A 144,179-nucleotide genomic window follows, 5' to 3' on the forward strand; every position below is an offset into this window, starting at 1 on the left:
TGAGGTCCAAGCCAAGAGCGCTGTTGATAGCAGGATGCAAGAAAGTACATCTCTGGAGGGAGCCCCAGCCAAACCTGTTTTTCCTCATCCAGCTGCTTCTATAATTAAAATTGTTGAATCCTTTCCAGAGGAATCTGGTGACGTCACCCTAAGGAGCAAGCCTGACTCCAATTGTCCTAAGGGCATAGGCCCTCGTAGACCAGCAGACTCTCAACCTGTGCACCTCAGGAAATTTGACACAATCATGAGGTCAGGTGTCAATGTTCAAGAACTCCGTTCTCGCTTCCTCCTTCACCACGACAGCTCCACCACTGCTGACAGGGAAACAACAGAAGATGTTGCAGGAACAATTAAGCAACCAGGATCACTGCTTGGTGACCAGAAGACTGCTAAGGATGGAGGACTGTAGAAGCTGAATCTCCTGTGGAGAAACACAAGTGTTCCAAATATGAAGAGCCCTCTAGTGTCCATGGCTGGTCAGCAAACTCAGATTTCACTTGCTGAAAGGATGAGCCATGAGGTAACCAAAAGTCCCATTGACATAGCTGAAGAGCCTTTCTAACAGTAGTTACTGGCATTTTCTCCCCAAATATTTACTTTCACTTTCCTTCTGTATCCTATTTTCCTTTTATGTTGTATTTTTTCCACACTGTATGCTGATAGCCTTGTCTTTTTAATATGTAAGCTGCTCGGGAACCCTTCCAATTGTACAGCACAGTAAAAATGCTAACAGTAAAGGAGGTAAAGCAATTCTCTGTCTCTCTCTGTGTGTACATCTTGATACCAAAACCATAAAATGTAGACAGTCATCATGAATACTGTGATGATGTATTGTTGTTGTTTTTTTCCTACTTATGGCAACCCAAAGGCAAACCTATCATGGGGTTTTCTTGACAAGTTTCTTCAGAGGAGGTTTGCCATTGCCATCCTCTGAGGCTGAGAAAGTGTGACTTGCCCAGGGTCACCCAGTGGGTTTACATGGTGGAGCTGGGATTTGAACCCTGACCCTACTCCAACTCTCTAACCCCTATGCCACATGCTTCTCTTATGGCTCTCTCATCCCATGCTGACTGGGGATGTACAACAGGGTTCATTAATTTTCATTGATTTATGTGTCTATAGTCTGCAGTACCATCTTCAGTCACTAGATGCCAGTTGTAATCTAATCAGGAAAGAAAAAGTTAGATACAAGTTTTATTAATTTTTTACAGCTCCAACTGCTGCCATTCAAACACCAAAACATGAGAAGTGAGAGATCATCTGCACGGTAAAGGAGTGGGGGGGCGGGAAAAGTAAGGAAAGGGGATGGTTGAACAAGCACAAGGGGGGGGGGGGGGGGAAGACAAGTAAAAGAGAAAGCCAGGAGGGAAATAGAGAGAGAGCAGAAGGAAAGAAATGGGTGAGGGGATTATTAAAGTACAGTACTTCTAACTCATGTGAAGTTTGTTCATCTGCTAGTAAACACCAGGTAGTGCTATGAAAACATCAGTTTTTCAAATATGAAACAAAAAAGCTGCTTCTAGATACAAGGAACTCTGCAGGACAATTTCTGGTTTCCACATGGAACAAACCAGTCAACAGTTTCCATATATGTTCATTTATGTGAGCTGTAGATCCCCAGAAGTTAGTCATGAGGGATTCTGGTGCTGTTTTAACCTGTGCTAGACTTCATAATATTAGACTTTAGAATACTGCTTCCTGAATTCCTAGCACTGAATTTGTTTTGTTTAATTAAACTAAAATACAACCACCTCCTCCCGTATATAAAGAGGTTTTAGGTAAACATAGCAATCTAGCCAGACCAGAGTGTGTTGGCTCATCTTCTACTTAGGGAAGTATAAATCCAGAATAATTGTGCCCAAGGACAAAATCTTCTGTTTTTATTCATTAATGAAGATTTGGCTCAAACAATTCTCTAGCATTAATGGGCCATCGTAGGGCCAAGAGCAGAAGTAAATGTTCTTGTCTGATTGTGTTTTATACATACTGATACACATATATATTAGCTTTCCTAATATAGCTTGTCACATTTTTCTTTACTTTGGTCCTCTGCCTTATAAGAAAGCCATCTGCTGCAATTAGTTTGGAAACAGAGCAGAACAGCAGCAGGTTTTTATATATTCAGTTTGAGAGCCGTTATTATTTTTTATTCATAACAGGTAAACACAAACCATGAACTTTTTCACACAGTTCTAATCCAAAGGAAAAAAACAAACCAAAAAAAACCCAGTCTTATTTACTTGTTGACTTTATTTATAACTGACTTTCATTCTGGTTGCTTAATGCAACATGTCTAGGTCTTGCATACCCTCCAACATTTCACAGATGAAAACTGGAACACATGGTCCATTGACATCAGAATGTGGTCAAGAAAGGAGGAAGAACACAGTGCTTGAGAGGCTGCAGCAGTTTGCTTTTATCTCAGTCTACAGGAAAGAGCAAGGTTCCACCCCTCCTCTCTTCTTAACAATGCAGAATAAATTGAATGCAAACTACAGTGGGCCTTTGACGTTCACTGGGGTTAAGGGTACAGGATCTCTATGAAAAATGGGAAAATTGCAGACAAAAAATAGTGTTGTTGTTGTTGTTTTTACCCAAAAGAAAATCTCCCTAGGAAACTCTAGGTCTGTGGCAGAGATGGCATGCAAAGCCATTTTTCAGGGCACATGGAGGGCAGGAAAGAGAGAAACAGGCGTGTGTCTGTTTCTACTCTTCCTGGCCATCTCTGGTCTTCAGCTGCCTCTGGAAAGGTAGGTGAAGGCCCAGGAGGATTTGGGGGGTGGGGGAGAGGAGAAACAGGAGGAGGACACATCCTGGAAAAGGAGGACATCTGGTCACCCTGAGTTGCATGCAAACCTCTGGTTAGGCAAAGAGCTTTCTTTCTAGCTGACTGTGCTTCTCGTTGCACTTTGAAATTATTGATTTAAATCAAGTGTTTGCAAAAATATTTCATTTCCAACCAGTAAAATAGTCTCTGTGTGTGTGTGTGTGTTTTTTTTTTTAAATGCTAAGCTGTGAGCAATTGTTGTTGCTGCTTAATGACATCATCAGGCTCGATCCCATGTCATCACTTGGGGCTGTCCCTAGGTCTCTGGATTGGGATTAGAAATCTCAGGGCCTGGGATAATTTTGACTGGGCAACCCTGTCCTGGAGCACTTTGTCCAATTACACTATTGATAATTCAATCTTGCTTAATGAACTACAGGAGGAGACTAAATATATCCCTGTCGAACGACCTTCCTTTTTATTCCAATGTAGACTATGTAATGCTTCCAGTGTCATGTATCAGAAGCAGAGTGTTTCTGTATGTGAATTACTGAATATGACACAAATATGGCAGCTGTAGTGATATCCTGCTGATGGGTTTCCCCTAGGCAACTTGTTGACCAACATAGATATATCAAGATGGACTAAGTTAGCATTTGGTGCAATCGAGCATCACTCTTCTTGCATTCTTTTCACCAAGTCACCTAGATCATTCCCAAAGCTAATCAGCCTGTGATGTCCTGGATCTAACTCCAACTACCCTTTAAAAAAATCTGACGTTACAACAGCTACTTTCTGTTAGAAGTGCAGCAATGCTTACCACTGAAGAGTCAAGAACACTTCAGAGAGGGCAATTAAAATAGGGTTAGATGAACTGTTTCAAAGCGTCCCCAGAAATGGCATCCCCTGGAACCTGATGGGAACCCGATGGGAACGCTTGGCGGCGGCGGTGTTCCGCTGTGCAGTAAACTAGCATTCTGGGCCCCATCGGGTTCCCATCATGCTCTGTGTGCACCCCCACGCATGCATGTTGTAATGTATTGGGGAACGTTTTATCCCTGGTGCGATAAACTTCATAGTCTGAGTGATCCAAAATGTCCTCCCTTCTGGTCTTCCTGTCCTGACCCCTCTGTGATGTAAACGCTTAGGGATGTTTTTCCACCTCTACCCTTCCTGCCAGTCTTCTCTCAATTCTTTCCTAGAATGAAGCTAGATTAGATCAACACCCTGAGTAACTTTCCTATCTTAGAATGGAACTACTATAATAAAGCCCATAGTTGATCTTTCCAGGCAATCAATGTCTTTGTTTCTTAGTCAGGATCTCTAACCACTGTATGCGCTATCACTTTCTAGCCCTCTGGGTTATGTAAGATGAATAGATCTCTACTGATAAAGACTGATGCAGACAGTTTGGCACTATTTGGTACTGTTTTTCTCCTTCACTTCTCTTAGCTTCAAAGCTTGCTCATTGTTCAAAGGAGTCGCTGTGTTAGTTTGTTCCAGCAAAACAACAAAGCTGTGCAACATCTAACAGATTTATCATATCTTGAGCTCTCATGGATTACAATTCCCCTGTTCTGATCCACATTTGAAAAAACACACACACATTAGAAGAGTTTACATTTTCTGAACTTACCGTTAGCCTAATATGTTATATTGCCTAATATAGATTTTTGAAGATATTCATTGCTAATAATAATAATAATAATAATAATAATAATAATAATAATGTTTATTTATTTATTTCCCGCTCTTCAGCTAAAAGGCTATCAAATGAAGTCTGAAACCATACCTATACAATGCCCTTCTTTTTTACACGGAAGCAGAAAAGGATAAATATTTCCATTTGCATTATAAATTTCTTTTCTAAGCTATTTAGATAAAAGACAAGATATAAATATCACAAGCAAATGAACAAACATATAAAAATAGTTTTTTGTGGGTTTTTCAGGCTATGTGGCCATGTTCTAGAAGAGTTTATTCCTGACATTTCACCTGCATCTTGGCTGGCATCTTCAGAAAATGCTGATGCTGGCAAAACGTCAAGAACAAACTCTTCTAGAACATGGCCACCTAGCCGGAAAAACCCACAAAAATCTATGCATGCCAGCCATGAAAGCCTTCAACTTCATATAAAAAATACACAGCTGTTGGGCCTTTGGTGGGACTCTGGCAGTTCCTGCTTCAAAGCTTTAGTCTCAGGCTAAAGGTACAGCTGGAATAATGTCTGATGCTCTAATAATTAACCATAGCCCTTCAGTGGAGTCAGTGATGGAAATTCTGGGTGTGAGTTTAGATTGTCTTTGGCTATTTTTATGCCCCCCCATGCATACCCCGTACTGTATTTTGGGGTCCTCATGTTTTTATATCTCATATTTGGAGAAAGCATGTTTTTGAAAGATCATTGACCTTTCAGAAAAATTAAAGGTCAGGTTCCCAGGAAAAAAAGGAATAATTCTCCCCAAGTATATGTATATCTGAGTAATCAAAACAATCAAATCTAAAGCACTTCTTCCTTCCCCCCAAATAGTCTACATTTACTCTGGAAACCTGAGATAAAGGATCTCCTTGCACCGAAAGCAGTAAGCCAATCTCTGCCTACCCCCTGTTGTGTTACGCCTCCATCCACCCATCCCAGGAATATCCTGATCCAGTCATTGCTTCTGTTAAAATCAACCAATCTGGAATCTCATTGTTGGTTCCCGGGACAAGTCATCCAGCCCTTGTTACCTTCTCATATGGTCCATCGCCCAGGGCTCATTTTAAGGTGTAAATATGATTTCAAAACCTAACACCTGCATACACACCCACACTCTGTTTATGCTTTGTGTCACACTCAAACCTTCCAGTCTGAGCCACTCCAGCTTTCCATGATTAGCTTTGGACAGCTAATTAAAACCCCACTGCAACCCCTAAAACTCTGCTATCCCCTTTCTATATTTCCATTTTTTAGCTCTATATGCTGTGTTTGTTAGGACTTTTGTCTTGTGTGTGTGATTACACTCTGCATGTTTTTCTGCACAAAACCTTGATTCACTCAGAACCTGGATTCAGTCCCTGCACAGGGAGAAGAAGGAGAGCTGTGGCTGGGTGGCCAACTTTGACTGAGTGAGATTCCAAATTTGGGTGTATATGTTTGTTCCTGGGGAGGTGTGGTTTCTGTGAGTCACTTGGGGTAGAGCTAACACACTAGCTTTTTCTTGGAAAAAACATTTTACAACCAATAAGGACCAGGTTGACAGCGGTTACCCAAAGGGCCTTTTCATCTACCACTCCCAAACTATGGAATGGCCTGTCGGAAGAGATCCGGAACATTACCAATCTTGACAGCTATCATAGAGATCACTCTAAAATTGCCCGTACCTCTGATGCTGTTTGTTTTGATGATTTGATTACTTAACTGTTTTAATGGTTATTTTATCATGATATAATTGGGAGGAGGTAATAATAGAATGTATTTTAATGTATATGTATTTTATATTGCATTTTAACTATCCTAGGGTTTTCTTGGCAAGATTTGTTTAGAGGGGATTTTTGCCATTGCCTTCCCCTGAGGCTGAGAGAGTGTGACTCGCCCAAGATCACCCAGTGGGTTTCATGGCTGAGCTGATTCGAACCCAGGCCTCCAGAGTCATAGTCCAACACTCAAACCATTAAACCAGTCTGGTTCTCACTTTATTATGTACTCAGCTGTATTTTTCTGATGAACGTTAAAATGGCTTGTTGGTTTGCAATATACTTACAGAACTGAGCAAGACACAGACTTAAAATTGTACTTTACTCGCCACAAATCTTTGACTGAGGAGTTTGACAAACGGCCCCTAAGCACTGAATCGGGGCCACGGCCACCCCACACCATGGCCCCAATCTGGCCTTTCCGGGGCACAAAAAGAAGTTGCAAAAAAGGGCTTTGGAAAGGGGAGATGATGTTCAGGAAACTTCTGTAAGCCAAACTGAGGACCAGGTTAACCAGTATAGCTTGCAGGATGCCCCCCCCCCCCCCCCCCCCCCCGATAGCTCTGTTGTTTTTTGGAAAAACTGCTGATTTTACTTTTTGTCTTCTGGTGCTTCTACGTATTACTGTACAAAATCTAGAAGAGAAAAGCCGGCACACAGTGCAGAACAACATTGCTCTCATTCCTCAAATCTGTAATGCTATCATTTAGTAGTTTTAGTTGTTTGGGTAGGGGTGGAGTGCAAGCAATGTATAAGGTTTTAGCTATAACATTAGCTGTGTGTTGGAATTATTTCATTTTCAATTGCTTATATCTGTTTCAGTATAAAAGAGCAGCAGCAACATCATGATTTGTAGCAACTTAAAAGACTACCTTAAGGCTTAAATGTTGGTGAATTACAGCCTACTTCCTCCTATGGACCATTCGCTACAATAGAAGCATCTAATTAAATGGGTTTTTGTTGCTATTCTTTGCTGTGAAGTCAGCTTCAATTTATTGTGATCCTATGAATGAGAGATCCCCGTGAGCCCCATTTGTCAACAACCCTTTCAAACTCAAGGCCATAGTTTCCTTGATTGAATCAATCCATCTCTAATGTGCTGTTCCTGCCTCACAACAGCCTCCCACTTTAATAACCTTATAATCTTTTCCATGTTGTTGCATAATATGTACAAGATGTCATGCCCCAAACAGCCTTAGCTCAGACATTTTGGTTTCTACTGAGATACAAAATGGACTATAGCCCTTGAAATCTTATGCCCAAGTAAAGTTGTTAACATACCTTTGTTGTGATTATGATCCTTTAAGTCATGGCAACCTTTTCCTAAGGTTTTCTGGCTAAGATTTATTCAGAGGAGGTTTGCCACTGCCTTCCTCTTAGGCTGAGAATATGTGAATTACTCAAGCTGCCTAGTGGGTTTTCATGGCCAGGCAGGGTTTTGAATGAACCTGTCTCTCCTGGAATCTGCACACTTAAATCACTAACATATACTGGCTGTAAACGCAGTAGCCCCTCCTGAAAGATATGATGGACTACAGAATACTGCTTATTAACATACAGTATTGTACATTAAAATCAGAAAATCATAGAGCTGGAAGGGACCACAAGAGTCAACACGTCCAACCCCTTGCTGTGCAGGAATACACAAACAAAGCACTCCCATCAGATGGGCATCTAGTCCCTGTTTAAACATCTCCAAAGACTGAGGACCTTATCGCACACACATTCTGGGGATGGAAGGAGGACGCTTGTGTGCGCGCGCATGCTGTCCTAGTCTCTGGGGTAGCAGAAAACAAGCTTGGGCCATATGACATCCATTCAAACAGGACTATCAAATCATCTCTTCACCTTCTCTTCTCCAATCTAAACATAGACAGCTCCCTAAATCTCTCCTCATAGGGCATTTCCCCAGGTTTCCAGACCCTTCACCTTTCTTGTTGCCCTCCTATGGATACACTTCAGCTTGTCCACATCCTTCTTGAATTGTGGTGCCCAGAACTGAATGCAGTATTCCACATGAGGTCTGACAAAAGCTCAAATGAAATTGTTTTATTACTTTCCTCAGCCTAGACACTATACTCCTATTGAAGCATCCTAGAATTGCATTGGCTTTCTTAGCTGTCGCATCACATTGCTGACTCACGTTGAGCCTGTGGTGCACTAAGAATCCTAGATCCTTTTCGCATTTACTGTGTTGAAGCCAGGTATCCCCTATTTATATCTGTGCATTTAATTTTTATCGTCCAAGTGTAGTATTCTATATTTATCCCTGTTTTGGCCGAGCTTTGTAATCTGTTAAGGTCATTTTGAACTCTGATCCAGTCCTTTGGGGTATTAGCAACCCCTCCATGTTGACTTTTAATGGTCACTACGTTCCTTATTAAGTTCATACAGACTGTCTGTTTCATGATATACCCTAGAATTTTTCCTGGTATTTATGTCAGGCTGACCAGATAGTAATCTTTTGAGTGCTCTTTTTCCCTCTTTTTGAAAATGTGGACAACATTTGCCTTCTCCAATGTTCTGGGACTTCTCATGTTCTCCAGGAATTCTCCAAAATGGTTGTGGTTGTGAGATTACTTCTATCAGTTTTTTAAAATACTCTTGGATGTAGTTCATCTGGCTCTGGAAATCTGAATTCATTTAGAGTAGCCAAGTACTCCTGTACTACCTCTTTACCTATTCTGTGTTATTATTATTGTTGTTGTTGTTGTTGTTATTATTAACCTTTATTTATAAAGCGCTGTAAATTTACACAGCGCTGTACATACAATCTTTTTAATTGGACGGTTCCCTGCCCTCAGGCTTACAATCTAAAAAGACACGACACAAAAAGAGAAGGGAGTGGTGGAGGGGAAGGCAGGGGCCTTTCTAGTAGGATAATACATATAAAATACATAGCAATATAGGAAATGATTCAATAAAACAGACAACAAAGAAACATCAAATAGCAAGTGACAGTTATGCAATGCCTGGGAATGCTTCTCTGAACAGGATGGTCTTCAACTCCTTTTTGAAGCTGGTTAGAGAAGTGATGGCTCTTGCACTTCCTTTACTGCATCATCTACTCCATTTCCCCCAGGTGAAACTATTTCCTTTTGGCAAAACACTGAAGCGAGGAAGGTATAGAGTAATCCTGCCATTTCTCTGTCACCTGTTAGCATTTTGCCATCTTCTCCACAGTGGACCTACCATTCCCTTGTTTTCGTTTTGCTACAGACATAACCCCAGCAGCCCCTTTTATTGTTTGTAATCTCTCTAGCAAGCCTGAGCTTGTTCTGTGGTTTAGCTCTTCTGACTTTTCTGGTGTGTGCTAGCTATTTGTTTGAATTCTTCTTTGGTGATTTGCCCCCCTTTCCATTTGTTTTTGACTACACTTGGCTTTCCTTCCTACTGTATAACAAATTCCCGGAGAACATGGTCACTACCATCCCATAGGTCATCACTGTAAATTAGAATCCGATCTAAAGTAGCTGATCTCTTCAACCTTCAGGGCAATGAAATTGTTTGCAAGGCAAATGAGGAATTTGTTAGACCTTATAATTTCCCATTACTAATACATCTCTTCATTCTGAATGTATGGTCTGTAGTAGATCCTCATAGTGCATCCCTGTTGCTTCTATCTCTCTCAATTTTCAACCAGATGCTCTCAACCTGGCTTGCAGGATTTAAGTCATGGATCTCTTCATAGGTGTAAACATCCCTGACATATAATGCTGCTGCTCCTCCTCCTCCTCCTTTCCTGTTTGGTCTATTTCTCTGAAATAGGTTATACCACTCTATTACTACATTCCAAGTTTCAGTGATGTCTTTAATCACATTTGCTTTGCTGTGTTAAGAGTTCAAGTTCATCTTTTTTATTTTCCTGTCCAGGAAAGAGGCAAATGGCTGATAAAGCCGACTCAGCTCCTCAACAAACAAACCTTCAACTGGCAAAGCCAGAGCAAAGTAACAAAGTCTTTGAGTCTAAGTGCAGTATCACAAGAGGTATTACCAAAAGAGTTGTCAAGAAGTCCAAGGTCCAGGGTATCAGATAGGCAAGTCGATAAGGCAGCCCAAGGTCAAGGGTTCTAGATAATCAAGATGGGTCCAAGAAGCAAGGATTCAGGCGCCAGAGCCTTTCCTCAGGAAAGTCAGATAATTGCTGGCAATTAGACACACATGCTCCAGCTGCCTAAATAGGCAGGCAGCAGGCATTCAGATGTGTCTGATTAGCAGCTTGTTTCTAATAAAGCCTCTGCGACCTGTGAAGGTTCTCCTTTTCAGCTCGACACTCCCTGAAGATAGGCACACTTCCCTGATCTTTCTCTATGTCCACAGACAGACTTGGCCTTTGAACCTCTGGAGAGGCCCCTGACTCTGCTACAGCAGAGCTAGGAGCTGTGTCAGCCCCTCCAATTGCAGGTTCAGGTTTCAGAGGCTCTGGCTCATCTTCTGAATCATCCTCCAGGCTGGGCATGACATTTCCATGCTCTACGTGTTAGTGTCGAGACATCTAAGACCATGAATCATTCCCCCAGCTGCTTGTTTATTCCCCCCCCCCCCCCACACACACTGTTGGGTTCTTATGCTATTCACCAAGTTCTCTCTATAAAGGTTGGGCTATTATCTTCAGCAGTTGATGGGCCTTAAGAATGTTGTCTCCCTCCCCCACATAGCTCAGTTTAAAGCCCTCCTGATCAGATTTGGGAGACTCCTAACAAAAATGTTCATGCCAACTGTTGTGAGGTGCAACTCATCCCTTGCTATCTTCATCTTCATGAAACCACAGACCATAGTCCAAGAAGCCAAAGTGTTCCTGGTGGCACCATCGGTGGAGCCAGTTGTTCACCTTGACTATTCTTCTTTCCTTTCCTGAGCCATATTCTTCAACTAGAAGGAGAGTTGAAATGACAACCTGTGCATCAAGGTCCTTCAGCTTCCTATCCAGAGCCTCATAATCCCTCATGATACTGTATTCTGAAGCCTATGCCTTGCAGTGTCATTGATTCCCATGTGGACCAAAAGGAAGGGGTAATGGTCAGCAGGCTATTATTATTATTATTATTATTATTATTATTATTATTAAACTTATATAGCACTGTAGATTTACACAGCGCTGTACATACAATACAAAATCGATAAAAATGAAACCTGACAATGGCGTACATTCTACAGGATAATAACAGAATACATATAAAACAATAGATAATAATACAAGATATCATTAGATAAAATAAGCAAGCAACAAATTAAAAACATTGAATATCTCATATCAAAGTAAATAGTAAATAACAGTCAGATAACAATGCTCGGGGTCGCATAACTAGTTAGCATGCCAGAGTCTCATTCATTATCGAAATTAACCAGACAAATCACTCCACCAACTAAGAATGGCCATGCACCACCACCCACAGAATTGAGAAAGAGCTATCGATCTGTCAATCCTTTCTGTGTCCTGGCCGGGTGAGGTTTCCCATGTTGAGTCAAATTAAGCTGCAGGTTCCATTCTTGGTGGCTTGATGAGTCTTGTCAGCCTTTCAATTTCATGGTGGGTTTTTGCCCTAGGGAGACAGCACACCTCTTAAATCAGGCATGCAAACCACTGCTTCTGTTCCCCTCAGCAGGGATTGCCCTACCATCACCACCACATCTCTGAGGATTGGCAGGGGCCATTCCAGGTGCTGAATCTTCCAAGGTGTGTCTGTACATCATCTGAGGACTGACACTGTTACTCTTGTTGCTTCCCCTTGTCATAACTGATGAGAACTTTGAATCAATCCTGTAGCTCTATGCTCAAAGAATGATCCCTGGTCCTTCAACTTCTGTGTGTCACATTCCTCTAAATGTTTGCTTCCTGTGCTTGGGAACTGACCTCCTCTTTAGAGATTTCCCCTGCGTGTTGCTCATGCAGGACAGTCTGCTCAGCTTTTTCCAAGGAGTTTATCACACAGGAGGAATTTCTCATAATTTTGAATGAAAAGAAAGTGGGGTCAGAATGCTTTCACGTGAATTTGCTAGTTCAGCGAATTTACATGAATTCGAATTGTGTTCAAACTTACTTCCCATTCCCCGAAAATAGCTTGACATTGCCCAAAATTGCAAGTGATAACCTCTCACGCAATAACGTGAAACCCCATGATTGCATTTGGATGGACTTCCCATTGCCCAAATTTGTGTGTGGTAGTCTATCACGCAATAACATTAAACCGCATGATTGTGTTCTGATTGCCATTGAATTATACTTCCAATTTCCCTTGTCTGATAAAGGCACAAGAAAACCTCACACTCCCTAATATGCTGAAGAGAAGAACGACAGGCCTTAGGTTGCTAGACCTTCTCTTCCAACAGGAATACCAACTCGCACTTGCTACAGGTATACCTACTCACACCCACTGGCAAGAACACAAACATCTGTTGCAGGTGAATTCAAGAGCTCCCTCACAATCCATGTTAAATAATCTTAGATAGGCACTAAAACAGTATTCCAGGTTTCTCTCTCAAAACTCTCCCACTGAACACCCATGCAAAAAAACCCGTTGGCCGCACCTGTTCACTGAGCTCCAAGGACTGGTGCTGCAGCTATAGAGAGGCTACTGACTGCTAGAGCCTTCCTCAAATAATTATCTGACCCCCTTCCTCTCAGCTGATGCCCTTCCTCCGTGAGGCCATGTACTCAGGCAGAGGACCTGAGCCTACACACAAAAGAACAATGCAACACTAATAAGCACCCAAGCAAGCCTCCTCCCAGTTCATCAGTATGTCCCGAGCCTGTACATTTTTTAATATCCATGGATGGCATCCCTGCTGATTCACAAGTGAATCTTACCCATGAGTGTGCTGCCGTTAGCTGCAGCTTTGATCAAACAGACTAGAAATCCTAGCCTCTTTAGAAAGGAAGGAGGGATCCTTGCATTACTTTAGTCTGGAAGTAGGGCTAAAGGCACTAGATCCTATCTGATCTTGGAAGCTAAGCAGGGTGTCAGCCATGGTTAGTACTTGGATGAGGGACTGCCAACGGATACCAAGTGCTGCAGGCTATATTTCAGAGAAAGGAACTTACAAAATCATCTCTTGAGTATTCCTTATCTAAAAAAAAAAAACCCAGTGAAGTTCATGGGGTTGCCCTAAATCAACAGATGATTTGGAGGCACACACACATGCAGAGCCCAGAAATGGTGTGACTGATAGAACATACAAATGGTATAGGGGGTTACCAGAGACCTCCTGGCAGAGATAAGCAGATTCATTTGTGTATAGTGATGAAAAGCTTATTGTTCCAACTGCAGTTTCAAGAGAAGGAGTTTAACCTCTCATTGAACTCTTGCTGGGCTTGTAATCCGAGAGGTAATAGAAATGCAAAAAAAGGACCAGCAGTGAACATGCCTTAAATGGTGGCCATTAACAAGCAGCATTAGGGTAGAAGTGTAGATATTCCTGCACAGATCAGCTGATTACCACTTTTCGAATACCATATATACTCGACTATAAGTCGACTTCATGTATAAGTCGAGGGCAAGCTTGGGGTCAAAATTATGGATTTTGATAAGACCCGTGGATAGCTCAAGGGTAAAACTTAGGGACAAGTAACAAAGGATGTAAAGGATGAAGCAAAGGGAAACGATGCTAAAGAACATACAAAATTCCAGCAGGCATAACTGTTTGTGCTCACCCTGGATGGATGACATAGTAGAGGGGGTTGATGGTAAAGTACAGTACTTGACCTGTGGATAAGTCGACCCACATTTTTGGATCAATTTTTTGACTAAAATTTCTAGACTTATACATGAGTATATACAGTAATATAAAAAGCCATGACCTTTAGTGATAAGAATCAGGCAGCATTTTAAAGATCCTAAAGTGTGTTTTTGCACAAGCTTCTATGCTCCAGAGTCCACTGTATCAGGTGCAATGTGTTTTGAATTGTAAACGAAGCCAAAGGAGCAAGGTTCAAGACATTTATACAGGTTGAGCCTTCCTTATCCAGAATTCCAAAATCTGAAATATTCCAGAATCCAAAATTGTCTGTGTGAGTGGCTGAGAGGGTGACACTTTTCTGATGTCAGTGTACACAATCTTTGTTTCACACGCAGAATTATTAAAAATAATTGTATATAACATTACAATCAGGCCATGTATATAAGGCGTATTGTTGTTGTTGTGTGCCTATGAGTAATGTCTGGGTGCAAAACATAAATGAATTTCATATTTAAACTCCCAGATATTTCATTAAGTACAAGCAAATATTCCAAAAGCTTAACATTTATTTTATTTTATTTCTTGTATTTAAACTCTGTTCTAATAACTCCAAAATCCCAAACAATTCTGGTCCCAAGTATTTCAGATAAGGGAGACTCAACCTGTGCATAAGAAGTCTAAAGCAATGATTCTCAATCTTTGGTCCTTCAGAAGTTTTGGACTTCAGTTCCCAATAGTCGCACCTGTATGGTCAAAGTTCAGAGATTCTGAGAGCTGAAGTCCAAAACATCTGGAGGACCAAAGGCTGAGTCTCATTCTTTGGAGGTCTTTAAACAGAGATTGGATGGCCATTTGTCAGGGGTGCTTTAACAAAAGCAATCACATTTACATTTCTATATGGCTTCATAGTGAACTCAGCACTCTCTAAGCAGTTTACAATCTGTAAGCCAATTGCCCCCAACAAGCCGGCTACTCATTTTACTAACCTATGAAAGGATGGAAGGCTGAGTCAACCTTGGAGCTTTGCGTTCGAACTCACAACCTTGTGGCTGCAGTACTGGCATTTAACCACTGTGCCACCAGGGCCCCCTTTGATTGCGAGTTCCTACATGGCAGAATGGGGTTTTCTGGGTGGCCCTTGGGGTCTCTTCGAACTCTATGATTCTAGTGAGATATTGTCCATATGCATCTGAGGAAGTAGACTGAAGTCTAGGAAAGCTCATGCTGCCAACTTCTCTTTTTCAGTTAATCTCAAAGGTGCTACAAGTTCTCTCTACATACTTAGTTTTCTGTGGGTTTAAGTATGTAGAGAGATAACTCAGAAAAACCCACAGAAAACTAAGTATGTAGAGAGATCTTGCAGCACCTGTGTGGCCATGTTCTGAAAGAAATTCTTCCAGAAAGTGGCCACGCATATCGAAAAACCCACAGAAAACTCTGGATGCCAACCTTGAAATATGTGTAATGTGCCAGGAAGCCATTGTCACTGTTCAATCCATTGCTGAGGGACTGTAGTTTGTAGATAAATTCCCTTTCTGCTTTTTCTCTTTCCAATCTACATTTGTAGTTGTTTTGTTCAAGGACTGCTGTTTTGAGGCCTAAAATGGGATGCCCAGGGAGATTGAAATGTTCTGTCACCAGTTTTTGTATATTCCCATTTTTAATACCCAATTTATGACCATTTATCCTCTGGCACAGGGACTGGCCTGTTTGCCCAGTGTAGAGTGCTGAAGGGCATTGCTGACATAGTATGGCATAGATCACATTGGAGGATGAGCATGTGAAGGCACCCCTAATATTGTGTGTGGTGCCTTTAGGTCTTGTGATGACATTTCTGTCAGCGCAACTGCTGGGGTCCAACAACCACTGTCAGCAACTCAAACGAGTCCTGGGGTTAAATCAGACCTTTGTAGCAGAGCTAGCAATTTTAGAAGCTGAAGCGTGGCCCCAAAAGCAGTTGAAATAACAGCAACTGGATGTCTTCCAGGAACTGAAGCAATGCAGGAACCTCCGGGGACACTCAGCAAAGCGATGCAAGACTTCTACTGATAAACCACCAGAGAAGCAAAGTCTCCCAAAGTGCTCTTTATTCACAGTGCTATAATACAAATACAGATCTCTAAAACTCCAAACCATACCAAACCAACTCCTACTACAAACCCACAAGCTATCCCTTGCAACCCCTGGGTTTATATAGACTCCAGACCATGTGGTCTCCCAAACCCAGTGAGTTCCTGTGTGTAACCATGTCATGTGTCCCCTGTGCAATTCAGACACATGGTTTCATCATCCATGACTACGTGCACCTAGACACTGAAGTGTCCTTGAGCCAATGAGCATCAGCTGTGCTAATCAACCTTATCTTTCTGCTGAGTGCTCATGGCCAAACACACACACATCAAGCATTTCCCTGTGTGCTGTGTTTTAACCCTTCAAATCCCTGACAATTTCCTGGATAAATGTGTAGGCAGAGTTGGCATCTTGGTTTGTGGCAAGGCTTAGTACCTGCCTATATCTTTGAATTCTGTGATTCTAGATCTATTATTGCACTACACTCTTAAAGTGCTGCTATTCCACTTTAACTGCTCTGGCTGCCTCCTGTTTGCATTCTGGGATTTGCAGTTTAAGGAGGAGCATTTAGGTTCCAGATGGTGAGGCTGGGGGATAGTTGCTCTCGTAAAAGAGAGCTGACATCTTGCATTCCTCAGGGCGCCGTTCTGTCCCCTATGCTATTTAACATTTACATGAAGCCGCTGGGACAGATCATCCGGAAACATGGAGCACGGTGTTATCAGTACACTGATGACACCCAGATCTATCTCTCCATGTCTCTGGCTGATACAGTGATTAAGGACGGCACCTCTTCTCTGGATGCCTGCCTGGGGTCAGTAATGGGCTGGATGTGGAAAAACAGACTCAAGCTGAATCCAGAGAAAACAGAGGTACTTGTGATAGGTGCCCCAAATCTAAACAGGGAAATTTGCCATCCTATCCTTGATGGGATTAAGCTTCCCCTAAAGGATAAAGTTCACAGTTTGGGAGTACTCCTGGACTCATCTCTACAGTTATCATCTCAAGTGGATGCGATGGCCAGGAGTGCTTGGTACCAGCTTCGGCTGATACGCCAACTGCGACCCTGTCTGGATTGAAAGGACCTTGAAACAGCAGTACATGTGCTGGTAACCTCTTGGTTAGATTTCTGTAATGCGCTCTACATGGGGCTACCTTTGTACCAGGTTCGGAAGCTTCAGCTAGTCCAAAATGCTGCAGCCAGACTGGTCGCGGGAACTTCAAGAACCAACCATATAACACCAGTATTAAAATCTCTACACTGGCTGCCAATCAGCTTCCAGGCGCAATACAAAGTGTTGGTCGTTACCTATAAAGCCCTACATGGCTCAGGCCCGAGTTTCTTGAGGGAGCACCTCTCCCTACATAATCCGCCCTGCACCCTCAGAACAACGGGGAAATATGTTCTTGAATACCCAAAGGTAAGATTGGCAACAACGCACCAAAGAGCTTATTCAGCGGCAGCTCCAACCCATTGGAACGCACTCCCGGAAGAGATTCGGCTTAGTTCGACATTGGAAGCCTTTAAGAAGGCATTGAAAACCTATCTCTTCCGGGTAGCATACCCTCCCGATTTGCTGTAAAGAAACTAGTCCCTAATAGAATTGATTAAGATTATTTATCTGATGTCCCCGACTGTTTTTATATACTGTTTTTAAAATTTTAGACTGTATTAACTGTAACTGATGATATATTGTACTATGACAAGGGTCATACAGTTTTATTGTGTGTGAACTGCTTTGATCTAAAGGAAAAGCGGTATATAAATAAAACGTTTATTCATTATTATTTATTAATATTCAGCCAGAGAGGTCTTAGGCCTATAAGCCTCATCATCATCATCATCATCATCATCATCATCATCTTCTTTATTTATGTCTCACCCTTCTCCCAGGATTGGGACTCAGGGTGGCTTATAACATTAAAAAAATACAATTAAAACATACAAAGATAGTACATTAAAACAGAATTAAATTACTACAATAATTAAAACAGATTAGAAATACTTTAAGAAGATAAAAATTGTTTAAAATATATTAAAACAATATAGCACCCTAGACTATTATTATTATTATAGTAAAAGATGCGGGCCTTTCCAGACTGACCTCCCGTTACACTGATATGGATAGCTCCTGTCTGCCCCAAGATGTCTCTCTTCAATTTGCATGTTTCAACTCATTTTAATCCTTATTTTATGTTGTTGTTGTTTTGTTTAAGTAAGGTAGGGGGATTCGGGATTATATAGTGTCCGTTATGTATGTACTATGTATTTTATTGAACTATTTGTGTTATTGTAACCTGCCTAGAGCCATAGGGAGAGGTGAGTTATAAATAAAAATGTATTATTATTATTATTATTTTCTTATATCCCGCCTTTCTCCTAATATAGGGACTCAAGGCGGCAACAGGAGGCAGCCAGAGCAATAAAAGTGGAATAGCAGCACTGTAGTGCTGAGTTAAGAACAAGTCCTCCAGGGTTTGGGGTTTTTTTTGGACTTCAATTCCCAGAAGCCCCAGCCACTTTGGCCAACAGCTAAGAATTCTGGGACCTGGAGTCCAATAAATAAATAAATGGAGGACCAAAAGTTTGGCAAGTCTTGTGGGTGTAGTAACAGCCACAGCCCTGTAGGGGTCAGCAGAGAACTTCGTTTTCTTTGCATACGCAGTTTGCGCAAGGGATGGCTATTCCGCATTGGCTTTGCCCTTCAGTGGGGTTGGAAGCTCGCCTCTAACTCCTCCCACCGGGCGCTACGCAATGTGCGTAGCGGGCCCCGGCAGCCGCCGCCGCCGCCGCCGCTGAGCGAACCCAGCTGCTCTTAGAGGGCGCTGTGAAGGGAGGAGGCTGATTGGCTCGGGAGGCCCGTGACGCGCCAGAACTCTCCCTGCCCACAGAGGAGGCGCTTTCTTCGGCGTCGCGTCTTACGCGAGGCCCCGGCTTTTGAGGCCTAGTGCGGAAGGGTGAGGAGGCCTCTCCGACCGACGCCGGGGGAAAATGGGGAAGATGTGAGAGCAGAGAGGTGGCTTTTTTTAATCGTTTGTTTTTTTATTAAATTTAAAAGGAAAAGAAAAAAGAAAGAAAAAAAAGGATGAAGACAAAGCCCGAACGATAATTTTATTATTGGGAAAAAACATCCAAAAAAGGTGTGTGTGATGATGATGAATGCAAGAGCGAAGGAGGGGGCTTGCCCAGTGGAGGAATGGTCTTCTTCCCTTCAGGCCAGGTTGATGATCATGATAATCATCTTTTCAGATTTAATTCGGATTATTTAAAAGGGACACGGCGAGCCTTTCATTCCTGGGCGTGTGTGAAATGGAAGCAGGGTTCCTGAGCATGTGCAGAGTGCTTTCCCTCCCTCCCAAAATCAAGGGATTTCCCATTTATTTCAATATAAAAGTGATGGGCTATGCAAGTGCAAAGGGTTAGCTTTCATGAATAACGGATTAAAAACACAGAAGGAATAATTCAGAGGCTCCATTCCCAGCCCTGACTCCCCTCCCTCCCTCCCTTCCTTCCTTCCTTCTCTGGGGATATTTGGTCCATGAGCAAAAAGCTTGGAAAGAGTGGCAGCTGTCTGCAGAAACAGTGACAGGAACATGGGAGGCTCTCTTTAAATCTGGCATTTGGTCTCCTAATCTCTTATCAGGCAGCAGAAACCTAGTGGCTTTCACCATCAGAGAGAATGGCATACATTAGCTCTATTTTTAAGGGGAGAAGCATGAGTTTATTATCATGAGTCTTACTTGCAATCGTTTTCATGTTTTTAATTACGTGGCTTTGATTTATCGACTGCTTTCTCCTATTGCGCTGTCATTGTTACTGTCATCGTGGGCTTCCAGGTGGCCGAAGGTGACCCTGTCATATGGGTTTTTCTCTGTAAGTTTCTTCAAAGCAGGTTTGCCATGGCCGTCCTCTGAGGCTGAGAGGGTGTGACTTACCTAAGGTCACCACAGCTGGGATTCGAACTCACAGTGTCCAAGTGTTCAAAATGTGTTCTCGCAGTGTTCAAAATGACCTAAACTGGAAAGCTGGGCCAAAACTAACAAAATGAACTTCAACAGGGAGAAATTCCACTTAGGGCGGAAAAATGAAATGCACAGGTATAGGATGGGGGACACCTGGCTGAATAAAACAACATGTGAAAGGGATCTAGGAGTCCAAGTAGACCACAAATTGAACATGAGTGAACAGTGCGATGCGGCAGCTAAAAAGGCCAATGCAATTTTAGGCTGCATCAATAGAAGTATAGTGTCTATTCTGCTTTGGTCAGGCCCCACCTGGAATATTGTGTCCAGTTCTGGGCGCCACAATTCAGAAAGGACATTGAGAAACTGGAGCGTGTCCAAAAGAGGGCAACTAAAATGGTAAAGGGTCTGGAAACCATGTCCTATGAGGAAAGACTGAGGTAGCTGGGGATGTTTAGCCTGGAGAAAAGAAGGTTAAGAGGTGATATGATAGCTCTGTTTAAATATTTAAAAGGATGTCATATTGAGGAGGGAGCAAGCTTGTTTTCTGCTGCTCCAGAGAACAGGACCCGGAGCAATGGATGCAAGCTACAGGAAAAGAGATTCCACCTCAACATTAGGAAGAACTTCCTGACAGTAAGGGCTGTTCGACAGTGGAACACACTCTTTCCTTGGAGTGTAGTGGAGTCTCCTTTTTGGAGATCTTTAAGCAGAGGCTGGATGGCCATCTCTTGGGGATGCTTTGAGTGACATTTCCTGCATGGCAGAGGATTCGCCTGGATGGCCCTTGCGGTCTCTTCCCACTCTACAATTTTATGATTCTATGTGTCCTAGTCCAGCACTCAAACAACTACACCACGCTGGACCTCTCTTTGGCTTCGTCCACACGCAGAAATAATCAGTTTGAGACCTCTTTAACTGCCATGGCTCCATGCTTTTGCATTCTTGGATTTGTAGTTTGTTGTGGCACCAGAACTCTCTAATAGAGAAGGCTATATAGGTAATAAAACTACAGTTCCCACAATTCCATAGCATTGAGCCATGGCAGTGAAAGTGGTGTCAAACCCAATTCTTTCTGCAGAGTGGATGCAGCCCTGGTGGCATACGTAGCCTTATTATGGATCTGTGTAAGATGCTCTGGTGGCTTTCCTGGCTGAAGTTGAAGTGGTTTAGCCACCATTTTTAAAAGTCTAATTTCCATGTTTCATACATAAATTTCTAGATTCCAGGCCTCTTGGTTGTTCAACTCAGATGGACACACAAACAAGGCTTGAAAGGTCTATGCAGAATTATTGCCCTTGTTGTCATGTGCCTTCAAGTCATTTCCGATTTAAGGCAACTAAGGGGAACCTATCATACAGTTTTCTTGGCAAGATTTGTTCAGAGGAGGTTTGCCATTGCCTTTCCCTGTGGTTGAGAGTATGAAACTTGCTCAAGGGCATCCAATGGGTTTCATGTGCGAACTGGGAATCAAACCCTGGTCTCCAGAGTCATAGTCCAACACTCAGACCACTATGCCATGCTGGTTTCAAGGGCTTTTTGCCCTTGAAGATGGCTTATAGTGTCAGTTAATCCAGAATGCAGCTGCCTGGATATTTGTTGGGGACTAAGCATTTGGCATTTATTGTTCCTGGTTTGTAGCAACTACACTGGCTGTTGGGTGCAGGGATTCCAGTTTAAAGTGCTGATACCAACCTTTAAATTCTTAAATGGCTTGGTACTACAGTGGTGCCTCGGGATACGAAATGATCGGGTTACGAAATTTCCGGGATACGAAAAAGTTGGATTGGCAAAAACTGTTTCGGGTTACGTAATATTTTTCGGGTTACGAAATTCATTTCGGCGCGAAATTCAAATGCTGCAAAGTGCAGCTATAGGCTTTCCAGTGCTAACGGAAAAGTGTTTCGGGTTACGAAATTTTCGGGTTACGAAAGGAATAGCGGAACGAATTAATTTCGTAACCCGAGGCACCACTGTATTTAATGCACCTCTATGTGCCTTATGCACTTGTATTTAAGATGAGAGTCACAGTTATCCTGCTCTTGGACCTTCCAGTGGTACAATGAGTTTAGCAGGTACACAAGATAGGACAGTGATGGTGAACCTTTTAGAGGCTGAGTGCCCAAACTGCAACCCAAAACCCACTTATTTATTGCAAAGTGCCATGTCCCTCTGGCTTTCTAGTAACAAACTCTGGCAAACGGCACATGTGCCCACAGAGAGGGCTCTGAGTGCCACCTCTGGCATGAGTTCCATAGGTTTGCCATCACTGAGATAGGATCTTTTCAGTGTTGAGTTCCTTGATTGAGCTCCATCAATCAAGAAGGATGCCTGGCTTCATGCTTTCTATTTTTTAAAAAATCTGCTCTTAAGAAGCCTTTGCATAGGAAATTAAATTGCTTTAATTTTTTGTTGATCATCCTTTGTTGTTGTTATGTGCCTTAAAGTCATTTCTAACTTAAGACAGCCCTAAGGTGAAAATAAAAACATAAAACATTAAATAAAAATATAAGACAGGAACAAGAAGAAATAAAAAGACCCTGGAGGCAATGCACAGAAGAGCTATATAAAAGAGATGAGAAAATGAACGACACAGGGAATGACGAAGAATATGAAGATGAACCCCAGATTCTAATAAGTGAGGTAGAATCTGCAATAAGAGAACTTGGGGAAAACAAATCTCCAGGAATGGATGATATCCCAGTTGAACTGCTACAATGCACACAGACAGAAGCAACACTAATATTAACTACAATATGCCAACAAATAAGGAAAACAAAGAGGTGGCTAACAGCCTGGAAGTGGTTAATATATATCCCAATTCATAAGAAAGGAGATAAAAAAGACTGCAGTAAACAAAATAATGCTCAAAATTATGCAGCATAGAATCCAACCATATATATAGAGAGAAATCCCAGAGGTGCAGGTGGGATTCTGGAAAGAAAGAGGCACTAGAGACCACGTAGCAAGCATACGATAGCAAATGGAGCATGTGAAGCAATTCCAGAAAAAAATCAGCATGGGCTTTATAGACTATAGCAAAGCATTTGACTTTATAGATCATGAAAAGCTATGGAATGCACTGAAGACTTGGGAGTGCCACTACATCTGATAGTCCAGATGAAAATTCTATACAAAGGACAAGAAGCCACTGTCACAACTAAATTCAGAGAAACACAATGGTTTCCAGTAGGTGAAGGGTTCAGGCAAGGCTTTTATACTGAAAACATTATTTAAAAAGGCCAGTTAGACTCAGAAGGAGGAGTGAAGATAGGAAAGGAACGCCAACAACCTAATGTATGTTGAACATAAAACAAAAAATAATGACCACAGAAGAAATACATTCATTCAATCTAGACAATGAGGAAATTGAAATAGTCAAGAGAATTCACATACCTAGGATCAAACATTGACCAGAGTGGTGACCGCAGTCAGGAAATGGGAAGAAGACTAGGAATGGGTAGGGTAGCCATAAAGGAACTAGACCAGATATTAAAGAATAAAGATATACAACTCAGTACTAAAGTCAGAATTGTCCAGGCCATTGTATTTCCCATCACGATATAAAGATGCAAGAGCTGGACAGTAAAAGTAGCAGATAGCAAAAAAACTCGTTTGAGATGTAGTGCTGGAGAAGAGTGCTGAGGATATCGTGGATGGCCAAAAAGACAAACAGATGGGTCCTTGAACAGATCAAACCAGAACTATCCTTGGGAGCCAGGATGATCAGATTGAGGCTATCGTACTTTGGCCACATAATGAGAAGGCGTGGATCACTAGATAAAACAATAATGCTACAAAAGATAAAGGATAGAAGAATGAGGGGAAGACCTCATGCCAGATGGATGAAGTGGTTTGCAGGGCCATAGGCATGGGTTTGCAGGGCAAGAGCAGAGCAGTGGAGGACAGGGAGTCTTGGAGGTGTCTCATTCACAGGGTCGCCATGAGTTGGAGTTGATTCGAGGGTAGCTAGCTAACAACAACAAAGGCAAACCTGTCATGGGGTCTTCTAGACAAAATTTGTTCAGATGAGGTTTGCCATTGCCTTTTTCTGGGGCTGAGAGCATGTGACATGCCCAAGGGCATCCAGTGGTTTTCATGGGTGAACTGGGAATCAAACCCTGGTCTCCAGAGTCGTAGTTTGACACTCAAACCACTGCATCATGCTGGTGCTCCCATCCTTAACTGTTCTTAAAACAGTTTGTTTTATAGTAGTTACATGCTGCATTTGTGCTGATCTTCCAGCTTTTTGGGTTAAGTTTTTGTTAGTTTTAATATCACATATTATTTTGTTTTATTATTTAAAAATCTTTTTTCAGTTGTCCTGATAAGCAGCATATATGTTTTAAGAAACTAATAAACGTTGAATGTGCAAATACATTTGTTGTACAAAATATATTTAATCATTTAAAGAAATTAAAAGGGGAAAAAATAAAAGGAAAGGGAATCTACAAGAGTCTTAGAAACTAAAAAAACAAAAACAAAAAAGCCTGGCCAAAGCAGTCACAAAATGGTTGATAGCAAACTTGTATCCACTATCTGTGTATGCGCTTCAAAAAATAAGCCTCTGACCTTGGAAAGTGGGGAGCTTAATTTTTCTCGATTGAGAGTGGCTTTCAAGGAGGATGTGAGAAATCATGTCCTTGGCTTAACAGTCTTTTGGTTGGTGTAACTGAACAAGTGTGGGGAGCTCAACAGATAATTCTCTGAAATGCCTTGTTATTTGTCTATAACCTATTCCAGGATAGGTTTCATCAGACAAGTTTGCAAGTTCTGGTGCTGCCCCTGTCTAAATGACAAAATGATGCGTCATGGCTGCAACTTTGGAGAAGCTGCTTCTCTGAGTGCTGAGTAAATCCCCTTCTCCCTGTGTCTGTACAGAGAAAGACGAAAAAGGCATGGGGAGGATACTGGTGGGATTGGGGTGAGAGCGCCTGGACGGGCAGGGAGTGGTAGTCCAGTTGCTAGACTCAATCTAAAGTTTGAATTAACCAAGTAGTATTACCAGTTTTATTCTACAGATTTCTTTCAGTCTACATGCCATTGTATAGAGCCTCTCTTAATCTAAAACAAAACAACTTGAGCCTCCTGAAGACAAAGCAAAGTACAGTAGATATCTTTTCCTCTGTTCACTCCCTGTCAGGTTTGGAGTTAAAACAGAGCAGTGGAGAAGGAAAAGAAAGTAAACATTCCTGAAACAAAAAAATAAGGTGCTTGATTAGATCTTAGCCAGTTAATAACAATATTAAAAGCCACATGGCAGCCTCAGCTGGTGTAAAATGTGGTTGTCCAGTTATAACTGAGAGAGACTTTGTAATTTACCAGTTAACATGAGGGCTCAATTGTCTTCTAATTAGTTTGTGACATAGCACCTGGTTCTGGTTCTGACATTTAAATATCTCCACATATGGGTGTGGGACCTGGGGAGGTTGCCTGTGGTAGACTCGCCTAGTGGTATGATAGTTCTCCTTCTAGTTAACTGGTGGGAGTGAGCTGTGGTATTACACATTGCTTTTGAGCTCATTCCCCATACATAGACTAATTAACACTACATGTTAGGATACCAGCCTATGTGCATTGCCATTATCATTAACAGGATAGCACTGGCACATTAGGATAGATACTGATGTACTACACTGTACTACACTGTAGTGTAGATAACACTACAGAAACAACAAGTGACTTTGAGTTCAGTCAATCCATTCATCACAGCAAAAACACTACTTCCACCCAAGTATTTGGCTCCTAATAGCACCTACTGGGTAAGATAGTATGGGTCCAGGTACTGTGGGTATGAGAATACCTTGTCCTACATGAACCCCTCTGTATGCTGACGTTAGCAGCTAAGACTTTGTTGGAAGAAATATGGACTAATGAGGCTCAAAGGAAAATGACTAGAAGCACCTCAGTGCCCATAGAATTGTTGCTAGCAGATAAACTCTTGGAGGATATTTTTGAATTCACACATGTTCTGAGTCTAATTGTATGAGATATTTGATCTCAGCAGTAGTACATCTGTAGTACATATCTACACAGAACTAACTAAAAAGATTGTATGTACAGCGCTGTGTAAATTTACAGCGCTTCATAAATAAAGGTTAATAATAATAATAAAGGGGAATTGCATTAAACTAAAGGGTCAAAATATGCACAGTGATTGCATTGGGGAATATCAGATGTTGTCTTGGAGAGTCATAAATGGCAAAATGTTCACGCATAACAAACATTTTGCTAAGAGAACAGAGTTGCTTCAGGATGGAGAATATTAACTCTGATAGCAAATGCACTAGGCTGAGAAGTTTTCAAAATGGATGCTGTTGTTGAGGGTGCTATAAGGTGCTGGATTCAGGCAGGGGTTTGGGGCTAAGCAGTTTGAGGTTCAGGGGCTGCTAAGAAGAGATGGGCCCCTAAAGGGGAGGGGGAGCTGTAAATGTTCATGGAAAATACTCTCAAAAAGTTAGCTTTTAGAGGTAGCAAACTACCTGGAAGCCAAGCAGGGTCTGCCCTGCTTAGTACTTGGATGAGAAACCACCAGTGATACCAGATGCTGTGGGTTACATTTCAGAGGAAGAAACTGGCCAAACTACATCTGAGTATTGCTTACCTAAGAAACCTTATGAAATTCATGGGGTTGCCATGATTCGACAGTAATAATAATAATAATAATAATAATAATAATAATAATAATATGTATTTGTATACCGCCCTATGGCAAACCAATCCGGGCGGTTAACAACAGTAAAATATAAAATATGACAATTAAAAACACTTTATCCCTCCCCCCCTTAAGACAGTATTAAACAGTATAACATATTAAAAACACAATATCAAGCATAAAAACAGCAGTTAAAACTAAAAACCCTGATATCCCTCTGTTGATCCTCACCATCACTAAGATGGGGCCACGGGAGGAATGAGGGAATCAGGGAACCTGGGCCGGGATGGTTAATCTGGAAAGGCCTGTCAGAAGAGATCCATCTTGACAGCTTTTTTAAAGCTGTCTAATGATGTCAACTGACGGATCTCATCCAGCAGGTCGTTCCAGAGTTTGGGGGCGACAGCAGAGAACGCCCTCTGGGAGGTCGCTGCAAGCCTAGATTTTAGAGGCTGCAGTAAGTTCTTCCCAGAGGACCGGAGAGCTCGGGGAGGATTATACGGGAGGAGGCGGTCCCTGAGATAGCTTGGACTCAAGCCATTTAGGGCTTTAAAGGTGATAACCAACACCTTGTACTGGGCCCGGAAGCTGATAGGCAGCCAGTGGAGGGACCTCAAAACCGGAGTAATGTGGTCCCTCCTAGATGTACCTGACACAAGCCTGGCTGCCATGTTTTGAACCAGCTGTAATTTCTGAGTCAAGCACAGGGGTAGCCCCATGTAGAGTGCATTACAGAAGTCAAGGCGTGAGGTTACCAGCGCGTGCACAACCGTCTCGAGATCCCTTACTTCCAGAAAAGGGCGCAGCTGGCGTATCAGCCGAAGCTGATAACAGGCACTCCTGACTGTCGCATTTACCTGATTTGTCATCAGGAGCGACGAGTCAAGGAGCACCCCCAGACTGCGAACACAGTCGCTGGAGAAGAGTGTGACCCCATCCAGGACTGGAGGTTGCAACCCAATTCTTGGTTTCGGGGCCGCTACCATGAGCACCTCCGTCTTGTCTGGATTCAGTTTCAATCTGTTTTTCCTCATCCAGCCCATTACTGCCTGAAGACATTCATTGAGAGAAGAGATGCCATCGGAATTCGAGGCCAACGAACGAGATACGGAGAAATAGATTTGGGTGTCATCAGCGTACTGATAACACCCAGCACCATAACTCCGTATTATCTCACCCAGCAGCTTCATATAGATGTTAAATAACATCGGGGACAAAATAGCCCCCTGAGGAACCCCACAAGTGAGGTACCTCTTACTGGAGCTACAGTCCCCGAGTAGCACCCTCTGAGACCTGCCCGAGAGGTAGGACCGGAACCACTGCAAAGCAGTTGATTTGAAATTGTGCTCTCAAAACTGCAAAATGTGGCAGCTTGCTCCCCTGCAAGCCCCTCAAATCCCTCAATTCTCTCTTCCCCTAATCAGCTGGAATTTGGGCAAAATGGTGGCTGGAAGTGATGTGATCTCAGTTCTAGTGCTCTAAAGTGAAACGGTGTGGCTCACCTGAGGAGAGGAGTGTGAAATTATTCCCGCACTCTCTGCAGTTGCCCACTCCAGCGTAGACACTGATGAAACAAGAGATCTCCAGAATCAGGAGGCAAAGACCTTCTTCACCAGAATTTGAGCCCTTTAAGATGGAAACCTGAAGAAAAAGCCTTCCTCCAGAATGATTCTTGGTTGAAGATGACAACTTCAAGCTGACACTTCTCACAAAAGGACTTGCCTTGAATTTAGGCCTTCTTTTTATGTGACTTTTGTACTTGTTGGGGGGGGGGGTCACGGCATCCATTCAGCTGTCCAGACAGCAAACACATTCTTTAGTCAAAGAAGATGGCTGTAAATGTGGATGTCAGCAGGTGGCCAATACAGAAATCAAATAGATTACATTATTTCAAGTAGAAGATAGAGAAGCTCCATTTACCCTGCTAAAACAAGAACAGGAGCAGATTGTGGCACATGCCAGGCACTGCTAATATCAAAAAATTGAGTAAAGCTAAAGAATGACACTAAATTAATAATTATGCAAAAATATAACCCAAAGTACATACCTGTGGAATTTAATAATAATAATAATAATAAATTTTATTTATATCTCCTGCCTCTCCCTGTGGGTTGAGGCAGGATTGAAAAACTGGAACGTGTCCAAAGGAGGGCGAGTAAAATGGTGAAAGGTCTGGAAACCATGTCCTATGAGGAATGACTTAAGCAGCTGGGGATGTTTAGCCTGGAGAAGAGAAGGTTAAGAGGTGATATGATAGCCCTGTTTAAATACTTGAAGAGATGTCATACTGAAGAGGGAGCTGACTTGTTTTCACCTGCTCCAGAGACTAGGACCCAGAGCAATGGATGCAAGCTACAGCAAAAGAGGTTCCACCTCATCATTAGGAAGAACTTCCTGACAGTAAGGGCTGTTTGACAGTGGAACACACTCCCTCGGAGTGTAGTGGAGTCTCCTTCCTTGGAGATCTTTAAGCAGAGGCTAGATGGCCATCTGTTGGGGATGCTTTGATTTGGATTTCCTGCATGGCAGGGGGTTGGACTGGATGACCCTTGCAGCCTCTTCCAACTCTATTATTCTATGATTCTGTGATTCTATGATTCTAGAGCAAAAAATTCAACAATACAAAATGCAAATACGTTATCTAAAAATACAAACTATGAAACGGTCAGCAATACTGCTACCAATCATTAAAATATCTAATTTTCATCTTTTCCCATACTATTGAGTTGGAAGTGGGGGTGTTCTTTAGGATCAATTATAGCATATCAAATGGATAGGCCCGCCATAAGAGATCCGTCTTAAGTGCCTTCTTAGAGGCTTAAAGTGTAGTAATAAGGCGGATCTCTTTCGGCATCCATAGTTCAGAGACTGTGGCTGTGAATGCTTTATGCGAAGTTGTAACTAATCTGGTTTTCGTGTTCCAGTAGTTTCTTCTCTGGTATTCTAAGAGCGAGGGGCAGATTGTGTAGGAAGAAGCGTTTCCTTAAGTAACTCGGACCCAAGCCATGTAGGGCTTTAAAGGTAATAACCAACACTTTGTATTGTGCCCGGAAGCTGATCGGCAGCTAGTGTAAAGATTTTAATATTGCAGTGATATGGTCTGATCTAGATGTTCCCGTGACCAATCTGGCTGTAGCATTTTGGATCAATTGAAGCTTCTGAACTTGTTACAAAGGTAGCCCTATGTAGAGCGCATTACAGAAGTCTAAGCGAGAGGTCACCAGAGCGTGTACTACTGCTTCAAGGTCCCTCTGGGCCAGATAGGGGCACAGTTGGCTTATCAACTGAAGTTGGTACCAAGCACTCCTGGCCACTGCCTCCACATGAGGCTATATAAATAATAGATTTGCAGTCCTGTGCCTGTTTGACAAAAAGAACTCTGGACTGAAGTCAGGAATGTTATTAAGGTAGAATGCAACCAGATACTAGTTTTGGTGAATACGTGGGTGGTAGGGAAAGACTCGTTGGATGACAAAGCAATCTTTAAACGATTAAGAACAGACAAGAAGCAAAAGTAAAAGGTTGATGAAACAGGATCAGAATCCATACTGGAACTATTTGGTGACTTGTTTATAGAAACAAGGGGAGCTATTATAGTAACAAATATAAATAAATAGAAGATAACAAAAAAAAAACCTCTTCCACAAGATCTGACAAATTAAAGGGAAATCCATACCAAGAGTAGGGATACTATATGACAAACAGGGGAGATCATTATGCCCCATGATCAGGGTGAAATAAAACAACAGTGAAACAGAGGAACTATATAAAAGACAAGGAATGATGACAGATTCCTTAAAGGAAGAACTAGTTGAAGATGAATCCATAATCTTAGAAGGGGAAGGGGAAGAGGCTTTTAGGAGAAATAAATCACTAAAAGCAGATGGCATACCAATGAAGTTGTTTCAAGCTATAGAAACAGAATCCATTGGAATTTAACTAAAACTATCGAAAACAAAACAGTGGCCCATAGACTGAAAATATTCAATATATATTATTAAAGCCAGTTGATTGTAGTAACTGCCAATCTATTGCACAGAGCTCTCATGCCAGCAAATTGATGCTCAAGAGTTTACAGGAAAGACTTAAACCATATGTGGTGACAACAGCCAGATGCCCAAGCTGGGTTTCAGAAAAGGAAGAGGCGTTATGGATCCCATTGCAAACATACGTTAGATAATGTTCAAAGAATTTCAAGACAAAATCTGTGCCATATAGTTTATAGCAAAGCCTTTCATTGTATAGATCATGTAAAACTATGGATGAAAAGGAAATGGGTGTGTCACAACATTGAATGTCCTTTTGGGTATACTCCGAACAAGAGGCCTCTGTTCATTTTTATGCCACCTTTTCCCTAGGTGGCTCACAAGATAAAGACATTTTAACAATTTTACAATAAAAAATGTAAAACAATTAAAATATTTTAGTTAAAACAGTATAAAATTAAATAAAAACATACAAAAGTTAGAAACATAACTAAAACACCCCCCATATAAAAGCCACCCTGTTACACTTTTAATAAACCTGCCTGAATAAAAACGCTTTTGATTGCTGGTGAAAGGAAAGCAAGGAGGGGACCAGTCTAGCCTCCTTTGGAAAGGTGTTCTAGAGGTTGGGAGCAGCCACCGAGAAGGCTCTCTCTTGTGTCTTCACCAAGCGAGCCTGCGATAGTGGTGGGGCCAAGAGAAAGCCTTCCTGTCTAGAGAGATACGACCTTTTAGGGCTGGAGCAGATGGGCAGGAAAAAGTGTCTCAATCCTGTTTTTTCCAGAAAAATGTTGAAACCACACTGCCCACACAGCTGACTCCCAAGGCAGGCTAAATACACACGGCATGACCATATGGTGCAGCATATGTCCCACTGAGTAAAATTTTTGGTGCCTTTCCATCATACACGTGTACTGTTGCACAACACACCACACGTCAGGGTGTTTATATGTAGGTGCAAAGATGAGCATTTTCTTCCTTGAATTAGACTATCCTGGCTTCTTTTTGCTCTGTTTTTTAGCCCTGGAGAGCAGCTTCAGTCTGGTTTCCAGCTGCTTTTGAGACTTGTGTCGTTTAAATTCCCTACCTCAAAGCAGCTGGAAACCGCTTTCCTTTGACAGTCTGTTTTGACTCTTATAAAATATGGACCTAAACTCTATAGGACTTCATAGGTCATCACTTAAAAAGTAATTTAAAACTAGTTGAGTTGAATTACATGTACTGTCATTTCTTTCAAGACTGATTTCCTTATATTTTTTCACAAGTATTTCTACTCAAACATATAAGAATCTGAAAGTTTTTTGTGAATTCTAGGTTTGTAACCACTGGTTTTACTCTTTGATTTGTGACCCTTGGCCCGTCTGTTTATTCCAGGGGTAGGCAACCTTTTTGAGCCAGGGGCCAGGTTGCTATCTCTCAGACAACTGGGGGGCAGAAGCCAAAAAACAAATAATTAAATATTTTTTTAAAAATAAATAAATAAATAAATAAACCGGGACAAATGTAGGACAACATTTTCAAATGGAGAACACTTTTATTTAAAAAAAGGAGGACACGCAAAAAAAATTGCTGATTTTAAAAAAAAAATGTTAATATAAATGCATGTTTTGGAGGCTTCTATAGACAATTGCCCCCCTTGCCCGCTGCTTGCCCCCCTTGCCTGCTGCTTGCCCCCCCTTACCCACCTCCTCCTGATAGGCCAAAGGCCCCACGCCCTCACATGAGAGGCCAAAGGCTCCGGCGGCAATTGGCAATAAGACCAGGCGGGGGCCGGTCCCAAGGCCTTGCTGGGCCGCATCCGGCCCGCGGGCCACAGGTTGCCTACCCCTGGTTTATTCTAAAGGCATCTTACATTGCATGTTTATTTGGCACAAGCTGTACTCTTGTCACTTTACCATAAATATGTTTTGATTCTCACACTGACAGATTTGATTTGCTCTTTGTACTTGCTACTGGGAATCTTTTGGGAGGCACTGTAGTATTTGAACTTGAATGTGGAAATGTGTTGGCTGCTGCATTGGTCCAGAGTGAGTGCTGTGGAAAAATGGTTTATTGATCCATGTGTTTTTAACTTGATTCTTATTTTGTTAGTATGCACATGATTACTTTGGAAATGTGATTCTTGGGTTCTTTAGCCCTTTGAAATTTTGCAGGTGTTCCAAGAAATTCCCATTTCTTGGATCTGAGAGTGGACTTTTCTAATGCTGCCCTGTCAGTTTATAGAAGAGTTGTGATATGAATTCATTTCTAGACCATATGTCTTCTTCTGGACAGAGCTGGATCTAGTGTTGAATAACAAATGTTGTGTTTTAAAGAGATGCACAAACTCTATTTCTCTGCGTCTGTGAGAGATTGTGTATGTGTGTGTGAGTGGGAGAGAGAAAGAAAAGCAGAAACTGGACGTTGCTTATTTGTAATTGTTGCTATAACAGAAGACCCATTGTTACAAAGTTCTTCCTTTCAGTGCTTTGAGGCCAACCTCAGAAACATACTCAGAAATATCTGTAGACTCCTTGTGAATGACACTGGCCCAACATCCACCCTTAATACCCCTTCCCTAAATGTTTAAGGTTTGGGGTCCCCAACATCCTTCTTCTATAACTTTTAAGCCTTTGGTAGTGTGTTTTCTGTGCTTTTATTTTTATTAATTCATTCAGTCAGAAGCTCGTCTTGAAATAAGTTCAACTTTATTTACAAGCATGTAGGAATATGGTCCAAAACACACTGCAGAAACAATCCAGTTTGAGACCATTTTAACTGCCCTGGCTCAGTGCTAGGGAATCCTGTGAATTGTAGTTTATTGTGGCACCAGAGCTCTCTGATGGAGAAGGCTAAATGTCTCACAAAACTACAGACCCCAGAATTCCTTATCATTGAGCCACAGCAGTTAAAGCAGTCTCAAACTGGATTATTTCTGCAGTGTGTTTTGGACCTATAGCTTATTTAGAATAGTTTCATAGATAGTTGGTTAAAATAGTGACAATAAATCATCAGTTGCAAGTACAGTTGGCCCTCTAGATTTGCGGCTTTGACTTTTTGCTGATTTGATTATTTGCGGTTTTGATTAATATGTTCTCGCTGGGAATCTCTAGGTCTTCCAGTGCAATTCAGCCAGAGGTTGACCATAGAGTTGTGCTGGAGAACCTAGAAAACCCTCCTCTAGACATCTGTAGGTCCTCCATGATTCTATGATCAACATCTGGCAGATGTTGACCACAGTGTTGCACTGGATGACCTGGAGATTCCTAGAGAGGTGTTTTCTTAGGTAAAAAGAATAGTGTTTGGGTTTGTTTGTTTTTTGCAGTTTTTCCACATTCACAGGTCCTTCACACCTAACCCCAATGAATGTACTTCTCTATTCAGTTCCTTTTCCTGAACTCTTCCAAAATTTGAACTGTTCCCTTCTGCTTCTACCCTAAACTCTTCTGCCTATTAACTCTTTATCCTTTTAATGGAACTCTGAATTTCACTAAAGGCACTGGAACCTTAGCTATATCTCATATCTCTTCATCTTACTTCTCCCACAGCAACCATTTCCCTCCAGCTGGCCTGAACCAGGGTTGGCTGTCGGGAAATTAAGGGTCAGTACAGACTGGCATGAAAATCCGGCTTCTACCCAGCTTGGGCGTGTGGTGTACGCATGACACACGCTCCCATGATGTCTGGAAGTTGGCTTTATGCAAGCTGGTTTATGGGCGCTCTGGTGGTGCAGTGTTTAGACGCTGCATGCCACCGGAGTGCTATAAAACTGGACTGGGGTGGGAAAAGCCAGCTTTTTGTCAGCACAAAAAGGGGCAGCATTTTGGGCTGACAAAAAGGCAGATTGGGGCCATGATGTATGGTTGCCGCCCCAATCCGCCTTTTCCAGGGGCAACTTCAAGCCACTCCTTCGTGGGAGTCTGTTCCTCTTCTAAGTCTGCCTAGTGGCTTGTCACAACCATATAATCAACTTTCTCCTCCATAGCACCTAGTTGGTAGAAAATGGGTAAGAGATTGGGTCATATTGCATGATGTCCCACTGTTCTTCAGACTATACGTTACCAGACAGAAGAAGTGAATGATTTAGCGCATGAGGTGGTGGACTGATGTGATACCTACTTCTTGTCTCACTTGGCGTTCAATTGAGCAAAAATGTATGTAATATAGTTCAAGGATATTAAACCTTGTGATCGCCTGGTACTATACAGTTTGGTCCAATAGATAATTCCAGGCTTGATCAATTTTCATTCAATTCCACTTCAGCCATGGGCTCAAGTCATTGCTTGAGGGCATGCTCACCTATCAGTAATAATGATTGACTTTGTTGAGTTGTTATACCATATGAAAACGTTTGATTTCCATTGTGTCCCAATACCTAGTTTTTCAAATGAGAACTGCTAAAACCTGATTCCAGAAGCTCTTTCATAATTCCCAAGTTATGCCAAAGTTCAATAGGATTTGTGTCGTTTTGAAAAGGAGAAACTGCACACACTTAATAGTACTTTCTTTATTATTGCTTCTTATATCCTCTGGCATTGAAAATTGGTCCTGAGTCAAAGCTTCATAATAAGCTTTGCTTGCATCTCAAAGATGTGGAGATGTTTATTTAAGGGTCAGCAGCATGCACTAGATAATGAGAAACAATTCTGTAGACATGTTTCTATGATCATATATTACCTGTTGATCTGAGGGGGGGTAATGACTGGAACGGGGAATGATCGTATTTTCATGTTAAACCTAGGCCCAGCTCTGTAGAGGTAGTAAAGTGGATGCAGTTTCCAAGGTAGAAGTGTAAGGTAGTTTTAAAATACAGTATTGGTTAAAGCTGTTAAAATATATGCCATGCTCCCTTGTAAAATACCTACTGAAAGCAGGCATCTCTCAAGTTAGGAAATCCAGTATGACATTGGTTTTAAAGCTGTGCTTCAGAGGAGCAGGATTTCTTCAATCATAGCATTTTCACATTTATGTTTTTCTCTCCCACTTCTTTTGTCAGATACTTCTTCAGGGCAGGCATTTGAGGAGACAAATTAGTACAAGTCACTCTTCTGGGTTTGGAAGTACATTAAGCCATTGTTGAAACAGGACAGAGGATATAAGCTAACATGGTTTCTGAGTGTGATTTGTGGCTGGCTAACAAGCTACAATTTGCTTGTGAGAATAGGTTTGGGCAAACCAGATTTAGTTGACTTTTAAATGGGAATGGGGCAATTTGAACTTAACTAATAGGCAAGAAAGCAACACATAAAATAATTGTTGAATGTATAAAACAAAAGGCACAACAAGCTACAGTATTAGTAAAAAATAATTCGAATGCCAGATGTTCTGGAGAAACGGGGGGGAGGGGGAGAGATTTCTGATTGACAACCCTGTATTATTAACACTTTGTCATTCTCCTTCATTGCTTTGCAACCTACTGGCAGTCACCTATATGAAATTAACCCAAGCTCTTTCTAATAGACAGCAGCAACTAAAAAACCTGATAAATATAACCTTGTGAGACTTAATTTATCAGCAAATACATCATCTACCTAGTCCATTTTGTCCTCCAACCACTTTACTGTATATTTCTGTCTAGGAAAATATAGAAACGAAACTGCAGGATTCCAGAGTTTCCATGGCATTTTGTTCAAACAGGCCTGATATAGACAGGCAAAAACGCTGTCCTAGGGCCGATATAAGGGCTCCGTAGGGCTGGGCGTCCATATGCCCCCAGCCCTAATAGTGGCACCTGTGCGCCATCTTGTCGCAGCCCTGCCCACATGGGGCATGAGACAATGACGTGCGGATGTCTGCGCGCCCAAATGGTGCTTGCCAGAAGTGGCGGCATCAGGGTGCACGAGCGCCATTATGACACTCCTTAAAAGAAGCCGCTCTGGGCAGCTTCTTTTTAGGGAGCATGTTGCTGCCGTGCAGTGCATTTGGTGCGGCACCGAGGGGTAAGGATGGGCGGCATGGATGTTAGAAGTTGCTTCTTGGCAGGAAGAGCAGATCAGCAATGGAACCACTTGCCTAGAGAAGTGGTAGGGTCTTCTTTGGATATTTTCAAATCAGGTCTGGACTCAACCAGGGATGCTTTAGCTCAGTGATTCCCAAACTCTGGCCTTCCAGGTGTTTTGGACTTCAGCTCCCAGAATCTCAGTCTGTTAGCTGGAGATCCTGCATTGAGCAGGAGGTTGGATTTGATGGCCCATGAGACCCCTTCCAGTGCTATGATTCTGTGTTTATGTCTTTGTGACTAACTCCTATGTAAATGGCCTGGGGGAGAAGGTATTCTTTCTGTATTAATTTCCATCAACAACTCTAATACTCTGTTTCATCAACTCCAAACTTTTCTTTTCTCCCTAAATTAACAGAAAACTAGGAGAAAATCCTGTAATGGTTATCAGCTTAGTGATAGGTTTAACCCAGTTACTTTGACAGATATTAATTCATGCTGACATTCTGGTTGTTTCCATATGACAGGATAATCCAATAAACCACCATTCTACTAACTATTAAAAATGGCAGCCTTGATTTCCTTTTTTATTAGCTTTAATTTTTTATGCAGAGACTGGCCTATTGTGATATTGCTGAAATATCATCAGATATTGATTTTGAATAGATTCTTTTCGTTCTAAATCCAAATGGCCTCAAAGCTGTCCTCCATAGAGCTGCTGCTCTTGTCAGAAAGATATTAGGTGTGTGGGGGATTAATTAGATTTTTTTACCAATGTAAAATTGGACTAATCCCTTAATTGATTGGCCCACATTTTCTCTAGATTACTCCCCATGTCTTTTAAAAGATCCTCAGTTTGTGAAAGTAACTCCTAAATAGAGTTTCCATTCATACACAGAAATTTTGCTTAGGTTTTTTCCAGGGTTGGCTGTTTAAAGCGTGGTTTAAACCAAATGACATTTTTAAAAAAGCTTTTCAGGTTTTAAAAATTGATATTTTATATTATTATTTTTTTTTAAAAATCTGGCTATTATTACCATTTTCCAGCCTGCTTAAATGGGACAGCAATGACTGTTTGAATTTAAACATTTTAACTTTAACAGTTTATTGGCAGATGTTCATTTTTAGACCAGTATCCAGTGTCAGTTGCTTCTTTTTAGTCACTTTATTATAGTGCAAAAAATGCCATTCAGAAATAAATCCTTCAATTAACATAACTTCAATAAAAACAACTTGCTTTAAAAGAGCACTTTTTAAAGAACAATTACTACTTAAGCTAGTGGCCATAATAGCCAACCTGGATTTTGCTACTTCATTTTCTGATTTAGTTCTATATTTAGTCCTATATGTAGGCCACCAACTTGTCCAAAGATTTATTGAAAGATGTAAATCATATCAAAGCCGAATAGCTCTGTATTGTTAATATTAGAAAGCATTAGAACATGATTGATCAAGCTTTCTAATATATAAATGTTTCATAGTATTAATATAATTAGTAGGATTCAATTTTTTTCATTAAAACATTAATGCAAATAAATAAATAACCTGTCTTAAACAACAACAACAACAACAAAACAGTTTAAACCAACCCTGTTCCTGGTTTTTGGGGTTAAAAAAAGAAACAACCCCTCCCCCCTGACTCTTTCTCAGCACTTACACTCTTGTGGAAGAGATCTCTTGTTCATCCATCTCTGTTGTCACCTTCTGTTTCTCTGCATTGATTATTTTACTAGCTTTCCTTATCCCTTTGCAAAAGTCATTGAACAGTTGCACTTAGGATTCTGACTCTACTTCTGTCACTTTTTGCTTTTGCTTTGCTTCTGTCCTTACCTGCTTGAAGAATTTAATCCGTTATTCATTGAGGCTTCTCTTTCTTTTTGGCTGCAAATAGTGTCTTTTTGCATTCCTGCCTGTTTGCATTCCTGCCTGATGAAGTCCCTGGCTTCAGTCCATAGTCCTTCTGGCTCCAGTTCAGTTAGGCTTAACAGTACAAATCTCTATCTCACATTTTCTTTAAATTCAGTGGGAATGTTCCTCAGGTTGTCTTTCAGCATGAAGGTTGGTTTAGTATTCTTTAGTTTTATTCTGGTTTTTATATTACAGTGTGCCCGTTCCAATCATGGGCTTGCCATCTGCAGATTTCAGTTTCCACGGATGGCAAACCCTAGCTTTTTTAAAGGGGCACGTGTGCCTGCGGCTGCGCCTACTCCCACACACCCATTCAAAAGAATGGGACTTAAGATCCCACGCTTTTTGCTATCCATGGGGGAGGTCCGGAATGGATCCCCCATGGATAGCAAGGGACTGCTGTAGTAGTTCATGGTCTTTGTCACAATCTGCTCCTGGTTTTGTTTTTGCAGAGAGAATCAAGCTTCTCTGTCTTTTGCTTCCAATTACCATATTTGATTTCTATATTGGCCATCAAATGATGTCCCATGTATACATTTGCTGCTTGGGTTGCTTGAAGAGGATAATGGAGCAGAGGACAGAATAGGGGAATTTCAGCACAGAATAAGTAAAGAGATAGTACAGGAATATCTTGTTAATCTAAATGAATTTAAGTCTCTAGGACCAGATGAACTACATTCAAAGGTATTAAAAGAACTGGCTAATGTAATATCTGAGCCATTGGCAATAATCTTTGAGAACCCCTGGAGAACAGAAGTCCCAGCAGACTGGAGGAGGGCAAACGTTGTCCCCATCTTCAAAAAGGGGGAAAAAGAGGATCCCAATAATTATCATCCAGTTAGTCTGACATCAATCCCAGGAAAGATTCTAGAGCAGATCATTAAACAGAGAGTCTGTGAACATCTAGAAAGCAATTCCATAATCACAAAGAGTCAACACGGGTTTCAGAGAAAGAAGTTATGCCAGATAAATCTTACCTCTTTCTTTGATAAAATTACCAGCTTGGTAGATGAAGGGAATACTGTGGATATAGTATACCTTGATTTCAGAAAGGCCTTTGACAAGGTTTCCCATGACATTCTTGTAAAATGTGGGCTAGACAAGGTAACTGTTACATGGATTTGTAATTGGTTGACTGGCCAAACCCAAAGGGTGCTCAACAATGGTTCCTTTTCATCCTGGAGAGAAGTGACCAGTGGGGTCCCACAGGGCTCTGTCCTGGGGCCAGTGCTATTCAACATATTTATCAATGACTTGGAGGACAGAATTGGGGGCATACTTATCAAATTTGCAGAGGACACCAAATTAGGAGGAATAGCTAATACTCCAGAGGACAGGATCAAACTTCAGAATGACCTGAATAGACTAGAAAGCTGGGCCAAAGCTAACAAAATGAAATTCAACACAGAGAAATGTAAGATATTGCACTTAGGGCGGAAAAATGAAATGCACAGATATAGGAAGGGGGGACACCTGGCTGAATGAAACTACATGTGAAAGGGATCTTGGAGTCCATGTAGACCACAAGTTGAACATGAGTCAACAGTGTGATACGGCAGCTAAAAAGGCCAATGCAATTTTAGGCTGCATCAATAAAAGTATAGTGTCTAGATCAAGAGAAGTAATAGTGCCACTGTATTCTGCTTTGGTCAGGCCCCACCTGTAATATTGTGTCCAGTTCTGGGCACCGCAATTTAAAAAGGACATTGAGAAACTGGAGAGTGTCCAAAGGAGGGCGACTAAAATGGTGAAAGGTCTGGAAACCTTGCCCTATGTGGAACGACTTAGAGAGCTGGGGATGTTTAGCCTGGAGAAGAGAAGGTTAAGAGGTGATATGATAGCTCTGTTTAAATATTTGAAGGGATGTCATATTGAGGAGGGAGCAAGCTTGTTTTCTGCTGCTCCAGAGACTAGGACCAGGAGCAATGGATGCAAGCTGCAAGAAAAGACATTCCACCTCAACATCAGGAGGAACTTCCTGACAGTAAGGTCTGTTCGACAGTGGAACAAACTCCCTCGGAGTGTAGTGGAGTCTCCTTCCTTGGAGGTCTTTAAGCAGAGGCTGGATGGCCATCTGTCGGGGATGCTTTGATTTGGATTTCCTGCATGGCAGGGGGTTGGACTGGATGGCCCTTTCGGTCTCTTCCAACTCTATGATTCCATGATTCTATGAAGCTGCCAGTTTATGGAATCACACTGACTGTTAACTGTATTTCCCCGATATCTTCTAAATAATAAAAAAGAAGAAAGGAATTTAATTAAATTTCTAATACTGATACTGTTGGGCATAGCAGCTATTGCATGCTGAGACAGTGGTCTCCAAACTTTGGTCTTCCAGATGTTTTGGATTTCAACTCCCAGAATTCCTGGCTGGGACTACTGTTAGTTGAAGTCCAAAACACCTGGAGGACCAAAGTCCTAGGACCTTGGATATTTGTGGTAACTCCTGTTTTAGAACACACACTTTCACTTCCTGCAAGCACACATTGTTTAGTCATACAGACTCCATTTTGTCTCCAAGATTCCATTTTGTCTCCATGTTGCTAGAATGTTTCTTTGGACCAACTGACAAACCGTTTTTTCTTCTAAATGTCTTTTTACAAGTCACATGTAGAATCTTTACCATAAAGCTGTGCCTGTGTATCAGCTGTGCACAACATCTGTGAGTAAAACTATTTTGTGTTACTTTAGATGAAGACACAGTCTTATCTTTTACTAGGCTGATACACGTGTGTGGGGAATGGTTGGGTGGTTTTCTGTTTCTGATGCTTTGCTGTGAATGATCTGCTGTTGAAATTTACTTATGCACTAACAGATATTAATGGTTAAGAAATCACACACTACTTAAAAAGACTATCTGAACTATTCTGCAAATCCAAAAGTATTTACTACTTCCCATTATTTCTTCCAGTAGTCAATCACTGAATTCATTTATCTTTAGAAGGCTCTGTAGTTCCCTCTCTTAAATGATAAGTTAATATATCCATCTCTGCAAGTTGATTGAGCTTTACAAGCTGTTCTTCTGGAGAGGGAGCAACTCAGAGGGAAGAACAAATTTCCCTATAATTATGCTCTATTTTTGCATCCCAGTTGCCTGTAATTAACAAGAAGTTCTGTTTTGGTGTGTGATCTATTTCCTTCTGGACTCCAGCATGGAATCTTTCTTTTTCTACCTCTGTAGATAGAGCATAAACTTAGATTATTTGGATGGGTTTCCCTGAAGTCTTATTGAGATGATTCAGTGAAACTTTGCATTATATCCTTTGAATGCTTTTACTACATCTCTCCTCACTATACAGGCTACCCCATTTCTTTTTAGATTTTCATTTCCTGAGTAAAACATGTGTAATTATCTGACTCAAAATGTCCCATTACTGTCCATTTTAGCTCACTCACCCTAAGTATTGAAATATTTATACATTCCGTTTCCTGTTTTGCTATGTCTAGCTTTCCAGCTTCGTGCTTCTCACATTTCATATTCCTATAATATGTATTGTAGAGCTTCAGACTTTTCTTTTGCCTTTGACCATGTCAACAGCTGAGCGTCTTTTCACCTTGAGTCCATTTGCATCATTAGCCACAATACTGCTTGTATCTGCCCTCTGCTCTACCCCAATACCTTAAGTTGTTAAGTATTATCCAACCTGGGAGTCCTATCATCTGGCACTAGCCCTTCTTTCATTTTGGATTGTCTCATCAAAGGATTTTTGTGGTAAAAGATCTTCAAAAGGAGGTTTACCGTGGTACTTTCTGTACCGTACTAACAAAGCATTTGCTGTTGTATCTCTGAGAGTTTCTTTGCCAGTATCACTCCCCACCCCAGACACACACTGCTATTGCTACTGCCCAGTAGTTGTTGGGCATATTTAGTCTGGCTCCTCAGCAAAAGTCTGTCTCACATGGGAGACCTTCCATTTCGTACTGCTTCCATATTTAAATATTTGAAGGAGCTATACTGGATTCCCAGTGATTGGGCGGGATATAAATAAATCATATTATTATTATTATTATTATTATTAATTATTATTACTGACGATGGAGCAAGCTTGTTTTCTGCTGTTCGAAAGACTAGGACACGAAGCAATGGATTCAAGAAACAAGATTCCACCTAAACATTACTTCCTTGGCGGGGGAGATATCATGATCATTTGCCCTTTTAGTACTCCATAGTATCCATAGAACTCTCCTTTAGCACCACATTTCAGATGAGTTGATTCATTGCCCAGCTTCACACTTCACACATAGAAATTGGAAATACTATGGCCAGGACCATTCTGACTTTGGCATTTAATGATATCTCTGTACTTGAAGATTTTTTTTCTAGTTCCTTCATAGCTGCTTTTCTAGATGTTAGTTCTCTTTCCATTTCTTGACTGCAGTCTCTATTATGATTGATGACTGAGCTGCAGTATAGAAAATCATTAACTTTTTCACTGTGTCTTCATCACTGACTTTAAAATTATGTAGATCTGGGGCTGTTATTTATGTTTTCTTAATATTCATCTATAGCCCAGCTTTTGCACTTTCTTCCTTAACTTTCATCACTAATCATTCCATATCTTTGCTATTTTCTGCAAGTACAGTTGGCCCTTCTTATACATGGATTTCTTATACATGGATTCAAGCATCCATGGTTTGAAAATGTTCAAAAAAAGTATAAATTTCAAATATCAAACCTTGATTTTCCGTTTTTTATAAGGGACACTATTTTGCTATGTCATTATATTTAATGGGACTTGAGCATCCACGGATTTTGTTATCCACAGGGGATCTTGGAACCAAACCCCAGCATATAACAAGGGTCCACTGTAATATGGTTGTGGCATTGATGTGAAATGCACACTCTCCTTAATATGACTGCCACCAAAATAATAAGGTGACATTGGGTCCCCAAACTGAAGCAGACCCTTTTAAAACTCTTTGTTTTAAAATACTGTATAATGATGGCAGCATGGATGTTATTTAAACTGGAGACAAGCTTTTGTTGAAATAAAAACGGAACTTTATTGAACAAGTGTTTCAATCAGATGTTACTTGAATAGTTTCAAAATAAACAGTTATTGGTCCAGGCACTTGTGTTATTTAGTACAGTTGGTAAAATGACTATTTGAATGTTAACTCGGTTACAGATCTTCAACACTCCACAGAGTATCAATGTTAACTAATTCTCAAGGACACCCCCACTATCATTTCCTGCTTATGTTTCTAGCCTACAAACTAATAGTATTGCCACTCTGGCTAACTATGTTAACTCCCACACTTGGAGTAAATACTTGGTTTAAAGTCCCTCACTCTAGACTTTGACCACAATTCCCTTCTGGAACTTCTAAAACCTATCTCCTTCTCTGAACTTGGCAGAACCCCTAACGCTCTGGAATCTAAACCCTAACTGAAATTCCAGCTGCCACAACAGAATTTTCAACCTTCCCCAGCCAGTATCCTATTGGTTGACATCAGCTGGCTTGTGATTGGCTGTTTTTATCCCAGGCTGCCTTTTTGCTACACACCTCCCCCCTTAATAAGTTAATTGACACATATAAGCATCTTTTTAGTTTATGTGTGTCAATGAAAACCCAATTTGATTAGTTACCCAATTTCATACTTACCCTTTTAAAACAACATTATTTTTAAAATAAACCCTCTTGTGAGAGTGTGTTTGTTGCTGAGGAGGTGCAGCTTCTGTGAGTCACTAGGGGTGGAGCTAGCAGACTAGCTCTATATAACTCCTCCCAGAGCCCTTTCAGACCAGTTCCAGCCACAGAGAGGAGAAGGAGAGAAGGAGCTGGGTGGCCATTTTGAGTGGAGAGTGTGCTGTTGCTGAGGGGGTGGAGCTTCTGTGAGTCACATCTGTGAGCCACTAGGGGGTGGAGCTAGCAGACTAGCTCTATATAACTCCTCCCAGAGCCATTTCAGACCAGTTCCTGCTAAAGAGAGGAGAAGGAGAGAAGGAGCTGGGTGGCCATTTTGAGTGGAGAGTGTGCTTGTTGCTGAGGGGGTGGAGCTTCTGTGAGTCACATCTGTGAGCCACTAGGGGGTGGAGCTAGCAGACTAGCTCTATATAACTCTTCCCAGAGCCCTTTCAGACCAGTTCCTGCTACAGAGAGGAGAAGGAGAGAAGGAGCTGGGCAGCCATTTTGAGTGGGTGAGTGTCCTAGAGATGCACAACGTAACGGCACACGAATTTTCACAGTCAGGGGAGAGTACAGCACAGACTGTAAGAGAGCTGCGAACTTTTTTTACAAGTTCTCTTCTTTTCTCAATACTTTCTCAATAAATTCTTTCCAAATTCCATCAAAACCACTTCTTTTCCATAATCCCTTTTTTACTTTCAATTTGTATGTCACTTTATCATTAATCGCTAATTTCCATACCTCTTTATACTATTCCTCCAATTCTACAATTATTTTCATTTTCCAACATCTTGCTATAATTAATCTCGTTGCTGTAATCAAATTTGTTACCAAATCTTTTTCTTCTTTTTTCCATTTCTCTCTGATATATAATGATAATAATACTATATTCTGACTTGTATCTGCTTTTATATTCATAATACTTTCTATTTCTATTATCACTTTTCCCCAATATTTTTGTACATATGTACAGTATGCCCTCCTTTTACGCGGGGATCCATTCCGCCCCCCCCCCGGCGAAAAAGAAATAGTGTGTATGTTCGATCCCCATTACAAGTAATGAGGCTCGTGCTCGCAGTGGTGTAGTGAGGTGGCACGCACGCACCATGGACACACACACCATTGTTTCTTCCGGTGCACGGCGGAATGGTAATTTTTTCTTCACCAGTTTCTTTAACAGCATATAACACTAAGTTTTCCCTTCTATAAAAGGGTTTTAACATATTTACATGAAACAACCCATATCGCTTCCCAAGTCCACTATGTAATTCACGCTGTTGATCTTCTCAGATATTAGAACTGGACCTGTCCATACATACTGAAGCTTATTTCCTCTTGTTGGTCGAAGAATCAAATGTCGTCTCCAGGAAAGAAAACTCTAATCTTCACCTTTTTATCATAACAGGTCTTCTGTTTACTTTGAGCTGTCTTTAGATTCTCTCCTGCACATTGTACAGCTTTATTTAAAGATGTCATTATGTTCTGTTCATAAATCACAGCATCTTCAAGTTCTCTTCTATCTAGATTTTCCCACTCCTGTCGAACAAGATCTAGAGGTCCTCTTACTTTGCTTCCAGACATTCATTCAGATGGACTGAATCCAAGGCTTTCATGTGGTATTTCTCTATAAGCAAATAGCAGATGTTGCCGCTTGTTGTCCCTATCATTTCTATTTTCAGCTGTATAGGTTTTAATCATTTTAACTAAGGGCTGAGACAGAAGTATGGAGAAACGCCGCCCCTTTTTTCTGCGAAGCATTACTGCAGCAACCAAATGGCGTGATACTGCTGTGCAGCAAAAAGGAACCACCTAGAGTGGCCCCTTTTTTGCGCTGTCTGCAGCCCTATGACAGCACTTCCTCTAGAAGACGTGTCGGCGCTCAGAAGCCCACATGTCATAAACACGGCCCCCGTGTGGGTGGTGCTGCGCAATTATGGCACCGCCCGCATGTAGTAGGGCTCGGGACCATGCGGTTGGTGTGCGGTCCTGAGCCCTACTATCACTGCCAGGACACTGCTTACTAGCGGTGTGTACCGGGCCTAAAGTTCCATTAAATTTTTCCACATGCCCATTACTTTCAGGGTGATAAGCCATTGTAGTCAAGTGTTTAATGCCACAGATTTCCCACAGTTTTTTCATTATCTTAGAAGTGAAGGAACTTCCCAAATATGATATTATTTCACTGGGAAATCCTATTCTACAAAAGATGTTCATTAAGGCATTGACTACTGTGATGGTTTCTATATTTCATAAAGCTACTGCTTTTGGATATCTTGTACTGTGGGATGGATATATTCGATTCCTCTCTGCGTTGCTTGTGGTAACGGTCCGATAATATCTATGCCTATTCTTTGAAATGGATATGATATTATTGGCAAAGGACGAAGCTTAGCTTTAGTCTTTTATATTTGTCTATGTCCACTTTTTGGCAAGTGTCACAAGACTTACAAAAGTGTTTAATATCTTTTCCCATGGCCAATAAAAGTTCAGGGATATTCTTTGAGTAGTTCTCTTTGTTCCCAGGTGACCTCCGGATGAGCTAGCATGAGCTATTTCTAGTATCTTGGCTCTATACGTCTGAGGAACAACTAATTGTCTATGAATTGTGTGTGTGTGTGTGTGTGTGTTATGTTTGCATTTCAAGGTGTGTCTGTATAAATTGTTTTGTATGACCTTGAATCTGTGAAAGTGTTCCTCATTTAATTCTAAATCGGCTCCTTCAGCTAATGCAAACAAAGGTTTTAAACTTGCATCTTCCTCCTGTTCCTGACTAAATTCTGGGACTTTTCCAACTTTGATCACCTCAGGCATTTCTTTTCCTAATGTATATGCCACATTAACATCATCTTTTCTGACCACATCTCTCCTCCCCCCCCCTTTTAGGTATTTGCTTAACTTGTTCTGAAGCGTTTTCCGTTTCCTGTTGTCTAGTAACAACTAAGGCATATCTGAGGTGTCTATCTAAGTTGTTTCCAATGAGACATGGTACTGGAATATCATCATATGCTGCAAATATCCACTGTAACTTGTGTCCCCTGAAGGAAGCGTTTAACTGGGCAACTGTAACTGTAAAAGCAGGCCCACCTAAACCTTTTAATGTCATGGTCTCATTTGGGCACATGTATTGCGGTTCTACTAAGTGTGGTTTTAATTATACACACTTCTGAACCTGAGTCCCTATAACCCCAAACACAAGTTTCATTTATTTTTTATCACTTCTCTATGTTCTTCTGAACTAAGTTATTGGGGTGTAGTAGAAACACATAAGCAAGGTAACAGAATCAGTTACTCTATCAACTGTCGTTTCCATAGTAACTGTAGGCTCTGGATTCTAATCTTTCTCTGCAGGCTTAACTGACTTTATACAATAAGGTGATTGTATACCTGACTTTACTTCTCTATTACAAATTTAAGACAATTATACTTTAAATGTCCTGGATTACCACATTCATAGCAGGTTCTATGGCTGGTGTCTGAGTGACCTTCTTTAGACCTGTTATTTCTCTTTATTGCTCTAAACTCTCCCTAATGATGTTCAGGAGTTAGTCCAAATCTTTGTTTTACAATTTCCTCAAACAAATTGTACTCTTGTGCCTCATCTGTTCTCATTTCTGCATGAATCTCTGTTAATCCTCCACAAATTTGTGATCTTATATAACTCATCCTTTCTTCACCTTTTATTTTTAACTCCTCACAAGTTCTTTCGCAATTAGTGAAGGAAGAGCCAATATTATCTCCTTTGTAATACCTGGGGAATCTCTTCGTGTCTATCTGAGGCATTCTACTTACCTCAGTAACAGTTTGTACCTGAGATATTGGCTCCCCATTTGCCTCAATCTCAACTGATAATCCATTTTTTCTCTTTCCAATTCCCTCTCTCGTTCATCCTTTCCAAGTTCAGCCTGTTTTAACTTTCTTCTTTTCATTTCAATTTCTTTCTTTTAGCCATTTCAAGTTCTTTCTCCTTTTCTACTCTGGCCAATTCAAGTTTGATTTTTCCAAATTTCTAAACTTTTTTGAGGTTCAGAAATGGAAGTATCAAGACTAGCCACCATTTCTTCCCTGATCTCCTCTTTTCCCACCATTTCTGGCACCGCTGGAGGCTTGACTTTCTTAGGAGGCATGTTTTGAGTATTTCCCAACAATTACTCTAAAACTTTTACCTCAGGAAATACTTCCAATTATCTGTGCCTCAACTGGGTATGGAGGTGCTACTTGTTCTTAACAGCCAGTTAGTGATTTCCTACTTTACTCCAAATGTTTACCTCAGAAATCACTCTTAAAGTTAATGTCCTAAGTGTGCTTTTTCTCTTTTCCCTTCTAGTCTCCTGCAATTACCTCAGCAATTTACCTCAGAGACTAGGTATTTTCTAGTGTGATCAGTATCCGAATAATCTCCTACAAGATACCCTTCACATTTACCTCAGAGATTATTCCACTGACCCAAACACTTAGATTTTAAACTATTGAACTTTCCACTTTAAAGTCCAAATAAATTTTGGCTTTCTGGAAGTTCACACTCAGAACCCTATAACCCGAGCACACTCTCAGCAACCGGATTCTCAGATCCTGGAGCTGCCACCAAAATTTATGTGACATTGATGTGAAATGCACACTCTCCTTAATATGACTGCCACCAAAATAATAAGGTGACATTGGGTCCCCAGACTGAAGCAGACCCTTTTAAAACTCTTTGTTTTAAAATACTATATAATGATGGTAATGTGGATGTCACATCCCTAGCAAGTATGCACAACTCCTCTACTTAAGAATTATGTAAGTGGCATACTATTTCTGACTTTACAGGTCTTGTTCCTGAACAAAACAACATTCAAAAGAAGATTAGAAAGAAATAGTTGGGATACATTCACACAGATGAACAGAGATAATGTTTTCATGGCACACTTGCAGGTATTAATACAAAAGTCCTTACAACTGCACATACAGCAAAACAGATTTCCTCAGAGAAGGATAAAATAAATCTGTTGCAAAGATGCTGCTGGTTTCTTTTACCCTCACTCCTTCTCCCCTCTACTTTATGTCATTATGAAGAGTGTAGATAGTATTTAACTCCACAGAGCTTAAGGAAGTTCTGCTTATTTAACTTTGTGAGGTCAGATATTCTCTACAGTGTAATTTATAAAATTGTATACCTCTGAATAATGTACTTCATTAAAATGTATTATTTTTTTAAAAAAAATCTTAAAGTCTGGCACAATGTAATCAAAAGTATATGTTTCCAAATCCAAATTGCTCATGTCTAATTTGAGTTCTGGTGACCACTAGAGACACTACTACTACATGAAGCCCAAGCTCAGTATTATATATTTAGGTTTCCTCCATCCTGTCTCTCCCAATTCATTTTTAACAAGAGGGGTTGATAGTCCCATCTTCCTTGTGATAGTACTTCAAACTATGCTTTGTGTAGCCAATATCAGGAAACAATTTATAAGCTACAGTTACTTTCTTGTTTATTGATTTTTTAAAAGTTAATTTCTTTCCCTTGTCTCCTCTTGTGTGACCATTCAAGATACCAGATTTCCCATTAACTAACAGAATCACAAGAACTTTTCCTGTCTTGTTCTAGAGCCCCTTGAGTTCATGAACACTGCTTAGTACTCTCTCTGTGAATCTCATTTCCATCTCACTTAAATGTTCTCTGCTTTCTCTCCCAATTTGACCATTTGAAATCCCTTGCAATTCTAAGGATGAATTAATAGTTCTGCTAGTGGCTCCGCTTTAGATCCTATCTCCTAGTCAGCATAAAGTGGTGAAATCAGATGCATTTAATTGCAATGAAAATATAGTTGAAAAGTTTGGCTTTGGTATGACCGATGGATCCATTTCCCAAACCTTCAAAATGTCTTGCTGTTATTGCATAGGAAACTAATAAGGCTAATCCACACTGGTGTGACCTACTTTTTCTTGACATTGCTGACCCTGAATATTTCTTATATTCAGAAAAATAAATAGTCTCTAGTCCCCAAGTCTCCCTCAGATCAAATCAAGGCCCCTCAGGAACTCTGTCACTTTATCTGCCCCTTTGTTATCTACCCAGCTGTGTTCCATAGTAAGATCTTAATGTGATATACACTTATCCTTTCATATCATAAAGAGAGATCACACATCTTTGCATATATTAACTCCATCTCATCTATGTAAAGCATTGGCCCCTTTAACACAATTTTTCCATTTTAAATACACTTTTTTCGGATTAGTACATTCAGTTTTACTTATCCTTAATAGTTCTTTGTAACTTGTAATCAGAACTTCAAGGATAACTCACATAATTAACTTTCTTTGTTGGAAATTAAACAGTATACATCTTTAATGTAGTGCTATCATTGTACATGATGCTTTGCAAGGTAAGGTAAAGCAAGAATCAAAATTGTGATAGTAGGAAAAACAATAAAAGAGTAAAGTGGGTCATACTTAGGTTTAATTTAGTTAGGGTGGAGTGAAGATCACAGTCCTCCAGATGTTGTTGGGCTGCATTCCCCAGCATTCCACACCATTGACTGTGCTCACTAGGGTTGGTGGCAGATGCACTCCAAAAGCATTTGGAAGGTTGTGCTTTGCCCGCATCTGGCCAGCCCATCCAGTAGTGAGGAATGCTGAGAGTTGCAGTCCAAAAGCATCTGGAGGTCCAAATGTTCACCATCCTGATGTAGAGGGCTGTGGGATTAAACCAGGAGTAGGCAGCCACAAGATATTGTTGGACTGCAAGTTCCATGAGTCCTAGACAGCCTAAATAATAGCGAAGGATGATGGGAGTTGCAGTTCAAAGACATCAGAAAGACCATGGATTCCCTCTCTGGATTATACCAACAGCTTGACATAAAAGGTAGGCTTTGAGGAAATAGTTAAATGGAGACGATTTCCTGTAAGTGTTTTGATAAAGAATTCCACTCACAAGGCATACCAAGTGAGATGAGAAGGTTTGAATACAGAGTTGGAAGAAACAGAAGTCACAAGTAGGATTATGTTGAGAACCAGCATGGTATAGTGGTTTCATCTTAGGACTCGGACTCCGGAGATGGGGGTTTGACTCCTGGCTTAGCGATGGAAACCCACTGGGTGACCTTGGATGAGTCACATACTCTCAACCACAGAAAACCCTGTGATAAGTTTGGCTGAGGGCCGCCATAAGTCGGAAACAACTTGAAGGTACACAACAGCAACAAAGGGTTATGTTTAGATATGAGGACAGAGAAAAGTTGGGGGAAAGATTGTAGAGGGCTTTGAAGAAAAGCAAAAGATGCTGAAATAGCCACTTTACACCTGTGTTAAACATATTTTGCACCAGATTGCTGTTACAATATGTAGTATGTGTTTCTAAGTTGTTTACAAAGACTTGTATATATTACAGAGCTGGTATGTTCAACATAAAGTAGGTTGCCATTTACATGTGGACAAGCTAGTATTTCAATTGTGGTTAGATGTGTCATTTAGAAACACAGGAAGGAAGTTCAATTAAAGATTGGGCACATCTTGTGCATCAGTGTCCTTGCCCTGTAGTGTTTCCCTCACTATTCAACTTGCCATGCTGAGTTTCTACAATTCGCATGTCATTAACCTGTTCTGCATCCCTATTCCCTATGCCACACTTAACTCTAATCTGCATGGTGATGCTAATCCATAGCCTTCTTTAGGTTCCTGAAATCTTTGCTTAGCTCTCCCCCTTTTTGGATTATTGGGAACAAGTTGTTGTTGAAAGATTTCTGCTATATTTGCCCCATAAGGATTTGTTGTATGTTGTGGCCTATCTGCTCCTGTGTCATAAACTTTTTGATCAACATAATGACATTCCTTATTTCATGGAATAAGAAGTCTTAAAATATTGTCAGAAAGGCATTTAGTTGATCTCCTTTACAGTTTGACCTGAGATGCCATGAATATTTTACTAAGCATTTTGTGCATGCATTATAATGAGGAAAAATTAGATTCATAAATTTCACAGGACTACTCACACAGGACTACTCACAAGCTGACCTCATTGTTGTTGAGTGCCTTCAAGTCATTTCTGACTCATGATGACTGTAAGGTGAATCTATCACAGATGTTTCTTGGCAGAATTTGTTCATTGAGGGTTTACCTTTACCTTCCTCTGAGACTGAGAGAGTAGAGTGTGTTTTGCCCAAGGTCAACCAATAGGTTTCCATGGACCAGTGGGGGATTCGAACCCTGGTCTCTCACTGGCCTAGTCCAGTATTCAGACCAGTACACCATGGTTTTGATCTCATCAGAGAACAGTAACATGATGACAGAGTCTACACAGGGACATTAACTGTGGAGAGAGCACTACTGTATATACTCATGTGTTAGTGTAGAAATTTTAGTCCAAAAATTGAACCAAAAAAAACAACCCTGAGTTGACATCTAGGGATCAAAATAAGTACTGTATTTTAACTCTCTTTTCCCCCCAATGGAACCATCCCCTGGTAAAAGGCAAGAGTGTAATCTGTCCTGGGAGCACTGACTTCCCAGCTATTTCCTCCTTTAATGTGAACACAAACAGTTATGTGTTGTAAGCTCTTTGCCATTGTTTTCCTTTGCTTCATTCCTTACATCGTTTGCTACATGCCCCTAAGTTTTATCATCGACTTATCCACAGGTTAGATCAAAATTCATAATTTTGGCTCCCAAACATGCTCTTGACTTATACGTGAGGTTGACTAATACTCAGGTGCCATCACTTATAAACAAAATATGAACCAAGATTTAGTAGGACACATCTTAGGGGAAGGAGGGGCAACTAGCTTCAAGATTCTCCTTCCTTGTTTAGATTTGAGTTTTTCTGAAACTCAGATGGCTTTGTCTTAGACAACATGTTGCTGTGTGTATATAGGCCAACAAAGTTTTCAACAATTGTGATTTTAGACCTGTGTTATATGTTTAGATCTGTTTATAAAATAAGTCACCCAAGTATGTTTAAAATCAGTGAAAAATACAACATTACAATAAAAATCCAACAATAAATCTGAAATCCAGTCTTTCCCCAAGTGTACATGTAGCAGCATAGTAAAGCACAATACAAATCTCAGAAGCTAAAAACAGTTAGTCAGTACAGGAACTGAAAGCACCAACAATGCTACAGGGATTAAAACAGCAAGATTACAAAAGACTAGGAAGAACAAAGAAGTCTGAGGGAGGCATCAGAAGGCAAGCTTCCTAGAGAAAGCATTCTGTAGCTTGAATAGTCACCACCAAAAAGGCCCTGTTATCCTTTGCCACGTTTCAATCTTTGCATTTGGAGGGCTTCTGTAGAAGGTCTTAAGATAGATGTGTGTGGCGGGGGGGGAACACTTTTAAATTATGTAGAGCTGCATAAAACAAAACCAGCACTTTGAATTACGACCAAAACCAAAGTAGAATCTAGTGATGGAGATAAATGACTGGTGCTGTATTTTCAAAATTTTTGCTCCATGTTAAAAATGGTTGATAGTGTTTTCAGATTATCTTCAAATACAAAGGTCATACTGCATGATGACTCTGTCATACTAAATGATACCTAAAGAGTCTTCACTTAAAAGAAGTGATGTTTCTTGGGCTGTAAGTTAACTGCTTTTCCCCCTTTTTATTTGAGGTGACCTGTGTTGACTTCCAAGTGGCTTGGACCTGTTAGAAGCTCCTGCCAGCCTAATGCCATGAATGTTGAGGTGGACAATGTGGAAGAAAAAGCTGTCCATTCCTGGTCAAGGATCGCCTCTGCAGGACAGAAAGCCTTGGAAGAAGCTCTCAGAGTGTTCAACCCTATGTCTAAGGACCTGTCTGACACAGAGACCCAGCTAGTAGCTTTTCTTCAAGGGCTCAGGGAAGAAGGCTACCAGCCCACTATTCTAAGGAGTAAAGACGTGTATGGATACAGCTCATGCACAGCCAAGATGCCCAGCCAAACAAAAGGCAGTGCCCAGGACACTTCAAAAACAGCTGCCTCTATTTTAGAGTCTGCTAAAACTCCTGTCAGAAACATGACAACAATGGCAAAAGTATCTGGTCCCTTGTCAGGTATTACACTAAGTTCTTCTAAAGAATCTGCTAAGCCATTATCCAAGAGCAGTAATTCTACAAACCTTCTGTTGAACTCACTGAAACGGACACGTTCAGGTACATCAAAAGACTCAGCAGTGGGTTTCCCTGCTAGCATGTATCCTGGTGTGTACCCAGCCATGAGGCTGTCTGTTGTTCTGGAAGCCTTGGTCCCTTTAAAAGCCACAGCATCCTGCCTGGAGTCAAAATGTAAACAAGGACACCTTGGGATCTCTCCTTCAGACCTTAAGCTCCTCAAGGCATCTAGCGCATCCAGACAGTCTGCCACACTAAAGGCCACTAAAATATCACCCAGCCAATTGGACCCAAAAGACTATAGGCATATAATAAAGAAAGTACCAGATTCTGCTGCTCTGACTGTGAGCCTTATGAAAGGGCCAAAGGGTGGGGTGCTAAGGGAAAGCAATGCTTGCAAAGCATCTGGAATCCTGAATGGCAGACTTTCTGGAAGCACTTCCCAGAGCTGTAGCTCAGGAACTGCCAGACCTAAAGAGCCATTAGTGGACAAAACAGAACGGAGAGGAGGGGGCAGCCATCAAGAGACGGTTGGGCAGAAAAGGAAAAGAGTTGAGGAGAGAAAAGAATTGTCATGCAGGAATCCAGAATCCAGTTCTGTTCCATCTCCCAGTCAAGTAGAACTGACTTCGAAGACACTAAACCTGCTGAAATTCCAGGCCATCAAGGTGAATAGCTCTTCTGATGATGAATTGAGGAGGAGAGCGCAGAAGATCCTTAGAGTGAATCTGTCCCCTGTTATTAGAATTGAACCACTGCCTCATTCTCACAGTGTTGCTTGAGTTCCTTTGCTGTGGTGGAGCCATTGTATGAGAAGGATAAGATCACCTTCAGGCCTGTTGAGCTTGGGGAGGATGTCCATGTTTTCAGTCACTGAGCTGTTGGCCCCGAGGCTGTAGCCAGCAGCTGAGGAAAATTATGCAGAACTGGTCAACTGCTAGGTTATAAAACTATGTTTAAAGATACTGGAGTTGGTCTCCATTGAGAGGAGTACAGAGCAGAACACTGGCTTTCTTTTGGGACACTTTTCTACAGCGCTTTTGTAAACATGATAGAGTGTACATCTGGGATGTGGGGCACTAGGGATATTGCTGTACTGTGATTTTCTTTTCTTTTTTCAATCTGTAAGTCTACTTGGATTTATTTTGATCATATTTTATATACTTACTATGAAATATAAATATCTATTGATTCATGTACACATCTTGCCCAAGGGCTGTTAGAATGTGATCCCTTCTCATCCTTAACACCTTATCTAGAACTGGGTTCAGAAGCTTTCCTCTTCTCATACTTTCCCCACAGTCATTTGTTGAAAGATGCAGCAGCAGTTGCTGCTCTCCAGTGTTGTTCCTCTTCTCTAAAAGCCTCAGTGGCATCCTGTCATCTACTAGTCACTGGCTCTTGTTTGTTGCTCTGCACTAGCTAATAACTGGCTTGGGCTAGAGCTTATATGCCAGCTGGAGAAGCTTTCCAAGTCCATGGAAAGGGAGAAATGAAGAAAATGTGTGTTTTCTCTGATATAGCCTCATGAGAAAACATTTCAGTTAACATAACAGGCTACCAAGTGATGGCAGGCAGTGGATGTTTGTCTCAAATATGCAGATCTTATTGAGAAGGCAACAAGAATGCCTCAAGTGAGGGCAAATGCCCCCCTCTATTTGTGCCAACTTTATGCTATAAGAAGCAGGGAGCATCTCTGGAAAATCTTCCTCATGACTTGGTGCCTCTCTACCAGCCAGTGTCCTATGCTCTTCCATACATATATTTGCCTCCCAAGGGTAATGTTGCAGCTGACTGCTGTTTTACTCTCCACTGTTAAGCTAAAAATGAACCTGTGGCTGTGGGAGAGCTTAGGGATGTAATAACTGGCAAATAATACTTTTTAGTGCAATTGTTAAACATTTTTGCTGTCAGACTTTTTTAGTATGTCTGGCCTCTGGGCATTGGGCTTTTGAATGTATTGGATGTGTCTGAACAGTCTCAGTTATAAGTGCTGCTTTTGGAGCAGCACAAGCAAGAGGTGCTTGGGCTTGTTATAGAGTTGACTTGGTGTGATTCTTGTCCTGTGTTGCAAATGGGAAGCTAAATTTGTCACAGCAGAGGTTTCTGTCCTAAACCCATTAAATTTTCATAAATATATGCTTGCTAGCATCTTCAGAATTTCAAGAGTTGACTACTGTTGTTCCACATTTGCAAACCTAAGCTTGTTTTGCCACCCCAGTGAACACTGGGAACAATAGTTCTGTGAAAGTATTGGAAACAGTGTGCTGGAGATCCTACATCCTTCTAAAGTTGTTGTTCTCAGAAAACTTTGGACAGAAGTCACAGCAGTTACGCTGGCTTAGGTTGACAATACTAATAGACATTCTGTTAGGGTCTTTGGCTAATAAAACCTCTGTTTCTACACCTTGGTGTTCAGGTTTTCTGTGTTGCACTGTTGTTTTTAAAATAAGTTGCAAGCACTTCACTGTTTAAAATAATTTGAACTTTAGGGTAGCCCAAAGTAATGATTGCTTTACAATTTACACAACACGGGGTGAAGGACTGAGGTAGCAGAATTCTGGGCTATACATTTTTCAAAGTGCAAGCAGTAGTAGTGGTGGCCATTATTTTTCAGTGTTTCATCGTATTACAAATTTTCTGCATTCAGAAGACAGACCCATTACGGAAAGAGGAGACAACACTCAGCCTATCTCCCTAAAGTGTTAATTTTCTGTATGTGGGAAGATTTTCAAGTGGGGGTGTACACTGTCCCCTTCTTGCAAGATTCTGGTATGTCAAAATTCTAGCATCTCCTGCTGCTTAGAGCCTTTTTTACCCCAGGAAGGTTACCTTCTAATCCTGAATGTAGTACTTGGAAGTTGTACTAGTTCTGAAGACTCCATCTTGCTAGCTTTGTGTAGTAAGCATTCAGTGGAGTATGTGTTTTTGGAGGTAATCTTCCTTTCCCCAACATCCCTGTGGTCTGAATAATTTATTTTATGGATCAAAAACCTTGGTTTGATTAGCCCATCCCCAGCTTGTGGAGATTCCCTTGTGCTTGATTACAAGTCTCTAGTCAGCTTGCACAGTTCATCTTTTGCAGTTCCATTCCAGAAGTAGGAATTATGTCATCACATGGGGGTCTATTTTGCAGCTTCTAGAGCCCCCACACATTACTGTGAAAACAATTCAGCTAAAAATAAAAATAAAAAATCATGCTCCCGAAGCTTATTGGGAAAATGTTTCTTCATTTGCCTAAATCATATTTGGTTTAGATGCCAAATAACATTCCTAAAAAGTCACACCTGCCTCTTTGTAAAAAAACAGACAGATGTGGTTTGCAGTGGTCCAAGGAGGGGGTGAGAAATGGGGGCAGAGGCAGCTGTGTGGATACCCATCTGTGCCTTTTTATGAGTATGAAAAGCCAAGGAGGGAGCCATTTGGCAGATGCTATTACTTGGCAGGTCTGCTTATACCACCATTTTGGAAATCTGTTCTTTTAAAATGAGGTAAAGCTAGGGCAGTCTTTGCTTACCTCACAGAGAATCATTTGGTATTTGTGCAGCATCTTTCTCCAGGTCTCTGAATCTGAGTGCCTGTTCTCAATTTATTTTGTATAGAGAGAGGCAAGGAGGATTTTTTTTTTTCTGGCTAAAAGTCAGTAATTTTATTTGTTCTTCTGATCAAGTTCTTTTCAACAAGGATTTCTTCCCAAACTATTTTAGCTTTCCTTTCTATGAGCTATTCTATCTTTTAAGCAGTAGACTTGGGCACAAAAAAGAAAGAAAGAAAGAAAGAAAGAAAGAAGACGGGGACCTTTTCTCTGAGCTACATGAGAGGCTTCTTCAGTTCTTTCCCTTACAGATGTGTATAAAGCCTTCCTGTGCAACTCTTCCAGTGCACCATACAGTATATTGACCAAGCTTCTTTATTATTACTTTTGTGTATAGGCATACACATACACATTACGTACCAAAAAAGGAAAAACGAAAGCAGGGATAGGTGTTGATCATAGAACAAAATCCCAGATTCAATTGTTGTTGATTGCTTTATTGGGAAACTAAAAGGTACAAAATACATTGTGCTGATTTCATCATTTAAAAAAAAAACATTCAGGGGAAGAAAAGAGACAGCATTAGAGTCACAGGTCTGCATCTTGCTTGAGATATTTGCTTAAAGTAGCTGGTCCTGAGGGAGGGTCAATGCAGATAAGAGGCCATACCCTTTCTTGGCCATAAGGGGACTCGGAACAAAAGCAGTAAAAGAAATGCAGTAACATTTACTTCTCCACTAGCAGCAAGCAAGTAACCTCCTTTGAAAGCTCGGTCTCTGTTCTGCCCAAGCCATTTTGCAGACAGAGTACGGTGAATTTTTAAAGAAACCTTGGCTCTAGATTTGGACACATACTCACCAAACATAGCTTCATTTAACGGTTCTGGCTTCCCTTACTGGCTATTCTCCCTTTTCTAATATTCTCGGGTGTTGCAGTGTTTCGTCAAAATTAGAATTTGTTGATAGATTTCTTAGCCACTTCATGAAACTTGCCAGAATTTTTTAAAGGAAGGAACAGAACTTCTGTACAGGTCCTTTCCCATCTGGATTCCTCCCCTGTCACCAGAAAGACTGTTTTGGTGTTTTAAATAACTTCCTATCAGACATGTCTCGCATATGGCAGCTACTCCCCAACCAATACTCCTAAGAGTTTTAAAAAGCATTCACCCTCACTGAACTGCTCTTTAAAGGGGATTGGTTGTGGTTGGATGCCTCAATGTCATATTTGACTTATGGCAATCCTAAATCATAGGTTTTCTTTGCAAATTTGTGCATAGGGGGTTTGCCACTGCCATCCTCTGAGGCTGAGAATGTGACTTCCCCAGGGTCACCCAGAGGATTTTTATGCCTGGGCACAGAATTGAACCCTGATCGCCCAAGTCATAGTCCAATATTCAAACCACTACACCACAATGGCTTGCAAGGGATTGGGACATTAAAGAAAAAACCTAACAACTGTCAGTTGTGCTTGCTGTTGCTAGATTGCATTATCCCAGCAATGACCTCGGAAGTGCCCTAGGTCCTAATTGTTTCTGTAAGGAAGAACAGATGGTACGAGCATCCCAAATAGTACGTCTGTTGGCATTCGTAACTGGCATATGTTTCTTGCTACTCCTAAGAAAATCTTTAATGTTGCCTTTCCTCTGTAGAAAGAGCTCTCTGTCAAGAAAGGCATGTTCATGAAAGAAAGAACAGGATGATGAACTGAGAAGGTCCTTTATAACACCAGAGGAATAAGGAATGAGGTAATATTGGCAAGAGGGAGCATGGGATTCCTAAGGTGATAGTGTGGCTCAGGTGTGTATAAAGCTCTTTCTCTTAACAAGTAAACTGATCAGTGGAGAGGATCTGATTCTGAGAAAGAAGCAGATGTTGCTGTAGTGGTATTGGCAATACTTGTTCTTGAGAAGTGCCCCTGTAACTTTTACCAGCTATACATTAGGAAGTACTTTGTGCAGTTCTCTCTTTTGATGCTTTATTCACAGCGCCAAGGTTTCCTGCATCCATTTGAGTTGCACAATGACACCATTGGTTTGGTGGTTAGCTGGGAGTGATGGGAATTTTAGTCCAGCAGGTCTTACCCTAGTTGGAGGAGGATGCAAATGCTTGTCTAGCCACATCCAGTATGTCCAGACTGCATTAATACTTAGCCCCTTTAGCTTTTATTTGGGCAAGAAAACATGCTTTCTGAACCTTGGTCTTACCTTGGTCTTTTGAAGGTGCAGGAGACAAGAGGAAAATTTGAGGATAAACTCCTGTGGCTCTCTGATGGTTATATAGAAAGGGAAACTTTGACTGCTGCCTGAATCCCTTTAAAATGTTGTGTGAAATATGCTGTACTTATTATAAGAATGTAATACCTGACTATTAAAAGCAGAAAAATCCAGTCTCTAGTAATTGCAGTTATTATCTTGTGGACAATGAGTGCTGAAAATGAGCAGCATTGTTAATCATAGCCATCCAATGTTCTTTCCTTTGCTTCCTCTAGAGAAGTTCTTCTTCAAAGCTTAGAAGCATTACATTTTGGGGTAACAGCTCCCATCATCAACATGTCAGCATGGCTGACATAGCTTCTGATTGTCCAAAAGGTAACTTTTCTGAGCTCTCCTCATTGTTGCTGTCAATCGCTGCAGTGATGAAACTAGCTGATATCTTTCATCTTAGGCAATATTTTTACATCTTTCTTTGGATAGTACAGGGGAGCACAGGTTATTCCCTGTGTGCCAACTGACAATGCAAATGGGAAGTATCTGCTTTTTGGTTTTCTGGCACATGGGGAATAACCCACGAGTGAGCGGATTGCTCCTCTTGCCATCCAAGGATGAACCTTCACAGTAAGTACTAACCTCTTATTTCCCTGCCCCTTCTTTCTAGCATATGTTTGATAGGAATAGGATCCCTGAGGTAGGGCCATTCCTATGTGCTTGAATCCATAAAAACCTTTCAAAGAAGTAGCTGTGTTAGTCTCCTGCAGCATAAAAAGTAGGAAGGAAGTGAGTGAATAAAAGGAATATAGCAGCACTTTTAAGACTAACTAGTTTTATTTCACCATGAGTTTTCATAGATAAGCCCACTTCTTGAGATGCACTACAAAGTGACCTTAAAGCTTCAGGTTAAAAAGCATATCTGTATAGTTGTGGGAATGGGATAGACTGTAATAGGATCTAGAAAGATGCAAATCATGACTCTTGCCATAAATTTCCAAAGGGTTGGGTGTGGTGATATAGGTCTTTCACATTTTTACAGTGGCCAGTTAGTGTTGAAGTGTGAAAGCAATAACTCTGCTTGAGATTTATTGAAAATGTAAAGATCTGTGAAGATCTGAAAGACCTGTATCACCTTGCCATGCCCTTTGAAAATTTAGGGCAAGGGGCATGGTTTGCACCTTTTTTGGATCCCATTACATTCTGTCCCATTCCCACAACTGTATAAATATGCTTCATTTGTTGTTATGTGCTTTCAAGTCATTTCCAGCCAATGGTAACCCTAAGGCGAACCTATGACAGGGTTTTCTGAGGCTGAGAGTTACCCAGAGTCACCCAGTGGGTTCCCTTGGCTGAGCAAGGAATTGAATCATCACCTCCAGAGTTGTAATCCAGCACTCAAACCACTACACCACCTTTCCTCTCACAAATATGCTTTATACATGAGGCTTTAATATCACTCTGTACAGAAGTGGTTTATATCCATGAAAGCTCATGCTAAAATAAAAGCCAGTTAGTCTTAAAGGTGTTGCCACATTCTGTTCCCCCGCCCTTCTGCCCATTTCACAAATACTTTGTTTGAAGAAAAGAAGCAGCCCTTTAAAAAAAAATTGTTTTTACTTAAATTGAGCAAGACCAGATAACATGTCTCTCTTAGGCTTGACACTGCTTTAACTGCCATGGCTCAATGCTATGGAATTTGGGATTTAAGTTTTTTGTGAGCTATTTAGCCTTTTCTGTCAGAAGCACTGGTGCCACAAAAAACTACAAATCCCAGGGCTCCATAGGACAGAGACATGACACTTAAAGCAGGTTCAAATTGGATAAATTCTTCAGTGTAGCAGCAGCCTTAGTATAGCACAGGGAAAAATTAGTCTTCATTGCCAAAATACCAGATGCAGTCTTGGCTGTGTGTAAGCCTTCTACAATGTTTGTGGACAGTGGGCAGCAAAAAGGAAGGACAGGGGAGCCTTTATAAAATACTTTTTAAGAAAGCATCAGGCAATTTGTGTTTATCAATACATTTTCAGGTTTTAGGCTGGGACTTAGATTGCCTCTTTGGTTTTGATTTTCAGTGTTTAGAGTCACCTGGAAACATGATGGACTATGTATCTTTTGAACAGCATGAGATAAAAGAAGGTCAAACTGAGGTTAGAGTGGATCTTTAGAAGTGTGTTTTGAATACATTTTGATGAAATGTTCTGCTTGAAGACACTAACATCATAGCATCTATTGTAAAGAACATTTGGGCAGTAGTCTAAACAGCTTTTGTGCCTTTACAACTTTTTTATCTACTTAGAATGTAATAATATTCCCCATCTTCAGCTCGATTCTGGAAAAAAATGATATATTTAATTACAGCAAATCAGGAAAGAATGACCAAGCCTTATACTGTGACAGGCTTGCTTTGTTATCTTCTAATATTTTGTCTGGGTTGTTGGCAGAGGTCTTTCCTAGTTGGTGTATTTTTTTAAAACTGAAGATACCAAGGATTACTCTTAGGATCTCTGCATGGACAAGCTGGGGACAATGTTTTGTACATATATTTCCCCCAAGGTTCAGGTTTAGTCTCCAACATAAAGTTCTGAAAGGTTTGCAGGGCTGTGGAAGAGCGAGTTGCTGGCTAAGAGCTTAAAGCTACTATCATATGAGAAACAGCAAGTTAGATGGATCAGTGGTTTGGCTAGACACAGGGCAACTTCATATGTTTGTATATCTAACTTGGAGAGCACATTTGTGGATACTAAAGGACAATTTGACATTGGCTATTCAAAATTGCCCTCTGGGTGTGTATGAATTGTGTTGAGAACCTTCCTTTGGACCCTGGGCCTTCAGAGCCCCATTCAATCCCTGCAGTCTCTCTCTTGCCAAACCAAACCAGCAGAGAATTTGCTGAGACTTCATATATCGTCGGATTGGCTGAACCCTTGCATATAATTTGGTCTGGGTTTTGTCAGTTTACAGGTGAGACTTACTCTAGCATGGAACTGAGTGCCTTTTGGGGAGAAGCAATTGTAGGGGAAGAACAGATGTCCATTTGGGCTGGAGCAAAGTTTTGATATTATTTACAATGCCACAGCAAGAAACTTTTTTCAGAACATCCTGCCTGAAACTGGCATGTTCTTTTAGTAAAAGATCGCACCTTTTTTGCCTCATGGTGGCAGAAACCCAGTGCATTTGTAGGCTTAGAGGTTCAATTGCCTTGCCCTGTTGCCTTGCTGGCAACATGAAAGCTCTGAATTTGACAAATGTGGGGAAAAAAAACATCGAATGGGTTTGGGCTTGGGAACATATGAAATAAGGCTAGGAGTGCTCATAAAATAACTCAGTGCATATAACTATCCAGTCCTCTATTGCTAGTCCCTGGAAAGTGCTGCTTTATAGGGAGACTCACTTCATTTCCCTCAGTTTTGTGGCCAAACCTCAGGCTTCACAGTGGGCTTGTCTTGCTATCTATTAGCAAAATGCAGCATTTGGACCTTGGTCACACCAGTGCTAAAAGGACATTGGGCCTGGCCTACAAACCAGGCTGCTTCCTCTTTTCCTTGGAATACATTTCCTTCTATCTTTGAGCGTCGCTTCTAGAAAGCCAATTTAAGCCTGTCCAAGGGCTCCTCCTGGTGGCATGTCCAGTTGGTGTTGCAGTGTGTACAGTTTCTGAATGTAAGGATTAACTCAAAAGATGTGCAAGGCAGTTGCTTTAGTCAGGTGGACAGACGATCCGTCAGTCATTAGACGGAGCTGAAGCACTTCCACTGCAAGTGCTGCAAGAGCAAAGAGACCAAGATTTTGCTCTAATTAAAATAAAAACAAATGGATGTCCCCACAGGAAGCCACTGGCTCGCTCACACACATTCCTAAGTCGATTGTCTATCAGTTTTCCTCCTCCTCCTCTGCTTTTGCCCCATCAACTTGGTCAAGGTATTGCTGCTATACCAGTGCCTGGAGAAGGGGGTCCTTGTGGCAGCACAGCTGGACAGACCTTTGTTCATTGCAAGTTGTTATGGAACCAGAAGGTACTGACTGTCTTTCTCTGCTAATCTCCATATGCAAAGCACTTTGAATTGTATACTACTTTTGCACCTGAAGGACATGGGAACCACAAAGGTGGTATCATTTTCAGTAGCATTGCCATCGGTCTCTCCTCAACTTTTTTTTCCTTTTGGTCCTTTGTTTCCTGATGACAGTTTGCCTGTGGAATAGCTAGATGCCGACTTGCAAGGGCCACCACAAAGTATCAGGTGTGGCTCTTCTGAACTTTGTTGCTAAGTATAACCCTGGTATCCTGCCATAGATCTCCTCTTTCACCCTGAACTTAATGGCCACCCACCATTTGTACAATGTACTTTGTAAACATTAACACAGTATTATATATTCCCACTGATACATAGCTCCCTATTGCCTCACTTCTAGAAGAGACTGTCTGGTGCACTCTGGCAGAGAGGAGAAGTGGGATATGTCAACAAAAAATTGGTCTTATGGGTTTGAACCAGCATCTGAATGCCTCAGTGGAATGGATTTTTCTCTTGTTCAGTTTCCTTGTGTAGGATCTTTCTGAAATTCTCTGTTTCAATGTTACATAACGCAGCCCCTTGATTCCCAGTTTCAGTGTTTGTATATTTTGGAACAGCCTTGTGGCAATTTTGAGTATTACGTTTTCACCAAGGAGGAATGGGAACAAAACCAACCTGTGTTTATTTTTAACAATGTGGAATTTTTCTTTCCTTGGTTTTTAAAATTGTAGCAGATGACCCTGCTCTGCAAAAACAAAAACAAAAAATGGTGCTTCAAAACCCAGCTTCTGGTGTCTGTGTTGTCTTTTTGAGTCCTTTTCTTTTTTCTGTAGATACTGGGAGATGGGGGGAGAGAGTTTCTTTCCTGAAATACCAATTTAACATTCAGGAAAGGCAAATTTGCAAACCCCTGCCAGTTCCTTGTTGGTACCTTCCTAATTCACATCACTTGAGACATGTTTCACTGAGTGCTTTTTGAAAGAAACCAAACCATAACCTATTCTTGCTTCTCTTTGAGGAATAAACGATCATACAGGAACACATAATTTTAAACTCAATATTACATCCCTCCCTGGCTATTCATTTCTACCTTTAGAACTTCATTAGCGAAAAATATAATGTTCAGTACTACTATTATGATAAATTGTTGTCTTATTGTACACACATTGCTCCTCACACAGTGACAAATCCTTATAATATAGACCCCCATCAATTTCTGGCTGATAAAGCAGGAACCCAAGCTTTATCTGCCATTCATGCATCAAGGTTGGTCTTTTATTAAGCTTTTATATTTAAGAATCAGACACATGTGCATTAGTAAATGCCATTTCATATGTTTCACACATGCACAAGCAAAGTGATCTCAAGTTTTCACATTACATGTGGCTCACATTATGGCAGCTAAGTGCCATCACCTGCATACAAGAGTGAGATGGTGGCAAGCTGGAGAACTCAAAGAGTTTTACAGTTCTGCCAAAGAAAGAAGGAGAAGAAGAAACAACTATCATAATTGGAAGGAAAGCACCTCCAAGTGGATCAGTGAGGACTGAACAAAGTGTTGTCATCTTGTTCTGTTTGGGAAGAAGGAAGAAAGAAAATGGCATTGCCTAAAAAGAGGCATGGATGATTAACTTGAAAGGAGCACACCACACAGCCATAGCTTCCAGATCCTCCTTGACATATTCCAATGGGGTGAGTTCATGTTTGCTAAACTTAGCACGCACCATCTATTTGAGGCCTAAAAACACCTTGTTTTTTTTAAGTGGGTGGTACTATGTGGTCGCGAATTCCTAGGGAATAAAGAGGAGGTGAAGATTGCTTTTAAGGTAACAAGTGTTTTTTTTATGATGCAGCTGAATGTCTGTAAGCCCTTTTGGGCTCTTGTTTGGATCTCGGCCAATAGCTAGATTCTCCCAGTAGTGTAGGGTCTACATATTGTAGATGGCTATATCTGGTGGACAAATACTTGCTTATGCTACCTGCATAATCCATTTCTGATGAAAACTATAAATGGAAAAAGAGAAGAAACAGAGGTAAAAGGAGAAAATAATACCAGATGGACTCACTTTTGTAGAGTTTCAAGCTGTTGTTTTTGATGTGACCAAACTGGAGTGATGCGTGGGTAAGTCAATGTTTGCTACAAGCCAGAAAATTAATAGGAACTATTTTGGTTGTTCCTAGAAAGAGATTCTGAACCTCAGTCTTGGAAAGTGGTGTGCTTATAACTTCTTGTACATAGCTAGAAACAGCACCAGAAAATGGGTTGGGGCTGTGACTACACTGATTCATTCCTGTACTGCTTTCTTGATGTCTGTTGCAAGGTGGGACCCTGGCTTGCTTACACATAGATAATCATACATACCTAGACTCTACTTCTGCATTCATAGTCAATGTGATGTTAAGGGGACATCCTCGACAATCTTGCATCTCCCTTCCCCACCCTTGTGCGTATATGAAGATAACATCCAATTGGCTCTAATTGTGCCTTCCGGATCCTTTTTCATATACTGTACTTTATAGCAGGATTGCACAGTTGTAGCCCTCAAGACAAAGGGATTCCAATTCCCTGAAGCCCAGTCTAGCACAACCAATGATGAGGGCTGTGGGGGTTTCGGTCTAACATCATCTAGAGTACCAGGTATTTATCACTCTTTCATAATACGCATCTCCCTGTGCCTTAACTGCTTCCCACTTTATTATAATAGTGCTAATAGCTTTGTGTCCTAGTTCTCTGAGTGGTGAGAACTCTCAGGGGAAGCATTAGCTGTGTTTCTATGAAATGAGGTAACAAGGAGTATAACATTTTTATGATGTCCAGTTTATTTACACGTATATACAGTGTGAGTACAACTAGAGGTTTACAGAACATAATCCAAGGATAACATTCCTCATTAGGTTTCTGGGTTAAGGTAAGAGGTCAACACAGTTGGTTTTCTGCTTACATACAGCCTTGATTCAAATACTATTCCTTCTCTAGGTGAGGAAGAATCATCTGTACTCATCAGTTATATTTTTCCAGGTGTCTTGGCTCCAATTGAGGACTCATGAGAGGTCAGCAATTGGACCATTCTGATTATGGATTGTATGCCTTGTATTGGCAAAACAGATTCAGCACTTTGGATAGTTCCTTGAAAGTTTAGAGAAAAATCCCAAGAGATTTCACTGCCCCACTAACCTGGACATCACCATGCATCAGTGGCACAAGGTATACAGGGCAGATTGTAGTCGAACATGAAACTTTGTCCCCCAACTCCTGCTGGTATTTTGTGCCCCTCAGTGTGTATTGTTTGAAATAGGCACCTCAATTTTCATAGTATTAGGTCTGGCCCTGTTCCCCTAAGAGTAGGTTCACCATAAAGTCCAATGATAAACCATGGACATGATTTTTTTTAAAAACCCTACAAATCATAAGGATATGGTAAGCTGCCATTTCATCCATTTAGGCTGGGGTGGGCAATGTGGTGGAATGCCTGTGGCCTCAGACTTTTTGTGGTCCCAAAACTAAAGGAAAAGAGATTCAATCCTAAACTTTAGGAAGAACTTCCTGACAGTAAGAGCTGTTTGGCAGTGGAATATGTTGCTTCAGAGAGTGGTGGAGTCTCCTTCTTTGGAGGTTTTTAAACAGAGGCTGGATGACCATTCGTCAGGAGTGCTTTGATTGTGTTTTCTCACATGACAGAGGGTTGGAATGGATGGCCCTGGTGGTCATCTCCAACTCTATGGTTATAAACTTTTTCTGTTGTTCCAAAATGCTCCCCAAAACTGTCTAGGCATTGCCTCTCCAGGTGTCAAACAAACGTTTTGGAAAATATTTCAAATTTGTTGTGTGCCTACAACAACAACAACAACAATAATAATAATAATAATAATAATTTTTATTTTTCTATTTCCCGCCTCTCCCTGCGGATCGAGGCGGGATCACATCAATGTCATCAGTACAGTTTACCAAATACACAACAGATTAAAAACAACATTATATAGCAACATTATATACTAAAATACAATGTCCTCTAGGGAGTGGAAGAGGGGGACATTCCCACACTGGGAATGTTTTGGGCCCATCTGGAACCAATTTAGGCCCAAGAGGCCTTTTTTAAGAAAACATGAAATTATCAGAAAGTTACTTCCCCTCAATTTCTATTGTTAAAAAAAGGCCTCTTCTGGGCCTTAATTCAAAAGATTGGCCTAAAGTCCAAAAATATGGTGGAATGCCCTCCTCATCCCATAAAGACCTTGGTAAGGGTAGTGGATGCAGCCCTCCAAGGTCTGCTGAGAAGCAAATGTAGTACCCTGCCCTTCCATGCTTACCACCCTAATCTAACCCTGATCAATACTCTAATTGGCAGCAGCTTCTCAGGGCTCCAGGTCTTCAACATCATCTGCTATTTGCAGAGATCCTTTTAACTAGAAATGTCAGCTATTATATTTATGACATTTGGTATACAAAGTAAGTGCTCCATCACTGAGCTATGATCCTTTCAATCCCTGTACAAAAATAAAAAGGCAAAAATATTCAGTATCCACTGAAGAAATCAACTGATCATATTGAAGGAATGGCAGTTTAAAGTGATCTGGATGAAGTCTTAAGAGACAATGGATTTCCATGGACTGAAAAATCTATTGGCTTATTTTATACAAACACTTTTAATTATTTTATTTTTATGTAATCAATATGTATCCCTTCCTTCTTCCAGGAACAGGACCCAAAATTACTAACAATATGAGTTAAAACATAATACAGTTAAAACAATGGATGAAACATGCTAATAAAACATTTAAACCATCATGTTAAAAACAGTTTTAAAAGGCTGCTTAAATGCACTAATAATGACAGAAATGCAAAGGGATCTTGTAAGTGGTCCCTCCATATTCGCTGGGGCTGGGGTGTAAAGGACCCCTATGAATGTGGAAAAAACAGCAAATAAAAAAAAAACACCCACTATTCTTTTTTTCCTAAGAGAACACCTCACTAGGAATCTCCAGATCCTCCAGCACAACTCTATGGTCAGCATCTGCCAGAAGTTGATTATGAAATCATGCTGGAGGACCTAAATGCCCAGAGAAGTGTTTTTCCAAAGAATTTCTAGGTTCTCAAGCAAAACTCTGTGGTCAACTTCCAGCAGAACTACACTAGAATACCTAGAGATTCCTAGAGAGAACATAGTAACCAAAACCGCAAATAAAGCTGCAAAAGTCAAAGCCGTAAATGTGGAGGGCCAACTGTAGTACCTTTGAAACTAACTGGGCAAAAGATGTAGCATAAATTCATGTGGACTTGGACTATTTCCTTAGATATATGGAATGACTCCATGCATCTGAGGAAGTAGACAAAATAAAAGAATTCCCTTGAATCAAACGTCAATCAGGAAGAAGGAGACTGCAGTCAAGAAATCAGGGCACTATGAAATAACTGGGACAGATCCTAAAGAGCAAAGAGAACCGTGCAAGCCATTGTATTGCCCGGGCAGTGAAGAAAGCAGATAGGAAAAAAATCAATTCATTTGAAATGTGATGGTGGAAAAGAGTGCTGAGAATACGGTGGACAGCCAAAAAGACCAATGAGTCTTTCAATAGATTGAGCCTGAAATCTTCCTGCAAGCCAAGATGATCAAGTTGTACTTTGGCTCCATCATGAGAAAGCATGACTCATTGGAAAAGGCAGTAATGCTACGAAAGGTGAAAGGATGCTCTTTCACTTCTCTCTTGTCTGGATTAAACTTCCATTTCTTTGCCCTCATCCAGTCCACTATATCTGCCAGTCACCAGTTTAGCATAGGAAGAACAGAATTAGGTGGAAAGGAGTAATAGAGCTGGGTTTCATCAGTTTATTGTTGACACATGACCAAAAAACTCCAGGCAGCCTCTCCCAGCAGATTCATGTAGATGTTAAACAGTATGAAGCACAAAACAGCCCTGAGGAATCCCACAGGCCAGTGGCCAGGGAGGTGAATAGGAACTGCACAGAATAATATTATGAATGTGCTCTTCCAAAAAGGACTAGAACGACTGTGAAACAGTGCCTGCAAGTTCAGTTCCAGAGACAGGGGTCAGGATACCATGGTCAATGTCATCGAAAGCTGCTGTCCTGTTCTCATGCTGCACTAGCAGGCAGGGTTCCAGGAGTCCAGACACTAAGGGAGCAAGAGGAACCCAACATCAATTGGTCCAAAAGTCAGAGACCATAAATCCTATGCATGCTTCACAGAAAGTAAAGTCAAGGAGCAGTCCAAGGTTGTAAATCGTAGAGTCAGGTCTTGCTAATACAGGCTTCAGGAAGAAATGCAGTTGTTTCCAACAACTGGGAGGGGGAAAGCCCATGCTTTATAAAGCATTCTGACTCAGCCCCACTCTCCTTACAGCCTTTATTTCAGAAGGGCATTTCCCTGTTGCATCCATGAAGCCTTTCACTTCGCCTGCAGGAGAGGGGTTGAGTTTGCTTGAGATGCCTATGCCTTCCCCTTTCTTGGAGTGTTATCAGTTCTACCTCCTCCTCCTTTGGATCACTCAAATGGCTGTCAGACAGAGCTTGAGGAAGGCCCTGTTGTGGTAAGTCAGCTTCATCTGCAGAGTCTGAACTTGCGGCAGTGGGGCTGCTGGGTGGATATGCTTCATCCTCAGAAGCCAGACTGTCAAGGAGGGGCATGACAGCTGCCATGAAGTCCAGCAGAACCAAAATGGATGCACTCCCTCTGTCGAGTTCCCAGCAGAGGTCATCCACCAAGGCAACCAAAGCTGTTTCTGTTCCATAAGTAAGCCTGAAGCCAACTGGAATCAATTTACATAATACATTTCAGCCAGAAATTCCTAGAGTTAGGAGGCCACCATGCACTCCAGAACCTTGCCCATAAAAGGGATGTTGGACATGGTGGTCAGGCTCATTGAGGGTCTCCCCCTCCCAATAAAGGCCTCACCACAGCCTTTTTAAAAAGCAGGAGGGATCTCTGCCTTGCTACAGTGTATGAATAAGACACATCAGGGCGATGTACAATGATGACAACAATGGATTTATGATGTTTCAAAACATCCCAAAATGTCCAAGTGTGTGAAGGGGAATACATTTCCACCCAACCTAGCCTTGTTTGAAAGGGCATCAACCTGTTCAGATGATAGACATCTCAAACCACAATTCTAGTGTGAACAGTCCAAATGATGTCTGGCATATTCTACACCAGAACCGGGGTTAACAGGCTTAAAATGCATTTTTAAAATATATCAGTTACTTCAGATTTTCCAGGAAGATTTGGAACCCTCCCTTCCCTATGCTGTGATGTCTGTCTGCATGGTTGGGCCTCCTGGCACATCTGCTACCACTGCAGTTTGCTTGTTCTGAGGTGAGAACAAGGTGCCCAGCATGTGCTCATTGCTGTGCACCTCCTTCTGATCTCAAAAGCAAGTAACTGATGGCGGATGACCATGCTTTATAAAGCACTCAGCCGGCTCATCACCCCTTTAGACAGCTGCAGTAGTGCGGGAATGGAGAGCCAGGTAACAGGGAAAGGTCAGAGCAGCTGTGAGGCCAGGATACCCTGGGCTGCCACCAGAGCATCCTGGCCAGTGCATAAAAGCCCTTGATTCTATTGCACCAACACAAAACAGATATATTTCTCAAGAGGAGAGGCATACCCCTGTGTGGAGGTTCTCTTTGTGATCCAAAATGCTAGGAAAATCAGTTTTCCTCAACAGTTGGTGGGTTGAGGCTCCCCTTTTTGGAAAGTCATCTCTCTCCATGGAGGCTCACACACTTCTCTTGTGTTTTTACTTTATTTTTTGGTTTTAGAACACTACAGAAGCTTAGGATTATTAAAGCAAATATTCCCTAAAAGTAAACAAATGGAATTGAATCTTGAAGGCCATTTTTCTATATGCTATATATTTCCCAGCTGCTTGTCTTTCACTCTTAAGCTATTAGTTATTTTTATCATGAAGGCCATATTTTTCCCCCTTTGGTTTTCTTTTCTTTTTTTTTGGCCTGATATGCATTTCTTTCAAAAAGCAGCAGATGGCAGATGCTACATCTTAAGTACTTTTCCATTCCATTTATTCCAAAGATGCTTTGTTGAAGCGCAAGAGTCCCAGTCTGGTTTAAGAATTCTGTATATAACTCCAAATCACTTCAACACACATTTGTAAAGGGAGACAGCTTACACACTGAGCTACAGCAAACGAAGCCATTGAGCCTTGAGATATGAGAAGTCAATTGTTGTAAATGTGTGGGTAAATTAGCGCACTTGAAATTTCAAATGCATGAATGGCTCTGGATTAGGTTTGTAAAGCATACAAATTTTCTCATCCTCAACAAGAAAGGGCCACAGCACATCAAGAAGATGCCCAGTCATGATGACACTTTTCTCATTTTGCAACTTTTTTTCAGAAAAATAATTGGTACCAAAAGCAACACTTGTACAGAAAACACTATACTTTGTGTAAAATGTATCTCCCCCCCCCCCAAATACATCACATGTAGTAGTAATCTTGTTTTAAGACAGGCAGGATCTAGTTGAAATTATTGTAGCCCTAAGTGTTAATAATAAGAATATCATGTTTCTTAGCAAATTATATGCAGAACCACACTGCTTCTAATCCTGGAGCTGAGATATATCCATTGTAGCTATTAGCCATTAATGGCCTCATCCTCTATGCATGTCTCTAATCCCCTTTTAAAGCAGTGAGAGTTGGCAACCATCACTAGATCCTTTGGCAGTGAATTATACAGTTTAATAATGCACTGTGTTTCATTTTACCTACTCAATAATACAAGGAGCTGCCTTACTAGCTCAGAGCATTAGTCCAGCATACCATCCAATGGGCACTGGGTTTCCAGACATCGTTTCCATTATTTGCTTACCCGATCCTTTTAAACCAGTGGTTCCCAAACTTTGGATCTCCATGTGTTTTGGACTTCAATTTCCAGAAGCCCCAACCTGCTTGGCCAACTGTCAGGAATGCTGGAAGCAGAAGCCCAGAACCTCTGGAGGACCAAAGTTTGGAAATCACTATTTTAAACTGATGACCCCAGGGACTGAAGCTAGGATCTTCTGTCTGCAAGACGGATACTCTGTTATGGAACTGTGATTCCTTTCCACTGCCCCTTGGCCCTTCCAACACAAACATGATGTAGCAAATTTGCACAGTGACAGTACAAAATAAAGGGATGTGTATGTAACACTGTGAAATCCCCTGCCTATTTACACAAGAAAATCAACTGATTCTGATTAAGCAGCTTCAGTCAATATGATATGATAGCCCTGTTTTAAAGTTTGAAGGGATGTCATATTGAGGATGGAGCAAATTTGTTTACTGTAGTTCTGTAAAGCTCTGGTGCCACAACAAACTACAACCCCCAGAATTCCACTTCATTGAGCCACGGCTGTTAAAGTGATGTCAAATCAGATTATTTCTCCAGTGCAGATGCAGCCCTAGTTTTTTTTTTAAAGGATTAAATTAATATCCAGTCACAGCTCTCCAAGGGAGAGGGAAGAAATAACATTGTGACCTGGTGAAGTGAGAAAAATGGGACACTCAAATGAATGATTGGTCCCCAGTTGTTTTGGAGGCTTAAAAAAAGTCCCACTTAGACTAAAGTTCCCTGTCAGATCAAGAGAAAAATGGGATTTGAAAGAGGGAGGAAAGAAACTGCCTTTCCGAAACACTGCTGACAGCTTCCCATTGCTTCAGGATTAGTGGGCCACCTCAGCTCCCTCCCATGGAAGATGGGGATGTAACCTCCTTGGCTTCACGCTGGCTCTACTGAACAATGGCCCACACAGAAACAAGCCGGAAATTTTTATATAGCGGCCCCTCTACAGTCTTTCCTCCCACCGCAAGCCTGAACTGTTAGCAGAGAAGTCTGTGCTTGTGCGATGAAAGGCCCACTCCCTCCTTTCACTCCTCATTTCAGCAGACGGCTCCCTCTCACTCCTGGACTTGCCATTGAATGTGACGTATTGTTTGCAGGGAGCTTCTTCTTCCCAGTATGGGAGCTTTTCATCCCAAACAAAATGTTCCAAGCCCTCTGTTCCCCTTTAGAATTAATAACAGTTTCAGCTCCTCATAACCTCTTGCTAAGGCCTCAGCCAATCATCCTTTTATTGTCTTCATCTATCTCAAAGACCTCACTGGCTGGATAGATAGATAGATATATACATAACTAGACAGAGCAATGGACTACAGTGGTGCCCCGGGTTACGAAAGTAATTCGTTCCGCTGCCGCTTTCGTAACCCGAAAGGCTTTCGCAAGCCGAAAGCCCATAGGCGCTAATGGGGAAAAGCCGCGATTTCGTGCGAAAAAGCGCCGAAAAGCACCAAAATTTTTTTCGTAACCCGAAATAACCTTCGTAACCCGGAACAGGTTTTTTCAATGCATTTTTTTCGTAACCCGGAAATTTCGTAACGCGGCGCATTCGTAACCCGGGGCACCACTGTATGTATGTGTGGTTATGTGTGTGTGGTTAAAGTTAAAGGCTTTCAGTTAAAGGCCTCCTCATGGCATTTTGAAAGATAACACTTTAAAACCTATTGTAGCATAAGCTTTTATAGACTTGGTCACCTTTCTCAGAGAACCATGCATCTGAATAAGTAGACCAAATCTATGAAAGCTATGCTACAGTTTCTTTCACACAGAGTCTTAGCGCATTATTAAACAAACCTGGCAGGCAAACAAAAAGATGTGTGTGAAGTCAAAGGCTTTCATGGCTGGCATCCATAGCTTTTTGTGGGTTTTTTCAGGCTATGCGGCCATGTTCTTGAAGAGTTTGCTGCTGATGTTTCGCCAGCATCTGTGGCTGGCATCTTCAGATAATTCTCTAAAGATGCCAGCCACAGATGCTGGCGAAACGTCAGGAATAAACTCTTCCAGAACATGGCCACATAGCCTGAAAAACACACACAAAACTATAAAAAGATGTGTGTTTTAAATCATGGGAGAGGGTCATAAAAGTGTCCCATTTGCCAAGATGAAATAATCTGTTTGGCAAAAATGACACATTATGCTCTCCCACACTTTTACAACCTGAAGAGAACGAGTCATGTGGAGGGAGAAAAAAAATGTACACATCTTTTCATTTGCTTGCTGGGTTTGTTTAATAATGCCATAAGGCTGACAGTTATAGTCAGCCCTCCGTATCCACAGATTTTTTTTTATCCAAGAGTTCAAGCATCCACCATCTGAAAATATTTTCAAAAATATAAATTCCAAAAAGCAAACCTTGATTTTGCCATTTTATATAAGAGAGACAATTTTACTATGCCATTGTATTTAATGGGACTTGAGCATCCACAGAATTTGGTATCCATAAGGGTCCTGGAACCAAACCCCAGTGGACACCAAGGGCCCAATGCACTCTCAAAGGTGCTACTAGATCTCTTTGCATAATGATAATCCAGCCTAACACAGGTCTCTGAATTTTGAAATCTAAAATATGATTAACTAAAACAGCAATATAAATGAACATAGCCTCCAGCTGTCCCAGTTTAGAAGGCATTCTCAACTAATCCTCTCTTGTTCCAATTTTCAGCTGTTTTTAAAATTGTCCCACCTTCTCCCTCCTCCTCTCACTTTCCCCCTTTGTCCTCATCTTACTTCACTTGCTGAAGGTTCAAAGTGCAAAAGTAGTTAGCACTAAATTGACTCAGGAGGAGGGAAAGGAGATGAGTGGGAGTAGTGTTGCCCTTCCCAGGAGGGTCAGACAAAAGCAAACTGCTGCTGTTTCCTCATTAATTATGATATGCAATACCTCATTATTTTTGCCATCTTGACCACATTCTGATCTTGCTTGGCTGCACATGTCCCAGTTTTCTATTTAAATGTGCCTATTTAATGTTGGAGGATGTGTAATCTGCTTTCCCACATGTATCCTGGTTTGCAGTATTCTGTTCCCTCACTCTTATTAAGTTAGCAGCGGCCTGATATGGTTTATGGAATTTAAAATAAGACAATGTGTGTGTCTGTGTGTCCATTTTGTTGTTTTCAATAAATTTCACTTCTCCCCATTTCCAACAACATATGCTAAGTGGGGAAATTGCAGTCTCTATTTTGGAAAACAATATATTGATATGGAATGCCTCAGTTCACATCATCATTAGTGTCTCCTTTTGGGACTTCTAAGAAACATTTGGTTGACTGCTGGAAACAAAATACCAGAGCAGATTATTTTTATGCACATATATGTACCTATAAATCTGAAACAATTTGAAGGTACACAACAACAAACAACAAATATGTATCAGGGATGCATGTAAAATATGACATCTGATAAAGAAACACACATTACCAAAGCTGCAAGACCAAGATGTTTTCGTGTAGCTTTAAATGAAGGCTGAAATTCCAAGAAATTCATTGTTTTAGAGCTAAATATCAAATTCCACATTTATTCAAAGCATTTTGCTTACAACTGTGACACAGTGATCCAGGTCAAGAAAAACTGGATGAGAGAATCTTAAGCTTTTTAAATACACACGGATAGCCTAACATCCTTTTCTTTCCTAATGGAATTATGTGTATGAATAACAAGGGTAAAAAGCAACTTTTATTCCAATGGGACTTTAAAACAAAAGTCAGAAGTTGCACCTGAAATCATATTGTCACAAAATCCACTCGTTTTACATTTCCCTTCTCAAAGGACCTGTATTGTCTACCCTTTTCTTAGCACCTTTCAGTGTACAAAAAAATATTTTTATCCCACTAATCTTACTACATTCCTGTGTGTATTAGCGATTTTTCTCCCCAACACAGCTCAGGCTTCATAGCCTGGTAAAGATTTGAAACTAGATCTCCCACACAGAATGCCAGGCACTGACTGTATACTATCATAGCAGGATGAAACAGGGCTCCTCTGTTACTGCTGCCAGGAATCAAACTCGAACACAAATGCTAAAGAGTTTGTTGACATATTATAGTCTCTAAATCAGCGTTCCTCAACCTGCCATACTCTTTAAGACACTGGGTTTGGATTAGACAATAATATAGGATATCTATAATGTGATATCAAAGCATATATCCCCAGTGCTTGCATATGAAGGTGTGAGTCATGAGTTGCACAACTGACTGAACAGCCTAACTTGTGAATGCTTTATGTCATGAGATTCCTTTGATGAGATTCTTAGGGACCAGTCAAACTTGTGTTTTTTCCATAGAGAGATTTGCATCTGTGAATAGATTCAAAATTGATTCACCATTTTCACTACGTTTTAAGGCAGTGAATCTCTCAGTGGCATTTAAATCCAGTCTGAAGTTCCCATTTACCACTGTTCCAGATGAAAATGGAGGCACCTCCATTTCCTGAATGGTGGCTGCATGATCTGAATCGATCCAGTAGTTTACTCATACTATCAGAGATGTGGATCATTAAATAGAACTGCTAAAGGATCCGGTGCCAAATGCACTGGTTTAAATAGGCTTTTTAGTCCTCACCCCGCTGCAAACTGCACTGAGTATAATTGGTGCAAGTCTGAACGACAAGGAAATAACCCAGTTTCCAAAACAGGTTATTTTGTAATGTGAATTGGGCCAAAATCTTTCTTCACTGTATGCACATCATGATTTGTGCAGTCCGTCCTATACTTTAAAGCAGTGGGGAATACACTGCAGCCCCAGTCTGCTTGCCAGTCTTCCTCCTGCTGGACTCCCCAACCGTCCCCAACAAGAAGGCAAAAAATCAAATCAAATGGTAAATAGGACACTACCAAGGAATTGCCACCTACCTACCAAAACTTATGGAAAATGGCCACAAACAGCTGAAATTTCTGTGAAGTTCAATGTGACTTTTCTAATTGTGTGCCTTCAAGTCATTCTTAGTTATGGCGACCTAAGGCAAACTTATCATGGGCAAGATTTCTTCAGCGGAGATTTGGCATGGCCTTCCTCTGAGGCTGAGAAAATGTGACTTGCCCAAGTGGGTTTCATGACTGAGCTGGGAATCAAACTCAGGTCGCCAGAGTCATAGTCCAGCATTCAAACCACTATGCTATGCTGGCTCTCTCACACATTTGATAGTATGAGTTAGTTGCAAAGTTGTTACAATATACCTTTGCAAACATATACAAAATGTGTTCTGTCATGCCTTCAAGTCATTTCTGATTGTGGCAATCCTATGGCAACCCTATCATGGGGTTTTAACTAATCTTGCCATGAACTAATCTTGCCAAGGAAACCCCATGGTAGGTTTATCATGGGGTTTTCTTGGTAAGATTTGTTCAGAGAGAAGTTGTCACTGCCCTTCTTTAAGGCTCAGAGAGTGTGACTGGCTCAAGGTCCCCCAGGTGTGTTTCCATGGCTGAACTCTGGTCACCCAGAGTCCTGAGCATAAATACCCTAAAGGTACCAGATCCTGTCTGGTCTGGGAACCTCATCAGAGTCAGCCCTAGTTAATAGTTGCATGGGAGACTGCCAACAACTACCAGGTGCTGCAGGCTATATTTCAGAAGAAGAAACTGACAAAACCACCTTTGAGTATTCCTTGCCTAAGAAAACCTTAAGAAAATAATGGAATCACCATATGTCAACAGGTGAATTGAAGACACACGCATACATACCAACAGTTACCACACTGGATCTAACATAAACATATACATATATAAATATGAGTTGAAATAAATCCCATGAAGTTCAACGTTATTTCCTTTCTGTAAACATATATCATATTGCAGCCATGTAGCTACATGCCTTACTTATTTACTAAGAAATAAGCCCTAGGGAGTGTGGTGGATTTGCCAATAAACATGCATAGGATTTCAGCCTTAGGACTCTTCCAGATTGAAGAAATGTTTTGGACTGTTGCAGCATTTGTTGCTGTAGTTTAGGTAGCTGCTGTTGATTTTTTTTTAAATGATCCAAACAACATTTCTGTTGTTCTGGACCATTTTCTGGCAAATGTCCACATTAGCTGCATAACTTTATTCCCCTACCCTTCGGAGGATTTATTTTTAATTCCGAGACATATTGAAACAAAATGCATCTCTGTCTGTCTGTCTTAAGTTATAGCGCACCAGTGGATCAGTGTTCATTTTCATACTCTTTGTGCCTCTCTACAGGGAAGTAGCTCTGAGCCTGAATTCTATCATTCATAAAGGCAGGAGTGCCATGGTGACACACCTAAACAAGAGGCCTCAAGAAGCTTAATATTGTGGTCTTGCAGATCAGGTCCTGGACTCAGAATCCAGAAGGTTAGTCATAGATCAATATAAAGTGAGGGGTTGTTTTGATGAAGTTGAATTGAAAATGGGGGACAGTGAATGGAAGGGAAGAGGTTGGCACTGGAAACCTTAGGAAGGAAGAGGAAAACAAGCCTCAGGTTCAATCCATGTTTTCCTCCCTTCTAGCATGAGATGATGGCCTATCCGAATCATATAGGGTCCCTTCATTTAAAACAAAGCAAAGATTACCACAGGTGGGTTGGTCCCAAAGGTACAGAGAGGTGGTATCTGCAAAGAAGAATCCAGGAGAAGGATGCTTTAGGAAAACCTTTGCCTGACTATCAACAGCATCTCCACAAGTAAGTAGTTCCTTTTTCACTTGATTTAATGGTTGAGATAATGGTTGACACCTAGTCAAACTCTCAAATCACTACACCATGCTGTCTGTCTGGCAGAAATCCACTGGTTGACCTTGAGCAAATCACATTCTCTCAGCCTCAAAGGATGGCAAAGGCAACCTTCCTAAACAAATATTGCCAAGACAACCCCATGACAGCGTTGCCTTAGGCTTGCCATAAGTCAGAAACAACTTGAAGGCACACAACACAATATTCAATCCTAAAGACTCACGTAGCCATCTTTTTTCCAGCCCCAGACTAAGGTGTTGATAAACAAAATTCAGAAAGGCTATCTTTCTGGATTACAACTCCCAGAATCCCCTGTACAGCGTATCTATTTGGCATGTTGTAGTTAAGAAGTAGCAGTAGCTTTTCCAAGCTCTGGATGTTAACCTTTAAAGCTCTTAAAAGGCTGAGATTTACATATTCCTCCATACATCAAACAATGCATCTGCTTGCAGTTTGTAGATCAGAACTTCTTTTTTTTTTTACAAATCTTCTGATTTTAACTGTGATTTTATACTATTGTTTTAATATCTCTCTGGTTTAATCTCTTTTTAGTATTACTATGTTTTTAAACTGGGGAGGAGGGATAGTTTTTTTAAAAAGAATTTTAACTGTATCTTGTTTTATTGTTGTAATCCGCTTGGATTCCAAGTGATTAAGAGGAATATAAATAATAATTGTTGTTGTTCTCTCTGTTGTCAGCAAGGTTGGCCCAAGACATCTTGCTGCCAAAGGCAAAAGATAAGGTGATGATCTCTCCTCATCCCATGTATAAAATCTGACTACTGGCAGAACACTGACACTTCATGTGTTTTACCTCATCTAAAATAGTTGGCTAATTTATGACAGATTTTTGTGTCATACAGAGGTCTCTCCTTCAATAAACAGGTATGGAGTTCAGGAAGAAAGGCAGTTGCTGGCCACAGCATCTGCTGCCTGAGGCAACTGCCTCATTCTTCCTGACAGTAGAGTCATTGTGGTGCCCCTACAATCCGATTAAAACAGGAGCAGGCGAGAGCAGCAACTCCCAAATTGTAGAATAACTTCTCCCCCGAGGTTTAGGAATGATCCTCTCTATGCAGTATTCACAAAGGCTGTAACATATTTTGGAAAAGAAAACTTGCTTATGTTATGCTGATTTTATGAGTTGTTTATTTTATTTTACTATGTTTAATTAAGCAACACCCCCCCCCCCGGTTTTGCTTAATGTGGCATCATTATGCCGGCAAATGCAAGCTTCTTTGAGGGAGTGTATCAATGGGAGCAACCAACAAATATTCCAAGAAAAAAAATTAGGAAGCCAGTGCTTCACAGTGCTGATGTCAAGAATGTGTGTGTTGGAATTGTTTTAAATGCCTGTGGCTGGCCCTGAAAAGCACACTCTCTGTTTACATGAGAGATGGGGGAGAGGAGGAAGGTTGAAGGCCACAGGGCAGGAAAAGTAAGTAAAGAAAAGACCTACTAGAAACCATTGCCCAAGGACTCACTTTTGTCCTTGCACCCTGGCCTCAGTCTAAGATCCCTAACAACCATTTTGTTTTGACATGACAGATTGTTTAATGTTTCAAAGCCTATTTAAATACTGTCGTTGTTGTTGTGTGCCTCCCAAGTCATTTTTTTTTACTTATGGTGACCCTAAGTCATAAGAATCCATCAGTGATACCTTTATTGGCCAACGGAAATGCACAATATACATGTTCCAAGCTTTCAAAGCTCCATGGGCTTCTTCATCAGACCGAACTCTGATTTTAGCTCCCTCGGCCATTTCCCCCCCACGTTTCAGTGGCTGTGTCCTTTCATCATCTACATCCACATCTGGTTCCCGGAGAAGCCTTTTGAAGTAAGTATTTCCCTTAGATTTGCCTCTCCTAACTCTCTCCCAAATTTTCCTCCTTTACTTTCATTGAGAATTGTGTGTATGTGTGTATGAATGTGCCCCTTTGCTGTGTGTTTGTTTTCCCCTTTTAATAAATATTTGTACTTAATTGGAGCAGTCTGTCTCAGCGTTGTCTCTCAAGGGATTCTTGTGGACCTCTTGTATACATCATGGGACATGGTCTCGCGAGAGTGTTGTTAGGACTCTCCCTCTCAGCAATTTGAGCTAAATTCAGAAATTCCCCTAATTAGATCCTTCTTAACAGAGGCCCATTGAGCAGCATTATGTTTGCTGTTGTCCTTCAAGAAATGTGTCTAGGCAGTCAGTCCTTTGCTGCAAATGGAGGGATAGGCTGGATCCTTCTAAAGTTCTTTTTCCTAGGAGCAGAAGCAGCAGACAAGACTTAACTCTGGGGCTCATTTTTCTGTGGGGAAAGAACAGCAAACGTGTTAGGAAACGGTTGCTTGAGGACACCATGCAAATGCTGAAAAGACTTTTCCCCTTTTCAATGGACAATGGACAAATGAAAGGAATCATTTAAAGGTAGATTCAGTCAAAATTTGGTTGCTAGTAAAGTACAATTTTAAGCCTTTGTCTTGCTCAAAGTTCTATAACAGGGGTAGGCAACCTTTTTGAGCCAGGGACCAGGTTGCTATCTCTCAGACAACTGGGGGGCAGAAGCCAAAAAACAAATAATTAAATATTTTTTTAAAAAAAAAATAAATAAATAAACCGGGACAAATGTAGGACAAAATTTTCAAATGGAGAACACTTTTATTTAAAAAAAGGAGGACACGCAAAAAAAATTGCTGATTTTAAAAAAAATGTTAATATAAATGCATGTTTTGGAGGCTTCTATAGACAATTGCCCCCCTTGCCCGCTGCTTGCCCCCCTTGCCTGCCGCTTGCCCCCCCTTACCCACCTCCTCCTGATAGGCCAAAGGCCCCACGCCCTCACATGAGAGGCCAAAGGCTCCGGCGGCAATTGGCAATAAGACCAGACGGGGGCCGGTCCCAAGGCCTTGCTGGGCCGCATCCGGCCCGCGGGCCGCAGGTTGCCTACCCCTGTTCTATAAGTATATTGTAAGCCAACAAGGCATTTGAATGAAGATACAACAGAGTACATAATAAAATACAGAATATGTAATATATCTGTAAATAAACCGTATGAATTTTCTATTTACATTAGCATTTGTACATTTTATTTTGTAATGTCCTATCTTTTTCTGGAATGCCCTACATTTTGCTGTGCCTTGGCCTCCTTTGTAGTTATGACATCTGACCACACTCTACACAACCATTGAAGGTAAAGGAGCTCTCTCCAGTTGTCTATCGGACAACTCTAAAATGGGCTAGCAATTCTTTGAGGGGCCCCTGTTGACACTGTGGCCTCCTGTTTGTTTGTTTGTTTGTTTGTTTGTTTGTTTGTTTTTCTCTCTAGGCTGCTGGGCTCTGAGGGAGCTTCCTACTTCTTGCATCCACTACCAGCCAAGGAAAAAGCAGTAAGTCCTCGAGTCAAGCGCCTGCTGTTGGTTAGTCTAGGTATGGCATTTGCTAGTGCAATTTTGCCTCATCCTCCTTTCCATACTTGACAAAACAGGGATTCTAATCCATATTAATTTCTGAACTTTGGGGCGGTGGTCATAGCTTTTACTTTGCTCAAGTTAACATGGAGAACAAGGGGGCTCAAAGAGATCCTAGGGAGGAGAGTCATGGAGGCAGATTCAACCAAATTCCACTGGTACTGTAATTCCACTGGTATTGTATTTCCACTGGGATTATATCACTTTAAATTATACCACTTTAAAGTGTGGCATAGTTGTCCGAGCACTGGATTATGACTCTGGAGACCAGGATTTGATTCTCAGGATAGCCATGAAACCCACTGGGAGACCTTGGGCAAGTCACACGCTTTCAGCCTCAGAGAAAGGCCATGGCAAACCTCTTTTGAATAAATCTTGCCAAAAAAACCCCTATGATAGCTTCACCTTAGCATCACCACAATTCAGAAACAACTTGAAGGCACACAACAACATAAGTTTGAACCACCAGCGTTTCCCCCTTTTGACAGAGATTTTAATATGTGCTATCTACGTATCATAATTAGTGTCCTTTAGCAGTTTGAGAGGCTTCAGCTGTTTTGTGGCAGGTTGTCTTTATGCAGAATTCAGCAACATGGAAAATGGTATCCCAGTTTTTTTGGGGGGGGGAGTGGAATACAAATAAATATAATTATAACAACAACAACAGCACCTATTGGATTCCTGCCTACTGTAATGCTATTAAATTTGTGTGTGTGGCTTGTTTAGCTAGACTAAACTCTCAAGCATTAGTTTCCTTGAGGAAATTGTTGGTCCTAAAACAAGTGATTGCTTCTGCTACCCCCTATTTTTTAAAATTTCGCCCACAAATCTGAAAGCGCTGTCACTGAGGATTTCAATGCCTCCTATTATACTCCTTGCCCTCTGTGTGTGCCAGTTAGGCCTTAAGTCTTCCAGAGAATGTGGTATGTCGGTAGTGCTTTTGCCCTTGCGGCTGGCAACAGGGTGTTGGTGATGAAATATCTAGGGCTCATTCACACTACACAAATATAGCACTGCTATTCCACTTTCACTGCCATGGTTCCATCCTATAGAATCCTGAGATTTGTAGTCGGCTGAGCTATTAGAGCTCTCTGGTTGAGAATTTTAAATTTGTTGTTGTGTACCTCCAAGTTGTTTCTGAGATATGGTGACCCTAAGCCATCACGGGGTTTTCTTGGAAAGTTTCTTCAGAGGGGGTTTGCCATTGCCATCCTCAGAGGCTTACAGAGTGTGACTTGCCCATGGTCACTCTTTATCCCCTCCATCCTTTTCTTTTTCCCTTTCTATCTCCCCTTTTCCTTTCTTTTCTTTTCTTCCCTTAACCATGGCCCTGTACATACGGGCCCTTTAGCACATCCTGGTGACGTGCTAGGGTTGCCTCGGGGCGCCGTTTCCAGATGCCACACAATCCTAGGACATCGCCAGGACATCACAGCTGTGCGGCACCGTATACACGGCACACACAGCTGTGACCTCACTGCCACACACGTTCCAGATGGGCGTGCGTGGCAGCAATGTCCTCATGCCGCCGCAGGCAGTTTGCGGCAGCACTAAAAGGAGCCGCTTTTTAGTGGTCCATTTGTTTCTGCGTAGCCGCGCCGCACAATTTGGATGCTGTGGCGCAGTTACGCAGAAAAGAGAGGCGGACACTGGTCATCTCTTTCTGGCGGTCTATACCCCCCCCTATTTTCTCCCTCCATTCTCCATCTTACTTCTCTCCCTATCCTTTGCCTTCTGTGAAGTTTATCACAATAAGCAGATCCAGAGTTTATCCAGGAGAATATCCCGGAAAAATGCGTAATTACGCAAAATGATTTCACATGATGTCGCACAAAACCCACCATTAAATTGATCAGAAAGAAGCATTAATGCACACCTTTTTACTTTTGGGGTTTCAGCAACAATGCATTTCCGATATCACTTTATTTGAGCAATTGCATGTAATAATCATTCTTGCAATAACTGGCCATTTTCACTTTATTTGCGGGATGCTTTAAATGTGCTTTAATCTCTGTTTAATGCCGAAGTTAGCCCTAGTATGATAGATCTCCCTTTCTTTCTTTCTTTCTTTCTTTCTTTCTTTTTTTCTTTTGTCTCTCTTTTCTCTCTGTTTTTATTCTTTCTTAACTATTCTTACTCATCGCTTTCTTACACCTTCTTTTATGTTCATTCACTTTCACAAACCCTCTTCAAGCAAGCTTTGAGAGGTTTTTTTTTGGAGGGGGGCTTCCCTTGGTCTATTTGTGGGCATTGAAGGAGTTAGTATTCTCTTGCTCTTTCTGTAGCATCAAAGCCTCCTACCAACCTTAATAACATAAAGGGGTTACGATGCTGTTCTCAAGTGTAAACATTTCTGAACCAGCAGTCTTTTGGAAACTGAACGAAAAGGGCTTTTAAACAGAGTGGTGTTCTACTGATTTTTGTCTTTTGCCATTTAAACTGATTTTGTTTTAAATGGTGTTAAATCTAAAGATAAAATAAGATTTTAACCCTAGAGAGTTTTTTGTGATGTGTGTTTACTCGTATGTTTGCACATTTTTTATCTGTATAAACGGTGGCGCAGTGGTTAAATGCCAGTATTGCAGCCACAAAGTTGTGAATTCTGATCCCATGGACTCAGCCTTCTCTCCTTTTGTAGGTTGATAAAATGAGTACCCAACTTGTTGGGGGCAATTGGCTTACAGATTTTAAACTGCTTAGAAAGTGCTAGTTTACCAATAAGCGATATAGAATTATATTTGCTATTGTTGTATCTGTTTTCATTTTTGTAAGCTGCCTTGAGTCCTAGTTCTGGAGAAAATATGGAATATAAATGAATTAATAATTTTGTCTTGGTTTCACAGTCTAGCAGTATTTATTGAATGGATTTGAACCATCAATGATTTGGATTCTTTCCAAGAATCTAAGGTCATCGGATAATGTGGCATGGTCCATGTGGTGTTGCATTTTGTAATTCTGCTGTTATGATCCTATCTATGGCAATTCAAATGTTTTATCAAACTGTTTGGAATTGCTTCCAGAGCATCTATCACCACTGGAACTACAACTATTTTCTTTTCATAGTGGCAGTGAATCTCAATATTTCACAATCTTTCCTCCTCTTCATCTTTGATTTTTCTGTCCTATGTGATTGTCACATCTGTAATCAAAACTTTATTTTTCTCAACAATGGTAATGTTTGGCATATTGTGTTTTAATTGTTTTATCACTTTAAATCTTAAAGTGTTAAGATTTTTATTTCATCATTTTCAACACCTTTTCCAGGCTTATGTTCCCAGAAGTTCTTTGCAGATGGTAAATCATTTTTTTCATAGACTCCAACATATAATTGCAGTCACTTTATCATGATGTTTCTCATCTTCAGTCTGTGCAATCCTGCTGCATGAACTAAGGTAGTTAGCAATTCTATCTTTTTATACAGCAACAAGGCACCACTGCTGTGCCCTATGAGATGACGCTTTCCCTGTTCTACAGGTATGGGTGCTGAGGAGGTCTGGAATGTCCTGCATGAAGAACCAAAGCGCCAACGTGAGGTTGCAGCTGCTAAGAAGAGCCTGTCACTCTCTCAGCAGGTAAGAAATGTTGCCCAAGATGCAGCCCTAGTCTCCAGTTCACAATATGTGACATCACCTTCTGGTTTCTTCCATCATATTATTTCAATAACAGTTTCTCTTCCTTCATTCCAAGCAGATAAACAGAGTAAGGTCTGAGCTAGTGTTTATGCTTCTCCATCTTATTTTTCACCTGCCAAAATATTTTCCCTTAGGGAAGCAGTGTCTGAAATAAGGGTAGTCTCCTACATCTTCTGGGAGTATGAAATAGGGAGACCACATTTCTGCAGAATGATAAAACTTTATTATGGAGAATCCTAGCTTATTATAAACAAGCTGCATGTTGATGCCTGCAAGCTCTCCAGCATTTTACAAGTTGGAAAATAATTCCGTCATGGACAGTGGCCATACTCCCTCAAGGATTCTTCTGATTGTAGTCCAAAAGAAGTTACTCTCCCAAGCTCTGTTTTATCTCAGTAAATGCCATACTCTTAAAAGACTTCTACCTCCTTCTAGGTACCATGGCTGGGACGTCCTGCTACTACACACCGGCTGCAGCAAGTGGCTCGTTGGCGACAACAGTTGCATGTGATGCACCATCTTGGGAAGCAGTACCAGCATACAGCAAATCATCTCCTGAAAACCAAACACCTCACAGACCTCAATGATACCTACGGAAAAGAAGGACCAGCCCGCTATTTCCATTGCACCTTGGGTACAGAGCAGGAGCCACTTCGCTTGGTGTAGATAATTCTGGAGCTAAAGGGGGGATCTGGTCAGCTTTGTCACAAATGCCACCCGAGAACCAGTGGTGAAATTCTGGCTCTTCAGTGTCGGATAGCAGTTCCCATAATCACCATTGTCTATGCTGACTATGGTTATGTGAGCTAAAGTCCAGCAACATGTGGAGAGCTACACATTCCTCACTCCTGTCACAGAGATATGATTTGACCCCCATCAAAAATAATCCAGATCCCTCCCCTTAATTTGTAACATTTTTTTAAAATCCACTAAACAAGCACTTTTCCTTAGACATAGATGAAGTGTATTCAGTAAAAAGTGAGCCTATTTCTACCTTGTAATATTCTAGCTCAATGGTTCTCAATCTTTACTGCTCCTGATAATTTGGACTTGGCTGATGGTTGGGTATTCTGGGAGATGAAATCCAAAACATCTGGAGGAGCACAGCTTGAGAACCATTGTTTTAGCCAAAATGGCAAAGGCCAAAGAAGAACCAATGAACACTTAGCACCGTTCACATTTAAATCAAATCTATAATCATTTATTTCATTTAAGCAAATGAACAATGTAATTATATAAGAAACCTTGCATTTGACAGTGTGTATCCATCCATAAGAGAGTTTCTTATTTACTTATGATGCATCTCCCCAATGTGCCCATAGTCTTCTATCTGAAAATGTTTGCCTATTGCAGTGTGTAGGAAGAGGTACATCTGGAGGACAAAGAGGTCACCTTTAGGAGATGAAAGGTGTAAGCCCTCCTCACTTTTCTTACAGGATATTGTTTGTAAAAAATTTATTTGCAGTCGGCCCTCCGCATCCACAGATTTTTTATCCACAGATTCAACCATTCACAGCTTGAAAATATTTTAAATATTTATAAATTCCAATAAGCAAATCTTGATTTTGCCAATTTATGTAAGGGACAGCATTTTACTTTGTCATTGTATTTAACGGGACTTGAGCACTCACAGATTTTGGTATCCACGGAGGATCCAGGAACCAAACCCCAGCCAATAACAAGGGCCCACTGAATGTGAAAGTCCAAGGCTTTCATGGCCTGCATCCATAGTTTTTGTGGGTTTTTCAGGCTATGTGACCATGTTCTGAAAGAGTTTATTCCTGATGTTTTGCCTGCATCTGTGGCTGGCATAATCAGAGCTCTGCAGATGCCAGCCACAGATGCAGGTGAAATGTCAGCAATAAACTCTTCCAGAACACGGTTACATAGCCCAAAAAACCCACAAAAACTAAGGCCCAAAGTATTTTTATTATTTATTTATTGGATTTATATCCTGCCTTTCTCCCAAAATAGAATTTAAGGTGGCTGCATTTGCACACTACACTTGCACAACTGAAATGTGTATGATAACAGTGCCTATATATCATACATCTTCATCCAAGCAGAGCTTGAGGATTCTGGGAGTTGTAACTGAAAAGTAGTTTTTCCAAGTTCTGTTTCAGAGGGCCTGTAGACATTAGCACATTCCAGGTGGCTCCTGTCTATCTGAAGAGTTATGTATTTTCAGGTGGTATTCTTTTCTCCTGTCTGAAAAAAAAAATGCAGACGGGCTGGTATAAAAAGGAGATTAACTTTGTACAGTACAATCAGTTGAACAAGTAAATACTCAGAGACACACTCTGTGTTATGTGTGCACATAGTGTCTGGGGTTGTGAGGTGTGTGCACAAAACAGGAGGAGCTAGGAACACAAGAGATCAATGAGGCCTTTGCCTCTCTTAAGCTGCTGCCACAATGCAGAATTAACACAGTTTGACACCACCTTAACTGTCATGTCTCAGACTTATGGAATTCTGGGATGTGTATTTTGTCATGGCACCAGAGCTCTGACAGAGAAGGCTAAATATCTCACAAAACTACAAATCCCAGAATTCCATAGCATTGAGCCATAGCAATTAAAGTGGCGTCAAGCTGCATTAATTCTGCAGCGTGGCAGCAGCCTATGTGTTTACATAATATTCTGTGCAAGTGCATTAAAAATGTTGTTATTGGCATTTGCGACGCCCTCATCATGTGCTAGGGTTGCCTGGGGCCGGAGGGCCCACACGCCCAGCAGCCCTAGCACGTGACGAGGGCGTAACAATGGTGGCGCCCTGTATACATGGGCGCCACCAGTTAGTAAGTGCTGTGCGACATCCACACGGCGCAGTGCAGTGCGGCACTTACGTAACCAGTGCACCAGTGGTGCACTCATTACCCTACCACCGCGGCTTTAGGAGAACTCCACTTTTCACAGGTTCTTTTTCAGTCAGCTTGATGCTGCACGGTTTGGCAGCTGCAGCTTCCCTCCGGCGGAAAAACAGGCGCTGGGAGTCCGCCCTTTTTAGTGGTCTGTCCCATGCCATTGTTAAGTACCTTCAAGTTTCCAAACTGACTCTAATGTGAATCTATCACAGAGCTTTCTTGGCAAGATTTCATAGAATCATAGAACTGGAAGAGACTATCAGGAGCATTCCACTTTGCCATGCAGGAATGCACAATTTGTCCAGAGTGGGCTTGCCTTTGCCTTCCTCTGAGGCTGAGGCTGCATCTGCACTGCAGAAATAATGCAGTTTGATACAGCTTTAATTGCCATGGCTCAATGCTGTGGAATTGTAGGATTTGTCATTTTGTGAGATATTTGCCCTTCTCTGACAGCTCTGGTGCCACAACAAACTACAAATCCCAAGATCCTAAAGGATGTAGCCATGACAGTTAAAACAGTGTCAAACTGCATTGTTTCTGCAGTGCAGAGGCAACCTGAGAGAGAGTGACATGCCCATGGTTTCCCAGTGGATTTCCATGGCTGAACAAGGATGTGAACCCTGGTCTCTGGAGTCATAGTCCAGTGCTCAAACCATTACATCATAGTGACTCTCCAAACTATGCCAAGCTCAAAGACCTCTGGCATAGCCAAAGCACAGTTTCCTTGTCAACATATCTACTCGGACCTAAGCTCTAGTGAAAATGCTTTCACTGCAAAGCACAGTTCTATTTTATTTGCATTGTAAAGACCTTTCCCTTTAAATGTAGAACTGTAACTAAATTTAGTGGCTGTAACTGTGGGAGAGATTAATAATAATAATAATAATAATAATAATAATAATAATAAATAGTTTATTTATATTCCGCTTTTCCAATTTGTGATCAAAGCGGCGTACAAGTTTGAATGAAAAACTACATCAAGATAAAAACAATTAAAACAGTATTTAAAAACAATCACAATAGCAATAAAAACAACAGGGATTAAAGCAGGGTACTTAAAATTTAAATAGCTTTGTTGAAGTTCCCTTCTTATCTCCAATTGCTAATTGGAGACAAGTGTTCAATTTCCTTGCAGAAAGGGAAAGGGAAAGGGAAAGATCATAGGGAGATAAATAGTACTGTAGGGGAAAGGGACAGGGCAGTAGCCTATGGGCAGAAAGGTCCCTGTTGTGTGCTTCCAAGTCAATTTTGACTTATGAAGACCCTAAGGCCAACCTGTCATTGTTTTTGTTTTTGGCAAGTTTCTCCAGAGGGGGTTTGCCACTGCTATCATCTGACCCTGAGAGTATGTGACTTGCTCAAGGTCATCCAGTGGATTTTTATGCTTGGGTGCAGAATTGAACCCTGATCCCCAAAGTTATAGTTGTACTCAAGTCACTACACTACACTGGCTCTCACCTCTTGTACATGAAAAGGCAAGTCTAACCACATTAGATACTACTACTACTACTACTACTACTACTACAAAAGAAAAACATACTTCTTCTTTACTAGCAAAAGAAGCCAAGCCATAGTAAGTGCTACTCCTGAAACTTTTTCTTGCTCAGAGAACTGGGGAGCCTGCAACAACACTGTGCATTGGGTTGGGGGATCTTGGGCCCTCCAGTTGTTTTGGGGTGCCCCAACACTGTAGAAATAATGCAGTTTGACACCACTTTAAGTGCTATATCTCCCTCCTATGGAATCCTGGGTTTTTCCATTTTACAAGGTCTTTAGCCTTCTCTTCCAAAGAGTGCTGGTGCCACACAAATAAAAATCCTAGGCTTCTGTAGGATAGAGCTACAGCAATTAAAGTGGTGTCAAACTGCATTAGTATTTGTACAGTGTAGATGCACCCTTGGACTACAGCAGCAACTATCTTTTATCACTGGCTGTGCTAGCTGGTGCTTGAGTTGGTTCAAAATATTTGAAAGGCTAAAAGGATCCCCATCCCTGCTGTGTACAGAAATCCAAAGACCCCAAATTCTTGTGGGGCTTTTCTTGCAAAGTGGATACAACATTCAGGTTTAACGTTTCCATGCATGAGCTCCCTTGAGGCCATTTCAAACCACCTTTCCTTCATTGCTTGGAAATAATCTCTTTTTACAAAATTTTTGATTTCAGAGGTCCTTGACATTTTTCTTCCTCTGAAGGAGGATATCAGCCTTCCGAAGGGAACATTGTGCCTTGGCTGGTGATAGACATTTTTCACATGGAACATTTGCATATGAACAATGGAACCACTTTTCCAGGATATTACCCAGAAGTTCAAGGACACCGGATCTTACTGTGTTTCACATTTTGCAGACAATGGTTCATTATAGCCTCAAAGCCAACCTGGTAGAAGCTGTCGGGGCTGAAACAGTGGGAGGGATCGATGCAGCCACTTCATCAGGAGTCTTAAGAAAAGAACCTGACGCATGCAGACACCACATGTAGGTCACAGAATGGGCTGTGGTACCACTGCTGTGCGTGTTTGTGTGTGAATAAGGGAAAGACAGCGAGATTCAGATGGATGGATGGAGAAGGAAAGAATGGAAACCACAGCAGGCTTCTTCAAATGGATGCAGCTAGGCAAAATGGAAACCTCCTGAGCTACTATGATGGTCAGATGTAAAAGAAAACTGGCTTTCTGGGTATTTTTTTAAAGGAGTTTTGGCAGCTGTTGCTTTTCTCACTCATGCGATGCTGAAACATGATGGCCTGTAGCCAGAGCAGGCTCAAGACATTTTTTTCCTACCAAAGATGGTGTGCTGCCCCATTCCAGATTAAAAAAAAAAAAATCAAATGGCAATAACCGTAATGAAACAATGGAACCCACTGGACCACAAGGATCAGCAAGATACCCATGTTGACAGAATGATTCTGGGAGTTGTAGTCTAAAGGAATAACATTTCCAAGAGCAGTGAATATTCTGTGTATCGACCAGCTGGCTACACAAGCACATAATTTGCTGCTGTTCATCATTCTCAGGATTTTACTTTTATTTAAAGCACTCCCTCCAACTTTTATGCAGACAAATAAAAGACAGTCATTTAAAGTCTGGATTTCTGAAGCAGAATATTTGCAAATGAAGCAAACTAGAGTTAGTCTTTAAAAAGCATGAGAGAGCAAAAGAAGATTACATTAAAATTCTATTTAGCCAGTCTCTCTTTTTTCCACCATAGACATCCAGATATCTAAGAACCCCATATGTAGGACAGGAGAGTAACAACCCTTTCTTATACTGTTGTGCCATAGTAAATGATATTCAGAGCCTACCATATACTGCTTCTGAAACTGGAAATAATACATAGATGTCATGAACAGTAGACAACCATTTCTGTATAATATAATAATAATAATAAATTTTATTTATATCTCCTGCTTTTCCCTTCAGATCAATATAACCTTATCCTCCATGAATATGTCTGATCCTCGTTTAAAGCAGCCTCAATTTGATGTCTGTTACTACATCCTCCTGAGGCATCAAGTAACAGCATGCTGTTTGAAGAAATATCTCTTTTTGTGCATCCCAAATCTCTTACCATTCAGCCTTAGTTCCTCGGAGGACTTGGTGTTGTGGCCAGCTTGATGTAGTGGTTTGAGCACTGGGTTATGACTCTGAAGAAGAGGGTTCAAATCCCTGCTCCAGCATTTAAACCCACTGCTTGACTTTGGGCAAGTCACAGTCTCTCAGCTTCAGACGATGGCAATGACAAACCCCCTCTGAAGAAACTTGCCAAGAAAACCCTATGATAGGGTTGTTATCATTATTATTATTATTATTATTATTATTATTATTATTATTATTATTTATAAAGAGCTGTAGATTTACACAGCGCTGTACATACAAACAATAACATTGATAAAAATGAAACCTGCCAATGGCGTACATTCTACAAAATACATATAAAACAATAGATAATAATACAAGATAGAGTCAAAAATGACTTGGAGGTACACAGCAAGAACAACACAATCTCCTACCATTCAGTTTAAGTTGAAGAACTTGGTGTCATTCACAAGCCTACCTGCCTCACTGTTCACAAGTATTATTATATTACTACGCACCAGCACTACATTCAAAAGTGTCCCTTGGCCTTTTAAAAGGTTAGATGTTCCATACCTTTCAGAGGGCTCTCTGAAGAATGGTTTGTTGCATGGCCGTTGAATTTCTTTCCTGTGAATATGTTCACCTTCCCACTTGCTTATATTGGTAGAGCAAGTTGCCTGTGAAGTAAAAGTGCATGTATGCCCAGTTCTACACATCTACTACAGTTCTCATAGAGAGGAAATGCTTGTGGAAATGCCTGTGGAAATGCTTGTGGTTCACTGAAGCAAATGTGCTTGTGGTTTTGGGCCAAAATGACAAACAGGATTGTGGTGCCTTAATGTCTAACAGCTTTGTTGTGGCATAAGGTTTCATCAGCTAGAAATGGGCTCTTCCATGATATTATATACTAAAAACCTGTTAGTTTATAATGTGCCATAGAACAGTTGTTTTGCTCTACACAGTTAACTCTCTAAGGCTGCACTCGCACTGCAGAATTAATCCAGTTTGACACCACTTTAACTGCCATGGCTCAATGCTATGGTATCCTGGAATTTGTAGTTTGTATTGGCACCAGAACACTTTGAGAGAGAAGGCTAAATATCTCACAAAACTACAGAATTCCATTGCATTGAGCCATGGCACTTAAAATGGTGTCAAACTAGATTATTTCTGCAATATGGATGCAGCCCATTTTTTTTTAGAAAATAGCAAGTATATATGGAAGATTATGGGGTGCAACAGAGGGGCAAAATGAAGTGGCTTCCAGCCACTTTGAAGGCGAGACAGGTCATTCCACAATCTAGGGGCAGCTGAAGAAAAAGCCATCTGGGGAAAAGCCAGTTTGAGTCCTGGTTAGTTGGAACAAACATTTCCCAGACGACCTGAGTGTACAGGGTGGATTGTACATGAGAAGGCAATCCTATAGGTAACCTGGACCCAAACCGTATGAAACTGGTACCGATAGCATCATTGGGAGGGTATGGGGGTGCGCAGTGCACCAGATGACATCCAGAAAAGGAATGACATCCGATTGGGCCCTCCTGTCCCTTGCCAGCTGCTATGGCCCCAGGTTTCTTCCCAGGAGAGAAAGCCTGGAGTGGACAAGGTGACCAGATGCCCTCTTTTCCAGGACATATCCTACATTTCAGCCTTCTGTCTAAGAGAAATTCCAAAATGTCCTTCATTTTGAGCATGACTACGAAGAATGAATTTTTATTTCTATATGTGTTTTCAGTTTTTACTTGGTAATGCCCTACATTTTTCTTGAATTTCTTATATTCTGCGGTGCCTTGTCTTCCTTTGTGGTTAGGACATGTGGTCACCCTGGGGCAGAAGAGTAGGAGGGCTGCATGTTGTGGCAAAGCCTGGATGGCCAGCATGCCCTTTTGGCTACTGCTCCTGCTGCTCTTCCAAACCCCCCCCCCCGCCCTGTACTAGGTGACACCCTGCATGGGGACACCACTGGGTAGTACTATCTGTTTTGGTGACCAAACTAGATACAGCAGGTTGTAGAGAATCTAGGGGTATGTCTACACAGGCCATTTACATTGGTTTCCCCCTGCCCTCGCATCCAGAAGAGGATGTCCACTCTACACAGGGCCAAAGGCCCAATTCAACTGTGGGCTGTCTTCATGCAGGGAGACCCGTTCTGCAGCGAATCTGGGCCATCTTTTCCATAAACAACATTTTAAAAACTCACCATTTGCTCCAGATCTCTCAAGAAAACCTGAAGCAACCCAGAGTAACAATGAGTGGCTGTTTACACAGTGTCCTGCACTACTACCACTATAGAAATATGTGGAGAAATTGTAGAAATTCCCCAAACTGCCTGATTAGGCAATAAGTGAGTCCCTATTCCAAAGGGAGTTGGAAACATTACTTTTGGGGGACTACAACCCCCAGAATCACCTGCCAGCATGTTCAGGCAACTGGTGAGTCCTCATTCTGAGTAGATTTTGGAAATATTATTGTAGCTATGTGCCTTCAAGATGACTCCAATTTATGGCAACATTATCCTAGGGTTTTCTTAGCCAGGTTTGTTCAGAGGAGGTTTGCCATTGCCTTCCTCTGGGAAAGACAAGAATGTGACTTGCTGAAGGCCACCCACTCAATTTCCATGGCAGAGTCGAGATTCAAACTCTGGTTTCCCAGAGTCATAGTCCAACACTGAAACCACTACATCAGACCAGCTCCCTTTGAGAACATTCCTTTTTAAAATTTTATTTTGGGGTTATAAGTTGAAAGGGGTAATGTTTTTAAGCTTTGGTTTAAAACACACACACAGCATAAACACTCCTGTGGTATAGAGGAGTGAAAACAAATATACAACTTACAACTATGTCCTATTTCCATGTATGATTATGGAAATCCTTTTTCACATGCTGAGATGCATTTCTGCTTGGCAGGCTCAGCATAGGTCACCTCTGTTGGAGCTCACCTCAGTCCAGCCACCTGCACACCTGTTCTGAGCAGGTGAGGCCTCTCCAGCGTCTCCAGCACCCTGGCCTCCCTTGTTGGGTCACCTTCTTCCTCGGTGTGGCATTAGGCCGCTCCCTGGTTGGGAGGGGAACAGGCAGCGTTTCTACCTGGCCCATTGCCTTACCTTGGCTCAGTTGCAAAAGCAAGGCCAATCCCCTCCCTCCCTCCCATTGCCTGGCACTGTATGAAGGGAAGGAGGAGCTGCTAGAAGAAGGAAACCTTCCCCAGGAACAGACGGCTCTCTCAGTAGCCCTGTGTGCACTACAGATTTTTTGGAGCAGTTGGGTGTGTGGTTTGGTGTGCAGGCTGCATGTGCAAGCTGCACTTGTGCCACCACTAGCCAGGAGCATAGCATGCCCAGGTGTGCGCAAGGGCTTGAAAAGCAGCAGGGACCCATTCACAGGTAGGAGCTGGGCCTTTCACTCTCTCTGCCCACCTCTCTCCAGTCCCCTGGGATGCCTGCCAACTGGCATGGAGCTGTTCTGGGCTTCCTTTTGCACTTCAAAGGCCTCTCTACAAGCCAAACAGGTGGACACCTTACAATGGGCAAGGAAGGCTGAATGAGGAGGGCGTCTTTCTGTTGTAATCTTTTCCTATGTCCAGGGTGGGGACAAGGGAGAGGATCTGGAAGGTGTGTAACTGAAAATCAAAGATGCTTGTTTACAAACTGCGTCTCTTTCCTAGCACAAAACTGAATGTCACATAGATAGATACCATTATGTCCAGTTAGGCTTGTGGGAGACTGCAAGAACCGTCATCACCTTCCCCCAACCCCGCTATGATTGGGACGCTTCCATTCTACCACTTGGGCACACTGAATGGGAAATGGGGGGGGGGGGTGTTCATTCCTTGTCCTCCTTAAACAATATTATGTGTCTACCTCAAATCCTCAAAACATAAAGGATTTCACAATGTAACTACAGTCTGTGGAAGTAGGCATGCTATGTAGATGCATTCTGTGGAAGAGAGAGCTTCAACTGTGCTTTTAGAGCCACCTAGGTACAAGTTAGCTTAAACAAATGCAGGAAATATGTAACTGGAAGAAGGCCTTATAGGGTTATTATACTTTTAGATTTGGGCCAGATCAATCTGGGTTCAGCCATGCCACTCACCTGCATCACTTGCTGATTGAACTTGAATCAGTTGCTATGACTTACTTCACTAGATTGTTGCAAGATCAGAAATGAGAAAACTTTGTATATATTATCTTGATGGAGTAAATAAATAAATACAGGAAATATGCATTTCTTGCTTTTCTGTCCACCAGCCTTCCCAAAACAGCCTACAACAAATGATATAATAATATAATAATATTTTAAAACATACTAAAAAACAAAATCAAGCATAAAAGCCAACACTCTTGAAAAACAGCTCAAACATACATGTAGGCATCCCTTATGCATGCTTGCCCAGTGCTTAATATCTGCATTCTGCTGAAGGCTGCAAAAGCTGATTGGTGCCATTGCACATGTTGTGCATTATGAGTTGCGCCTTGCACATTTATTGCATGATTGCATGATTATGCACCAATCTATAATTTATGTTTCGTTGTGCAAGTTTACAATTCTGTAGCAAGGTAGTACAGCACAACCAATTTGTACCTCCAGGAGTGTAAATTTATGCTAAGTCTCTTTGCCACCGGATCTTGTCCATAATTAACAATGTTCTTTAAAATAGATTAAAACGGTTTTAATAGCCGGTTTTACAAGCAGAACACCAAAAGCCACACAGACTCATATTGTTTTGGTTGCCCGCTGGAAGCTCAACAGATAAACTAAAGACAACTTGAGGTGGTTCCCTGAAATTCCTCGCTCCAAATCTCAGACTTGTGGTTTTCGCTATTGTGTTGTGAAAAATGGAGAACTCTGCACATGATCGAAAGAGCTCTATAGGCTGGGGCTATAGATTTGCTGTAGCTTGATACGAATCCTGGCCAGATGGTATTTTTTTCTATACCGTGTAACATAATGTGTAAAAATACAATTTAATCCATGAAAAAAAAACTTATTAAGAGTTGCAATTGTGAATAATGGCTGGAAGCATTCCCATTAAAGCTCAGATACTAGTATTTAACAGCCAGGGTGGGGATTAAATCTCAAGGCATGCTGCCAAGAAGGAAGACAGAAAACGCACGCACACACACATACACACCAAGGCACATGTACCTCTCTTATAACAGCCTTTTTGATCAAGAATCCCAGGAAGGAGATATTTTAGCCCAATATAATGTTGTTGGGAAAGAACTGGTGGGTATTCTTTTAAAGTAAGGGTTCAATGTTAAGTGGTTTTCAAGCAACACTGTGTGCGTTCACCATGCTGTGCAAATACAGAAACTGGTATTTGGCACAACATCCAGAAACATGATCTCAGCTTTCATCATCATCATTATTATTATTTTAAAAGTATCATGTTTATAGCCCGCAAGCCACTAAGACATGCATGTGTGGGCGATGCATGATGAAATTTTCAGAGGGTTGGAGAGGGATAGCAAGCAGATCTTCCAGTTGTCAGTAGTTTTGGCATCGGTACCCATTGTATTTCTTCCTTGCTTCTCTTGGAGGCTGTCCTATGACATTGCTGCCTGAGGCCAAGCATCAAATGATTCCACTTCCCACAATTCAAGGCACATAATACCTCAAGGCAACCAATTGTGTATCCATTCTGTATTCTACCAAATCTGGAATTTGAAGTTTTTTAAGGCACCAGAAGTCTGACAGAAACATGGCTAAATAACTCACCAAACTACAAACCCCAGGATTCTGCAGATTGGAGCCATGGCAATTAAAATGGTGTCAGGCTCCTTTATTTCTGCATTGTGGAAGAGATGCAAGTTATTTTGGCACATGAGGTAGGAAATCCTCCACACACCTTACCCGATCCCTGATAGTACAGATAATAAGTTAAATAACAAACTTGACCTTAAGTGATATTCAGAATCTACTGCCTGAGGCAGGCGCCTCACCCTGTATAATGGTAGGGCTGGGCTAGTCACATTGGTTAGCAGAACACGTTATACAAAGTATAGATATAGGCAAATCTTCTTTATTTACATATTTTTGGGAATCATTTTTCAACTTTTTGTGGCACATTTCTTTTTGCATTCAGACATATGCTTAGCCCTACTTTAGGGCAGCATGGGAGGACCTCTGGTCTTTTAATCTCTGTCCCTCGTTCCCAGATCTGTCAAACTGGCACTAATGGTGCATCTACACTGTAGAAACAATGCCATTTGACACTATTTTAAATCCTCTAGCTCCAGTTTATCGAATCCTGGGATTTGTAGTTTTATAAGGTCTTTTGCCTTCTCTGTTAAAGAATGCTAGTGCCTCACTAAACAATAAATCCTAGCATTCTGTAGGATGGAGCCATGGCAGGTATAATAGTGTCAATGCATTATTTCTACAGTGTAGATGCACCCTAAATTATGATAGATGGATTATCCACTGCCCTTCCACTTTTATGTCTTTTGTCTATTCATTCATTTTGTCTAGTCATTCAGGGTTTTTTTTTTCTGGGCTAAGCAAGTAGACACAGTTGAATTTGACCTGAATTCAAGACCCATCTCTGCCTGGGATTTTCTGAGTGGCTTTTGGCAAATCCCTGTTCTCATCTCTCTGTGATCTCCATCAGTAATAATGACCTACCCCACAGAATTGTGTGAGCCAGCAAAAGAAAAGAAAAAGGACTTCAAAGTAAATTAATAGAATTTAATGAACGTGTTGACAATTAAAAGGGTTGTACAAACTGTGGAATCTTTTGAGAGTCTGACTCATAACTGAGCACAGACAGCACAATAGTCTACAAAATATATTTCTGAGAAACCCTAACTACAAATTCAGACAAGGAAAGGGGCTTTGCAAATGCCAGTCAGTTCCAAAGAAGTGACATTTGAAAGAAACATTTTCAAGAATACAGATTGAGTCTCCCTTATCCGAAATGCTTGGCACCAGAAGTGTTTTGGATTTTGAATCTGAAAATTTAAGAATATTTGCATACTGCATATTATACAGTGGGCCCTCCCCTTATGCAAGGATCCATTTCGGATCCCTCCGTATAAGGGGAAATCTGCGTGTGCTGGAGCTGTACTTCTTCCAGGGTGTGTGAGGGGCTTTTCCATCGCGGCTTTCAGCATATGCTGAAAGTCGCGTACGCCCCACTGTACCTGTGTATAAGTCTAGGAATTTTAGTTTAAAAAGTGACAAAAAACTCCTGGGCTGACATCCACAGATGAATGTTACTGTATTTTAACTTTTTTTTTAAAAAAAACAACGAGCCATCCCTTTCTCTTAATAGAGTAGCAAAAGGCAAGAGTGTAGTCCATCCTGGGAGCACCTAAACGAAGCACCAGCTTTTAGTCTGAGCACAAACAGTTATGTCTACTGGAATTTTCCAAGTTCTTTGGCATTGTTTTCCTTTGCTTCATCCTTTATATGGGACAACTGTTCAATGGCAGCTGATTTTGAAGAACAGTTCAAAATCATCCTTCAAAATCAACTGCCAGGAATGGCTGGGGAACAGCTTGGAGACTCCCGGAGGCATCGGCGGTGTTTTCCTATGCAGTAACACACGTTTCCACCCCATTCCGTTGTGTTCCCATTCCTCCAGGTGGTGTGCAATTAGCTTATATGTCGACACAAGGGCAATTAACAACAACAGTTTAGAATTCTCAACCAGAGTGATCCTTTAGTGTTTCACGAAACTTCACATTCCAGGATCCCATTGGATGCAGCTATGGGACTTAGAAACTGATTCATAACTGTGTAGTGTGAAAGGGCTGCTGGAAGTATGTGAATGGTATTCTGTCACTGTGCAAAGGAAGCTTGTAGCACTTCTGAGTCACATTGGAAAAAAAGAAGAAGCTGTATCCCTTTGCATACTGATTTTCCAGGCTAACATGAACATGTATCTGAGAAGTAGACTCAAGTCTACAAAAGCTCATGCCTTAAGCTTATTTTTTTCAGTTATGACATTACTGTATGTGGCTTTTAAACTACAATTATACCAGGAAATAAGAAACTTTGATGATACTCGTTGTATGAAGATGCCTCTGACCTGTAGCTGCTCTGTCCCCAACCTATCCCTTTTTATTGATGGGAGAAACCTGAGAGAGACTGGGCAATGGCACACGTGCCCAGCTGTGAAATGCCACTCCCAGGGCAGTTCTTTCTTTCTTTCTTTCTTTCTTTCTTTCTTTCTTTCTTTCTTTCACTTTTCAAGACTGCAGTTGCAGCAGCAGAGCTCCAGAACTGTGCAGAAAAAAGCAAAAAAAGCAAAAACAAAATCCTAAAGGCATGCAAGGTAAGGCATAAGGCAGCGGTGTGGGGTTAAGGGAGATTTAGGAAGAGAGCGCAATGGGAGCAGTTGCCCCAGTTGCGCGATTGAGAGAGATACGGTGATGGCTCCCTTGAAAGTGGTATGTTTCTATTTTATTTTTACTAGTGTGACTAGGACAGAGCTTGTGTGGAAGAGCCCTTACTCTCAAAGGTGCTACAAGTTCCCTTTGCATACTGATTTTCCAAACTAACATGGCTATGTCTTTGATATTCTGTCACTTCTCATATTAAGGGAGAGATAAATATGGTTTGAGTGTTGGGCTACAGTTCTGGAGACCAGAGTTCAATTCTTAGCTTGACCATGAAATTCACTGGGTGACCTTGGGCAAGTAAGAACCTTATTGCACACACAATTTTAAACATTCTGGGGACCGAAGGAGGACTCTCGTGTGCGCGCGCAGCCGCCCAAAAACAGAGTTTATCGCACACAGTTCAGTCCTCCAACAGTCCCCGTTCTGTCCCCCGGCGTGCACCCATTCGCGTCCAGTCCTGAAGGGCGCGATTTTTGCCTGAAGGACTACCTTCTGTCAGCCCAAAATGGCGCCCGTCAGAACTGGACGCGAACAGGTGCGCACCAGGGGACGGAACGGGGACTGTTGGAGGACTGAATTGTGTGCGATAAACTCAGTTTTTGGGTGGCCGCGCACGCACACGAGCGTCCTCCTTCGGTCCCCAGAATGTTTTAAAAACAGTGTGCGATAAAGTCCTAAGTCACATGCTTTCAGCCCCAGTGGAAGGCAATGGAAAACCTCTGAACAATCTTGCCAAGAAAACTACATTATAGGTTTGTATTAGGGTCTCCATAGGTCGGAAACAACTTGAATGCACACAACAACATTTTACATTTTTGTCGTACGAAAGATCAGCTTTCTAGGCAGTTTGAAGTAACTTAATCCTCTGGGGGTTCACTTTGATCTGCTTAGGGGGATTACAAATATAGTTTCTCCCCCCCCCCACCTTAGGATCAGGCTATTTATTGTAGGTGTGCATACATAAATCTCTACCTTATTTCAGAATTCTAGCTCATTCAGAAGTACCCTAATAATACTGGCCCATCCATGAATGAGTCACTCAGCCAGTGTGTCAGTGAAGATCAGGAATTTTGGAAGGGGAAATGATTTTGCACCTCTTGGCAGGTGGCTGGTGATAACCAGTCAGAAGTTACGAGGCACTGAGCCTCCTTTCTAGGTAGTGCTGTGACCTTTTTTCAGACTGTTTGATACCTTCTTTACTGGAAGAATTTTCCAGTTGTTGCAGTTTATTACAGTCTGCCCACCATATCCACAGATTTTTTTAATGCATGGATTCAGCAATCCATGGCTTGGAAATATTCCAAAAGGATATTAATTCCCCAAAGCATACCTTGATTTTGCTGTTTTATATAAGGGACACCATTTCACTGTGCGATCGTATTTAATGGGACTTGAGCATCCACAAATTTTGGCATCCAAGGAGGGTCCTAGAACCAAATCCCAGTGGATACCAAGGGCCCACTGTATTAAGAGGGATGTCACTATTTTCTGCTTGCTTTGCACTTTCTGAAGCAAAGGAAATCTTCCAAGAGGGGGAGAAGTTGTACGCTCTCCATTGCCACATATGTTATAGCATGGTGGAAGGAAATGCACCAAAACTGCCCATCCTCTTCTTAGCAATTGCACTTTGTTGCAAGAAAAATTCTGTATCCCCTGCCACCATTGGGGAAGTCCAGCTACAAGAGACTTTGCTTTTCTAGTTCTGTGTGGGCTGCCCTTTTCCAAGTTTATTTTTCACGGCCAGTGTGCACAGACCAGGGGAATCCTCCTGCCAAGCTGGTGCCAAAGGAGGAGGTAATGTCCAGTTCCAGGAATAGCACAGTTTTTCTGCCTGGAGAAGCCTTCAATGAAGACCCTGGGGGGAAAGCACTGACTGTTTCCCACCCTGCCCCCTCTGTGTGAAAGGGACGCATCCCATCAAAGCCAAAGGGAGGCTGGGCAGGGAACGTTGCTTAGAGAAAGGGAGGATAAGCTATTCTGGGTGCTTTTATGAGAAAGTCTGGTGCAAGACACAACAAGTGCATTCCTGCCGGGCTGCTGCCAGGCTCCCTGGGAACCGTCTATGGTGGCTGAGGCTGGGCAGGATCTGGGCTGGACCAACTCCTTTGTCCCCACAGATCCCCATTTCAGGCTGGGGCAGAGTGGTGCTCCACTTTTCATGGGGCCAGCTATAGGCTTCCTTGACCACAGGGCCATGACCTCTTGTCTCAGCCAGAGGGATAGGCAACCGGAGGTGTTGACCTTGCTTGGCATGTTATTAAAGGGAAATGAGCTTCCCTTCAAACAAAATGGAGCAGAGGCAGAGCAATGGGGACAATCCTGAAAACCCGTGTTGTTTGCAAGCCTCCTTCAACAGAGTTCTGTCCTAGAGCTTGGAAGTAATGTGCTGAATCCCCCTTATCCGAAATGCTTGGGACCAGAAGTATTTTGGATGAAATTCATTTGTGTTTCTTATATACCTTATACACATAGCCTGGAGGTAATTTTATACACAATATTTTTAATTATTTAACAAATGTATGTACACTGAACCATCAGAAAGCAAAAGTGTCACTATCTCAGCCACTTGTGGACAGTTTTGGATTTTGGCATGCTTTGGATTCTGGATTTCTAGATAAAGGAGATTCAACATGTACAAGCAATGTAGTTAGGTAACCACAATGATTTACCTTTTTCTTTGACAAACCAAGCTAATTTTCAAAAGTATGAGGCACAAAGTTACTTCACTGGTGTAACAAGCCATACTTTCTAAATTTTTCTTTAAGGTTCACTTGAAAGGGCATTTTAAGGCATTTTAGAGGTGTTTGGACTGGCTTTTTCAAATTTTATGCATGTTACTTATCCTAAGGGATATGTGTGTGTTTGCATGTTTTAAAGTAACAAAAAAAGTAAAGAAGAACACAAAGGGCAACATAACAATCTTTGAACACTATAATGGATAATAAGAAAATACGACTTTTTAAAAGTATTGTTCCTTGCTCTGCTCTCTCCCACAATGCCTTGGGCTACAGAAATGGTCAGAATTTTTAGACTGCCATGTGCTTTGCTTTGGCTTTCCAGGGTTTGCATCCAGAGGACAAGTTCCCCTGCTGCAACTTGACTTGGACTCATCTCAAAGGCTTGTCTTTTCTGGTCCTTGGAGGGGAGAATCCCTCACCCTTCCAATGAAGCAGTGCTGGCAGGCCTGTGCCGGCAAGCAGGGCAGGCTCTGTGTGTGCCATGGAGCAGAAAGAATAGGCTGTGACATTCCCGTAGCTTGGAAACCGTTAGTCCCTTTCAGCGTCCCAACTCCATTTGAATAAAAATCAGTCTCCAGCCCCACTTGCCCACACTGAGAGAGGGGGGTTGGGAAGAGCTGGGTTATTTTTACCCATTGCTAGTTAAGTTTGCACGGCCGGAGTTCTCACGCCGGCTGGACAGCAGCACATTGGGACACCTCAACTGGGCAAGAGGGGACTTCCTTAGTGATTTGTGAGTGCAGGTGTGGCGAGAAGAGGACATTTCCTTGCTCTTTCCACTAAATCCCACCTGCCTCATGCCCCAGCTTGAAGTGGCAGATGAAGCAGGACCTGACAGGGCCAGGAGAGCCCCAAGTTTGAAGTGAGTATAACAGCATCTTTTCGGAGAAGATGTTGAGAAGTGTTCAAGCAGCCTCACATCTTCTCTGGCTGAAAAGACTGTGAGCTGGCTCTCTCTGAATGAAATACTCTGTGTGTGTGTGTGTGTGTGTGTGTGTGTGTGTGTGTGTTTGATCACATCTTTTGTCCATGCAAGACCAAATGAAATTTCAGCTACTAAGGTGGCAGGTGAGTATTTTCTGTCCCCAGAAGGAGGTTATGTGTGTGTGTGTGTTGCATCTGGAGTTGCCTGCTGTATTGTGTGTTTGTGTGTGAGAGAGAGACCAGGAACTTTTAGTCGCAAAGAATTGATGTGTGTGTTTTTCAAGGAGGTCTGCAAGTTTGTTTGGTTTGTGTTTTCAAACAGAGGTGGTTAACACGAGTGACCCATGGCCTAAGCACAGGTCTAAGCAGGTGGGTTAATTTTGTAGGGATAAAATTGGATCAATCACAATTCCTGTGTTGCTAGTGACAGTAGGAGACTCTGCATTACTCCAGATTTAAGCACAGCTTGCAGCTTCACACACATTCAGGCCTCCCCACTGAGCCTCACTTTGTCCTCTTGTCCCACCATCTCTTTTCACACGGCCTTTACTTACTCACAACCTGATCTAATTTGGCCCCTTTTTACACCTACCCCTCCACATCATCCCATCAGTGTTTCAATAAAACACTTAGTAAGTGCTTCTCTCAAAATAAACTACACACACCTTAATCTACACAGTTGGGGTCATCTCCAGTGCATATAGTTTATGAATATACTAGACCAGTTAGTCCAAACTGGGAAATAAATCAGCCACACAGGTGGGTGTGCGAGTTGACAAATCTTGCTCCCCAGACTCAGCAAGAGACAGCAACCATACCACTGAGTTTCTGAATTTCCACTAATTTTCTTGATACTCCCGCTTTCCACAGGAAAGTCTCTAGACATTACCCATCATAGCCCATTCCAGCCATCCTACATATGGCCTCTTCCCATCAGATTTTGTCTTTGTTTCCCCCTTATTCAGAATGCGTAGTGTGAAGATTTTTTTTTTTAACAAGACAATTTGCTGCATTAGGGATTGATAATTGCCAGGCATACTAGATATATACAAATCCAAGATACATTTCTCTACTTAAAAGGATGGTTCTCCCAACTTCACTAGATGGCTTTTGTACTGAACATTTACAACTGGCAAATTGCTGTTTGCTGTCTTCTGGGGGCCTCCAGACTAATGCTTTCACATTTCAATTTCCTACTTCTCAGGTGACAAAAATGTAAGAGCATACCCTCCAACAATCCCAATTGATCAGAGGCAGTCCTGAGAAATCCTCTGTCATCTCATTTTTGCAGCTGCCTTTAAAGTGTCCCAGTCTCTCTCTCTTATTTTCCTTCTTTGTCCTCAGCTTACTGTATACTTCAGTTCTAATTGTTGAGTTCATAGTGTAAAAGTAGTTTGCACTCTGGTACCCAGCAGAGGGAAAAGGAGAAGAGGGTCAGGAACTTGTCCTTCCCATTCGACTCAGGCAAAAGTAAACTGCTGCAGGCTCTCCTGACTTGTATGTTCTTCCTTATTAATAACTTTTGCCAGCTTGATGTGGCTTGGCCAAATGTATCCTAGTTTTTATCTATGAAATGTTGGAAGGTATGTAAGATAACTTTGCTTAGATAGAACTTCCTGCAGCAGTTTGCTTTCTCTGTCTCTCCTCCCAGATTGAGTGTACAGTCATCCCTCCATATTTGCGGCTTTGATATTTGCGGATTTGATTATTCACGGATTTCATTAATATGTTCTCTCTAGGACTGTCTAGGTCCTCCAGTGCAACTCTGTGATCAACTTTAACTAAAAGTTGCACTGAAAGACCATTTGTAGCTACTCCAGTGCCATGCTATGGTCAGTGTATGTTGGACATTGACCACAGAGTTGCACTGGAGGACCTAGAGATTCCTAGAGAGGTGTCCTTCAGGTAAAAACAATGTTTTTGTTATTTGTGGTTTTTCCATTTTCACGGGGGTCTTGTTCCCCTAACCCTAGCGAATATGGAGGGACAACTGTATTTGTAATGTTGGTGTATATGCTATGGCATTTATGCATTTGGGGCAGCAGTCCTATATGCTCTTATATGGGTGTAAACTCATCTAAACAAAGTGACTCTCTTGAGTGAAGATACATAGGATTTCTGTGCAAATTTCATAAACATTCTAAATAATACAAATTTAAATGTTGACTGAGATACAGGGTACGTAACCCTTACCTAGAACTCTGTAACCCGAAATATTAAAAATCCAAAATTGTCTCCATGGGTTGGCTGAGATAGTGACACCTTTGCTTTCTGATGGTTCAGTGTATACAAACTTTGTTTCATGCACAAAATTATTAGACATGTTACGTATAAAATTACCTTCAGGTAGTACAAAACACAAATGAATTTAATGTTTAGACTTCGGTCCTATCTCCAAGATATCTAATTGCAAATATTCCAAAATCTGGAAAACTCCAAAATCCAGAATACTTTTGGTTCCAAGCATTTCAGATAAGGGAGACTCAACCTGTACAAAGAATGCATTTTCTGTTCTCTGTGCAATGAAAAAAAATATTTTTTTTTGATAAGAAGCTATTCCAGATATTTCCATCTCCCTTTCCCCTCAATTTTTTAACAGGACTGTTTCTCCAGGACCTCAGAACTCCCAGGAATTTTTAATCTTTTTTTATTTTAATCTTGCGATTAGACTTCTCCCAAACAAAAGGCACAACCATTCAGTGGTCCTTCCCACTCACATTTAAGCCATAGACTGACATCACAGTTTCCCCAGATGTGGAGGAGGGACAAAGGGAGAACTTTAGATTTTGTGTGAGAACTCCATATTTCCATTTTCTCTCTCTTCAGGTTGAAAGGCTCCATGTTGCCAATGGTACTGCTGCTCCACTTGCTTCTGGGAGGTAAGTGTTGACACCAATGTTTCCCTCTTGAACTTGAGCTAAACTGTTACTGATAATGTGTACCTCCCAGATGTGTAAGCCTTTACTTAGCGTTGCCTGCTGTTCTGACTTGGTGGATTAGTCTGTTATATCTGCACATTAAATAGAGAACCAAGTAGGTTCATAGCCCCTGGAACATGGAGAAGAATGGAGGGCTTGAATCTACCCTAAGATTAAGGGTGTATCCATACTACAGAATTAAACTTTAGTTGCCATGACACCAATCTACAGAACTGTAGGATTTGTAGCTTGGCAAAGTATTCAGGCTGGTCTGTCAGAGAACTCTAGTGCCTCACCAAACTATAAATCCCAGGCTCCTGTAGGCAAGAGTCATGGTAGTTAAAGTGGTGTCAAACTGCTTTAATCCTGCAGTGTGGATACATGTATGGGGCTGATCCTGTCCAAAATGATCTGGAAAATTTGGACCACCAAGACTCCAATGAAGTTTAGCCTTATCTGGGATTCTCAATCAAAAGTGTACTAAATGATCAAGCACTTTGAAAATATTAAGGCAACTATTGTTCTTTGCCCTCCCAGGAATAAAAGAAGTTGCCTGTAATCTACTTATTACTGGTATTTGGGAATAAACTACAGTTAAACACTTATTTGGGAATAAGCTACAATGAACGCATGGAGGGCACTTTTAATTATAAATTAGGCGTTTAAGAGTCTTCATATTTATGGATGTTAGAATGATAATGGATGGGAAAAGTAGTTTGCCCACTCAGTAAGTAGGCAAAATTAATAACAACTTGCCTGACAATGTTGACCCCCTTCTTTCAAAATAATTCTCTAGTCTCTCTGGTAGGGTTGCTAAATTTAATTGGAGCATAAGACTTATGCACTCCTTCTTTATCTAGAAGTGAGCATCTTTGGGCATGGGATGATGGGCTGTACTTCAGCCACACAGATGTGATGCACACATACATTCGACCTTTGGTATCCACAGATTGCTTATCCATGAAGCCAACCCTTCATGCCTTGAATATACTTTTAAGATATATCAGTTCCAAAAAGGAAACCTTGATCTTGCCATTTTATATAAGGGACATGATTTCACTATGCTATTTTATTTAATGGGAGTTGAGCATCCACGGATTTTGGTATCCATGGGGGGGGGGGTTTCCTGGAACCAAACTCCAGTGGATGTCAAGGACCCACTCACTGTACATCCTAGCAATCCTCTTTCTTCACTGGGAAGGAGTGGAGGACCTTCTTTCTATCTGCTCCTGTACCATTCTGTTTTGAAATGGGAGGAAAGTGCATTGACAGCAGGGTGTCAGGGTGCCCACTGGCCCATTATGGTTATACTTGAGGCTTTATTGGTTACAGATTGTGTTCCTCTGCCCATATTTGTGCATAATCTGACAAAGTTACATCCTGATCCTATGCATGTTTAGAGAGCCAGTGTGGTGTAGTAGTTTGCATTAGTTAACATGGAGAACAAGGGAGGGGAGGCATGGAGGCAGATTCAACTAAATTCCACTGGTATTGATGGGGATTGTATCCCTTTAAGTATGAGCCAGTATGGTGTAGTGGTTCAAGCACTGGACTATATGACTTTGGAGACCAGGGTTTGAATTCCCACTCAGCCATGGACAGCCACTTGATGACCTTGGGCAAGCCACACTCTCTCAGCCTCAGAGGAAGGCAAAGACAAATCCCCTCTGAACAATCTTGCCAAGGAAACCCCATAATAGGTTCACTTTAGGGTTGCCATAAGTTAGAAACCACTTGAAGGCACGTAACAACATAAATCTGCCTGTAAGAAGAAAAAGCCCTCCCTTCAGCCACCATCTTGAGGGGAGAGAGGCCTGTTATGTTTGTTTGTTTGTTTGTTTGTTTGACTTTGTATTGTACTTCCTGTTGTACACCGCTTTGATCTAATTTGGAAAAGCGGTATATAAATAAACATTATTATTATTATTATTATTATTATTATTATTATTATTATTAAATCGGAAACAAGTTGTGTATTTCATGATGTTGAAATATAGTGGTTTCTGACTTATGGTGACCCTCAGGTGAGGGTTTCCTTGGCGAGACACGTAGGCTTATAGCTATGGGTTGGAAGAATATCTATGTGGTATTAGAGGGAAAGTTTCTTGGTCCATTGCTGCTTAAAGAAGAACCATATCTATGCAGAAGAGTATATGTTTTTGATCCAGAAGGTCCCAGGTTCATCCCCAACCATTTCCAGTGAAAAGGCCCCTAGGAACATAGGAGGCTCCCTTATACTGAAACAGAATATTGGTAGCCCAGTATTTCCAGTGCTGACTGGCAGCAATGTCTCACCAGCATTTTTCACAGAATTATTTTCTACCTCTAACTGGAAATCCCTGTTATTTTCCTGGTGATCTTTCATCCTAATACTAACCAGGTCTGACCCATCTTAGATCCCCAAATGAGACAACATTGGGTGTGTTCAGGGCAGAATGGTAATACTAAGCAAAAGGTTAGTATTCGCGCTGTCTTGAGTTTCTTGAAGCCAACTCCATTCTCGATCCCTTTCAGTCTGGTTTCCGCCCAAGGCATTCTACAGAGACAGCTCTCACTAAGATCTCGAATGACCTTTTACAGGCCAAGTCTAATGGCCTTTACTCTGTTCTCATTCTTCTCGATTTGTCTGCAGCCTTTGACACTGTTGATCACTGTCTCCTAATTGACATATTCTCTGACCTTGGGTTCTCAGACTCTGTTCTCGACTGGTTTAGATCTTACTTGTCTGGCCGATCTTTTGCAGTAGTTGCAGGGGGTCTGACTTCTTCTCCTGTTCCCTTATCTGTTGGAGTTCCCCAGGGCTCTGTTCTGGGTCCCCTTCTGTTTTCTCTCTACACACTGTCCTTAGGAAAACTCATCAGCTCTTTTGGTTTTTCCTACCATCTGTATGCCGATGACACAAAGCTGTATCTTTCTGCCCCTGACCTTTCTCCAAGGCTTGAACAGCAAGTCTCATCTTGCCTTACAGCTGTCTCACAGTGGATGCGCCATCGGCGTTTGAAGCTCAACATGTCCAAGACGGAGCTTCTTGTCTTTCCTCCTAAGCCCACCTTTCAACACTCCTTTTCTGTCTCTGTGGACAACATTTCCATTCAACCAGTCCAGCAAGCCCGCAGTCTTGGCTTTATCTTTGACTCTTCTCTGTTGTGTATCCCTCAGATCCAGACCACAGCCAAGGCTTGTAGATTCTTTTTGTACAATATTGCCAAAATCCGACCATATCTCTCCGCCTCTACTGCCAAGATCCTGGTCCATGCCCTAGTGATCTCACGACTTGATTACTGTAATGTCCTCCTGGCTGGGCTTCCTTTTTCTCACCTCCGTCCTTTAATCTCTGTCCAGCATTCAGCTGCACGCATTATCACTTCCACCCACCGCTCTGACCACATCTCTCCTGTGTTGGCATCCCTTCACTGGCTCCCTCTCCCTTTCCGCATTCAGTATAAGCTCCTGCTGTTGACATTCAAAGCCCTCCATGGACTGGCCCCTCCTTACTTATCAGACCTTCTTTCTCCTCACCTTCCCACCAGGGCCCTCCGTTCTGGTAGTCAAGGGTTCCTGTCTCAGCCCAGGATTTCCTCTGCCCCATCCCGGATTCGCCCCTTTTCACTTGCTGCCCCTCACTCCTGGAACCTTCTTCCTCCACAAGCAAGAGCCATCACTTCATTAACCAGCTTCAAAACGGAGTTGAAAACCATCCTATTCAGAGAAGCCTTCCCAGGCATCGCATAATTGTCGCTTACTATCTGATGTTCTGTTGTTGGCTGTTTATCGATCCATTTCCTGTATTGCTATGTACTGTATATGCATTATCCTACTTGTGAGTATGTATTTTCCCTGGATAATGATTAACCTTCCATTTTGAAGCCAAGCCCTCCCTTCAGTCCATCTGCCTTGGTCCAGGCCTCGGAGGTTGAGAGGAACTGCTGGACCTCTTACCCTTTCCCGTCACCACCCCCTTCTCCTTCTGTGTTATGTCTTTTTAGATTGTAAGCCTGAGGGCAGGGAACCGTCTAACTAAAAGGATTGCATGTACAGCGCTGTGTAAATTTACAGCGCTTCATAAATAAAGGTTAATAATAATAATAATAAAGGTGATGAAGAAGACATTTTCCTGAAACCCAAAAGAACTGGTCAAACAGTACTGGAGGCAGGGCTGCAAATTTTGATTTAACAGCCTCTATAACTTATACCCTCCAAATAATAGCTTGGTAAAGTTACCTTTTTGGACTACAACTCCCAGCCCGCACAGACAATAGAATCCAAAGAAGTAGCCTTATAAGATTAGAAATGTAAACAAACAAACAAAATGGTTGACAAGATATTTTCCTGTTTAAGCTGCTAATGAGGGATGGGAGTCTCACTGGAAAGGAAGAGAAGAAGTATACAGCACGTTGTTTCTTTATTTTCCTTGTTTTCTAACTTCCTCTGCCTGTACCAGAGCTGCAGATCATTTGACTTTTTGGTTGTTGTTTCACGGCCATTTCAATCAGCAGGCATTGAGAGTCAGAGCTCAACAATTTCTGGAGGACCATACATCCCCAATCTTGGTTCTTATATACCTAATATGACAGATCAAGGAGGGTCTGCCAGTTATTGTGGTCCTCCAGGAAATTACATCATTCCTACGTTTTTTAAAGGTCCTATTGCTGTGCTTCTCTGTACAGTCCTTGATTTTTCTCTGGGCATGCCATGTTTTGCACATGGCAGCTAGGATAGCGTGGTAGCTATATGGCTGCCTGTGACTGACACAAGCAGTTGTACATCTGTGCCAACTTTTAAACCCGTTCAGTAAGAACCTGCATGCAGTGGCCTGCCTTGACACGTGCTGTGCACAAGTCATGCCTGGCAGGCCCATTATGAATGAGACACTGCAGGGGCTGGAAGGAACATGACATGGCTGAACCTGTCCCAGCTTTGCAACAATGGAAGCTTTCTAAATCTTCTCCTCTCAGCTCTGCAGCCTCCATTCGTTTCTCAGCATACAGCCACAGCTATGGCACAAAAGCATTGGCCTTACTAAGCTTGGTCATTGACTAATTCCTATAAAAGTATAGGGGTGTGCTGGAAAGTGTGCTGAAAAGCCCTATCTATAATCCTAATTTCATGATGTTACAGTATAGTTGGTATGTATGGCAAATGCACTCTGGATATGATTAGAGGCATGCTCTTTTTAAAATTACTAGTGAAGTTTACTGGTAATATGAAAATGTTTCCATTTTGCAAGCTTCCTTGATCATTAGGAAGGAAAATCATCCATCTCTTTCTCACAATCTAAAATTTCCTTGGACCAAGCCAATTTGTAGAAGTACTGTGGGCCCTTGGTATCTGCTGGGGTTTGGTTTCAGGACCACCTGTGGATACCAAAATCCATGGATGTTCAAGTCCCATTAACTACAGTGGATAGTAAAATAGTATCCCTTGTAAGAAATTGAAAAAATCAAGGTTTGCTTTTTATAATTTACATATTTTTTTTGAATATTTCCAAGCCATGTATGGTTGGATTTGTGGATATGGAGGGCTGACTTGTATCTTTTCCCCTATTCTCAAGGCACTGACGTTGCTGTTGGTAGCAAACTTTAATCCTGGAATATGCAAAATAAAAAAAGGAAAGGAAATAGCTGAACATGTGCAGAATGCCTCCTGTCTCTCCCCATAAAGGCATATGGGTCCCACGGTTGTTTTTTTTAACAGGGCACCGTGGAATTGGCATTAGCAAGCAGCAGTTTCCCCATGATTTGGTTGATAACAGGAAACTCTGCCTGCTTTCTGTCTGTGAAGCCAGCTAGAAAAGTACTAAATTGACACATCCATGGGACTTTTAAAGGCCTTCAGTGGCAGGAGGAGATCTGGCTTCCTCCCTACCTCCTGCTTTTTTGAAATCCACTACTTTTATGTGTCATTCAAGGCAGCTCTGGAATGTACTGGGCATGCCTCTGGCTGGACATCCTCATTTTTTGGTTAATCATTGGCAAGAGCTGTGGGTGAGGATAATAGAGCCTTGGATTCTGACTGATAAGTAGAAGAATTGGTTTAGGAGTTGTTGAGAAACCCAGCAGGGCGTGGGCAATGCCTCTATGAATGAACTGGATCCAGAGAGGCATGTTACGTTACACATCACCCTTTGCTGGAATGTTTATGTTGCTGACATGGGAATAACTATGGGCTCTACTCCAGAGCGTCTCATAAAGTTTCTGGCACATATACACATTACAAAAACCCAGAACTCTTTTTAAAGGGGGGGGGTTTGGACTGCAACTCCCAGAATCCCTTCCTAGCCTGTTCTGCCAGTGGTCATGCTGGCTGAAGGATTTGGTGATATGTTGTCCAAAAAGAGTAACTTTTCTAAGGTCTACAGAAATGCTACATCCAACTCCACTATGACTGGAATCACCCTTCCCCCTAAACAATTTATCCAACTTGATCAGCCTCCTAATTTGTTTGTTCCCAGGCCTGCCGTTGCTGGAAGAGGATAATGATACCCATGAGAACTGTAGTTCCCTCCACTAGGGTGGGAAGCCTCAAGCATTTGTTGCCTTGCTGCTGCTGCTTTTCCCTTGACATGTATACACCTTTGCCAAAGTCCTGATGTGATCTATGTTACTCTGGTCCTGGCACATCCAGGCCCCTTTCTGATCTGAAGACTGACAGGGTCATAAGCAGGTCAGCACTGTGTTCTGCCAGTGCTAACAAGCACCCTTTGTGCTCTGGTATTAAAAGCTTCAGCATGTGACAGACCTTTTTCTGCTGACACTGAAGAGCAGAAGGTGTAACACGAGGAGGAGGGGTCCTTAGTTCTCTAGTCTCAAGTGTTCCTTTATGTGACTGAACAATAGGACAGCTCCACTGTTAAGCAGGAGGCAGAAAAGTCTGGGTGTCATCAAAGGACTGCAAATAATTTTTAAATTTGTTATTATTGAATTTTTACTTAGAGCCTTGTCACATGAGAAAAGAAACCGGAAATGGAGTGGGAGAGTGGTTGCTTTCTCCATGCCTCTCTACCTGCTGTCGTAACAGTTTTATTCTCTTCCCGAGGGAGTTGGTTGTAAAAGTGTACCTTTTGTCATGCTGGAAAAAATCATCTTGCAAAAGGCACTCTTTTATTACCATCTCCCACAGGAAGGAGAACATGAGTGCTATGGCATCATGCCATGAACCATGGAGAAGCCTGCTACTCTCCTGCTTTCTTTTCTTATGCGATACGGCTGGATGGGGAGAAGCACCTCTGGGATTTTTTTTTTGCTTCATGCTAATATAACCTGGCTGTCTTTGGGCACTGTGCATCTTGATTTAGGATGTGAACTTGCACCGTTTGCTGCTCTGTCTCAGGCAGCAAAATGTCTTGTGCCAGCCCTCCTGAGTAGGGAACAAGGAGTAGCACCCACCAACAGCTTGTAGATTTGTAAATGTCCATGACACTTTGAGACAGACCTGCACTGTCATTGTGGCCATACAAATTTTATTAAAGGATATTTTTGTTGTGAAAGCTTTTGATATAGGTTCTCCCAATATTCATTTTTGATATTAATTCTCAGTATTATATAATAGTTATTGTGTTCTGCCAGAACATGACCTACATGACCATGTATGTACAGTCATGAACATCATTCTAGTGAATTTAATGGCAATACTGACATATGCATACATTAACATTTTTAATGGGAAATGGAAGCACTGTAGTTGGTCCAAAACTGACAAAATGAATTTAAGCAAAGAGTAAAGTTAAGGGACTGCACTTAGGCAGAAAAAATTAAATGCACAGGTATAGGATTGACAATAGTACATATGAAAGGGTTCTAGGAGACTTTGTAGACCACAAGCTGCACATGAGATAACAGTGTAATGTGGTAGCTAAAAAAGCCAATGCAATTCTAGGCTGCATCAATAGGAGTATAGTATCTAGACTGAGAGAAGCAATAGTGTCATTCTTCTTTGGTCAGACCTCACCTGGAATACTGTGTCCAGTTCTGGGTACCACAATTCAGGAAAGATGTAGAGAAGCTGGAGTGTGCTCAAAGGGACGGAGTCCAAATGTTGAAAGTCTGGAAACCATGCCCTATGAGGAGAGACTTAGGGAGCTGAGGATGTTTAGCCTGGCGAGGAGAAGGTTAAAAGATGACATGTTAGCCATGTTTAAATATTTTAAAGAGTGTAATATTGAAGATGGAGCAAGCTTGTTTTCTGTAGGTTTTAAATGACAGGAAAAAGGATTCCACTGAAACATTAGGACATTACCACTGTTTAACAGTGAAATATGCTGCCTTGAAGAGTGATGGTGTCTCCTTCTTTGGACGTTTTCAAACAAAGGCTGGATGGCCATCTGTTGGGTGTGCTTTGATTCTGGGTTCCTGCATGGCAGGGGGTTGAACTGGATGGCCCTTGAAGTCTCTTCCAACTCCGTGATTCTGTCTGCAGTATAGAAAGGAGTTAGAATATCCACCAAATTGGATAGTTTTAAAAGGGGACTAGACACATTCATGGATGGTGAAGCTATCAGTGGTATATCTCTCAGTTGTTGAAGGAAATGATGGGGTTGGTGCAGATCACAGGCTAGGGGGTTTCCATAGGAAATTGGTGGGTGCAAAATAGATTACTATGCCTACATATGTTTTTAGCTTTGGTTTCTATCAGAGAAATCCTTCCTATTATTAGTCAAGGTGCCTCTTAATATCTTAAAATTCCTTTCTTCTTGGTCCAGTCCAGATAGCTGAGGCTCAAGACACAGAAGAGCCTGATTTGTTGTATCATGGCTGTTTGGAGGGGAGCTGCTATCCAGCCACAGGGAATCTTCTCATTGGGAGGACCCAGAGCCTGAGTGTTACCTCAACATGTGGCCTGGAAGGCCCACAGGAGTACTGCATTGTCAGCCATCTACAGGTAATGTTACTTGAGAGCTGGTCAAGGGGGAGACATTGGCAAGGGTTCAAGTCAAAGAGCTTATCACAGGGGCAAAAGTATTTCCTGCATGTGTGTTTACAGCATGTTTTCATGTTGACATATAATTTTCAAAGAAAACAAAAAAAATATGTTTCTATTGTAAAACTATGTGTGGCATACTGGTTTGAATGTTGGACTACAACTCTGGAGACCAGGATTCAAATCCCCACTTGCCCATGAAACCTGCTGGGTGATATTAGGCAAGTCATATGCTCTCAGCCTCAGGGGAAAGCAAGAGCAAACCTCTGAGCAAATCTTGCCAAGAAAACCCCATGGCAGGATCACCTTAGGGTCGCCATAAGTCCAAAACAACTTGAAGGGGCATAACAAGAAGAAATGTGAAAATCATATCAATATCTTGTATAGAATTTATAAGTATAAAGTTTTAATTGATGTATAAAGCTGGGAAGGGAAGCCATACATAATGAAGGAAACAGAGACAAAGGACAAAGCTAGGGAGTCAGAGATGAGGAATTCACAAAAACATAGGAAGCCTTTACTCAGGCAAAGTCCCAGGCCCAATAGGAAATCTTTCATAGTTGTTTGTATCCAGGAAGACCCAACCCACATCCCAAGAGCATCCAGCCTGTCGTTACAATTGCTGATCATGGGGAAACCATACAAGGCATTAGGGTTAGAGTGCAGTAGGCAGCCACTAACTAACCAAACTACAGTGGTGGTTACTGGTTTCCATGTCAGTGGGGCAATGAATCCATTCTGAGTTTCCATCCAGCTTTAAAGGTGCTGAACCTACTTTGGGGGCTGTTTCTCACATCTTGGATTACTCTTTGAAAGTTTGGACTAAATCCAGAGTGGATTCACTGCCCCATCTGGCAATGCGTGACAATGACCCCTGTGACAGGATCGGACATTCTCTGAGAACCTCCATGGTACTTTCATCTGTCTTTAATGATCCATTGTGGATGACTTGACAGGACTCTGAGAAATGCTTCACCTGTGACTCACGCTCACCGTCCCAGCGTGAAAGCCACCGCATTGAGAACGTCATCTACCTGAGTGGCCAGGATGGAGAGCAGACCTGGTGGCAGTCTGAGAATGGTAAGAGTCAATGCAAGATTCAAGCATCCTGTGTACCTTGTAGCCTGATCCTAGCCCCTCAAATGAATCCTTTTGTAAACAGAAGCCTCCAAGCAGTAAACAGAAATTCTCCTTGTCCTATCTTTCCTTTCTGTGTTGCACTAATGTTCATTGTGCAGCCACTTTAAGGGTGCAGAACAGGATTCTCTTTCTTAACTGGGGCAGGCAGGGACAGCCCTACAATTGATCAAGGTGAGACATCCATCCCAGGCAACAGATTTTGGTTGTCGTGAACGGACAGCACATCATGCTCTACAGCTTGGCAGGGACAGTCCCAATTAACCTCCTGTAATCCTACTTTTTCAGATGCTTTTTAACTGTCTCAGTTTCTCTCTTTTCCTCCCACTTTCCTTCTTTGTCCTCAGTGTACTTCAGTTGGTGCAAACTGAATTCAAAGTGCAAAAGCAGTTAATTTAGTAAGGGGGAGAGGAGAGGAAGGTGACATCTTGTTCTTCCCAGTAGGCTCAGGCAAAAGCAAATGCTGCAGACTTTCTGAGCTATTTTCCCCCTGAGTTATCTGCCAGAAAGTGGGACTCTCCTTCACTGGAGGTATAGCATTATCATGACAATTGTTATATTATTATCATTATATATAAGCAGAACTGGATGGCCATTTATTAGGGTTGCTACCTTCTTCAACACAGATCCTAATTTGATCAGGGTGTTGGGTTAGACGACTTGTAATATACCTTCAAACTTCATGATTCTGTGATTGAAAGCTACATTTTACAGTATGGACCTATAAATGCATCCCTGTCATTTTAAAAAGTTGTCACTTGCACATAGCCATCAAGATGAGATGTATGTGTATATGAGATTGGGATCAAAGACATGATACACAAGGGAGGACTAAATTTTTATCCTCATTCATTTTCCTGATTATATTTGATCCTCATCCTTTCAACTGTTATTTGCCTAATTGTGAAAAAAATGTATAATTACCCACACGCTTCTGCCACACACTGCAGAAATAAAGGAGTTTAATACCACTTTAACTTCCATGGTTCAATGCAATGGGATTCTAGGAATCGTAGTTTGTTGTGACACCAGCGCCCTCTGACAGGGAAGGCTAAATATCTTACAAAACTACAAATCCCATAATTTCATAGCATTGAGTAATGGCCGTTAAAGTGGTGTCCAATTGGATTATTTCTGCAGTGTGGATACATCCCTAGTGTATCTGGATGTATTTTCCCCCTAATGAAGCATATGGTAACTTGTGGTTGGTTGGGTATAGGCATGAAATGGCATGATAGTAATCTGTTAACCGCAACCCATGCCTCAGTACTAACCCAGACCATTCCCAGTTGCTTCCTGTACAACAATACAGCCACAGTGAGCCAGCACTGTGTAATGGTTTGAGTACTGAACTAGGACTCAGAGAGACCAGGGTTTTAATCTCTGCTTAGCCATGGAAAGCCAGTGGGTGACTTTGGGCAAGTCACAATCTCTCAAACACAAAGAAAGGTAATGGCAAACCTCTTCTGAATAAATCTGGCAAAGAAAATCCTATAACAGGGTTGGCATAAATTGGAGATGAGGGCACATAACAACAAAACCAGACAGAAATGCATTTGTTCACATCTTGCATGATGTGCATTTTTACAGGGAGCCCTGGTGGCGCAGTGGTTAAAGGCCAGTACTGCAGCCATTCACAGCCACAAGGTTATGAGTTCGATCCCAGGCAACACTCTAGGGTCAACTCAGCCTTGCATCCTTCCATAGGTTGCTAAAATGAGTATCCAGCTTGTTGGGGACAGTTAGCTTACACATTGTAAACCACTTAGGGAGTGCTTAAGTGCACTGATAAGCAGTATAGAAATGTATTTGCTATTGTTATTGCTTCTGAAATCATTGTACATCAGTGACAGTTCTTCAGAGCTTTATAACAGAGGTGTTATTGCCTATGGGTACATGTATTTGTTTTTCTTTCAGTCTCACTATGGTTTGCAGTTAAACAGGTGTTTTGGGTGTTTGAAGCCTCAGGGAGAGGAGCTCAGAAACTGAACCACAACAGGAAAAAAAATGAGGATTCATGGCCATGGGCTCTAGCAACTCCATCATTCCATTTTCAGTGCTCTGAAAAACTGCATAGCCTGAGGCACTATCTTAAGGCATATGTGAGCATAGCTGGAATTTAAATGGCTGAGCAGATGGCTGACAGCATAACTTGCATCCGGTAGCATCTCTTTCTTCATATAAGTAAGAGGTACAGGTTGAGCTTCCCTTATTAGAAATGCTTGAGACGAGAAGTGTTTTGTATTTTGGAGGTTTTTTTTTTTTTTTTGATTTGGGAATATTTGCATATACATAATGAGACATCTTGGAGATGGGACCCAAGTCTAAATACGAAATTCATTTACGTTTCGTATACACCTTATACACATAGCCTGAAGGCAATACACAGTATTTTAAATAATTTTGTACATTGAACAAAGTCTGTGTACAATGAATCATCAGAAAGCAAAGGTGTCACTCTCAGCTATTCATATGGACAATTTTGATTTTGAATTTTTTTAGATTTGAGAATTCCAGATAAGGGAGATGCAACCTGTACTTGCAGAACTTGGCTAGCGACTTTTTGTACTACAGCTCCCAGAATCCTCCAATCAGCATAGCCGATGGTCAAACAGTCATAACAGGTGGCTTCCATGTGGCAGGGGGTGAACAGTGGTTAATCTGGTCCAGATTTGAATGTAAACTTTAAAAGAGCTGTCCAGGGTGCTGAGCCTGTTTTGGGGAAATTGTTCAAAACGTCTTAGATAGTTACTCTATAATTTGAACATGACAGCATGGTGTGATGGTTTGAGTGTTGGATTATGGTTCTGGAGACCAGGACCAAAAAGGGCAGTCTGCCGGTGCCTTGTTTTGCTGCGCGAGGGAGCTGCAGCGGACAAACTGTGTGGCTCCCTCGCACAGCAAAAAGAACCCACAAAAAAAGGGGTTTTTTTCTGGCACACTTGTGATGCCCGAGTGCACCAATGGCGCACTCGCAATGTCACAAGTGGGCCGCGAGGCAACCCTAGCATGTATTTGTTACGTGCTAAAAGGCCCGTCTGTCCAGGGCCAATGTTGCCTTTTTGAACTACAGTTCTCAGAAGCAGTTTCCTTGCTGTATACGTCAATGTTCCTATAATTCCTATGCCAGGGAGCCAGCAATGTGGTCATGGTGGAAGGGGGAATGATACCAAGTGTGTGCTCCTTCTTGCATAAAAATAAGGATGCCTGAACAGAGCTCTTGAAGGAGTCTTATTTCTGCTTTTCTCTCTCCTTTGATCCAGGTGTTGAACAGGTCAGCATCCGTTTGGACCTGGAAGCTGAGTTCCATTTTACTCACCTGATAATGAAGTTTAAGGTACTTGAGGCTCTGTGAAGGAACATAGCTGCTGCAGTGGGTACTATACAGCTTCACCTGATGAAAGCACTCAAGTACTGCTTCCTCTAACCATGTAGGGCAGTGACATTATCGTGTCTTTATGTTTCAGTTTCAGCATGTACCCTTCCTTTCTGCACATGGCACTTAAGGTCAGAAACATTAAATTAGTGACAATGGTGGGAATTCGTACCAATGCACAATACTAGCTTTTAGGAAAGCAATTCCTATGAGAATCCATAGGAAGGAATAAAAGGGTTAAATTCACCCTTTCCACCTACTGTATGTATAGTATCTCTAGCCTCTATTCATCCAATATGATTAGAGATCTTTACTAGCCTCCACTAATATAAACAACATTCTTCCAGCCAATCTGAACAGAGATCTTACGGGTCTTTACTTTGTGATGTAACAGTTGGAGAATAGTTGTTTCTGGCTGCCTTCCATCATACTGCAATATTAGGCCAATTCAGAGGACACAGAATTGTTTGTGTGCATATGCTTGTAAATTTTTGTGATCTTTAAGCAGAGATTCAACATTTTATTCTTAGAAGTAGGGGTGAATAATTTCTCTTTTTTCCCTTTCCTACAGAGAAAATGAAGATTTCTGTGCAGTTCTCAACCAATATTTGCCCATCCCAAAGTGTTTCGGGAAATTATTTTGTGTAGAGATACATGTTGGTTCACAAAAAAAAAAGTTGTTTACAGCTCAATGTGTACGTTTTTTGTGCAAGATTACCAGGTATTTTTTGTGCAAAACCCAGTAAAGAAGGTCATCTGGAAATTTTGTGTAAGATTGCTGGGTTTTAGGCAAACAAACAATCCCACCACTTTTGTACAAAAACTTCTCTACAACTATCTGGAAGCATTAGTTTTTGTGCAAAAAAATTTTTTTCACGCAAAGTACCCATGTATATTTCTGTGCGGAATAATTTACTAAAACATTTTGGGAGGAGTGAATACCAGGTGAAAATTCTGCAGAATTCTGTTATTCTTCCTGACTAAGTTTTCCAGGGATTGGGAAACACATTTGTTTGCTAGGAAATGAATAGCTGTGAATATTCTTTCTATCTTTACCTATGAGTTGGATTGATAAAAGTATTACTACCATGGATTTGAGGTGGTGGGGAGTAGTAAGTTATGGTGCCGTGAGCCTCTATATTGGGAGAAAGGCGGAATATAATAATAAAATAAAATAATCATAATCATAATCATAATGAAACAACTCTCTACCTGGCCTCTTTTTTCCTGCAGACATTCCGCCCAGCTGCTATGTTGATTGAACGGTCATCAGATTTTGGACGCAGCTGGAAGGTTTATCGCTATTTTGCCTTCAACTGCTCCAAGCTTTTCCCTGGCATCTCTACTCAGATCCCAACACATGTCAACCAGGCAGTCTGTGACCAGCGGTACTCAGAGATTGAGCCCTCCAGTCATGGTGAGGTCAGTACATGGCCATGCCAGCTGAGCAATCTGGGGAGCAGTCATGCAAAAAGGTGACTTTTCCAAATGCTGCAGAGGGGCAGCAGCATCTTATGAAAGGTGAGCTTTGTGCCTCACAGTAAATGTGGAGAAGGCAAAGTGAGAAGAGAAGAGATCAGTCAGGCAGACTCAAAAGTCCAGGCAACATTCACCTGTTTGTCAGCTCTGACTGTGAACTGTCATGCTTTACTAGCCAACTCTGTAATATCCTCACCCTAGTTCGTCTGTCTCTCCAGATGCTAGAATACCAGCTGATGTTCTGGAATAAAACTCAGAGGAGGGGCTGCAACAGAGTGACAGGACTTAGACTTTCCTTGCAGCAGATCCTAAGTTCAATACAGTTGGAGCAGGGATAGTTTGCTGCCTGAAACCTCAAAGATCTAACAGTGCAAACAGTACAAAGCTGTGAAGTCAAAGGCTTTCATGGCCAGCATCCATAGTTTTTTGTGGGTTTTTCGGGCTATGTGGCCATGTTCTAGAAAAACCCACAAAAAACTATAGTACAAAACTGGACAGATCAGTGGTCTGACTTGATACAATACAGCTTTCTAAAGTCAGAGAGATCACAGTAACAATGAAACATGTGTTTAAATGCAAGATATGAATCTAATCTTGAACAGGAATGCAGAAAATAAAATTTTTAATGGTTGGAAGCAAAAAGTTGATTTTTTTTTTTGCAGGAGTAGGTACAGTGGGAGGGTGCAGACCTCCAAGGTGTGACCCCCCAAGCCTTCCACAATTGCCCACCCCTGCACTGGAAAAAGCGAGTGTTATTTCACACACACATACACACACACACACACACACACACACACACAGAGTTTCCCTGACAGAAACACACTTCCTCTGCAAAAGAGATTCCACCTCAACATTAGGAAGAACTTCCTGACAGTAAGGGCTGTCTGACAGTGGAACACACTCCCTCAGAGTGTAGTAGAATCTCCCTCCTCGGAGGTCTTTAAGCAGAGGCTGGATGGCCATCTGTCGGGGATGCTTTGATTTGGATTTCCTGCATGGCAGGGGGTTGGACTGGATGGGCCTTGCGGTCTCTTCCAACGCTATGATTCTATGCCTTGTTTTATGTATTTCATTTGGGAAGACTTGTGTATGTGCTTCTTAATCTTACTCCACAGGTGATTTTCAAAGTGCTGGACCCAGCTATAAAAGTAGAGGACCCCTACAGCCAGGAAATCCAAGGTATAGCTGCAGTAGGAAAAGCAACCACAGAGAAAGGTTTTGTCTACAGAACTAGCCCTTAAAGACTATTGGAGTCTTTGTACAAAGACAATATGAATGGCCTCCCTTAATCTGGTGCCCTCCAGAGGTTTTGAACTACAGCTCCCACCAGCTCCAGCTAGGTTAGCCATTGGTAAAAGCTGATTTAAGCTAGGTGCTGTGCACAGCAACAGCATGGCCCAATGTGCAACAAATAGAGGAATGGGAGCTGGGGAAATGTACAGAGGACCAGTCTACTGCTGTATTGCTAAACTTCAATACTTGTGTCTGAATTGTGAGAGAATTTACGGTTTAATAAGTGAGTTTACTAATAGTTTACTGATAGAAGGAAAAGCACTTTACCCATTAGCTCCATTAACTAATAGGACTGTTCTTATGTTTATAAGTTGCAGTAGTATACTGTATATGTAACTGTAAAAAATTGTACTCTCTCTGTCAGTTAAATGTTGCAGCCTTAATATGTTTGTATGTGGGTATATATATGTGTGTGTACGCATACACACATACGCAAACATACACACATATACAGGGAGCAACCTAAGAATGGGGAGATAGTGGAGGTGAAGCTATAGGAAACCTAACAACTCAAACCCTGTATCAACAAATCCCTTCCTCTCCTACCCAGATTTGTTACGTGTTACTAATTTGCGGGTGAACTTCACAAAGCTGCACACTCTGGGTGACAACCTCCTGGACTCGCGACATCAGGTGCTTCAGAAATACTACTATGCTGTGTATGAGATGGTGCTGCGTGGAAGCTGCTTCTGCTATGGACATGCCTCTGAGTGTGCTCCTCTGGCTGGAGATTCAAGCAGAGTTGAGGGCATGGTAAGGCACAGGAGGCGTGCAGTGGTGCGAATGAGGGTGGGAGACCAAGGCATAGTCCTACAGCCAGGAAAACAGAATAATGGGGAGATACTATTGGAGGGCCATGGGATGCATATGGTGATGACTACAAAATAATACCTTTTTGACTCAGCATTATTGATCTGCCCTGAACTGACATTGACCATAGTATCATGGAAAAGACCTCAAAGGCTGTCTGTTCTAACCCCCTGCCAGCACAGGAATACACCCCGAGAGATAAACATCCCCTTTAAAAATCTCCGACTAAGGTTTACTTATTAAGCAGAGGCTATAAACTGGATGACATGCATTACATACAGTTGGCTCTCCATATCCACAGATTCTTTATCCACAGATTCAAGCATCCATGGCTTGAAAATGTTTTTATATAAATTCCCAAACGCAAACCTTGATTTGGTCATTTTATATAAGGCCTACAATTTTACTATGCCATTGTATGTAATGGGACTAGAACATCTATGGATTTTGGCATCCACAGGGGGCCCTGGAATCAAACCAGATACCAAGGGCAGACTCACTTTCCGTTATGTGTATTTATATTTATATGTGCAGTAGGGTTGGAAAGAATATTTGCAATTATTTCCTTGTCAAAAATGGGGTTCTCTACTATCAGAAAACCTGGTTGGGAAGAATAACAAAGTGTGCAGTTTTTGCCGAGTATTTGCACATCCGAAAGTTATTCAGGAAATTATTATGCACAAAATACACATGGTTTTTTAGTGCAACTCTCAGGGTTCTTGTGTAAGAAAAATATTTGTGCAAAAATATTACGTTCAGATAGTCACATGGGTTTTGCATGTGTGATTGCTGTTTTATGTGCACACCACAAAAAAATTGGTTGGCTATAAATTTTTTTCAAGATGTTTGGTCTTTACACAACTTTTCTTGAGTTTTGTGATTTGAGATTTTGTGTGTGTGTGTGTGTGTGTATGAGTTTTCTGCCAAAAAAAATCGGTACAAGATTGTGGGCTTTTGTGCAAACACTCACAATTCTCTCTCTCTCTCTCTCTCTCTCTCTCTCTCACACACACACACACACACACACACACCTGTGTATTTCTGCACATAATAATTTCCCAAAGGTTTTCAGGATGTACAACTACCAGGCAAACGCTGTGTAGAAATATTTGTTTTCTCCACAGTGAGGATAAAACTGTGGAAATCATTTGTCCTTACTTGTGAGGACAAAGTAATCAAATATTTACATTATTTAGTACCAGCAGTCTCCTGCAACCTGGTGCCCTCTCTGCCTCTACACTGCAGAATTAATGAAGCTTTACAGTGCTTTAACTGTCATACCTTAATGCAATGGAATTCTGGAATTGGTAGTTTTGTCAGACATTTAGCCTTCTCTGTGATGCCATAACAAATTACAAATAGCAGGATTCCATAGGCTGGAACCATTACAATTAAAAGTGGTGTCCAAAAAAGTTTGCATATGCTCAAAATGTCCCACCCTTGATTCAACAGATGATTTTTGAAGCCAATTGATGGTGCAGGTAGAAAGATGAGAAGAGGGATACAAATCAGAGATCAGACTTAATTGAACAGGTTACTAGATCCATGCTTTACAGTCATCTGCCCCAATCTGGTAGATGAGTTGGACTACAGTTCTCATATCCTTAGCCATTTCTGAGATTGTGGGATTTTATAGTCCCCGGAGGAATGAAGTTTAAAAACCATAAAAATACTATGTTTCAAGGAGGCAATAACATAGTAGAAAGCCAATACATGTTATTGTGGTTTGAATGGTTTGGGTGGCCCTTGTGGTCTCTTCCAACTCTATGATTCTATGCTTGTTGGACTAGAATGCAAGGAGACCAGGATTTAATCTCCATTTGGCCATGGAGACCTACTTAGTGACCTTGGACAAGTCACAGTCTGTCAGCCTATGTAGAAGGCAATCCTCTGAACAAATCTTGCCAAGAAACCCCTGTGATAGCTTCCCCTTAGGGTTGTCATAAGTTGAAAATGACTTGAAGACAAACAAGAACAACAACAATAAAATGTGCCATAAAGTGGCAACAGCAATAACTTTACCATGCCGTTCTCTGTAGATCCCATGGTTCCTTTAAAAATGAACAAGCCAACAAACAAATTAACAGATGATTAATGTAACTAATTAAAATTTGTCCTTTCTAGTGTTAGTGATAATGTATCAATCCTCCCATTTCTAGTGGTCAGTGTTACCAAATTAATTTTAAAACCTGATGTCCTAAGCCCTGCACTTAACTTGCTCTGGGGCAAGATATACCTGGTGTATTGTTTCCAGCTGTGTCCTCACATTGAGATCTGGAAACGATTCTTATGAAGAGAGACTTAGGGAGCTGAGGATGCCTGGAGAAGAGAAGGCTAAGAGGTGATATGATTGCCCTGTTTAAGTATTTGAAAGGGTATCATATTGAAGATAGACCAAGCTTGTTTTCTGTAATTGCAGAGACTAAGACATGGAGCAATGATTCAAACTACAGGAAAAGAGATTCCACCTCAACATTAGGAGGAACTTCTTGACAGTAAGAGCTGTTTGACAGTGGTACAAACTCCGCCAGAGAGTGGTGGAGTCTTCTTCTTTGGGGATTTTTAAACAGAAGCTGGATAGCTATCTGTCAGCGTTGCTTTGATTGTGTCTTAGAATCAAAGAATCATAGAATTATGGAGTTGGAAGAGACCGCTTGCATGGCAGAATGGGGTTGGACTGCATGGCCCTTGGGGTCTCTTCCAACTCTAGGATTCTGTGGTTCTGTATATGAGGATATTCAGGTGAGCACCCAGCTCCATGAACTACAGTGGGTCCTTGATATCCACTGGGGTTTGGTTCCAGGACCCCCCGTGGATCCCAAAATCCAAGGATGCTGAAGTCCCATTAAATACAATGGCATAGTAAAATGCTGTCCCTTATATAAAATGGCAAAATCAAGGTTTACTTTTTGGAATTTATATCTTTTTAAAAAAATTTCAAACTGTGGATGCTTGAATCCTTGGATATGGAGGGCTGAATGAACTTCAAACTGAATGGCACCCTGCTTTCTTTCTGCTGGATGCCCCGCTCATCTGTCTTCTTTGCTCCAGATTCATGGGCAATGTATCTGCAAGCACCACACCAAGGGCCTCAACTGCGAGCTCTGCAAGGACTTTTACCAGGAGTTGCCATGGAGACCGGCTGAGGCCCACAATTCGCACACGTGCAAAGGTGAGCATCTTTGTGTCTGCACTGAACTGTGGAGAATAATACAGTTTTCACCAGAGGGGGAACATCAAACATATATAGTCACTTTGAGTCTCCGTTTTTGGGGGAAAGGGGGTACTACTACCACTACTACTACTACTACTAATAATAATAATAATGATATGGAACAAAACAATAAAATACAACAGTACAATAAAGTAAAATATTAAAATACTGTTTAGCGGTTTACAGTGGAGGATGTTTTGTTGTTCTGGACTGTGACTGAAATAAACTGATCCATTGATTCAAAGGAGTGTGAGTCCACCTACACTGAAGAAACAATGCAGTTTGATACCACTTTAAGAGCCCTATCCATTTGTAATTTTGCAAGGTCTTTTGCCTTCTCTGTCAAAGACTGCTGGTCCTTCACCACATTACAAATCCCAGGATTCTGTAGGATGGAGCCATAGCAGTTAATTTGGTGTCAAACTGTCATATCTCTACAGTGTAGATGCAGCCTGTGCTCTCAATATAGTGAGATGTTCCTTCTACCTCAGGCCCAAACAACCTGCTGAAAAGGACTGCTGAGCTTTTGCCTCGTCCTCAGGCCTACTTCCTCCATCACAAAGGAGATTATCAGATGAGGGACATCCCATCATATTCCTGTCATGTTCCCGTCCTTTCCGCATGACTGTGGGAAGGATTTTCAGACGGGATTCACACTTAACCTGTCTGGGAAGCGTGAATGACTGCAATTGCGTGACAGGCTTTCAGATGAAGTTGTGCAGATCCCATCATTATCCCGCTATTAAACTCATTAAAGTGACATTGGCCAGCATTTTGCATCATTTGAAGTTTGCATTAATGCAGTGCCGGTTTAAAGACAGGTTAATAGTGGGATTGGTGCTACGATTTGAAAGCCTTTTGCACCATCACAGTCACAGACAGGTTAAGAATCCCATCCCTACCCTACCCCCATGTGAAAAACTCCAAAGGTTCATGCAGCTTTCTCTGCTGTAGGTGGCAGTTGTTGATTCCTTAGGCTGCATTTATACTGTAGAATTAATGATGTTTAACACCACTTTAATTGTCACGGTTTACTGCTATGAAATTCTGGAACTTGTAGTTTTTTGAGATATTTAGCTTTCTGTGTCAGAGAGCACTTGTGCCCCAACAAACTACAGATCCCAGGACTCCATAGAGTGTGGCAGCAGGCTTAGCTATACATGCCTAATTTCATCTTGATACTCTGCAGCAGCCATTACAAACAATGCAACAAACAATGCACAGGTGGCACAGGTGAGAGCTCCAAGGATGGCAGGTCAGATGATCAGCATGCCCATCTCATTATTTATTTTGGTAGTACATGAATAAGGGCCATTGCCTGCATTCACTTCAAAATGGCTGAAAATAGCATGCCTGATAACAGTGTTTTGGTTTCTCTGCAGAGTGCAACTGCAATGAACACTCACATCGGTGCCATTTTGACATGGCCGTGTACCTGGCCACAGGCAATACCAGTGGTGGGGTCTGTGATGAGTGTCAGCACAACACTATGGGGCGCCACTGCCAACTCTGCAAGCCCTTCTACTACCGCAACCCACTGGCTGACATTCGTGCAAGTACTGCATGCATCCGTGAGTATTGCCTCATCTCAGTCACTGCCTTTTTTTGTATCTGGCATGATTTTTCTGTTTGTCAGACTGAGATGCCAGAGTCATTGTTTCAATGCTACAGGTTGAGTCTTCCTTATTCAAAATGTTTGACACAAGTGTCTGGAGTTTTTTGGATTTTGGAATATCTGCATATACATAATGAGAGATCTTGGAGATAGAACCCAAGTCTAAACATGAAATTCATTAAAGTTTCATGTGCACCTTATACACATAGCCTGAAGGGAATTTTATACAAAATATTATTTTGTGCACTAAACGAAGTTTTTGCACACTGAACTATCAGAGAGCAAAGGAGTCACTATCTCAACCACCCGCATGGACAATTCTGGATTTTGGATTTCCAGATAAGGAAGTCTCAAACTGTATTCCATTTAATTATGTACGTGTGTATGTGTATGTGTGTATGTATGTGTGAATGTGTACACCCGCACACACACACGTATATGTGTGCATAATTTGCTTTTCTGGGAAATATCTCTGAGCTTCCTCATACATACAGCATTTTAACTTGCTATTCTTCTGCTGTCTGCCTGTCTGTTGCTCAGGCTTGACCTCCCAAAATGGTCTTGTTAAAGATATATCATGAAGGTGACCAAATATGCATCCTTTATGCGGGATACAAACTGCCCCTTTGGGGTGGCCTGCACCCACCCCTTTCCCCGACGGATCAGGGCCTCAGCGGCCACAGCGGCAATCCTGGAGGCCCCAAATCGCTGATTTTCCAGACCTCGGGGAAGCGGCAAAACACTTTTCCAGGCCTCGGGGAAGCGGCTTCATGCCCCAAGGATACCCCGACAGTGGCAGGGAGAGAGAGAAAGGGGTCACTTGGCCCCTTTCTCTTCCGTATTGCTGGCGCGGCTGTGTAAAGGCTGCGCCAGCGATATGCACAGCAAAAGGAGCTCCGTTTCGGAGCTCCTTTTGGTGCCGCTGAAAGGGTGCCACAAGCGCCCTGTAGCGGCACCAGCATGTAACGGCCACGCCACACCATTTGGACATGGCGCAGCCGTCATGTCAAAATGGCAGTGCCCATGTAGACAGGGCACTGCCATTTTGACGTATGGAGTACGTGCTGGGATTAGTGAGTGTCTGTAAAGGACGCTCCAAGGCACCCCTAGCACGTACTCAATACGTGCTAAAAGGCCCATCGGGACAGGGCCAATGTAAGCAATCTTGTTCTCTATGCTACTGAGCACTAGCTGCCCTTGCACCCTGCCTAGCAAAGAGTTTTGTGTAACTGAAAAGTTTATGTTTTCACCAATGAAAGTAACTCCAGTCCTAAAATAGTCTCAGGCCCTATTCAGATGGTGAGAATAATTCAGGATAAATCCAGGTTGAATCTTCATTGTTCACATGCATCTCAAATGCATCCGATTAAGGGGTTTTTTTTGGGGGGAGGCTGCTAAAAAACCACTTAAGGTGGGATAATTAATACCGGGTATCCCCCCGCCAAGTTTAAAAAAAAAGATTCGCATCATCGGCAGTGCGAATAGACCCAGAATAATTTCAGATTAAACTCTGCATGCATTGAATGTGTTTTGAATACATTCTCATCATTGACTCCATGTTTATTTGAGCGCTGGCACATGTGAGCAATCGAACTCCCAGAGGTGCACATAGATGTAGTTCCATAGTGTGAATAACAAACCCTGAATGCGAGAGTGAGGTCATTCACATTGTTCCGCTAAAAAAGACGATATCTGTAAAAATCTGTAAAAATCTAGTTAACATTAGCATTTAATGGGACCTGGTTTCTCATCCTGTCCATTAACACATGCTCATAATGTTAATGCCAGTCCTGGATTCTTTTCAGTATCACGTTAAAACATGAGTTTTCATTATTAGCTATCTTTCATTATTAGCTATCTTGCCCAAATCTGTACAGATTTAAATTCGTTTTAATTATTACATTGTTCAATATGCCTTTAGACTGTTTAAATTAATCCTTATCATGTTAAATTTGTCTAAATTATTTAAATTAATTTTACTTGTATGTCATCTTCAGATCTTGTGATGTGGAGCAAATTATGAATATTTTAATTAATAAATCAAATAAAATAAATTCATTTTTGGCAATATTTCTCATTTTGTCCAGTGGGGCACTTTTGTTTGTTTAATACTATAATTTTCCCAAAGCAAAGAATGCCAGGTAGCTTTAAAAATAAAACCATTAAACCATAGTAAAAATGAATACTGTATAAAATGACAAAACTGTATCACAAGTATGAATCTGCGAGAGCTTAGAAGAATAGTGGAGGATAGGGAGTCTTGGAGGTGTCTCATCCACAGGGTTGCCATTATTATCATTAAAATGTATTTATAAAGTGCTGTAGATTTACACAGATCTGTATATACAATCAATTAAAATAAAATAAAATAAAATAAAGACCTGCCAGTGGCATACACTCTACAAGAAACAATAGACATTAATACATATATTAAAATGGAAGCAATAAAATAAACAATACAGGTTGCCATGAGTCAAAATCGACTTGAGGGTGGTTAACAACAAATAATGGATTTGATTCTGATATGCTATTACTTTATCCTATATTTTTTGTTTAAAAAGTGGCATCATTTGTTTAAATATTTAGCATGAAATAAGTCAAACAAACATATGGAATGTGATACATTCCAGGCTTCAATTAAAATAAGGAGACAGGTCCTACCACTTTTGTCAAACTAATTTTGATACGTCTTTTGACAGGTGTCTGTATTTCTTCAATGTATCCTGTATTAGCAACCAGCCCTTTAGCAATACTGCAGATATTGCCATTATCAACAGTGCATTATAAATATCCCATTATTAACAATGCAAATACTTTTCAGTAAGTTGTGACTCATTATACTCCATATACATGAAATGCTTCTTGTTAGTGTTTAAAATTCAGAGCTTGGAAAGGTTACTACAGCACACATAATCTTCCAGCCAGCATGACTAAGTTCTGTTTTTCTACGCTCTGTTAAAATGTATGTGCCACCTTCAATATATTTACAGGACATCTAAAACTGTGAAACAAACAATAAAACCACACTGGTGTGAAATAGCAGATACATTTCTCATTAAAGGAGAACAAACAGAATTTAATGGAATTTGGTCATAGAAAATACAAGTGAGCTTCTACAGAACATTCCACTTGTTGAGACAGCATTTCTGCATAGAGAGGACTGCTGCCATTGAGAAATACTTCTCTGTAGTCACCAACTGGTTCACCTCAGACAATGGAGACACCCACATCCAAATATTGCTTCAGTTTATGGGCAGGTTTGTGGAGTAGATGAAACAACTTGCTCTTCCCATTCCTTCTGATAAAATGTTTGGAAAAATTAGATCGCTTGCACACTTGCCCTTTAATGCTCCAGAATTGTAGCAATTGGATGCCAATTTAACTGCCATGGCTCCACCTTATGGAGTCCTAGGATTTGTAGTTTGATGAAGGGTATCTCGCAAAGCTCTCTAGTGCCTTACCAGTACCAGAATTCTTTAAGATGGAGCCATGGCAGTTAAAGGAGAAGCAAAGTGCTATAACTATGTAGCATGAAAAGGGCACTGTCTCTAAGAAAAACATATTTTTTGCCAATTTCTTACTTCCAGTCTCTTATCATTAATTTAATATAATTCCATTTACTTTTTAACCCACTCTTCAACAGGCCCAGTGTCTGACATCTACTGAACTACTTTTGTAGTTCTGGAAAGAATTGTTCTAATTGCTGCTGTTATTGATTGTGGGCTTTATCACACCAGACCCTTTCTTGCAGCTTTGATTCAACATTTTAACTTTTCAAACTAAACCTTGATACCCAGGAGCTCTGAAATTGCATGAAAATCCAAGTAAAAGAAAAATTAAAAACCACAAGGAGAGGGAGAAAAGGAGGAGGAGGGAACAGTGGCACCATGTGACTCACAATTTCATGAATGCCTCGGGAATGGCTTTCTGCACCCAGGGCATCACGCAATTGGCAGCTCATTCACAGGTTTCCCCCATGCATGAGAAGGGACAGCTAGGGGATGAGGCAGCTACAGGAGGGAAGTGGTGTCATGCGATCATCATCACTGATGCTGCTTCCCTCCCAGTGAAATCATGGTTTAAAAGCTGTATGTGATAAATCCCTGTGTCAGGATTTATGAAAAGGGATAAACCAATCCCAACTTCCTCACTGAGAGCCTAGGGTTATTCACAGTAGTTTCACTCGTTTCAATTCTGAATCAGTGGATTCTTGACTGATTCAGCACCTTATAGTTGTTCAGGATGTTGGCTATGTTGATTCCAAATGTATCTGTCCCACTATCTCTTTTTTATCCCATAGCCTGTGACTGTGACCCGGTGGGTTCTTTGGATGGTGGAGTGTGTGACAGTCATACAGACATGACACTGAGCATGATCGCGGGGCAATGCCGCTGCAAAGAGAACGTCAAAGGCGTGCGCTGTGACAGCTGTAAAGAAGCTTTCTATGGACTGAGCCGGAACGACCCTCTGGGGTGCCAACGTTAGTATTGGTCACTGTCTAGGGTGACTTTATGAGAAAGGACAAACACATCCCAACTTCCTAGGTGTAGCTTTGGAATCAAGTAGTGGTAGTATGGGTACAGAGCTTGTGGATGAAGAACTGGGCCTTATCTGCATTGGCCTAGATACTCCAGGGGCAGTCCAGAGTATCCTGGCCCTGCAGCTGTCCTGAAATGCCCCCATTATCTCAGCCTCTATTTCTGTGCCACAATGGCTGTCTGCACAGGCCAAGCTGCCTGGTACATCTGCTGACATGGGTCACTCTCTTCTGAAGTTAGAATGAGATGCCCAGTAACAGTCACATGCTGGGCAGCTAATTCTGACCTAAGAATAGGCTACTTGTGGTGGCGGCAGATGAGCTAGGAGGCTCAGTGGGATGCCTCTGCAGCCAGCTGTTACAGCTTGGAAACCAAGGGCTCCAGATGTTACCAGAAGACCTGGAGCAACAGGTAACTTTTAACTATTTGCTTTAACATAGTTATACCCTGGTTCTGGCGTGGAATGTGCTGAACATCATCCAGACAGCTTGCATCAGAATTGGGCTTTGGGTTGTATGTTGTCTGAACAAGATGATAGTAGAAAAGGGGGAAACAGGCCTTTTGGCTGATGCAGACAAGGCCGTAGGCAAGAATTGTAATGTAAGGACAGATATTACAATTGTACAATAGTAGGACCAGTTGAGAAGCACATTCACTGTTATCAGTATGAATGCATCTTTCTCTCTATAAAGCTGAAGGCTTTCATGACTGGCATCCATAGTTTTTTTGTGGGTTTTTTGGGCTATGTGGCCATGTTCTAGCAGAGTTTCATTCTTGACTTTCACCAGCATCTGTGGCTGGCATCTTCAGAGAATGCTTTGCCTGGAAAAATTGGGTGTAATTAATCCTCGTTTGCATTAGCCTCCCAGGCTGAGGCCAGCCATCAACACAGAACAATGCACATGCAAATCACTCCTGCATTCCCAGGCTCACACAGTATATATACACCCAATTTTTCCAGGCAAAGCATTCTCTGAAGATGCCAACCACAGATGCTGGCGAAACGTCAGAAAGAAACTCTGCTAGAACATGGCCACATAGCCCGAAAAACCCACATCTTTCTCTCTGTCTCCAGATTCAGGTTCTGGGAAAACATTTTTAAAGGTTTGCTTTAAAAGTGTTGTGCATAGTGCTGATTGGCTAGTATCTGTGTATGAAGAACATTTCTCCATGCCAATTCTCTGCCTTACCTCCTCTGATCAAAAGTCCTGCCTCCTTGAGACCAGGTGCTCTGGAGGGGGCCCTGGGTTTACACCCAGTAGAACAACAGAGTGTTAACAAACACACAGTCACATCTCCACTTTGCTCATACAAAGAATCAGCCTTGACCCAACAGAGACAAGGTCATCAAACTACAATAAAACAACAGACACTACTGCACATAAGTGAGCCTCCACTAGGCTCAAACAAACCAGCCTTACCCTTGAACAAAAAAACTCTTCCAGATTTTGTAAATTATTTTTATCAAATGTTTTTATCTGGGTTTCATTTCTAGAGGTTGAATTTAATTTATTTACTTTTGTACAGTTCCTAGCCTTTTCAGCCCACCCCTGTTTCTGTTCCTCACATCAGCGATCTTCCCTGAGCTTGCTTTTCCAGGTGAAACAACTAGAATTAAACATTCTAAATTCTTCCAGGATTATCCCTTTGAACAAAAGCAAGACATGTGCTTTTGTTCAAAGGGTCATTCATTGAATTCATTAGCAGAATTTGAAAGTTGTGGTTGTGGAAACTACAGTATGTGGAGCACAGGACTGGGTGAACTGGAGTCTGAGCCAGGCCAGAGGATAGAAATACTACAGCACTTGTGATCAGCAGAGTTGTATTAAAAACCAGAATCAGGCCCTATGGAAAATGCTGATGTGTGTTTTCAGCCTGCAGGTGTGACCCTCGTGGGATCATTGCAGGTAATAGCCCCTGTGACCACATCAGTGGTGATTGCTATTGTAAGCGTTTCGTCACAGGGCGATACTGCAACCAGTGTCTGGTAAGTAGATGCTATAACATTAGGACAACAGTTCATAATGCTTGTGGGTGGGGATGGTGACAGACCACTCTGGGAAACTGATGAAACCAATGGGCCCCTGCTCCCTCCCAAAAGATAATTCAACCAAATTTTAAAGTAACAGGAGAGAATCAATGGAAAAAAATATTTTCACCAGGTTTACGGACTATAGAACCCCCATGTTAGAATGATCCTTCAGTTAGTATTGCATCTACCTTGGGACTGATTCCTGGTTGTTCTAATGGTTTTTCTCCTCCACAGCCTGAATATTGGGGTCTGAGCTACGACATGACTGGCTGCAGGAGCTGTGCTTGTGATTTTGGAGGTGCCTACAGCAATAGGTAGGAAGAGCAATGTGTAAAGGCTGGGTACAAGAGGTTGGGTGGAAGGAGAGGTATGTGGATGACCAACCTCTGTATTCTCAGAGGCCATTTTATTGACAGGGGTCCAGGGGATGGAGGTGTATGATCCTGCATAAACTGACTCTGTTGGTAGTGGGCAGGCTCCCTAACAAACTATGCCATCAAGTGGTAAGCAATCACTGCTATTGTGCATATGCTCTCAAGCGTGGCTTTGTATACACATTTGTAGTGTGTCACTGGAAAAGGCTGCTTAGTGTGCTTTTGCAGTGTTGATTATACATTTAAACATTTTAACTGCACTTGTAGTCCATTGTTTCAGCGATGAGTGATTGTGTAATGAATGATTTTACAGGTGCCTTGGCCATGCTTGCCTAATACTATGCTGTTGGGACTTTATTGTGTCCCAGTGTCTAGATAAATATTTATTCATTCATCTGTTCATTCATACTATATGTCAGAAATTCAAAACTGAGAAGTAAATCTTGCATGTATATTTATAGATGTTTCACCTCTTGTGGTTTGGAGACATTATTCTTTTTGCTAATGAACTTGTAGAGTTAAGACAAAATATTCATCATACTTAAAGTAACATTTGATAGGTCAACCATGCGGGATTTCTGAATTTGGCTTCTCTGCATACTACTGGAAGAGTTCATATTTATCTCTGTCTATTAGGGAATCTGGCTTTTTCACTGATATTTTAGTAAAACATTTTCATTCTATTAGAATTAGATAATTTTAATGCAAATTCTATGGTGTTTTGCTATCATTGTATGAGAATGCTTCCTATGCCAGCCCTATGGTGGAATAGAAACCAGAATGGCTCAGTGTGCTGCTATCTAAAATAGTTTAGCTGGGAGACAGGATTTGACATTTGTCTAAACCACACTCAGCATGTATCATAAGCAATGCCTGGCAAATACATGGAAGTCACAGCATTAGTAACTTTCAGTTTCTCCTTGCCCTCTGGATGTATTACATAGGCCTGCAATGAAAAAAAACTTTTTCAGTATTATAGCTGTTTTTAATGTGTTTTTGGGTGCTGAATTTGAAAAACACAATAAGAAGGTCCTATCACCAACAGTTCATTCACAAATTTGCTGATTTTTGTCAATTCAGCTTTGGTTAAGCATGGATACAGATGTTCTTTTAGTGCTTTTAAACAGATTTTTGTGTTTCATATCAACAAATTAAAGTGTTTTGAAAGTCTGTTTAGAAGACTTTGGGGCTGTACAGATTGGCCATTAAGATTGGGCTGGGGGCAGAGTCAGGGCTTGGGGTCCACATGATGCATCCACTCTGCCTCCAGGCCGGCATGACACCGCGTGCTGCACCACACAGCACACAACATCATGGCACTCCTCTGGTGCTGCGTCTACATGACACAGTGCCAAAGGAGCACGGAAAAGCCGTGTGCCGGTGGCTATGGTGCCCTTTCTGCGGTGCAAAAAGAAGCCACTTTTTGCAGCTCTTTTTTGCACTACAGAAAGGCAAGATAAGGGCTGCGGCATGTACTTGCTGCAGCCCTGATCTGGCACTAAAAGGGCGGTCTGCCAAGCCCCTTTATACCTTTTCTTACACTTTGCAGGATCATTTCATTCAGCCACATATTATAACATAAGGAAGTTGTGAAAAAAATGTACATGATGGAGCAAATTTGAGGTTACTTTTGGATTTAGAACATCAAATTCCTATAAAACCAATATACTTTTTTTTAAAAAAAGTTATGGCTCGCACTTTTGCAGGCCTTTGTTATCAACTGAGCAATGAGGCGAAGCTGCTACAAAATGCATCTATGTGACTCAGTGTGATTTGGAAGCCGCACCCAGCCCTGCCTGGAATTTGCTTCATTTTCATTGTTGTTGCTTCTTGAAGCAGAGCTCAGTTGAACAAAGTTGTCTTTTTAGCAAGGTACTAAACAGGCACACATACTCTCCCTCCCTCCCTGTACTAGTTCCTGTTCCTTTCTATGGCAGCATGCAATCCAGAGGTGAGAATCTTGTCATACTCCCACAGATATTGCTGGACTTCACTGTCAAGCATTCCTAACCATTGGCTGCTGGGAGTTGAGCTGCTGGGAGTTGCAGTCCAATGGCATCTGGAAGGTCACACAATTCCCACCTTTGTATCGATGTAGGCTAAGTTGCCAAGACTGCTAAGCTTCCTCATGCCTACTAGGCCTCTAGTAATTCCTTACCAAAGGAATCGCAGTCCATGTGATTCCTTCGTAGTTATTTTTTGAACTACAGGTTCTAGGCTTCCCCACCCAGCATGGCCATTGGATTCTAGCAGGTATAGTTTTTAAAAAACATTCCTTGAGCTCTTCTTCATAGAAAATGTTGGCAACCTGGTTCCATCTATTCACAGTCACTAACTCCAAGCAAAAGTCTCATGAGAAAAGCATTCAAAAAGAGAATGAATGGAGGGTGGGTGAATGGGAGTCTACCTCTTAATCCTCTTTAACCATTTTGATCATAAAACCAAACAGATGCCAAGAGTGACCTATAATGTGCACCCTCCCCTCTCCTTCTACCTTTTTTTTGTCATCTCCAATCCACCCTAGTTGTATAGCTGCTTCTACAGTTCTTGTTTTGCCATTATGCTCTCTGTCTCCAGATGCTCTATGGATGATGGACAGTGCCCCTGTCGGCCTCACCTCATGGCGCGTCAGTGTGATGATGTGCAACCTGGGTATTTCTGCATGCCCTTGGACTACTATATGTATGAAGCTGAGGATGCCACAGGTCTTTCACCAACTCATCAGGGTTTACCGGTGAGTGCAGGACAGAGGTTGAGGGAGTCAGTCTTTGGGAAGAGAAGGACAACATTCTGGCCTATAAGCAGAGGGAAATATGTTGAGAAAGCCCTTGTGATTTCGGTAGTGGCTTATGCTTATGTTTCTGAGAGAGCTTGTCTAAGAAAATAGTACAGAATGGTAGCTTCTTCCCTCAGGGACACACAAATCTGAATGTGAAGTGAAAATTCCTCAGTCCAGCCTAATGGCCTAAATTACAATTGTGGAAACCATGCATTCAGTCCCTTTTACAGATTAGCATACAGTTTCCAAATGACAACATTTTATATGTGAAGAGCATCGGGGAAAAAGTCACACAGAAGCAGAGATATCTGCAGGTGAGGAGGTATTTAGTGAAATAGACAGGTGGTTAAAGCAAGTGCTCATACTACTGCAAAAGAATTCTACTGTCTCCCTCTTTGCCATTGCTGTTGCACCTCAGTATCTGTCAAAACTGAATGGCGAAGGAGGGAGAGAGCGTTTTTGTTGTTCCCCATCCACCCTTCCTGCAGGAGTCCAAGCTGGTTTACAGCCTCTATAAAAACACATCTTATAAACATCTAAAATAAAAAAAATTACAAATATCTGATAAAATTTGATAAAACCAATAATGCAAAAAAGTAGTTAAAAGCCAGTTTACTCCTCAGAAATTCATGCAAATAAGTATAAATTGGCATCTGACATGAGTATGAGGCACAACCTCGTCTATAGAGTACTACAAGTAGAATGTCTACAGCCAAATTTGAAACCCAGATATTTCAGTACTGGAGAAGGTGATCCTCTAGTACTTATGTCTGAACTATACGTATAGGCCTTGCACACTAGTCCCAGTGCTTGTAACCAGTGACCATGCGTACAGTCCAAAAAAGCACCATTTCCAAATTCTGACTAGTAGTAGGACCTTGAAGTGGATCACCATTAACCAGTTCAGATTGCAAGTTGTAGACAAACAGCAATTGATAATGCCATTTAAAAAAAAAATTGTTTCTCTGTCACAGGGTGCTTTGCGGCCTGAGGCCCCAGTAGATTGTGTGGAGTATTATAATGGAGTCCACAACGGGCGGAAAGTGAGGCTGCGACGCCAGCATAGCACAGTAAGACTCTTACAGCAGCGAGGAGCACTTCGGCGAGCCCGGCAGCTTCAGCAAAAGGTGACTTGAGATGGAGGCAAGGAAGTGGTGGGACAGGACAGAGAGAACAGTGAGAAAAGCCTCCAAACAGGCTGCTTCCATGTACAATTCCACTTGCCAGATGGGTGGGAGTGACAAATGCTAAAGAGAATGTAGAATCCATGGCTTTGCTAACACTGTGTTTTCACCCACAGCCCGATGTGGAAGTCATGCAGCGTGAGCATACAGGTCACATGATTACGTGGACCGGACCGGGCTTTGCTCGTGTACGGGATGGGGCTGGTTTATCGTTCCGTATTGGCAATATTCCCTACCCCATGGACTATGACATCCTGTTACGCTATGAACCTGAGGTGTGTGGAACGAGGGTGCATGAAGGATGTTATTTGTTATGGGAAAAGGTTCAGATGTATTCTGGGTGTGTCTACAGGGGCAGGAACTGAACAGCGTTACAAAGTGCAAGAGTGGGAAAAACTGCTAGGACAGCAAAGATATTCTGTGTGTTTTCACGATTTGAAGTAGCCTGTCAGTTTATGGCAACCTCATAAATTTCATAGGGCATTCTTAGGCAAAGAATACTTCTTTACTCTTTCTTTAACCTAATACTTCAGTCTTTCTAACAACAACAACAATTCTACTTTAAAATGCTCGTTGAACAGACTACCTGCCTCCCATCACCCCACACAAATACAGCCAGTGGTTAGGGCTAACTGGAGTCGTAGCCCAACAAAATGTAGGCATTTAAGCTTGGGAAAGGCTGAGTCTTATACTTTCACCTGCCAAAGAGGGACATTCATACTGGCCTTGTTGCCACTACGTTTAAATCAGGATCAGGATCTGGGTTAAAGGGGCATGGTTACCACTGAATCCGATTTCAGAAATCGATTCAGAAATGGGGGCCATGCTTTCTGCCCTTTTTTGCTCATTTAACCTACGTCAAAAAGACGCTGGAAAAATGGGGTGTTTTTTGGGCTGAATCGATTTATTTTCAGATAAACCGATTCAGCCCAAGTGGGAACCAAGTGGATTCGAATCGGATTTGAATCCGCCCTGGTTCCCACTGGCAACCTGGCCCAGCCCGTCGCTGGCCTCTCCTGGCCCCCAAATCCCCAGTCCAGCCTCCTTACTGGCTTCTTTGGCCACTGCTCAGCTTCCCTGCACCTTTTTTTAAAATTTCCCATGGCCAGGGCAGCTGAAAGGAGATAGCAAAAATACCAGAAGCTTTACGATCTCCTCCCGGCTTCCCCCGGCTTCTCTGCGCCCTCCTTCCGGCCTCCCCGGCCGCAGGAAATTTTTAAAAAGGCACAGGGAAGCTGGGAAGCTGGTCAGCAGCCAAAGAAGCCAGTAATGAGGCTGGGCTGGGGATTTGGGGGCCAGAAGAGGCCAGTGACGGTCCGGGACAACAAGCTGTCCCCCACCACTTGCCAATTCCCGAACCAATTCCTGAAACCGGTGCAAACATAGTGGGAACTACATTTTTTCAGAACCTGTTTCAGGAATCATTTCAGGAAATGGATTTTCCGGTAAGTGGGAATGGGCCCACTGTGAATTAGTCTGAGAGTATTAAGCTGCAGCTACTGACTGTAGCAATTCCCCTTACTTATCTCTCGGAATGTGGTTGTTGTTTTTTTGGGTTTTTTTATCCAGGCTTTCGTAATAATTATAGCAGTTAAACTGCAGTAAAAGATTTCAGTGTGTGCCCTTCAATGGAGGATTCAACACATGCCAAGTTTTTTTAAATTGGATTTTCCACTTGCAGAAATGCCCCATCAGACATCTCACAGTAAAAAAACAAAGCAAATCGGAAAGATTTTTTCCACCTCTTTGCTTGCACCCTGTATCAGTGGCCATTTCTCCAAAGGTCCCTACAGTGATGAATAATGTATGAATCTTTCTCAGTTCATTTTTTAAAAAAGTCGTCTGTTCCTGTTATCTCATCAAAACTGTTACTTTTAAAGCTTTGTTGTTGTTGTTTTTCTGCCTAGGTTCACATAGTCCTTGAAGGCTTCATGCCCAGACTAGTAAAAAAAAACACCCAGTTAAACTTCACAAAATACAAAATTTGAAAAATGCTTAAACTATTAAAAAATTAAAACCTGCCTTTAGGGCTTACATAATGGCTTTTTGTAAAGCAAGATTTGCTTCATTTTAAACAGGAAACAGGGTAGTTATGACCATGCAGTAAAATAGAACAAAATCCACAATCCGTGATGTGACCCAGGCCTGTGACTCCGACACTGTCGCCTTTTTTCTCCTGTATGATTTTAAAGATCTTTGCCTGATGTAGAAGCCAGGGAAGCTTCAAAAGCTTGCATAATGTATTTTATACTATGGAGCTGGCCCAATAGAGGTATCATTGCTTGTGCCTTTTGCAATTTTTGTATACAATTTAGACAGTTTTCAAAGAAGTCACTGTGCTAGTGTCTTGCAGCATAAAAAGAAGGAAGAGAAACCAAGGAATATAGCAGCACTTTTAAGACTGTGATTTATTTTAGCATGAGCCCTTGTGGATTTTGTAGATTCCCCCCCCCCCCAGTTTAAATTGTTTCTGATGCTATCTGTATTATAGGCTTGATGGTGGGTATTATTTGTTCAGGGATTACTATTTTAAACTTGCTTATCTTCCTTCAGTCCACAGAGGATTGGGAAGCTGTCATTAGTGTCAGCTCACAGGCTTTACCTATGAGCCCACGTTGTGGCAATGTGCTGCCCTCTGAGCAGATGTATCGAGAGAGTCTGCCACACAGTTCCAGGTGAGAATGAGAGGAGGAGAACCAAGGGAACTAAAGTGAATAAAAGTGACACTTGCACGCAGAGACTCATATAATGTTGGCGTGAACTTTTCATGGAAATTAAGACCCCATGGATTCCACCCCTTAACTACATTCCAAATTGCTTGCTAAACACACTTGCATGTTCTTTTTTGGTCTGCAATTGTCTTTTGTTATTATCTGCCTCATGTCATTAATTATTAGTTTGAGGTTCTTCAGTGTATTATGTGGAAGTGATAACAATCTAAAACAGGACTAGATAACCTTTGTATTACCTCCAGTCATTTTATTCTCAAAACAGGAGTCAGGGGCCCAAAGTGTATTTTGCTGGCCTGTTTGGCTTCTTCAAGAAAAAGGCAATGTTAACAGTTAGATAAAATTGCTCCTAGTGCTGTGTGTGTATTCTATGGATGCAGATGTGGTCTTAAGGCCACCGTTCCACTATGCAAGGTATAAAATAATATTTGTTAACATATTTATAAACAGTTTTAGCAGCACAGGGTTCTTTTCCCTGAAAGCTTGTGAAAGGGGTAGAATCACAATACTTGTGCACAGACATAAACCCCTGATCTAACACTTTTTAGTATTAGAAACAAGTGCTGAAAATACCAGCATGATTCCATATTCCTTAAGCCCACATTTCCATTTTTAGTTTGTTGGAGTCTGTGTTTTGGCACAGTTGACAAACAGGTGGTTTCTCTGTCATCTGAGTATTTGCTGTTGGAGTACCTGAGTGTTTACCACAGTTAAGTGAAGAACTCATGGATTATTTTTTGTGTGGTTAGAAAGTTGTTGCTATTTTGGTTTGGCTAAGAGCCCTCTTTGTATGCTGATAGATTTTGGTCTTGCAGATTGCCAAGAGTGTCATTGGGCCTGAAGAGACAGGCGAAAATAAAGCTGCTTCGGTTC

General features: G+C 41.6%; 2 protein-coding genes across 9 annotated transcripts in view; both read left to right on the forward strand.

Annotated features, from left to right (window-relative positions):
* Positions 1-18,736: 18,736 nt before the first annotated feature.
* CCDC71 (coiled-coil domain containing 71) lies at positions 18,737-56,500 on the forward strand. Of its 8 annotated transcripts, XM_042450909.1 has the most exons (3): positions 18,737-18,928; positions 19,030-19,111; positions 53,616-56,500. In XM_042450909.1, the coding sequence occupies exon 3, from the start codon at positions 53,677-53,679 to the stop codon at positions 54,874-54,876; it is 1,200 nt and encodes a 399-aa protein (XP_042306843.1). In that variant the 5' UTR covers positions 18,737-18,928; positions 19,030-19,111; positions 53,616-53,676; the 3' UTR covers positions 54,877-56,500. The 8 variants fall into 8 exon arrangements, with proteins under 8 accessions (XP_042306843.1, XP_042306842.1, XP_042306844.1 ...); XM_042450908.1 differs by lacking the exon at positions 19,030-19,111 and having other exon boundaries at positions 18,737-18,987; XM_042450910.1 differs by lacking the exon at positions 19,030-19,111.
* A 48,104-nt stretch (positions 56,501-104,604) lies between these two features.
* The window catches only part of LOC121923220 (laminin subunit beta-4-like), a 71,598-nt gene continuing 32,023 nt past the window's right edge, over positions 104,605-144,179 (forward strand). Inside the window, exons 1-17 of the mRNA XM_042453423.1 lie at positions 104,605-104,850; positions 107,739-107,791; positions 116,529-116,707; positions 117,703-117,826; positions 121,147-121,220; positions 122,493-122,681; positions 123,854-123,917; positions 124,582-124,784; positions 127,893-128,013; positions 129,438-129,626; positions 133,971-134,150; positions 136,083-136,195; positions 136,475-136,554; positions 139,192-139,348; positions 140,368-140,520; positions 140,694-140,852; positions 143,131-143,252. Of these exons, the coding sequence (XP_042309357.1) occupies positions 104,786-104,850; positions 107,739-107,791; positions 116,529-116,707; positions 117,703-117,826; positions 121,147-121,220; positions 122,493-122,681; positions 123,854-123,917; positions 124,582-124,784; positions 127,893-128,013; positions 129,438-129,626; positions 133,971-134,150; positions 136,083-136,195; positions 136,475-136,554; positions 139,192-139,348; positions 140,368-140,520; positions 140,694-140,852; positions 143,131-143,252 (2,225 nt within the window). The 5' untranslated portion in view covers positions 104,605-104,785. The remainder of the gene's footprint in view (positions 104,851-107,738; positions 107,792-116,528; positions 116,708-117,702; positions 117,827-121,146; positions 121,221-122,492; positions 122,682-123,853; positions 123,918-124,581; positions 124,785-127,892; positions 128,014-129,437; positions 129,627-133,970; positions 134,151-136,082; positions 136,196-136,474; positions 136,555-139,191; positions 139,349-140,367; positions 140,521-140,693; positions 140,853-143,130; positions 143,253-144,179) is intronic.

The sequence above is a fragment of the Sceloporus undulatus genome, chromosome 2 (genome assembly GCF_019175285.1).
Source record: "Sceloporus undulatus isolate JIND9_A2432 ecotype Alabama chromosome 2, SceUnd_v1.1, whole genome shotgun sequence".
Taxonomy (NCBI): domain Eukaryota; kingdom Metazoa; phylum Chordata; class Lepidosauria; order Squamata; family Phrynosomatidae; genus Sceloporus; species Sceloporus undulatus.

What these genes read in the sequence shown, in the direction of transcription:
- CCDC71 (XM_042450908.1), top strand. Translation starts at nt 53,677, where the DNA reads ATGAATGTTGAGGTGGACAATGTGGAAGAAAAAGCTGTCCATTCCTGG.